Below are 144,179 nucleotides of genomic sequence, written 5' to 3'. Positions count from 1 at the left end.
CCGAGGTTTTCCTAGTTTTTTGAAAAACACATTTTTTCACAAACTCAACGATAATACAAAATTTAAAGCGATTTGCTTGTTCGAGTGGAGTGAACACGTTTGAACAGAAATTGAAATGTTTGATTATACTCATCATTTCATTCACTCAAAGTATTACGAAAAACACTATTTTTTGGACCCCTTTGTGTGTAACTCAAAATTCAAAGCGATGACATATAGTTTGCTCGACATGAAATTGATTGTGAAAGTCAAGTGAACATGTTTGAGTAAAAAATGAATTTCCGATAAGACTCAAAATTTATTTTACCCAGAAAACCACAAAAAAACGTATTCCCTGAGCTTTTTTGTCTGTAAATCAAAATTGAAGGCTATGAATTTATTTGCAGAGATAAAGTGAATATTGTACAGTCGAAAAATATTGTTTGACTTTACTCAAAATGTTATTCACCTAAATAACAACATAAACAAAATATTTCCGTAGTATGTTCGTCTGTAAACAGGGTTGGGAAAAAATCTGAAACTCACTCTACAGTAGCCAAACAAAGCCAATCACAGTCAGCGAAGCCAGTGAAACTCACGTCCATCGCTGCTGTAGGCAAATGCCTTGAAAATTGCAAAACACCCGTTGCTAAGGGCAACCCGAAATTACTGTAGAAAAATGTTCTATTTCCCGCGGGAAATGCCATTTAGAGCCTTCAATGACACTCATGATTTAGAAAATTCGTGCACCCAACAGAGGCTACTTGATGAGATTCACGTTTTTGAACTACTGTACTGGGAGAGCCACGTGATTTTCGCGAAAAGTCAAGCCTACTACTATTACCATTCCCAGCACTGTCTGTAAATAAGAACTCAAGGCTATGACATGTAGTTCCTTCTGCATAAATTTTCTTGTAAGAGTCAAGCAGAAATTGAAATTTTCGATAACACTCAAAATTTATTTTACCTAAAATATTACGAAAAACTCTATTTTCTGGACCCGTTTACCTGTAACTCAAAATTCAATGCGTCAACATATAGTTTTTTCGACATGAAATTTAATGTTGAAGTCAAGTGAACATGTTTGAGTGAAAAATGAATTTCCGATACCATTAAAAATATATTTTACCCAGAAAACCAGACAGAACTTTTTTGTATGTAAATCAAAATTGAAGGCTATGGTATGTAGTTTTTTCTAATTGAATTTACTTGGAGAGGTCAAGTGAATATTGTAAAGTAGAAAAATATTTTTTTTGACTACACTCATAATTGTTATTACCTAAAAACAACATTAACAACTTATTTCCCGAGTTTGTTCGTGTATAAATGAAAACTCAAGGCTTTTCGGATATTTATTTTTCTACTCAAAAATTTTCACTTAACTTAAACGATTTACAATCGCAACATAAATTTAGAGGAATTAGCTTCCAGGAATTAGCATTCATCATTCGATATGATATCAGGAAGACAAATCATGGTTCTTTGCGCTTTGCTTCAAGTCATTCGTAACCCTAAAATAAACACGACAAGTCGGTGTTGTGGTAAAGTGCGTGGCTCTCAATCAGAAGTTTCTTGGTTCCAACCTCGCACTGGCAAAAATTGTTTTTTTTTTTATCGGGTTGACTATGGGTTTTATGGATTGAGCTATGATAAGATTATGATCTGGATATGGATGCGCGAGCCATGATCGTGGAACAGGGTTTCCAGTTGGGATTCTAGTGTGAATCCTGGGTTTCCAGTGTGGATTCCGATATTTCAGTTCGGATTTGGGGATTCCAGTTTAAATACTGGGATTCCAGTGCTGATTCTGGGATTCCAGTATCGATCTTTTGATTCCATTGTGGATCATGGGCATCTAGTAGTATGGAGTCTGAGATTTTAATGTGGATGCTGGGAATCCAGGGCGGATCCTAGGATTGCAATGTGGAGCCTGGTGTTTCAGTGTGGATTTTAGGCCTTCGCTATGGATCCTAGAATTCTAGATGGACTGTGTTACTTCATTGTGGATCTTAGGCTTCTAATATAGATTTTGGAATTCCAGTGTGGTTCGTTGTATTTGAGAATCCTAGACTTTCAGTGGCAACACTGTGGCAATCATGTGAAAGTTATGTCGAAATACTGTGCAAATGTTATGAGAGATATGTGGCAAACAATTAGAACTCATTGAATGATCTTGGGAATTACTTCGGGAAGCACGTATGAATCATGTGATAATTCTCTGTAAATATCGTGCGAAACCCTTAGAAGTTTAATGAAAATGTATGAAAATACTGCAGGAATTATGACAATCCTATAGGAATTCCATGTGGTTTCTATGAGCATTAGCCTAGGACACTGTTATATGGAAAATTTAGATTCTCGCTCCAGTCCACTTTTTGAATTATATTTAGGTCCCATAACAACTGTGCAAAATTTAAGCTCGATCGGAGAAACTATATTTTAGCGCCAGCCGTTCAAAGTTTGTATGGAATTTACTATGGGAAAACTTACTTTTGCAAATAAAAATCGACAGAGGTCACCCATTGTCCTCTATAAAAATTCTGAACACAGAGCTCGATACCTATCGATGAAGAATATTGCCCGATATATCGATTTTACGAATATTGCCGAAGACCGCAAAGCTATCCGAAGCTTTGAAAAAAGTTATTAAGTAAAGACTTTTCGGAAATATTGGCCATGTTATTATTGTTACCGTAAAACGGGGTAACTTTGATAGCTTTTTGGAAGAAAACTTGAATATTTATGCATGCTGTTTCAAAGAATCATAATTTATATTTTTAAAACAAGTACTGGCATCCTAGCTATCGATTGCAGTTGATAGATTGCCAAAAGATTTATTCTGAATGGATACATAAATTTTCACATAATCGAAAGTCGGTTTTCTGTTTTGGGGTAACTTTGATAATAGAGTATGAATCGAACAAAATTGAATGAATTACGAACATTTGTAGGGCATTGCATAATCCTAGGCGTTTAACATTATATGGAAATTTCTGACTTAGATTACAAAAATGGTCCCAGTTTGTGAAAATGCTTTTCGCTAAGAGATTTGAGACCGTATTCAAGTTCTATGATAACTAGGCTGTCAAAGATAAGTGGCCAACTATTCAAAACTACATCAAATAGTGACCGCAGAACAGATTGTTTGTAAGCGTTTCGAAAATGCTAAAATTGTGTCAATTTTTAAAATCCGTATAAAAAGCTTCAAATGTTCTCGATTCAAATGAAAATAGCTCTTACATGAAGTGTCATACTAATATTCTTCAGTTTTGCATTCGTTTTGCTTAACCGATTAACAGAAATAATGATATTTCGTTTAGTATGTGGTGGGTTACGCACTATCAAAGTTACCCGCATTATCAAAGATACCCCGTTTTACGGTATTCCTTTACGTGTTAATCAACGTCGCCTTGCCAATAGGTTTTCATTGAATAACTTTTTTCACAAGTGTCGGATTGTTTCGCGGTATTTGGCAACATTCTTCATCATAAAAATACCTATCGAGGTCTGAGTTCAGAATTTTTATAGAGGACAATGGGCGACCTCTGGCGATTTTTCTTTGCAAAAGTAAGTTTTCCCATAGTAAATCCCATACAAACTTTGAACGGCTGGCGCTAAAATATAGTTTCTCCGATCGAGCTGAAATTTTACACAGTTGTTATGGGACCTAAATGCAATCCAAAAAGTGGACTGGAGCGAGAATCTAAATTTTGTCCCACACATTGAGCATCCTCAGGAAATTCCAATTGTGGGAATTTTGTGGGAATCATTTGGAAACCCTCAGTGATATTTTTACAGCAAAATATTACACCGAAATTTTTTCAGTTTTCAGCTAATAGCTGTACACATAAAAAAAGGCTGAGAAAGTTTGGTCCCAGAAGACGTAACGCAAGAAAGAAGACAATGATTCTAACGCTGTGTGATAACGAAGATGCAATAGATGCTGAAAAGTTCAAATACCTTCTCGAATAATTGGCATAAGTATGAACGTTACGCACATCGTTCTTCAGAAGCAGAGTACTAAACATGTGTAGAAACCGTAAGTATCATCAGTGAAAAATATTTTACATTTATGATTGTCTTGTTGTTCACTTCATGTTTAAGTTATTTGAACCTACTAACTAAGCATTGCCAACCAACGCAATATTCATACAGTCAACTCTCCATAGTTCGTTATTGGAGGGACCATCGACTTAGGCAGGTATCGTCAACACAAAACCAGTGCAAAAGCGAGCCAAGGAACCATCGAGGTAGCCATGAAAAGCAATTTTTACTGTGGTTCTCTAACTCGATATCGAGATACGGAATATCGAGTAAGTGAGAGTTGACTGTACTTAAAACAGCTATTATTAGCTTAATGATTTTGTTCCATCCGTTCTCTCCGTATCTTTTGTCCATCCATGCAAGATTTCAATGACAATCGTTTTGGCAGCCATCAAGAGATCAATATCCCCATAATTGAAGCTTGTTATCGCTCTACACTCCACTCCTTTCCAACCCTACTGAAGACGTATGTATACCTCGAAATCAATCAACCCTCTCAAGGAAGAAAATTCCGAGATATTGTTTTTAACACTAGAATTCCTGTTTGAGTCATTAACCGCGAAATCCACTATTTAAACGCTCATTCCCTTCCGTAAGTTCCAAACTCGATGAGATGAATTTTTGATTTGTTTTGTACGTGACTAAACGGCTGCCTGCCCACACGGATTACGGAGGAGCTATTACGGGCTTTTACAGCTGCTCTGCCGTCACCCCGGCGACCCAACCCCCGGGGTTTTAGGTCGGATGAGCAGACAGAGGCATAAAACAATGAACGCACCCGACTGGCTTATGCTTATTAACTTAGGTATGCGCGGAATACCTTCCGAAAACCCCTGTGTGTCTGCCCGGGAATTAAGAAATCCTTATTACTCGTTACGCTGTTGCAGTTGGTGTTGGGTTGGCATTGACCCTATGGACTGTGTTGGCAATGTTTTCCACATCATTCGGAGACCTTCCATACTATGCTGCTGACAGCTCGAACAGAAGTAAATTTGAACGTTTCAAAGTGTTGGTTTTTGTCTTTCTCTGTCACTTAATGCATATAGTTTAAAAATTCAGTTTCATAGAAGTTCTATGCATATTAAACCCATTACTGCAAAATAGACGTAACACACAAATTATGCGAATAGGTAATCAATTTGATGTTAAATTTAAATATTTAAATGCTGATGAACCGCAAAATAAACCGGTAAAATCCAATCTCCAAATCATCGCAACAATGAATAACCTGTTAAGTACTCTCTTGAATGAAGTTACCGTAATCCGGGGTAACATTGATCAGCGGGGTAAAATTGATCGGAATGACCCTCTTCGTAAAAAGCTCGAATCAACATTTGTTCATGAAATATTTTCAATGCATGAATGGCGATTCTCTTTCTTCTAATCATGAGCTAATAAACAATAAGGTTTTTGCGAAAATAAAGTTGTGTTCATGCGTAAATTTTTCAACTTTTGTAAACAATGATTTTCATGATTATGGATGACACCATAAAAGAATCATGTCTCACATGAGTTCTGTAAACGATATGAGCAAGAGAAATGCGAATGTTACTAAAAATGACATCGCCGAAAACGACTCCGTTGTCAAAATTTTCATAAATATGTTCAATAAAACATAATTCACAAATTATTATAAAGCGTGAAGAATTTCCTTAGGAAATTGCATACATTTAGGCGTATTCCACAATTCAAGGTGTTTTTAATTTTAAAATAACTCAAAAAGTAAATGACTTGTAAGAGTTTGACCTTCATATTCGGCTTCAGGGACCATGATTTTAGTAAGTAATGATATTTTCAATATTACCGAACGATGTTTTCATGGTGTGATCAATGTTACCCCATATCAGCTAAATCAAAAACTCACTTAAAACATTTTTTTAAACATGCTTTAAACTTTCAGAAAACAAAATACAGTACATAAACACGAACCATGGGTGGCAGTACTTGTTTTAAAAATATAAAATTTGCAACACATGCATTTTCAAATCAAATGTTTAATAAATATTCAAAAAAATGATCAATGTTACCCCGGATTACGGTACACAAAAAGGGGCTCTTCTGGACCAACGCACCATGTGTGTTTATTCTCACAAATCCTGAAAATCGATTTTGTGCTGATTTTTGTCTAATTTTTCAAACTTCATGACGCACAGGGTTGCATAGAAATACGGAGCTTCTTTAAGTGTCAAATATTTTGCAAAATAGAAGAAGGAATCATCCCAGGAGCAGTGTTTTTAGCATGTGTTCAAATTGCATACCTGATGTGATGGTCCAGCAGCAAATCGTACTCAATTTTGTGTAACTTCGTTTAAGGGTGTATCTTCATACCATTGCCCATTGCTCGATGACGTCATCAGAAAATCGCTCTCTTTCTCTCCTCCGGGAAATCAGGAAATAACGGTGCCAGTACCTGTCAAACTTGACAGGTAATAGCACCATTTTTTTCAAGTTTTGTTGAAGAGCGATAGAGAGAGAATTTCGCCGTGAAATGCCTAATACGACAGGTCTTTAGGTGACACACAGTGATTATTCCAGAACAGGTTCAGAGTCCAATGTGGCAATAGTCCTTGAGGAAATCGAACAAATCTTCTACGCTTCTACTTAATTTTTAAATCAATTTGTTCTAAAAATGTAGTTCTATATAAGCTTCTCTTTGTAGTTCTCACGACAGTTTTCTCAGAATCTGTTACAAATTATCAGCTTAAAGCTATAAAGGATTTTATTTTTAGTATTAGTTCAGTAATAAATTCATGGGTTTACCTACAACTCGGTCTCCGTACTAAATTTTAATCCATCTACAACACAAATTCAAATTTTATTCCTTAGCCTGTAAGTAGCTTGTAAGTTTTAATTTTGTCTGTGTTTTAATGTAATTTTAAGTATAAATAATATTTCACCTTTTGTAGGATAATTTTAGTAATTCAATAACTTTATCAATAATTCGAGTCTATTCACTATCGCTGTTTACTATTGTTTTTGCTCGTTACCGTTTCTGACCATTCGTAGTTGTCAGATGAGCGGAATAGAACAGGTAGTTGCTCACTGTTGCTCATCACAGAGGTGCTCGGTACGAGGGGCTGTTGCGGCGAACAGAGACATTTCGTCTGTAATTCATCACAGATAATGCAATATTTCTTCCAAGATCGTCTGGAATTCAGTAAGTCCACTAAGAATTTTTCCAGGAGCCTATCAAACATCTTTCCAAAACATCAAAACCCATGTATGTTTATATATGTGAACAGCTTACACTCAGAAATCAAAATTTTCGCAGAGTTGCTAAAGTTTATGCATTAATGATTATTTTCTATCTGCCTCTCTTTCATTCTGCTGTAAATTTTTAACTAACTGTCATTTCGACCTAGTTAAAGCTTAGCGATGCTTCAACCCAGGCGAATACAGGGTACCCCCGTTGGTTTGACCACATTTAATCTGAACAATTTGTAATTTGTACCCCGCTAATTTGCACATCGCTCCGATTAAAAATGATTCAAACGTCATTTAGCTCATGGAACGGATTTAAGTGGAATGGAATGCTGTGGAACGGAACGCAGAATCAAAATAAAACAGTATAAAAGACCAGATACACGTTTCTAGGGTGACTAGATGTTCAAATTAAAAATTGTAAAACTAATGGGGCAGCTCCTCTCCGGAATCTATGAGACCCCCTTCTACACTGCCTCAGGGTCGGCATATGCGCGTGATAATCCGCGACCAAAAAACATTTGAATACCGATTTAGCGACACTTAAACCCACTTTATTCAATTTCTTGCACACAGGTACCTTTATTTCCTCCCACTTCCTTACAGCCAATCTCCTACCTTCCACTTCCTCTTCTTCTCTTCTTCTGATGGCGAGACCCCTTCTTCGTTCCGCTATCACACCTTGCTTCGTCACCGCCGGTCCTCTCCTCGGTTGGACTGCGACCGCGACTCCTCTCCGTGCTTCCTTCCTACAGTCTTCACCTTCCTAGACCTTGGCTTGCCGATGCTGCGTCGCTGTTGGCAAAATGGCATTTCCAGATGTGGCCTCAAGCACAAGGCACGCGTTTGCAGTCTCGAGGGTAGCGAAGAGTACTGCAGCGTATTTCGAGGCGGTAGGACCACTCAAGATCTTCGAGTCTACAACGCGCACTCCAAGGCCCACGCTCTACGCCAAGACAACGGCCAAGGTCATTCCAAGGGCGGCACTAAATGTAACACCAAGGGTAAAAACAAGGCTCCCGCGGGTATTTGGAGGACAAATGTGGGGGGGTGTTTTAATTATGGGGACGATTGGGGCTCTTGTCGAGGGTCTGTTACCTGGATGCATCCAATAATCCACACTATCCACTATCTTCTACTCTTTGCACAATTTCACCCTTTACAAATTTCCTTAATTTCCGACGGACGTCTATCTCGCTTAAATATTGCCTTGATAATGATCCAGAGCAATGGTGGATATCCTTTTCAGAGCCCTCGACCTAGAGTTTCCCGCAGTTTCCTAAATTCGCCCCATCATGGCTCCTTATACACCACCCCCAATGGCCGCCCATTCTGCTCGTCCAGCGATGCCTGGTGATGAGTAGCGGAACTTGTTTTGATGTGGCTGCATGCTTTGGGATAGTACACAAATTATGTCACGCTAAATTTCAACTTTTTCGACCCCCTCCTCCCCCTTTGTCACACTTTTTGTATGAGTCCTCCGATAATTTTGTAAGGCTTGTCACGCATGGCTTAATCCCCTCCCCCCCTTGGAGCATGACGTAATTTGTGCATGATCCCTTTCCAGTGGGTGATGGGGGGTGATGCTTACAAATAATCAAACGCCTTCTTGGTTTTTTAAAACATAACAATACACGAATCACACTAAATCGCGAAAAACTCAAAAACCTCGGACAGACAGACACACCACTGGTTACAAAATGAACCCCAATGGTTTGCATGAGATACCGTTCAAATTAATGGGGGTGTACGGTAGACAAAAAAGATTAAATTTTCCTGCAGAATGAAAGAGAGGCCAAATTTTCCTCAGATTTCACAAGAGGTTTTCCTGGTGTTGCAATCCAGGGTCAAATTGATTACTGGGACGAATTTCATCAGTTTGGAACCAACTTGTCCATTAAAAAAATGAAAATGCTCAATAATGGTGAATATTTTGTTAGAAGTGTTGACATTCGTTGCTTTTTGCACTGAAAATGCCATTTCGTATTTATAACCTTATGTTTTGTGAAAATACACATTTCGCAGTTTGTAGATTATCACTATCGATTGTTTTTTGTGTTCGTCTTCCACTAACGAATACGGGTAAAAATTATTTAGTTTATCGAAACTGATCGTTTGCTCAGCGAAATCATTCGTTGTTTGCTGCAACAAAATAGTTTCATATCTCATATGTATCGCACAAAATCTTGTAATGTATGCCAATCTATCGAATCTGTTGTAATATGCACAAACGCATTTCATTGAATTTTACACAAATGCTTCAATAATTCGTGATATCTTTACGAAGGACTCATATCCAGCTTTTTACGAGCGCTAAAGGCAGTCACAATCAGGCTTGCTTTCAGGGGATCAAACGGTGTGACGTTTGGCTTGAGTCAGTTCAATAGGCCTTTTCACAAGAAGTTTCAAATCAGCTAATATTGAAGCGCTCTGACAGTTTTCCTATGGAATTGACAGTCCCGTGTTTGCACTGGTCCTCCACCGATGTAAACAATTGCTTAGACGGACCTGTCACATGAAAAGGCCTATATAAAACCACCCAAGCTAAACGTCAAATCAACTAATCCCTATCAGAAAGCGAACCTGTTTGAGGCAGTCATTAGAGCTCGTGAAAAGCTGGATATTATGTTCCAACGTTCGTTCTCAATAGAAATAAACAATTTTCTATTACAGAATGCTTGGAAAAATATAACAACTGTTTTTAAGTTGGAAATTAAATTTTATTACGAAGTAACATACATGCTATGAAACTGTTTCGTTGCAGAGTACGAATTATATTTTCAGTGTACATTTTTCAAATCCCAAAGGGGGACACAGTTCTGAAAAGGTTATCCCAATTTTGTATCACTGAATTTAAAATTTCTGAAGTAATCTGGATCAAAAATTCTTGTGTAATTCTTGAATTTACTACTAGATGAATTCCTAGATGGATTAAGGAAATTATTCATGAAATTTCATAGGATGCTTATTTTAAAAAAAAATCCCTAGCTTAAAAAATAAAAAAAAAAATAATTGACAAATATCCTGTGGAATTCATAGAAGAGTCTTAGGTTGAAATCCTACAAAACAACTAGAAGTAAAGATCAGTAGATTTTTAAATATTCCTGGAGAAAATAATTGAGAAATTTTATACCTAATTCTCTTGAAATATCTTTGGAGCAATAAATGATGGAATTTGAATCTGACATGCGGAATACTCTTGCGGAATCCCGCAATTTTTTCACAAATCGAGTTGTATCTAGTACACGACGGCCAAGTAACCGAGAAGCTTTATAATGAATACACTATTTCTGCTTTACATTGCACTATAAAATTTTGAGTAAGGGTAATATTATCCCATAGAGTTTAATAAAGTACAAATAAAGTTTAAAAAAAAGTCCCACTATAGTTGTTTTAGTTCAATACATACTGGTATGACAACTGCCATCGCTAATGCAATATAAAAGCACCAGCTTTAATAAATGTGCTTACGTGCTTTAAAATGTGCTCACTTAACCAAAACAAAATATTGTGCATTTCTTTCACCACTAGACTATCGCAGAAGTTTTTACAAGTGCGGGAATGCTAATAAAAATGCGCGATTACATCAAATCGAGTCGGTGTCATCAGCGGGGTTATTCCTCGCAGTCCAAAGAATAAGTGCTCTGAAGACACCAACATGATTTGATGCAATCCCAAACTTTTATGCGCATTTTTGCACTTGTGAAGCCGCACTAGTGAGTAGAAATAGACAATAAACAAAAAATACTATTACTGCCGTTATTCGATCTACAAGTATTTATTTCAGTAAGGTTTGGACCGGGAGTCAAACTTAGGTTGCTGCAGTGATGCTGATCGATGTAGGGCTGCTGGAATCTGATGTTCTAAACGCACTATTTAAGTTATGGTCTTCAAACAAGAATAGTGATAATTGTTATCGAAACATTCTGAGAAAAAATAGAGAAAATAGAATGTTCAAATGTTTTTAAATTATAGGCCCATTATTCTTCCTAAGTTCTAGATGTAGGCCTCCGTTTAAGTCTGTTACGATCTGCTATGCTTTGGTACCAAATCGCCAAACTATTTTGCATTCCCTTCCACCCTACAAATCTTTTCTGTAAGCAGGGGTCAATTAATTTTCAGATTAGTTTAACATAGGCTTCAAGTTCGTTTGTTGTTGTAGAAATAATGTAAAATGTCTTGTTAGTATGAAAAGCTTCAGCGTTGTTTTTTGAACAATATCATAATTTCAAAATTTTTCCCTCAATAGGGTCCCAATTTTAGTGCCAAACGCTTATGTTAAGGCCAAAAACACTTGTTTACTCAATTTTCAATGTTTTTCGTTTGTTTAAGTTTAAAAAATATTTTTTTTTATAATTTTGAACACCCATTGCACAGTGGACTTTTCTGCAAAATAATGTCTTTAAATTCAATATCTCTGGATGCCGCTGGAATAAAATCGATCTTTTTACCGCAAAAGAATGATTTTTTCATGGACTAAACGATAGTGAGGTGAGTGTTCACTGCACGTTATTTTTTCGTACGGTTTTGACCAATTAAAGGTCATTTTACCCTATTTTCATTGGAAATGATACTTTTATAATTAAATATCTCTGGATTCCGCTGGAATAAAATCGCTCTTTTTACCGCAAAAGAAAGATTTTTTCATGGGCGACACGATAGTAAGGTAAGTGTTCACTGCACGTTATTTTTTTGTACGGTTTTGACCTATTAAAGGTCATTTTACCCTATTTTCAATGGAAGTGATACATTTATAATCCAATATCTCTGAATTCTGCGGGAATAAAATCGATCTTTTTACCGCAAAAGAAAGATTTTTTCATGAGCTAAACGATAGTGAGGTGAGTGTTCACTGCACGTTATTTTTTCGTACGGTTTTGACCAATTAAAGGTACTTTTACCCTATTTTCAATAGAAATGAAATATTCATAATTCAATATCTCTGGATTCCGCTGGAACAAAATCGATCTTTTTACCGAGAAAGAAAGATTTTTTCATGGGCTAAACGATAGTGAGGAGAGTGTTCACTGCACGTTATTTTTTTCGTACGGTTTTGACCTATCAAATGTCATTTTACTCTATTTTCAATGGAAATGATATATTCATAATTCAATATCTCTGGATTCCGCTGGAATAAAATCGATCTTTTTACCGCAAAAGTAATATTTTTTCATGGGCGAAACAATAGTGAGGTGAGAATTTACTACACGTTATTTTTTCGTATGGTTTTGACCTATTAAAGGTACTTTTACCCTATTTTCAATAGAAATGAAATATTCATAATTTAATATCTCTGGATTCCGCTGGAATAAAATCGATCTTTTTACCGCAAAAGAATGATTTTATCATGGGCGACACGATAGTGTGGTGGGAATTCACTGCACGTTATTTTTTAGTACGGTTTTTACCTATAAAAGGTCATTTTACCCTATTTTCAATGGAAGTGATACTTTTATAATTCAATATCTCTGGATTCCGCTGGAATAAAATCGATCTTTTTACCGCAAAAGAAAGATTTTTTCATGGGCTAAACGATAGTGAGGTGAGTGTTCACTGTACGTTATTTTTTCGTACGGTTTTCACCTATTAAAGGGTTTTTCACCCTATTTTCAATGGAAATGATATATTCATAATTCAATATCTCTGGATTCCGCTGGAATAAAATCAATCTTTTTACCGCAAAAGAATGATTTTTTCATGGACGAAACGATAGTGAGGTGAGAATTCACTGCACGTTATTTTGACGTTAACTACGTCTTACGGCAATATACTGGGTGTCAATTGAAAATCTAAAATTTTGCGACCGTCACGAAATTTTGAAAGATTTTGAACGCTAATAACTCAGTCATTTATCTATAGATTTTAAAAATTTTCCCACCAATCGGTCGGAAATGTATACAGCAATTTTCTCGAATGGAGAAAACTATTGAATATCAACAATAAACTATTGAAAATTTGGAAAATGTCGACCCCTTTCTTACGCAACCAATCACGTGCAAGCAGTTTTCCACGCTTCTTTTGCGTTCCGCTTCGCACTATAAAAGCAGACCGATTCCTGCTTCTTCGCTCATTCTTCTTTTTGCCGTCAGACTGTGAACATGGTCAGCGAGCAAGTCTCGAGTGCCTTTCGCATTCTCAGCTCAGTTTTCAATGGAACGCGAATGGAACAACAACACGCCGCCACGACTGAAGCCGCTTGTTGAAGCGCACATCGTCATCGCCACCGCAAAGCTCATCGGGCGAGGAGGATTTTTACCAGTGCGCCGTCAAAATGTGTCAGTGTTACGCAAATTCAACATTTCAATCGGCCCTTTCCAGAGCCAACAAATGTGTTTTAAAGAGTTGATTTGTAATATTCCCTAATTTGTTCGAGATGGCTGTAGAAAATCGACCAAAGCCGCTTGTTGAAGCGCATATCGTCATCAGCACCGAAAATCTCACCGAGCGAGGAGGATTGCAACCATTGCGCCGTCAAAGTGTGTCCGTGTTACGCAAATTCAACAATTCAATCGGCACTTTTCAGAGCCAACAAATGTGTTTAAAGAGTTGATTGTGTAATATTCTTTAATTTGTTCGAGATGGCTGAAGAAAATCGACCAAAGCCGCCAAAATGTGTCCGTGTTACGCAAATTCAACAATTCAATCGGCCCTTTCCGGAGCCCCCACACACAATTAAAGAGTTAATTGTGTAATATTCCCTAATGTGTTTACCACATGCTTGCTATAATTTCTTAATTCATCTCATAGCAGCATACAATAATTGATTTATTATGAATAATTTACAATACGGCAATTTGAGGATGTTTCCGAAGACGCTGCTGCAGTGCCGTCGGGATGCAATAACAGCATAATGCTAATCTCGTAATTCCCTTACCCAGACATCAGTTTCATATAGCCTATTTCCCAGATAAGAAAACGAAGAATTTGAAAGGAGGAGCATCACCTGCTATTCTAAGGGTATAAAGCATCCCTTCTTCGTTGAATTCGGTTTCATTCTGTTTTCGCTTTCGAGCTGGTAAGAGCTCCTGCAAACCTGCTCAGCTCCTCGCTACCAGAGGCAAGCTGTGTGTACGAGATGGCTGAAGAAAATCGACCAAAGCCGCTTGTTGAAGCGCACATCGCCATCCGCACCGCAAATCTCATCGGGCGAGGAGGATTGCTACCAGTGCGCCGTCATAGTGTGTCCGTGTTACGCAAATTCAACAATTCAATCGGCCCTTTTCAGAGCCAACAAATGTGTTTTAAAGAGTTATTTGTGTAATATTCCCTAATGTGTTTACCACATACTTGCTATAATTTCTTAATTCATCTCATAGCAGCATACAATAATTGATTTATTACGAATAATTGACAATACGGCAATTTGAGGATGTTTCCGAGGACGCTGTTGCTGTGCCGTTGGGATGCAATATATTTTCTATTGTTAAAGAATGATTCAAATATTACGTAACGCAAAATTTGCCAGCTTTGGTTCCCCTTCTTTCCCCACGTAATGAAAGTTTTTAAATTTTGACGTTAACTACGTCTTACGGCAATATACTGGGTGTCTATTGAAAATCTATAATGTTGCGACCGTTACGATATTTAGTTTGAACTAAAGGAAGGCTGCAACTATGACAATCGACTTAAATTCAAATGCAGAAAATCACTTGGCGTAGTTAACGTCATGCGGTCGTGTCTTGTACACAACCCCCACTGATTTTTTCTTACGGTTTTGACCTATTAAAGGTACTTTTACCCTATTTTCAATAGAAATGAAATATTCATAATTCAATATCTCTGGATTCCGTGGGAATAAAATCGATCTTTTTACCGAAAAAGAAAGATTTTCTCATGGGCGACACGATAGTGTGGTGGGAATTCACTGCACGTTATTTTTTCGTACGGTTTTTACCTATTAAAGGTCATTTTACCCTATTTTCAATGGAAATGATATATTCATAATTCAATATCTCTGGATTCCGCTGGAATAAAATCGATTTTTTTACCGCAAAAGAAGGACTTTTTCATGGGCTAAACTGTAGTGAGTTAAGTGTTCAATTGGCAAAAATCACGTTCCCCACCTTCTCGCCTCAATATTGTTTTGCTATTGAGAATGTCTTTCTTTTGAGGCAAAAATATCGGTTCTATCTCTGCAAAATTCAGAGATATTGATTAAGAAGCATATAATTTCTAACAAAAACAGTAGTATGACAATCGGTCGGAAAAACTCATGAATAAAACTCGTTTGCCGTGAATACTCATCCCACCAGCCATTTAAATATGAAATAATCTTTCTTCAGAGGCGAACAGATCGTTTCTATCTCCGCAGAGTCTATAGATATACATTTATAAACATCTAATTCGCATAAAAATAAAGTAAAATGACTTTGAATAGGTCAAAACCGTACGAAAAAACAACGTGCAGTGAACACTTACCTCACTACAGTTTAGCTTATGAAAAAGTCCTTCTATTGCGGTAAAAAGATCGATTTTATTCCAGCGGAATCCAGAGATATTGAATTATGAATATTTAATTTCCATTGAAAATAGGGTAAAACGACCTTTCATAGGTCAAAATCGTAAGAAAAAATAACGTGCAGTGAATTATCTATTAGTCGATAGATTTCCAAAAGATTTATTATGAATGGATATATAATTTTTCATATAATCGAAAGTTGGTTTTATTTTGGGGTAACTTTGATAATGGAGTATGAATCGAACAAAATTGAATGAATAACGAACATTTGTAGGGCATTAAATACCTCTAGGCGTTTAACGTTATATGGAAATTTCTGACTTAGATTACAAAAATGATCCAAGTTTGTGAAAATGCTATTTGCTAAGAGATTTGAGACCGTATTCAAGTTCTATGATAACTAGGCTGTCAAAGATAAGTGGCCAACTATTCAAAACTACATCAAATAGTGATCGTAGAACAGATTGTTTGTAGGCGTTTCAAAAATGCTAAAATTGTGTCAATTTTTAATATTCGTATAAAAAACCTCAAATGCACTTGATTCCAATGAAAATAGCTTTGACATGAAGTGTCATACTAATACTCTTTACTTTTGCGTTTGTTTTGCTTAACTGATTAACCGAAACTTCGTTATTTCGTTTAATGTGTTGTGGGTCTCGCACTATCAAAGTTACCCGCATTATCAAAGTTACCCCGTTTTACGGTATTTCATTTCCATTGAAAATAAGGTAAAATGACCTTTAATAGGTCAAAACCATAAGAAAAAACAACGTGCAGTAAATTCTCACCACACTATCGTTTAGTCCATGAAAAAATCTTTCTTTTGCGGTAAAAAGATCGATTTTATTCCAGCGGAATCCAGAGATATTGAATTATGAATATTTCGTTTCCATTGAAAATAGGGTAAAATGACCTGTGATTAGTCAAAACCGTAAGAAAAAATAACGAACAGTGAATTCTCACCTCACTATCGTTTCGCCCATGAAAAAATATTTCTTTTGCGGTAAAAAGATCGATTTTATTCCAGCGGAATCCAGAGATATTGAATTATGAATATTTCATTTCCATTGAAAATGGGGTAAAATGACTTTAATAAGTCAAAACCATAAGAAAAAATAACGTGCAGTAAATTCTCACCACACTATCGTTTCGTCCATGAAAAAATCTTTCTTTTGCGGTAAAAAGATTGATTTTATTCCAGCGGAATCCAGAGATATTGAATCATGAATATTTCATTTCCATTGAAAATAGGGTAAAATGACCTTTGATAAGTCAAAACCGTACGAAGAAATAACGAACAGTGAATTCTCACCTCATTATCGTTTTGCCTATGAAAATATCTTTCTTTTGCGGTAAAAAGATCGATTTTATTCCAGCGGAATCCAGAGATATTGAATTATGAATATTTCATTTCCATTGAAAATAGGGTAAAATGACGTTTAATAGGTCAAAACCGTAAGAAAAAATAACGTGCAGTAAATTCTCACCACACTATTGTTTCGCCCATGAAAAAATCATTCTTTTGCGGTAAAAAGATCGATTTTATTCCAGCGGCATCCAGAGATATTGAATTATGAATGTATCATTTCCATTGAAAATAGGGTAAAATGACCTTTAATAGGCCAAAACCGTACGAAAAAATTACGTGCAGTGAATTCTCACGTCATGATCGTTTAGCCCATGAAAAAATCTTTCTTTTGCGGTAAAAAGATCGATTTTATTCCAGCGGCATCCAGAGATATTGAATTTCAAGACATTTTTTTGCAGAAAAATCCACTGTGCATTGGCTTAAACTCAAATTTTGGGTGTATTTTATTTTCCGTGTCTCTTGCGAAATGTCAGATAGGAACAACCCCAGTGTTAAAGCTGAAACCCCTTTGGCGTTTTTGTCGACTAAGCGAATTTCAAATATGATCATAAGTGTCAAGGTTCATTTATGGTCTCAATTTTTAAATTAAAGTTCAAATATGATATAGCCGTTATTCGAGCGGGAATAATTGCTAAAGTAGTTTTAGTAACATGCTCTTTCATGTTATTAAATAAAAGCAAGATTTCAGTGCGCATCGTACCTTCGTGCTGTGCGTACACGAATTCTCTCTGCTCTTGGAAGTTTTCTTAAAAACTACCTAAAGCAATAAAACAGTACTTTTCAGTGCTAAAATTAAAAACGATACTTTTCAGTGCTACCAAAACAGTACTTTTCAGTACTATTTTTTCTACTATTGATCCCTTTACGATCCTTGTTTGGACCCGTGCCTTCGATTTTTCGTTGGACCCGTTGGCGAAAGCTAGCGGTGGTAATCCTTCTTGGACACCGTCTTGGGAAAAAACCTTTCGAAGGTCACGTCTTCTTTCGTTTATTAATTAAACATGGTATCAACAACAAACAAAAGGAAGGGTGAATCTCTGAATTCACTACTTCCTTCCAAAAAAGTGGGTTTTAAAACTGTCACTACACGTGGCAAGAATGGAAGAAAGGACGCTTCCCCGGAATGCGAACTTTCTTCCAAGGGTGAAATGAATAATTGTATCGAAATGAGCAATCAGTTCGATGCTCTAGACAAATTTTCCGAACACCAAATCGAAGCAGCCTCTAGCCCAGGCTCTTTGATTCAAGTGAGGAAGCAAAGAGTGCCGCCTATCGTGGTCAGTTGTTCCGAATTTGGGGGATTTAGGCAGGAGATCTTGAACTCCATTAGGGGAATCAAGGTTTCCTTCCAAATCGCAAAGAAAGGAGACTGTCGCGTTTTGCCGGAAACTCTTAAAGATCGTGAGCTTCTTCTCAAACATCTTGAAGAGAAGAAGCACAAATTTTTTACTTATGACGACAAAACTGAACGTTTGTTCAAAGTTGTCTTGAAAGGTCTCTCAAGTGACTATAAATCACCTGAAGAGATCAAAAATGGAATTAATGATTTACTTGGATTTTCCCCAGTCCAAGTAATCATTATGAAAAAGAGAACCCAATCTGGCATTGTTCGGAAAGGGCTTTCTCAAGAATTTTATTTAGTTCACTTTAACAAAAAAGAACTAAATAATATTAAAGCTTTAGAAAAAGCAAAACTTTTGTTTGATGTCCGTGTGACATGGGAACATTTCCAGAAACCTGGAGGAAATTACCAGAACCCCACTCAGTGCCGTCGGTGCCAAAAGTGGGGTCATGGTACAAAAAATTGTCGCATGGATGCTAAATGCATGATTTGCGGAGGTTCTTCTCACGCCAAAGACGTCTGTCCAGTGAAGGAAGATACCACCAAATTCATATGTTGTAATTGCGGGGCTAACCATAAGTCCAATTTTTGGAATTGTCCTTCACGCAAAAAGGTCATTGAGGCTCGTGCCAGGCAGATGAAAGATAATATCCGTTACGATAACGGTCGTTTCCGGAATTTGCCTGGTAGAGTATCGAACAATGCTAATTTTTCAGTTAACGATCGCTTGATCATGAATCATACCCATCAGGAAGATCATAATCATGCTCATTCACAAACTAATTTTAATCCGTCGGGTAGCCGTTCGAATCTTTCTATTTCGAATGTATCTACCCACGGTAAATCCTTTGCCGATATCGTAGCAGGAAATTCGAACTCCTCCCCTGTTCGATCCATGGGTACCCATTCTACTTGTTTCAAATCAAATGGAAAAAACCCTACCGCCACAGGTAACTCCGCTTCTTCGTCTACCGGAAATTCCAATGGGAAATCACATGACATGTCTGCCTCTGATTTTAATTTTCTAACTGAACAATTGAATCTAATGATTGATGCAATGTTCAAAGCCACCACTATGACTGAAGCAGTCCAAGTAGGTGTAAAATTTACAAATCAAATTGTTATTGGATTACGTTTTTCTAATGGATCCAAATAATAATTTAAATATTTTAAATTGGAATGCTCGTTCTCTGAATGGTAAAGAGGACGAGCTGTTTAATTTTCTTACGGTTAATAACGTGCATATAGCAGTTATTACCGAAACGTATTTAAAACCTGGATCTAAACTCAAAAGAGATCCTAACTTTTTTGTTTATCGTAATGATCGACTTGATGGGGCATGTGGGGGAGTTGCAATCATCATTCATAGGCGTATAAAACATCAACTGTTTTCATCATTTGAAACTAAAGTTTTTGAAACTTTAGGTGTTTCTGTTGAAACACAGTTTGGTAAATATACTTTCATAGCTGCCTATTTGCCTTTTCAATGCTCTGGGCAGCAAGTCAATTTACTCCAAACTGACTTGCGTAAATTGACTCGCAATAAGTCAAAATTTTTTGTCATTGGTGACTTTAATGCCAAACATCGGTCATGGAATAATTCTCAAAGTAATTCCAACGGCAGAATTTTATTTGATGAGTGCTCTTCAGGATATTTCTCAATTCAATACCCTGATAGCCCCACATGTTTTTCCTCTTCTAGAAATCGATCTACGATTGATTTGGTCTTAACCGACTCTAGTCATCTTTGTAGCCAACTGATCACTCATGCTGATTTTGATTCTGATCATGTCCCTGTTACATTTCAAATATCCCAAGAAGCGATTCTCAATCCTATCAGCTCCACTTTCAATTATTTACGAGCCGACTGGAATATATATAAAACGTATGTTGACTCCAATCTTGATGTTAACATTTCTTTAGAAACTAAACTTGATATTGACAATGCTCTTGAAACTTTAACAAATTCCATTGTTGAAGCCCGGAGCATTGCAATTCCAAAATGTGAAGTAAAATTTGAATCCGTGATTATAGACGATGATCTTAAACTCTTGATCCGTCTTAAAAACGTGAGGAGAAGGCAATTTCAACGCACTCGCGATCCTGCTATGAAAATTATATGGCAGGGCTTGCAGAAAGAAATCAAGAAACGTTTTGCTCAATTAAGAAACAAAAATTTTGAAAATAAAATTTCTCAATTGGACCCTGGCTCTAAGCCCTTTTGGAAATTATCGAAAATCTTGAAAAAACCTCAGAAGCCAATACCGGCATTGAAAGAGGAAAACAAATTTTTACTAACTAATTGCGAAAAAGCTCAAAAACTTGCTATGCAGTTTGAAAGTGCGCACAATTTTAATTTAGGACTTACTAGTCCAATTGAAAATGAAGTTACTCAGGAATTCGAAAATATTCTCAATCAAGAGAACGTTTTCGAAAATGCCTGGGAGACTGATTTGGAAGAAGTGAGAACTATTATTAAAAAAATCAAAAACATGAAAGCTCCTGGCGATGATGGAATTTTCTACATCCTCATCAAGAAACTTCCAGAAAGTAGCTTATCATTTCTAGTTGATATATTTAACAAATGTTTTCAATTAGCATATTTTCCTGACAAATGGAAAAATGCTAAGGTTGTTCCAATTTTAAAACCAGACAAAAATCCTGCAGAAGCTTCTAGCTATCGTCCAATCAGTTTGCTTTCCTCCATCAGTAAACTTTTTGAAAAGGTTATTTTGAACAGAATGATGGCCCACATCAACGAAAATTCAATTTTTGCCAATGAACAGTTCGGATTCCGCCATGGACATTCGACCACTCATCAACTTTTACGTGTAACAAATTTGATCCGTTCCAACAAATCTGAAGGCTATTCTACTGGTCTTGCTCTTCTAGACATAGAAAAAGCATTCGACAGTGTTTGGCATGAAGGTTTGATTGTAAAATTAAAAAAACTTTAATTTTCCAACATACATTGTTAGAATAATTCAAAGTTATCTGTCAAATCGTACACTTCAGGTTAATTATCAGAACTCCAGATCTGAAAGACTTCCTGTAAGAGCTGGTGTTCCTCAAGGCAGCATTTTGGGACCAATATTATACAATATTTTCACATCTGACTTACCTGAGCTACCTCAGGGATGTCAGAAATCTTTGTTTGCGGATGACACAGGCCTCTCCGCCAAAGGACGAAGCCTGCGTGTCATCTGTAGTCGATTGCAAAAAAGTTTGGATATTTTTTCTTCATACTTGCAAAAATGGAAGATTTCTCCTAATGCTTCAACTAATAATATTCCCACATAAACCAAAAGCTCTTTATTTGAAACCTTCAAGTAGACATGTTGTCACGATGAGAGGGGTTCCAATAAATTGGTCAGATGAAGTTAAGTATCTAGGGCTCATGCTAGATAAGAATTTAACTTTCAAAAATCACATTGAGGGTATTCAAGCCAAATGTAATAAATATGTAAAATGTCTCTATCCCCTTATTAATAGAAAATCAAAACTTTGTCTTAAGAACAAGCTGTTGATATTCAAACAAATTTTCAGGCCAGCCATGTTGTATGCTGTACCAATATGGACTAGCTGTTGTAATACCAGGAAGAAAGCTCTGCAGAGAATTCAAAATAAAATTTTGAAAATGATTCTGAGGCTTCCTCCCTGGTATAGTACCAATGAGTTACATAGAATATCCAATGTTGAAACATTGGAACAAATGTCAAATACAATCATTAATAATTTCAGGCAAAAATCGTTACAATCTTCTATTGCCACGATTAATGCGTTATATGTTTAGGTAAAGTTAGGTTAAGTATATTAAAAACTTTTTTTTTCTCTTATAAGCAGGTGAAATCAACTCACCTGTAAAAAAACTGAACTGCTACGGCAAATGAAATGTAATATGTTGTTAACAAAATGTTAATTAAATCTTAAATTTGTTTTACCAAATTAGGATGATAGTGTTGTCAAACAACACAGAACACCTAGATATAAGACATGAATGTAATGTTTGGAATAATACTAATAAAAAAAAAAAAAAAAAAAAAAAAAAAAAAAAAAAAAAAAAAAAAAAAAAAAAGAGCAAGATTTCATTAAATATTTTAGGACCCTATTTTCTTTTTTTTTTGCCAAATTTTAGAAATATTTCAAGGAATTGCTAGAGGAATACCAAATATTCCTTTAAAAAAAATCCGAATAAACACACCGGAAGGTGTGCTTCAAGAATTAAAAGAAATAAAATTGAAAAAAAAATGTTTCTTGGATTATACATCATTACATATACATACTGGAACGATTTACTTTCGACCACGCCTCTCATTGACTTTTAGCAAGTATTGCACGTAATGCTATTTTTCGGTTCATAATAGGCCTTTTCCTCCGTCGATGCCCATCGGAAATTCCTTCCCATCCAAATCTCCCTCGACAGTGCGCAGAAAAGTCAAGAAGATGTGCATTTGCCCCTCTCGGTTCAATCCCCAGGTGCTGTGCACTGTCCGCCACCTTCGCATTTCGCGATAAATTATGCTTGGATGAACAACAACGTGCCAAATATTAAGTCATTTAACCCAAATATTCAAACGACCTCAAGACCAAGTGGTGCTACCGAATTCACTGCCAAGCCAACGCACGGTGACTAAAGTTAAGGTTCGGGGGAAGCATGAAATAGCTCGTGATTGGGAGGAGCTCGCAAATGTGATGATCAGCTTTAATTGGCGTCATCAATCATCACTTGGCATGGCTCCTCGCTATTGGTACCTAGGAGAACATGGCTCAATACGATGGGGTAAAATGGCATTGTATCATTCCTCAAATAATTCAATTTGTATTCTTTGACAGACGATGTTAACATATGTTTATTCAAGAGTTGCCACTACAAGCCTTGGGGATATACTCATAGTTTTTCCTTAAACTTCCCGGTGGTGGCTAGCAAATATTGTATAGTTTCTGTTAACTATTAGAGGGGTCTTAACATGTGAATTTTATTTAAAAAACAAAACTACACAAACCAACACTGTTCCTTCATAAGGGCTTAACGATCAACGCTCCGTCATCGTCATCATCGAAACTTGAAAAGCAGTTTTTCTGTTGAAAACTAAAAATTATTCTATGAAAATGTGTTCACTGTGTTTCGGTTGGAGAATAGAATACAGTGAATACATTTTCCTCTATATTTTCTTGATTTTGAACGAAAAAACTGCTTTTGAAAATTCCGAAATCGATGACGGATCCTGCCCCCTTAACTCACATGATCGGTTTCTCTTCATCGATCCTCTCTTTTGCTAATAACTTGGCCAAATTAAAGAAATTTGCATAAAGCGAAAGTGAATCAGTTTACTACAATAATGCAAAAAGAGCAACGATGAAAAGAAAACGATCAAACGATAGCATTTTGGCCCATTTTACCCTACCTACCCTATTCCAATCCAACATAAAGTGGCAGGGTGTCGTGTTTTGAGCGCGTGGATGCTTCTCGATGAGAACGTTGACTGACATGCGCTCTACTAGCGCGTTTGACCGGCAATTTTGAGGTTCCTTTCTCGAGTATCTGGCCATTCAAGTCACTTGGACGCATTTTCGGCTGTCGGCATGATTCGATATACTGTCATCATCGGTGTAGGTCTGCTTACGTCTGCCAAACTGGTACTTGAATGGGTGTATTGCATTTGATTGAGACATCAAGAAATGAATAGATAGATAACTAGGTGTAGCGTAATAAAACCAACCATTGCATTGGTCTATGCAAAATAGTGTGCTATTGGGACATCTGCTGCATTTCTCAAAGAGTTCAATGAACGCTTATTCGGGATCTACCGCAAGGTTGAAATGCGTAGGTGGCGCTCTTCTAGTACGGTAATTAGTGCATCCCAATCAGACAGGGATAGAGCTCGCTTATTAGCTTAGTGTTCTTATGAGAACGTCCATCGTTATTAACTGAGAGCTTTCTTTGCCAAAGTTGCCATTTTTGCATTCGTATATCGTGTGGCAGGCACGATGATACTCTATGCCCAGGCATTTCAAGGATACACCATACCATGCATTAACCGGTTACACTTTGATAGTGCGTTACCTACCACATAGGGAGCCGGATCCTATTCTTGGCACTTTTGATTCACTTCGGCAGTGGGGTTTTTTGAAAGCTACTGAGCTCATAGTTGGCCACAATATGCGTCGTATTGAAGTGCTTCTTATTGCAAAGTTTCAGACGATTCGGCCGAGAAAAAAAACCCATGCCAAAGTGAATCATAGAAGTGCCCAAGTGACTCTGCACCCTACTAAACGAAATATCATAATTTCTGTTAATCGGTTAAGCAAAACGAAGGCAAAACTAAAGAATATTAGTATGACACGTATTGTAAGAGCTGTTTCATTTGAATCGAAAACTTTTGGGGCTTTATATACGAATACAGGTATGTTCCGTTTTTATCAACACGATCGGCGATTTTCAGTTGACAAAAACGGAACCGTGACAAAAACGGAATAATTTTCTTAGACAAAACATTTTACAAACTTGAAATGAAAATAGCAGTTTTGTCAGGATAATACACATTTTCATCATATAAATGCACAGTATTGATTTTTAGGAGCTGTGAAGAGCATTCAGATTGTTCATTCTTATAAGTTCGAAATGAAAATTGATTGCAGACTCTTATCAATCAATATGATTTTGTAATAAATCATTAATAGTTTTAATTTTCTTAGATAGAATTTCAATACATTTAATATAGAATATTAAAACGATAATCACATAAATGTCCTTCGCATCACAAGGAATGCCATGTAAAAATAGCTACGTGGAAGTGGGGCAAGCTGATCAGTGATTTTTTTTCTATAAAGAAAGATTAAACAAGAAACTACTTCTGTTTCTACAGTTCATCCACATCCTTCTGCTTCTTCTTTATGGCATTACATCCCAACTGAGAAAGAGAATTTTTCTCAACTTAGTGTTCTTAAAAAAACACTTCCGCAATTATCAACTGAGAGCTTTTTTGCCAAGGTACATTTTTTGCATTTTTGGTCACATCCGATTGATGATTAAATGTGGAGTTGTGTTGCGAATGTTTTGCAAAATGAAATGAACACTTACGGTTTCCTGTGCTTTGAATTGCCAAATTTAACAGTAAAATGATTGTGGTGATCTTTCTTTTAAAGTTATTACTACCAACTTTGACAAGGATGCACCAATCGCCAATCTAAAATAGCACCACCATTGTCTTTTAGCATTAAGGCCCAAACGCAATGATAGCGGCACAGCAACGGAAAGCGGTATGGCTGTTGGTATAAGACTTAATTAACCTTTTAATCTCCATGTGGGGAAGTGGTTCATATCTGCTCAAAGATCAAGATTCCAGCAAATTTGGGATGGCTACAAAATCTTCTATAGATTGCTTAGTTTTGCTGAACCTCTTTCCCTACCTATTGGCCCAGGATCTAATCAATTGCTGTTTGCTATAATTTGTGCAATGCTATTGAATTTGAGAGATAGAAGTTAATGTCAGAAATATGACAAGGTCGACAGTCTTATCAAGAATAAAATAAACTCGATCATGTCTCTTGTCGTTGCTCAAACATTCTTAAGTTCATTCCCAAGTGCATCCCTTATCAAAAATAACTGAACATATATTGGATCGTCTATTAATCATGTAAGTGGTTATGGGGGGGTAGGCTGGGGGATTTGAGATATCTTAAGTGCCATACAAATTATTTTTTTATTTTCATACAAAAAATCATACCATAGGGGGAGGGGCGTATATATGTTCATCAAATTTACATAGAAAATTCTTTTATGCCATATTATATAAGAAAAAGGAGAGGTTTCTGCAACTCTCTTAAGTACGTTTTCAACTAATCACAAATTCCAGTTGTTGCTAGGACGTGGCTAGAACAACTCTCGATTGTTGAAGGATGGGCCAATCTTGTCCAACAGACCATGCTAAGTTTGAAAAGTCCAATTAAATAATTGCATAAGAAGTAGTCAAACCATATTGAATTATACATGACTTGACATCTACCATTTATCGTAGATGCTCAATATTAACAAAATGTCGAAAATTCAATTCTGTGGCTATTAAAAAGCATTTCAATTGATCCAAAATATGTATTTAGTTTATATTCGAAACATTTTGAAAATTAAAAAAAAAAAACAATTTTTGTGTGTTGATAAAAACGGAATAATTTGTTGACGAAATCGGAACGTGACAAAATCGGAGCGTGACAAAATCGGAACGTGATAAAAACGGAACATACCTGTATTAAAAATTGATACGATTTTAGCATTTTCGAAACGCTTACCAACAATCTATTCTACGGCCACTATTTGATGTAGTTTTGAATATTTGGTCACTTATCTTTGACAGCCTAGTTATCATAGAACTTGAATATGGTCTCAAATCTCTTAGCGAAAAGCATTTTTACAAACTGGGACCATTTTTGTAATCCAAGTCAGAAATTCCCATATAACGTTAAACGCCTAGAGGTATGCAAAGCCCTATAAATGTTACGGAATTCATTCAATTTTCTTCGATTTATACTCCGTTATCAAAGTTACCCCAAAACAGAAAACCGACTTTCGATTATATGAAAAATTATATATCCATTCAAAATAAATCTTTGGCAATCTATCAACTGCAATTGACAGCTAGGATGCCAGTACTTGTTTTAAAAATATAATCTATAATTCTTTGAAACAGCATGCATAAATATTCAAGTTTTCTTCGAAAAATCTATCAAAGTTCAAATCAAACTATAAACTAAGCCATGAGCGCGAAAACTACAAATTTTTAAGCATTACTATTTAAGTAAAAACCGGAATTAGTACTATACCATTTAATTCCACTAAAGTTTGAATCCTTTGGCAGATACGCGTATTTCGACCTCAACTGTAAGGCCGTCTTCAGTGTTGTGTACTAGACTCGACTTTTTACTATTTAGGTTTAAATTTAAAATTGTTAGTTTTTTATTTCACCAAATTAAATGTAATTTTACACGAAAGCGTTTCAAAATCGATTCATATGTATTTGTATGAGATATAAACTGTTTTATCATCGTAGATTGTTTTAACATAAGTTTCGTAGTTTGCATGAAAAATTAGCAATCGATTTTAAATAACAGATGATATTTTGAAAACAAGCGGTCATTATTTGAACTTAGAATAAATAGGGTCCTCAATCCCTGTCCCAACTTCAGTACCAAGCGCTAAGTTTAGGCCAGAAACACATGTTTACTCATTATATATATATATATATATTATATATATATATATATATATATATATATATATATATATATTGTTGGTTTAAGCCAACAAAAAGTTTTCATTTTTTAAAGATTTTGGTTTAAACTCTTGGGTGTATTTTGTTTTCTGTGTCGTTTCCGAAATATCAGATTGGGATAACCTCAGTGTTATATATAAGGCATATATCAGGTGATGTCCAAAAGGCGGCATCCACAAATTACGTAACCCTATAGGGGGAGTGGGGGTGTAGGCTCCAACGTTACGGCTGATACAAAAAATTGAAATTTTTCATACAAAAAGCGTTACGGAGAGGGGTGAGGGGTTCAAAAATTTCCAATTTTAGCGTTACGTAATAAATGCCAAATAGATTATGGATTTTATTCAGTTGAAATGATTTGACTATCTGATGAAACACACTGGAATGTAGCATGCATGCATACTTGTAGGCGTATTTCGTGAATCGCGTAATATTTGCTTGCATTAAATGAAATTATCGAGTATTACTAATATACACATCCACCCGCATACTCCCAAGCCACAACTAAACCAGAGTCTATGAATGGAGAGTTGCGCGAAGAGTGAAACCAAATCTACCTATCGAACTGTCAAACCGCAACTCTCCATTCATAGACTCTGAACTAAACCATAGTCAGAATGGTTTATGGTTCACTCTAAATACAAATGGTGCATTCGACCATAAGCCAACTAATAATGGGTAATGTTTCGACTGTTATGGGTAATGTTTTTCAAGATCCAACCATATGAACAACGGGTCGTTAAGAATGTTTACCGTCCAAAACACAATATTTCTCATACATATTTTGAATATAACAAAAGAAATATATCCAGTATGGTTGTTGAAAATCACACAATCGGAAAGTAGAAACTATAACTATATAATCAGTATAATTCTACAATAACAAGAAACAGCGTTGTTGATATGGTACAAATACATTTGGTTTTTCTTGTTATATTTCAAGCGTGTGCTAGAATAAGGGCGTAAGTCCCATGATCGATTTCTCTTCATCGATCATCTCTTCTGTGAATAAAGATGACAAGATGAGGGTTTGTAAGCTTTTTTCACTCCAGTACGCTAGGCAGCGATGCAATCTTGCGTCCTGCGATAAAAAAATTCTGACAAACTTGCATCTTACCGTCTTTATTTACAGAACAGAGTATCGATGAAGAAAAATCGATCATGCGACTTAAGCCCTTATTCTAGCACACGCTTGATTTGAGAAAATAAAAACGCAATGAATGTCTTAACATAAAATATTTATTTAAAAAATTTACCAGGGATGCCAAACTTGTGCTGAAACATATCCGTTTTATAATTCTTGAGGTCTTTTCTGGGATCGCATCGGTGGATGAAATATTCACTATCGAATCTGCTTCCGATACTGCTTCGGATTGTATCTAACGTAATCAGGCATTGCAGAGTTCGCTCTCATTTGAGTATGAAGCACGATCAAAGCAAGCAAAGAAAAACATCCCATCTGTTGCGGTCCACGGTCGTCAATGTATCGCAAGTTGTAACAAGTCTGATAAATGGAAGCAGCGAACAAGAGCCCCAAAGAGAGAGAGAGCGATGATAAAATCCATGTTTCTCGCTTGTTTAGCGTTGAAGGTAGGTGTTTTGCTTTACTGGCACGATAAACAATAGACCATTTCCGTGAAAAATATTATTTGCTCATAAGCTTTCTATTAATTTATTGAACAAACTTTCCCAAGGAAGCCATATGTTTTGAAGCCTCTAACTATTGAAAAACAATGAAAAACTGGCGGCACAGTATCTCTGTTGCTCTTTCATCATGGTCAACAAACTATCCTGCTCTTTGACGTTCCTCGCCGGAATTGTTTGCATTTTTTATACGGAGTTGACATTCACTGCAGGTTATGTCGTGCAACATCTATCTCCTCCTATTATGCCACTTCCACGGTGGCTGGAATCCCCACATCCATCTCGGAAACCATCTTGGTGGTGCTGGCCGTCGGAATTCCTATATGAACAGGTTGTTCAACGGAGCCATACATTTCATTGCGGCATACATATTTAACCGTTTTTGTTTATATCGGCTTTCCAAAACATTTGCCATCCTTCTTCTTTCTGGCGTTACGTCCCAACTGGGACATAACCTGCTTCTCAGATTAGTGCTCTTATGGACACTTCCACAGTTATTAAATGAGAGCTTTCTTTGCCGATTGACTATTTTTGCATGTGTATATCGTGTGGCAGGTACGAAGATACTTGTATGCCCTGGGAATCGAGAAAATTTCCTTTACGAAAAGATCCTCGACCAGTGGGATTCGAACCCACAACCCTCAGCATGGTCATGCTGAATAGCTGCGCGTTTACCGCTACGGCTATCTGGGCCCCTCCTAAATTGTACTAAATAATTTTATAATGGAAGAGAACCATCACGACGAAATTCTTGACGACCGATATCCTTCATTTTCTTCGCATGAAGCTGCGTTGGTTTTTCGGTATAAGAACGGTTCTCAAGAAGGGTTATGCTCTCCTGGTTTGTGGCCAGTGAAAAAATGGCGACAAAAAATCGCTTCGTGTCAGTACATCGTTTTTTAAGCTGTTCCCGTTTCGAGGTTGCTTGCAAGAGCTCCTCAATTGGCATATGATTTTATTCGGATTCATCCTGGATATCGATTACCGATTAATAACAACACCATGATACCGCACAGTAAATTTATTTTACTTTTGTCACCGATATTTTCCACTGGTCACAAAACCGTGGATTGGGCAGGATCCTTCCCAAGGAACAATTGGTAGCTTTTAAGATACTTACGTGTTTAATACAAGCTGCATAGCAGCAACCATTGCTGAAGAAATTTTTAGTTGAATCAATAATTGAATAAAATTAGTTTCCGCTTATAAAAAAGCTGTTATTCCACTTGAAGTTTGTGTTTTGAATAAGAGCTGAATAAACCTCCGAAAATGCAAATATAGTAGCTTTTGTTCTACAACACTTAAGAAGTTTAACAATTGACTGATTAAAAGCTTCTATAGGTTGTAGCCATCATTTTAGTAGAATATTGAACAGTTGATTAACAACAAATCGTACAAAAGTTTCAGTGTCTAATACAGTCGACTCTCCACATCTCGATGTTCTACATCTCGATATCTCTCCCTATGTCGATGATTTTTTCGGTCCCTTCACTCTGCATACATTTTCACTCTCCATATCTCGATATCCTCCTTATCTCGATATCTCCATATCTCGATGTGATTTTCGTTCCCAATTTTCTCTCCGTATGTCGATATGCCCTTTATCAAATGTTACTAGACTAGATTTTAGAGATTCAAAACAATTTGCGAAGACGAAATGACATCTGTTTGTTTTTGATTTTCCTGGCAACGGGGTGATTTTCAATCTAGTATTCGTTAAAAATTTGTTCTATGTCTCGATCTCTCCCTATCTCGATGGTCCCTTCGATATCGAGATGTGGAGAGGCGACTGTAGTCAATATGTTGACCAGCATGATTAGTAAAACTTAGAAACATTGCGAATAACAGTACCGTAAAACGGGGTAACTTTGATAGCTTTTTGGAAGAAAACTTGAATATTTATGCATGCTGTTTCAAAGAATCATAATTTATATTTTTAAAACAAGTACTGGCATCCTAGCTATCGATTGCAGTTGATAGATTGCCAAAAGATTTATTCTGAATGGATACATAAATTTTCACATAATCGAAAGTCGGTTTTCTGTTTTGGGGTAACTTTGATAATAGAGTATGAATCGAACAAAATTGAATGAATTACGAACATTTGTAGGGCATTGCATAATCCTAGGCGTTTAACATTATATGGAAATTTCTGACTTAGATTACAAAAATGGTCCCAGTTTGTGAAAATGCTTTTCGCTAAGAGATTTGAGACCGTATTCAAGTTCTATGATAACTAGGCTGTCAAAGATAAGTGGCCAACTATTCAAAACTACATCAAATAGTGACCGCAGAACAGATTGTTTGTAAGCGTTTCGAAAATGCTAAAATTGTGTCAATTTTTAAAATCCGTATAAAAAGCTTCAAATGTTCTCGATTCAAATGAAAATAGCTCTTACATGAAGTGTCATACTAATATTCTTCAGTTTTGCATTCGTTTTGCTTAACCGATTAACAGAAATAATGATATTTCGTTTAGTATGTGGTGGGTTACGCACTATCAAAGTTACCCGCATTATCAAAGATACCCCGTTTTACGGTATATGAGTATGATTTTATTCAAGCAAAACATATTATGTCTTTTTTAATGTTACAGTCGACTCTCCACATCTCGATATCTCTCCTTATGTCGATGATTTTCTCGGTACCTTCATTCTGCATATAAATTTTCTCTCCATATCTCGATATTCTCCTTATCTCGATATCTCCATATCTCGATGTGGTTCCGTTGATTTTTCGCTCCTGATTTTCTCTCCGTATGTCGATAAGCACTTTATCAAAGGATACTAGACCAGATTTTCGTGATTAAAAACATCGAGGAGCATGAAATGACGTGTGCTTGTTTATCATTATTCCTTTTTTCCTAACAACGGTTCGGTTTTCAATCTAGTATTCATTCAAAATACGTTCTATGTCTCGATCTCTCCTTATCTCGATGGTCCCTTCGATATCGAGATGTGGAGAGGCGACTGTATTTTCAAATGTTTCAAATGTTTTTCAAATCAAATCTAAGACATGTAGGCGACTATGGATCAACGAGGGTAAAGTTCGAATCACATTGGATTTAAAATATCATAATTTAAATTTTCCACATGTAATGATCATCATCTGCGACGTTATATATCGGAAATAGTTACTAATCATAACATTTTTAATGATAATCGAAGTATAAATAATAATTTAACAATAGTTACATGAAAGTGGTTACCCAACTAACAGTCCAGTGTCACAAATAAACATACATAGTTAATTATTGTTGAATAATGGTGACAGCTGGAAAAATGCCCTACAAAGAGCTGCGAAGATGGTATTCAGATATATGGAGTCAATGTTCAACATGTTTCATTGGAATGAATAATAGTAGTATCAACACTTATTAAACTTCTCCAAAGAATCTCTGCCGACTTGTCAAGATTGTTTTACTAATGAGTTGAACAAGTCATTTTTCCTTCTATTAAAGAGCCAATATTCCACCAAACAAATATAATTGTGTTAACAGATGTACAGGAGACGAACTAACGTTTTGGTTGCTTCGTACTTCAGCTGTTTCCATGCTTAACATGAACATGATTAAAAGCTGAATAGGTATTTTATAAAATCCTTATGCAACATAGATATATCATCCGAGCAGTTAATCCAAAGAAGGCCAAAATAACGATTAATAAACGCATTGTTCAGCAACAAATAAGCCTTACAAAAGAGGTCACACCATAGCCAAATTTTCGAAAAGTAAACAAAATATCTAAAAATTGCGTCGTATTCCTAATGTATTACAATGTTCAACTTACTATTATTATTATTATTATTTATCTTTATTTGAGTGGCTTTTCGCCTTTGGCGAATTCCTCACTTACTTACTAATATATAAAAACATATTGGATACAATAATAATGTATGCTTTCTCAATATAATTATTCAATTATGTTTATAAAATATTTTGAATCAGTCTTCTGACATAGGATTATTTTGAAAAACAAAAAGAGCACATTGAACATAAAACTGATTGAAATATATTTTATATTTGTATAATGTTTAATAGATGGAAAAAGTACGACAAATAATTAAAATATTAACCTAGTAGAAATATTAAACTTTTAATAAATAAGTTTTAGTATAGTTAGATGAACAATTCAATTCAAGTTTTAACAAGTTAAAACTTATTATGAAATTCAATTAATCAATTCAGACTGTTTTTACTTTGTGAATAAACTTTATTTTTGACCAGCATTGACATAAATTTTCTCACTGTGCGCTATTAATAACCGACTGAGTTCAGCTCTCATCAGTACTGAACAGCAGCAGAAGTAATGCGCTTATTCAGTTGTTGATCAGCATAGCACTTGTTGATTAGTTATTGTTGAATAGATGCTCAAGCATGATCAATAATCAGCTACACGAGGTTTATATTGGGCACTGGAAGGCTGATATATTAATTCAAGGATGGCGCAGATGGCAAGGTATACCGCTGACGATGGGAAGGTTTCGAGTTTGAATCCAGTATTCAGGTAATTATTGAAAGTGGTTATTAATCCATGGTAAATTTTGTGGCAGTTGAATAAAAGCTGAGATGAATTCTTATGAAACGATTTTTAAGTTGTAAAGTAAAGTCAATATACAGTGACACGCTTTATAACTTCTCCAAATTTGTGTGAACATGGCCTGAACAAAGGCTTCACTTGGAAATATTTAAAATGTTGTTAAACATGATGCTGATTTAACTGCAACAATGTAAGTTGTTAAACTAGCGTTGTTAACTCATCAATCCTTATTAATCTAAGTAAAACCTGAATAAACATCATTACAATATATGATTACAGTCACTAAATGATAAGAAGCTTAAGGTGAAACAGTTTGGAATCTGTAGGTATCGGGTGTAGATTATTATGTTATTATGCGACTGAATGAAATGATTAGTACGAATGAATTAACGAGATTTAGGTGTATGAAATTAGAATAATTATTCATATTTAACAATAATAAAATTTGATGAGACAAACTTTAATGATTCATTTTGAATAAGCGTGTTGAATAGGAGAATATAAACAAACCATGCGAAAGCGCAGTACCTGCGGAGTCTCTAAAGTTTTGGAAAAAAGGAAACAAAAGAGAACGAGACTAAAAGCTTGCTCGAGTGGAAGAAAAAGCTTGTACGATGTGAAAAGTGGAAGGGGTGTTGAAGAAGAGAAAAGGATCAGTTTGGAGACTAATGTGATTGAGACCAGTTCGGTGCGCTTTTGGTTTTGGTTTGAGTGAGTGATTATTTGGAGATTCCGTGAAGTTCCGTGAAGGCTAGGCGGAAGTGTAAAATGGACAAATCCTACAATGGCGCAGTCGGTAATTAAAATGGACAAATGGTACATAAAATGGACAAATCCTACAATGGCATGGTCGGGGATACCAAAAACGCTCCCATTCGGAAGTAAGTACTGATATTTTGTTAAGACTCGGCCACGATATAAGAAAAAAAACCATTAGAAAATATCAATGGAAACAAAATGGCGATTTTTTTAGGTGACCAACAGAGCTCAATATGGAGGACTAATTTAGTGTTGGATTGCAAGCAAAACTGAACTAGAAATAATCATGCAATGGGAAGCTTGCATATATTTTTAACAACCAGGTGCAGATAATGCAGATCGACTATTAGCATTTTTAATAGGTGAATATTTGAAGGCTATTTGATATTGTCTTCAAAATGGCGTCCATAACATATTTTTCCTACGTGAGGGGATATGTGCTGGAGATGTAATGACAAAATTGACGACAATTCAACTAAAATGTCTACGAGTACAGTTTTTAATCCAACTTATTGATAATTTAACTCGTATCCTTGGTTTAAGGCACAATGGTCGGGCTCCATATGAAAAACTGGTCAAAACTACTAAAATGAATTTGAAAGTTTCAGTTTTTATTTGTTTTTAACATTATAAATTATATTCTTATGATCCTCTATAGAAATCATACTAAAATTTAAATTTCGTCGTTGAATTGGCTAAAAAATAAATAAAAGATGTGACATTGAAATAAATTGAAATTTTAAGATATTAGGATTAAAATAATTTCCTAATGCTATGCACCAGCACCAGGAGAAATCCAATCCTTGATCGGATTGGTGCGTTCCGTAGTGGACGTTCGACCCGGTTGGGTCTAGGAGAAATCCAATCCTCGATCGGATTGGTGCGTTCCGTAGTGGACGTTCGACCCGGTTGGGTCTAGGAGAAATCCAATCCTTGATCGGATTGGTGCGTTCCGTAGTGGACGTTCGACCCGGTTGGGTCTAGGAGAAATCCAATCCTTGATCGGATTGGTGCGTTCCGTAGTGGACGTTCGACCCGGTTGGGTCTAGGAGAAATCCAATCCTCGATCGGATTGGTGCGTTCCGTAGTGGACGTTCGACCCGGTTGGGTCTAGGAGAAATCCAATCCTTGATCGGATTGGTGCGTTCCGTAGTGAACGTTCGACCCGGTTGGGTCTAGGAGAAATCCAATCCTTGATCGGATTGGTGCGTTCCGTAGTGGACGTTCGACCCGGTTGGGTCTAGAAGAAATCCAATCCTTGATCGAATTGGTGCGTTCCGTAGTGGACGTTCGACCCGGTTGGGTCTAGGAGAAATCCAATCCTCGATCGGATTGGTGCGTTCCGTAGTGAACGTTCGACCCGGTTGGGTCTAGGAGAAATCCAATCCTTGATCGGATTGGTGCGTTCCGTAGTGGACGTTCGACCCGGTTGGGTCTAGAAGAAATCCAATCCTTGATCGGATTGGTACGTTCCGTAGTGGACGTTCGACCCGGTTGGGTCTAGGAGAAATCCAATCCTCGATCGGATTGGTGCGTTCCGTAGTGGAAGTTCGACACGATTGACTTCAAGAGAAATCCCGATTTTGTTTAAAGGAAATTAGAGCCTAAAAAAAAAACGTATAAGACATTGTTACATAAGACTAGAAATGATTCAATGCAATAGTAAAATAAGTCTTAACTTTCTCAATTTGACAGAAAAACGACCAGAGCCTCGACCAAGGATGCAGCGGAGTTGGCAAAAGAACTTGAGCAAGAAAAGAAGCTTAACAGTACTTTGCGATCCAAATTAAGAAAAGCCCAATCTGTCAACAAAAACTTGGAGCATTCTTTTTCAGAGGGCAGTTTTGTTCGATTGCATTCAACCATGCATGACGACAATATACCCAATGACCAAAATTCCGTCCTAATGACATCGATGAGTAACCTGTCATTCGCATCTCTCCAAGTTCCACAATGTAAGCCGTCTAACGAGGACGAAGACATCGATCGCAAAGAGTACGAGCAATGGAAAGATCTGTTGGAGGCTTCTATGCAGCTAGCAGGCGTGTCAGATGAATATACGAAGATGAACATATTCAAAATCAAGGCTGGAGCAAAGCTGTTGGACGTCCTCGAAGGAACGGTGTCAAGTATTGATTCACCAAATGAAAGGACTGCTCCATATTCAAACGCAATACATCGACTTGGCACGTTTTTTGGTTCTCGAGATTATTTGTTCATGCAACGACAAAAGCTACGATCACTAGGACAACGAGTGGGAGAAATGGACTCTAAATATGTTAAACGAGTAATTGCTGTGGCAAAACTATGCGATTTTGATAATGCTATTTTGGTGGAGCAAGTAGCAGACGCAGTTCAAGCACATGCTACAAATCGTCGAGTTCGTGAGATTGCTAGGAAAATTCTGCGCAAAGGAGGGCAGCTCGCTGAACTACTGGATAAAGTTCGTGCATTGGAGATGGATCAGAAGAATGAAGAAATGTATGCGAAGAATCATCCAGTTCCACACCAGGTGGCAGCAGTCGTTGCAAGTACAGAAAGGAAGGAAAGATTTGAAAATCGGTCTGGAGATCGGATGTACCGAAACAACGAACGACAAGGTGTAGTTGGTAGCTGGAGAGGCAACAGAGGCAGAGGATTTGCCCGTCGAGAGTATGTCAGAAGCGCTACTTCTCAGGAAGCTAGATGCTGGAGATGCTTGAGCAGTGTACACAGCGCTACGGAATGTTGGACCATCAACCAAACCTGTCATAATTGCCAACGAAAGGGACACGTTGCACGAGCTTGCCGTCGTATGGTATCAGCAAATCCCATGAAGCGGCGCATGAGCATCGATCACAAGGACGTAGGGTCATCGAAAAAGCTAGCTATCGTTAAACGTGACGAGAAGGAAGCAGTTGATGATGTTGGCGTAAGTCCACAATCTTCTGCATAGCTCATTGTGTGGATGATTTTTCGTTTAATTATCCAATTATTTTCGTAAATGACTGTTGAATTCACTTTGATTTGTTTTTTTTAATACTGAAATGATTCCTATATTTCAAAAGACATGTTTTGATTACTTCTATTCGTGTTTAACTAAATTCAAATAAAAAAAAAACACATGAATTCATTTAAATGTATGATATAGATATGATTATTACAAATCACAATTCTATAAATTCCAGGCCACATACAACCAGTACAAAATCAAAAAACCGCGAAATAATGAACACGACTATTTCTCGAATGAGGGTGCGACGTCGATCGAATACTCATATGATAAAGACAAAGGCGTAGTTGAAAAAGGAACTGCGTATATGGTTAGTTTCAAAATCACATGCTGTAATTGCGCTTTAAAAAAAAAACTATATTTTCTATTTACCACGCATATTTTAGGAGACGACTGAATGTATATCAAGCGTGAGTGAGTCAGAGAATTTGAATAGAAATGGCGAAGTCGTGGGCAAAGTTGCAGGGACTCCAATCACATTCCTAATTGATTCAGGCGCAGATGTTAACACGATTGGCAGCGATACATTCGAAACATTAATGCGAGAATCATATGGTGAACTACTGTGCATAAAATATGGTACAGATAAGCCACTTAAAGCATACGCATCTTCAGGTAAGATTGATGTAGTCGCTACATTCGTGGCAGAACTGACAATATCCCAAGATCGACCCAGCTACATGGAAAAGTTTTATGTGATCAACAAAGCACGTGCGCTATTAGGCAGGGATACTGCAATTAGATACAGTGTACTGCAATTAGGTCTGCGTGTTCCGATCCAAACAGGACAGGGAAACTTTCCAGGAGAGATTAGTTCACTAAACGTATTCGAAAAGTTTCCAAAATTTAATGTCCCACCTGTCATCCTCAGATACGATGACACTATGCCGCCGTCGAGGAAGATTTTTACAAATATCCCTCCGGCCTTTAGAGCTGAGACAGAACGGCGCATTGACGAACTACTAAATTCAGGAATAATTGAACGCGTTACGGACTTAATGGATAAATCATATTGCTCATCCCTTTTGGTGGTGCCTAAGGGCAAAAATGATATTCGACTAGTGGTTGATCTCAGGGGGCCTAATCAGGCAATTATTAGAACACCGTTCAAGATGCCCACATTAGAATCCATTCTCTCCGATTTACCTGGTTGTAAATGGTTTTCGACGATAGACTTGAAGAGTGCCTTTTTCCATGTCGTTTTGGACGAAACTTCGCGCCACCTAACAAATTTCTTCGCGGGAAACGCAATGTACAGATTCCAAAGACTCCCATTTGGTTTGACAAACGCCCCAGACATATTTCAGGAGATTATGCAGACCATCGTTCTAGCAGGGTGCAAAGGAGTTCGAAACTATCTTGATGATATTCTTGTGTCCGGCAAGACAAAAGAAGAACATGACGAAAACCTAGACGAAGTGCTGCGAAGGCTCCGTGAGCATAACGTCTGCATAAACGACGAAAAATGTGTCTTTGGACAGCAGTCAGTGAAATTCATTGGATTCAAATTGGGTCATGATGGAGTTAGAGTGGAAGACGAGAAATTGAAGGCCATTCGAACTTTTCGCAGACCGGAAACACAGAATGAAATAAAAAGTTTCTTGGGTTTAATGAACTTTACTGAACGCTTCATACCTAATAGAGCTGACAAGACCATGAAGCTAAGAGAATTAGCTAAAGCGCAACATTTTTACTGGGGTCAAGAAGAGGAGGCAGAATTCTTGTACCTGAAAGAGGAAGCGCTGAAAACAATAGCGAAACTTGGATATTTTAGTGCTAATGATGATACGGAACTGTACGTGGATGCTTCTCCATTTGGATTAGGCGCAGTTCTTGCACAATACAACAAGGATGGTATTCCCAGAGTGATCGCTTGTGCGTCCAAGGCACTGACAGCATCAGAAATGCGATATCCTCAAACACAAAGAGAAGCCCTTGCGATGGTGTGGGGAATAGAACGATTCACGTTTTATCTGATGGGAAAAAGCTTTGTGGTACGTACCGATTCCGAAGCCAACGAGTTTATTTTTGGCAAAGGATATAAATCGAGCAAACGAGCTGTATCGCGAGCAGAATCGTGGGCTTTACGTCTACAAGCTTATGATTTCAAGGTTAAACGAATACCCGGACCTTTGAATGTAGCGGACGCCCTTTCACGACTCATATCGAAGGCGCAAATAGATGAGCCCTTCGAAGAAGATGATGACAAAAATCTGCTATATTCTTTGGAAGTCGGCACAATGAATATAACATGGCATGACATTGAGCTGGAATCCGAGAACGATGAAACCTTGGTTGCAGTACGTCATGCGATGAAGTCTGGCACTTGGCCAAGACATCTGGTGAGTTACGAGGCACAGCTGAAAGATCTACGAGTTTTGGACCCAATGCTTTTCAAAGAGGATAAGGTCGTTCTTCCTTTGAGTCTTCATGAAAAGGCCATCCAAGAGGTACACAAGGGACATATAGGATGCCCTGCTATGAAGAGGATTTTAAGAGAATACTTTTGGTGGCCAGGGATGAGTGGTGACGTCGAGAAGTTCGTGAGAGATTGCAACACATGCGTGGTGATTTCCAAAAGAAATCCACCAATCCCACTCTCCAGCCGTCAACTACCAGAAGGACCGTGGGAGATACTGCAGGTTGATTTTCTGATGGTTAGCGGTTGCGGATTTGGAGAGTTTATGGTATTGGTTGATACATACTCGAGATACCTAACGGTTGTTGAAATGAGGTCTACGGATGCGAGGAGTACCAATGAAGCGCTTCAAAAGGTTTTTCTCACGTGGGGTCTACCGCTTGTCATCCAAAGTGACAATGGACCACCATTCCAGAGTAATGAATTTGTTCAATTCTGGGAAAGAAAAGGCGTAAAGGTAATTTACAGTTGTAGTATATATATATGGGGAACATATATGCATATGTATAATTTAACTCTCGTTATTATTAGGTGAGAAAGTCCATCCCCCTGTCTCCACAGACAAACGGTGCTGTAGAGCGCCAAAATCAAGGGGTCATCAAGGCATTGTCAGCAGCCAAAGTCGAAGGTAAAAACTGGCGTGACGCACTTCAGGAATACGTACATGTGCATAACACGCTTAAGCCGCACGCTAGACTCGGTATCACTCCATTCGAGTTACTAGTAGGATGGCGGCACAGAGGTACATTTCCTGCACTCTGGGATCCTGCATCAGAAAATACCGTCGATCGAGACAATGTACGAGACATGGATGCAATGACAAAACTACAAAGCAAAAAGTATGCTGACAGTCGTAGAGGTGCAAAATACTCAAATATATCTGCTGGCGACATCGTATTGATGGCAATGCAAAAGAAAGGAAAAACAGATCCACAATTTTCCGATGAAAGATTCACCGTTCTATCACGAGATGGGGCTAAGGTAGTGGTTAGGAGCGATCGCGGAGTTCAATACACGCGTAGCGTCAATGACCTTAAGCCTGCTCCAATGCTCAGTGGTAACATCGGGGAACAGGAACATACTGCAGAAGGCCACTCAGTAATCGCTGCAGACCGTCCAGACGATGCAACGGATGTTGTCAAGAAAACAGCAGCACGGCCAGCTCGAAACGTGCGTAAGCCCGAAAGATTTAACGATATGTGTCTCTACTATATTTTTCAGTAAAACAGTAAGTAAATAACATTTCCGCGTAGGTCATGATAAATGAATAGCGGATTATTTCATTTTTCTAATACATTTTTTAAACCGTAAGTTTAAGAAAACAAGAGTAATAAATATGAAAGAAAACATGTCAGTCCACATAGTTTGATATAAACCATTCGACCTTTTTATAGAATATATTGAAATAGAAATTATTAGAGATGTGATTGAAAGTCACTTCGAAAAAAAATAACATAGAAAATGGTGTTCATAAAAAAAAACTGTTAACCTAAGATAGGAGAAGAATCTAGTATTAAAATAAGAAATTCAGCAGTCAGCATTTCGGCGAATTTTTTGTTGGTGATATTTCATTACTCTTATGAACTTCGGTTCATACTTACTACCAAGGCTGGTTCATTACACTGTGTCCAGCTGAACCCGCCTTGCTTACTGCAACCCTAAAATCTCCTCGACGTCCCATGGATGGCAGCACAACTGGATCCCAACCGCCCACGCATAACGAAGCCTGATTGGTTGCGGGAGACTGGTTGTTTTATGCGGATGATTATTTGCACGGATCTTAAATTGTCCTCTGGGTTTCGTCTTTCTGGTAGTTACGGAGTCTACTAGCTCTCGGTTGACTTTATTCTCCGCGGATTTTCGGAGATAACTTGGTTTTCCTTCTTTTATACCGGTATACCGCTTGAAAATGATGAAAACTGTATCACGATGATCCCGACACGTAGAAAAAATCAATCCAAAATCCTACTACGCATGCTATAATACTCCAAAATCCTACTATAATATGCATAATACGGGTGAGATATGTCAAATGAAAGGCCTTTTTTGATAATGGGTGGTGGGCGGCGGCGGCGAGCAATAAGCGCCGCCGAATACTTAAGGTCACACATGTCAGAATCCAAACATGGCCTCTGCAGAAATACTGAACGTATGAACACAGATATTATCTGCGGTATGAACGAAGTTGATATTTTTATTTTTAGTTCTAGCGCACAAAGCTAAAATAGGAATTAATTTAAATATCGTTTAATTATTTTGTCTTTGGTTCAATCTGTCATGTGTTTTCAACGTTTTGGTATACATCATTGAATTTGGATTTCAAGCTGTTTTATGGATTTCCATAGCTGTTAAATTGGGCATTTTTCTGCTATAATGGCTTATATGATTATGTCAGAATTAATAATGAATGAGCCCTACATGAAACTTCTTGTGTAATGAAATAGATATCAAAAAATATCAACAAATCAATTATTGTTCATTTTATCCCACCTAAACACCACTCTATGGGCTGATTATTATCATATTGTGCTATCAGCATGCTGAATACGTTTATCAAATACATAAGATGTAACACAACCAATTAAAAATAACTTGTCTGTTTGCTACACTGTTATGATGAAGTATTACACATTTAAAGAGTAGAAAAGGAGGTGGATGTAGGTATCGGGTGTAGATTATTATGTTATTATGCGACTGAATGAAATGATTAGTACGAATGAATTAACGAGATTTAGGTGTATGAAATTAGAATAATTATTCATATTTAACAATAATAAAATTTGATGAGACAAACTTTAATGATTCATTTTGAATAAGCGTGTTGAATAGGAGAATATAAACAAACCATGCGAAAGCGCAGTACCTGCGGAGTCTCTAAAGTTTTGGAAAAAAGGAAACAAAAGAGAACGAGACTAAAAGCTTGCTCGAGTGGAAGAAAAAGCTTGTACGATGTGAAAAGTGGAAGGGGTGTTGAAGAAGAGAAAAGGATCAGTTTTGAGACTAATGTGATTGAGACCAGTTCGGTGCGCTTTTGGTTTTGGTTTGAGTGAGTGATTATTTGGAGATTCCGTGAAGTTCCGTGAAGGCTAGGCGGAAGTGTAAAATGGACAAATCCTACAGAATCAACTTCTAAGATTGCACTAAAACTTCAAAGGCACAAATCTCGCGAAGAAAGCATTCCACAACAGTGTACTTTTTATTTTGGCTTTGTGCACTAGCAGAAAGCTTAAAATAAGAAGATCAGGATCGTTTGCCAACTATTTCTCCAGTTTTGTGCCTTTGAAAACGTGAATAGGGGGAGAAGTCGGTCATTGTGCCGGCCATCTTTGAGTTCCGAGATGTTTCACCTTAATAATTTCGCAAGATTTGCTTGAACAATGTGTGCGTAGCAGCTGCAAAGTAATATAATAAAGCAACTATTCAGTATGTAGTTGTGAAAAATTGCTTAATAAATGATTATAAAATAGGTAAATGTTTCTTGGGTTCAACACTTCTCGGAATCCATTTCGAGGACTATTGCGGAGCACAACAGCAGCTTCCGGCAACGAGATGAAGGCGATGTTTATTGTAGGATTTCGTACTGGAATTCAGGTCATGATGGTCATTTTTCGGGTAGTCCTTAGTCCTTGTCATTACGGTGACGGTTTGAAGCAATAAATAGCAATTTCATCAACAATAAACGAAAATAAGTGCTACTCATTGTTCAAATGGCCGAGCGAATCGTGGGTTTTGACATTTCATCATATCTACAATCATTCAATGCAGGAGTGTTATTCAACGTTGTGGAAAAATCTCCACTATGTATGCTCAAAGGGTTGAAACAGCTGTGCCGCACGACGATTTTTATCTAAAAATGTGGTGAATATCCATGTTTTCAAAAATTTATAAGAAAATCAGGAGTGTATGTAAACAAATTTTGAAAGTGTTAATATTCATTGAAAATGATTGTCTTTCGAAGAAAAATCCAAAAACTGGGGATTAGATCTAACGGAAATGGTCTATCCACGAACTTCCAATAGCAATAGCACTATAGTGTCCCCCAGGATTGGAGCATGTTTAGAGGGGTTTTATCGTGCACTACTATCCCCCTAATCTTATCAAAGTTGTAGCAGTATACGATAAACAGTCTCTCAAAATGTGCAGCATATTATGATAGTTACAGAGAGCGATACGTGAGAGATTCTCTTAATTTTCTCAGGATTCAATCCCTGAACGTAATATTAGCATCCCCCGTACAATCACTCTCCGCTCCTGTTCCTGCGGCCGGTACTGGTGGTCATTACTAGCAACGCTAAAAAAAACATTTTTTACTGAAAAAGCGGCCGGGTGTTGGTATTTGTTCTGGCTGTGAAACAAATTGTGAGGGAAGAAAATTAATTTATGTTTGTAAGCACTTTTACATTGATCTTACCAACATATGCGATTTCAAAGCCTGTTGAGTGAACGGCCTGTTGATTATAATTTTGGAACGTTAAATTGATGAAAAATACTTTTTTGTGGAGTAGATTGATAAATTCAATAAGTGGGTGAAAATTATTGCGACAATGCAATAGCTGCTCAGCTGTAAACCTCGGATAATGTAATTTGAAAATGGTGTTATATGGTGGCTACATTTCAACCTGTTCAGATACCCTACCAGATTATTTATAAACAGTAACCGATAATGTTACAGTGGTACTTGAAGTCTGAGTGTGGTTTTACCGTAATCGTAACCATAATTAAAATAGGTAACCATTTACAATACCTTCATGAAAAAGTTTGTCTAGTTTAGATAATGGTATTTTTCTATGCGGGCAATAAGGGCCCATTCACAAATTTCATAACGCTAAAGGAAGTGGGTGGGTGTCCTCGTGGTGTTACGGCTCATACAAAATTTGTAAAATATTCATACAAAAAGCGTTACGAGGGGTTGGGTAGGTGTCGAAAATGGTCATTTTTGGCGTTATGAAATTTGTGAATGAACCCTAAGCGGGAAAATGCATAAGTCACATGTAAACTCTTAAAATTCAATGATGTGATAGTCTTTTTAGGAAACCAATGTATGGATATTGAGAAAATGCCCCTGTCCAAATTATTTTCACATTAGGGTGTCCTAAATGTATATTTGGTGTCCGAAATGTATAACAGACAGACCGCCAAAAACGTTATTTCGGAAGCTAATGCTACAGTTCGTAAGCCAGAAACTCAATGCACAATATAAGTAACATTACGTAACAAAATATTAGTATCTAAGGGTTTGTTCACAAATTTCATAACGCTGAAAATTGCTATTTTTGATACCCACCCACACTCTCGTAACACTTTTTGTATTAATATTTTACGAATTTTGTATGAGTTGTAACATTTTGAGGACACTCACCCACCCCCTTTAGCGTTATGAAATTTGTGAACAAGCCCTAATGCAATTAATCGATCGCCGTTATCAGACATCTCCTTAGCCTGTCCAAAATACATAATTTACCCTTCTTTCTGACAACGAAGGGTTTATTCACAAATTTCATAGCGCCAAAATTGACCATTTTCAAAGCCCACCCACTCCCTCATAACGCATTTTGTAAGAATATTTTCCAAATTTTGTATGAACTGTAACATCTTGAAGACACCCACCCCAGCGTTATGAAATATGTGAATGGTCCCAAAGACGTCTCTTTGAAATTTGGCAGCGAATTGGCGACGTTTAATTCCAGGCTATCGACATGGATGGAGACACCATCTTCTATGGTGATAGAGAGCTCGATTGGCTGGTCAGATGAATCGGGCCCGGAACAGCCTGTCTACTGCAAATCGCTGCAGTTGATATAGGTCATGTCCACAGGCTGTTTAATAGACCATTTCCGTGAAAAAATATTATTGGCTCATAAGCTTTCTATTAATTTACTGGACAAACTTTCCCAAGGAATCCATATGTTTTGAAGCCTCTAACTATTGAAAAACAATGAAAAACTGGCGGCACAGTAGTTCACTCCACGGTCCCCTACAATTTATATCTCTACGAAGTTTTTGGGAACCCCTATTTTCCTTATGAATTTATCTCCACGTGGTGGTGAATTTCGATCAGCTGTTCCTCCGCGGTCTCCACTTTGTTGCTCTTTGGATTCGGATGTCTTTATTGTGTTTTGGCATGGTGCATGATGACAAAACATTGGCTATCTCTGTTGCTCTCTCATCATGGCCAATTGACTGTCCTGCTCTTTGACATTTCCTGCAAGAATTGTTTCCATTTTTATATGGAGTTGACATTCACTGCAGGAATCGTTGACTTTGTTTTTATTCGAAATTTCGAGGTTATGTCAAGCGTGAAACGATCTATCTCCTCCTTTGATGCCACTTCTAAACGGTGGCAGGAATTCTCACATCCATCCCAGGAAACCACCTTGGTACTGGTCAAATTAATATCTATATTTACCGGCGAATACATATTTCCCCCCAACTAATTTGAAGGGGGAAGAGAACCATCCCCAACCACCATAAAAATCCTTCATATCCTTCGCATGAAGCTATGGTTGAATAGTTTTCAAAAAGGCTCCTGCTCTCCTGGTTTTGTAATCAGAGGAAAACTGACGACAAAAATTCCACTGCTTGGGGGCAAATCGTTTGCTGCTCTCTACTGGAAAACCGGAAGAGTTCCTGTGCCAAGGTTGCAGGAGCTCCTCGATTGCCATATCATAGGATCCGAATTAGGTCCAGCTTCCATGGGTACCGATTACCGAGGATTACCTACAATATGCTGCAGCGCAGTAAAATTTTCGTGGCTAGTTTCCGCCGGTCGCAAAAGCAAAGGAAAACAGGACCCTTGTCGAGGATTTTCGCGGAGCACCACAGCAGCTTCAGCAAAGGAGATGAAGGCCATGTGTAGGATTCCGTACTGGGATGTTCTGATTCCGTCTGGTCCGTATTCCGTTTTGGGATGTTCTTATGATTCCGGTAATGGTTTGAGGTTATAAAACAAAAATTGTTGCTCATAATTTTTTTAGATGTCGAGAGACACTTTTGTTGTGTGCTGGAATTTGACATTTCAGTATGTCTACAAACATTTTATGCAGGGGTGTCATAGAACATTGTTGAAAAATCTACACTCAGTATGCCCATAGGGTTGAACAAACTGTGCCGCACGACGATTTTATGCTCAAAATGTGGTGAATTTTTAAGTTTTGAAAAAATTGTAAGAAAATCAGGACTGCATATAAATAAAATCTAAAAGCGTCAATAATCATTAAAAACAATCGTCTTTGGAAGAAAAATATAAAAACTGGGGGTAAGGTTTGACGGAAATGGTCTATTTAGACACCCCTAAGCCCACCCCAACACCGACTCACCAAAGTCGACAAACAAACGACGGAGCCGACAAACCCGGCCCGACACCGCTCGCATTCCTCTTTCCCGCAGGGGCGTTCGTTCAACGTGTCAAATTTTTCTCGATGTGTTCGTTTTGCTTTCCTTTCGCCGTCAGTCCGTCATCATCTATCCATCCCGTAATTCGTGGTATCTTTCTCCGGAATCGTTTGTGTCGCGCAAAAAAGGAGGAACACCAGCTGCTTGGAGAAATTTCACCTGGTGCCGTAGAAGAATTCCGTGATTTTGTGCTCCCGGTGGTGCGACAATCCGTGCGGTAAATTGTCCCGTGCTTGAGGACCGCACCAATGCGGAGGGAAAGTGCCGTTTTTATGCAGAGTGAACCGTCGAAGGAAATCGTGTCATAAATCTAGCCGGATTCCCAGGGCTGCAAAACCACACATCGCTCTCGATAATAGGGTGGAAAGATGGGTGGCCAAAAGTTCCAGTACGATGAAAGCGGAGGGACTTTCTTTTACTTTATTCTGTCGTTTCTGGCGCTGATTCTGATACCGGCCACTTTCTACTTTTGGCCTCGCAAGAAAAAGGAAGGTGAGTGTGAATATTGTTGGGAGGTGCGATTCCCGGGGGTTTTGTCACATGCAGGATCTAATCTGTTGATTGTGGAGATGATTTGCTCCATTCCTTGTCCACCTTGTCGTGGCTGTGTGTGACCGATAAGCTGACGAAGAACGTTGACCAGAAGCTGTAGGACAGGGGTTTTCAAACTTTTCGAGTCACGGCGCGCTTTTCAAAAAAAAAATAAATTGATTCGTGGAGTACGCGTTTTCAGTGGCGTAACCAGAAGATGTATCAACTTTTTAATGAAGCAATTTTCTAATAAAACTATGGTATATAATTTTGACGATTAATTATTCAATTTAAAAATAAGTCGATTCGTATGTAGGCAGAACATATTTAACAGGACAGTACCAGTAGATGAAAAACCAAATTTAGTACTATACCATCAAATTCCACTAAAGTGTTTATCCTTTGATAGATACGCGTATTTCGACCTCAACTGTACGGCCGTCTTCAGTGTCGTGTTGTACTAGACTCAAATACTTTTGTACTATCTTAAAATGACAAGGATAGCCGATATGTCATAAAAAAAAACATGAACACTAATGCTCACATGGAAATGAAGCGAAAGACATGTTTTGAGTAAATTGTTCAAACTTAAAAAAGAAAGACCAGGATGAAGAACCCGAGGTGTAATAGTGTACTTTTATGCAAAAAGTTGATTATTTTTTAGATATTTCGTAGAGCATGTTCCAAGAATTCGTGGAGCATCAAGTGCTGCGAGGATTAGGATATGAGAATCTCTGCTTGTAGGGAAAGCATAGTTGGGGAAAAAATGTCCCAATTGTAATATTTTTTATTTCGTCGTGTATTGAATTTGAAAAAAATTGCAGTGCACGATGTGATTTATTTGTCCATTATACATAATCATCAATGTCTAGAATCGCAGCACGCATTTCACTTATACTGCCTTCTATCCTCCTTTCGTGAAGCAAACGAATGCAAACGGAAAGGAAGGTGAGAAATCTTTACAGTTAGGTACCTTACCTTTTCACTTTTCATTCATGCTCTCTTCGCTTCGTCGCTACTGCGTCTAACGCAGAGAATTTTGTGTTCGGGCCAGGTGTCTGTCAGCAGATGCCTAAATCGTGCTTGCGAAATAAGCATATGAAAGCACGATGATGAATGCAATTCCCTCGCATTATTTTTGTTTCACTTGAAGGCGCTCGGAAATTGTGTGCATCCCATAAATCGTCTTCTTGAATTCTTCCAGAGTGGGTGGTTTCTACCTGCGAGGTAATAGTAAATGTTCCTACAGTGGTTGGTTTCCCACATTAGTGGGTTTAGGCTGAACAAATCCGAACGATAAAAGCCTTGTGCTTCTGTGCCGTGACGTGTGACTTCACCATGTGCGACAAAGTAATTTGTTTGAATTAAGTTAAATGTAAACAGGCCTTCCTTAAGGAAGCCGAGTGGTTATAGTGCAGCGGCTACAAAGCAATGCCATGCTGAAGTTGTCTAGGTTCGATTCCCGAACGGTCCAGGATTTCTTCGTAATGGAAATTTACTTGACTTCACTGGGCACAGAGTATCTTACTTGCCACACAATATACGAATGTGAAAATGGCAACGTTGGTAAAGAAAACTCTCAGTTAATACCTGTGGAAGTATCCATTGAGAGCTGGATGCTTGCCTGTTGATTCATTCCTAGCCAAATATTGTTTTATTCAAATTCGACAAAGCGTTTACTGGTACAATTTATCCAGGATGCACGACGTTAGGCATAAGTACGATAGGCATAAATACGATAGGCATAAATACGATAGGCATAAATACGATAGGCATAATAGACGTTTGGCATAATGGACGATAGGTATAATTTCCAAAATGAAAATTGAAATTGTTTGTGTTAAAAGTTAGCTGAATTTTTTTGGTAATTGTGGAGAGCTTCAAAGATCAAAAGTGTGTCATAATCAGTGATGGGAAATGTACTGTCGCAAACATTTACCACCTCGACATTCACATTTTTCTACACGACCATCAAAATCCAAAGCAAGCCATGACCGTTCAAAACAAAAAAATGTCACGGCTCTTCAAAACTGTAATCTTCTTCTTCCTAACGTTTTTTCCAACCCGAATGCGAAATGACTCGAGCACAGTGGTAACACGATTTTTCCGATTTTCGGGGTTTTGCATTTTTGCTCGATAAAGGCAGCATGAAATTGAACTTGTTTATATGTATCGCAACGGAATGATTGTGTTCTTGCTGTTAGCGCTAAAAGATTTCAATTAATTGAGAACATACGCAAAATATTAGCGATTGAATTATTCAACATTTTTTTCAATCATTCATCTCGAGATGGCTGCCCGAAAACGGTCATAGTGGAGAGACAAAAACAGTCAAGCAGTGTGTGAACCGTTGGCAGCGCAACACTTGATGGTATTGATGCTGCTGCTGCATTGTGTTTTGGTTGACTGGCAGAATCGATGAACTGTGGCAAATTGTGATCACAGTTCCCGAGCCTGGTCATAATAAATCTTCGTGTGTCCTTGAAATGCGATTACCTTCACATTTAAAACATTTTACCGTAATTCGTGAATTTCACCGTAATCTTCTTCTTCTTCTTTCTGACGTTACGTCCCAACTGGGACAAAGCCTGCTTCTCAGATTAGTGTTCTAATGAGCACTTCTACAGTTATTAACTGAGAGTTTTCTTTGCCAAATTTGCCATTTTCGCATGCGTATATCGTGTGGCAGGTACGATAATACTCTATGCCCTGGGAATCGAGAAAATGTCCTTTACGAAAAGTCCCTCGACCAGCGGGATTCGAACCCACGACCCTCAGCATGGTCATGCTGAATAGCTGCGCTACGGCTATCTGGGCCCCCAAAAATTTCACCGTATTGAATCCTTTGAGGTCAATTTCCGGGACAAAACTTGATTGAATGATTAGCATGAAAATGCTGTGAATTGCCTTTATTAGCTTTGTGGTAACTTCTGTGACCATAGATTAAAGCCATGCTGAAGGTTCGGTTCAAAGTTGATCCAGGATCCCTGGCCATGAAGTATAATCTTTGGCAAAGCAAACTTTTGGTTAATAACTGTGGAAGTGCTCCTAGGACACTAAGCTAAGAACTTGTGTTGGGGCGTAATGCCAAGAATAAGAACAACGCTGTCACTGCTATTCATCTTTTGAGTTTGGTTGTACATAATTATTGGCAAATTGTTCATCAGAGATTATCCCTTCTTTGAATTGAAGGCTGTTCTTCATTGTTATACTGACGACAAAATTATTGGAGTTTTTGCTTCTAATGATGCTAATGATCAGCATATTATTCTTCTTTTATAATTAAACTGTTCTTTCGAGACATACTTATTCAGTAATTAATGTCATTATTGCTCTTAATACTTCCATCATACATTTTCCCTTCTTTGAATCATAGGCCGTTATTTATACTTATGCGGTCAATTTAATGACTGGAAGAAAGGGAACTTCTTTCAACAATATACTGTTTTGTGGATTCTTGCTGTTCTAATAGTTATTGGAATTGTAGATGTAAATATTTCCATCAAAAAACGCACGCCATGCTGTATGCTGAATACTGTGCTATGTTTAATTTGAGTTTGACTGTTAAATTGACTTTGAAATCAAATTTTACTTTTCAAACTCGACGAATTTCAAATATTTTCAAGGTTTTTACACTTTGCAAGAAGGACTAAGTAGAACAATTTCGCAATTATTTTAAGTTAAAAACATAAGAATTTCAATCTTACTGCATTTTTTGAACATTGCTATGTATCAACATTTTTGCAACAGTTTTTGTTTGTGAAAACAAGAATAGCTTCTGTTCAGAACATTCTGAAACTTATGGTTAAGCCTGCGAAGTTTCAGTCACAGATTAAAACCTGAATACGTTATCTATTAGCTACAGCACATGCTGAAACTACAGTATGGCCCATAAAAAAATGCGAAAATTTTTTGAACGTGAATATAGCATACACAGGCGTTATTTTGATTGTTTTTGACAGGAAATGTAATTTCTGATTATTGTAGTATATTCTGACACAACTTCGCTATCTAGGACAATTTTTGTAATATTTTCCTTACTGCCCTAATTAATGCAATAAAGCAAATAAGTTCAAAGGTTTTGTCCACCCAAAGCTAAAAACAGCGTCTGATTGTCGTATACTATGGTGAAAAACTTTACACCTTCAAAAATAAAACATTATTGTTGAAAATTTTAGTTTGTTTGGTATCAGAGGATGGAGGAGTTCTTAGAGAGCGTGTTTTTCATGATCACAATAAAATATTTTGCCAGGGTCATAGTTATAGGACATTTGCGTCTTATGCAATATGATATGATATGATAAATGATATTGCTTCATTTTTTTGTTAAAGTGGAATAAAAAATAAATACGGAGGCCAATAACAGTTTTTTGAGGATGAAATTTGTTCCTTCGGTCAGAGACAACTTATATCAATACTAGCTCATAGGTTTTGAGCAAAACGGAGCCGCTTATCACACTTATATGAAGGTTCAATCAAAGCTCTCCAAAATGGTTTGATATTGCTTCATTTTTTTGTTAAAGTGGAATAAAAAATAAATACCAAGGCCAATAACAGTTTTTTGAGGATGAAATTTGTTCCTTCGGTCAGAGACAACTTATATCAATACTAGCTCATAGGTTTTGAGCAAAACGGAGCCGCTTATCACACTTATATGAAGGTTCAATCAAAGCTCTCCAAAATGAGCCGTTTTTTCAAAAATATGTTTAAGTCTCTTTAATGAATGTTCGAATCCTCTGAGCAGAATCTCAAATAGAGAAACTTTAAAGTAGATGGAGTACCATGTACCTTTTAATTCCGCTCCTGAATGCTTATCTTTGACAGATACGCGTATTTCGACTACCACTTGCAGTCTTCTTCAGTGTCAGTTACTCGTATCCACTGAAGAAATCGTCGCATCTCTCTACCTTAAATACTAACACCAGATAAGTACCTACACAATCAAACTACCTAGGAAAAGATTTTTCGACAGGAGTATACCTGTCATGTCTTGGTCAAAATTAGAAAAGGGGGATAATAATAATTATACAAATCCCTAACTATCTACCTATGTATTCAAGCTCGTTTATATTTCTTAGGTACAAACTTAAACAGCCTTGATTGTCCGTTTCCTTGATCCCTATTAAGAAGTAGTGAAGGCTTTTGTTTGTAAATTTCTAAACTTTCAGCGACGTCTAGTTTCCAAGATGAAGATACGCTTCGTACGATGTCTATGTTATCGCTTGTCATTTGATGTCCGTCCTGGAAGTAGATAGATTTGGTTTTCAGCAGTAGGAGTAGTCAGCTTAAATCTAGATTAGGATCAACAAAGGATAAAATTAATAAACTGAATAGAGCAGGAGTATATAAAATTTCATGCCCCCATTGTAATAAAATCTATATAGGACAAACAAAACGAACTCTAGAAATAAGATTCAAAGAACATATTGCTGAGGTAAAAAAAGCGGACAAGGAATTAGAAAAGGGATTAGCGTATGATTTTAAATCAAAAGTGACTGAACATGTTTTCCAGGACGGACATCAAATGACAAGCGATAACATAGACATCGTACGAAGCGTATCTTCATCTTGGAAACTAGACGTCGCTGAAAGTTTAGAAATTTACAAACAAAAGCCTTCACTACTTCTTAATAGGGATCAAGGAAACGGACAATCAAGGCTGTTTAAGTTTGTACCTAAGAAATATAAACGAGCTTGAATACATAGGTAGATAGTTAGGGATTTGTATAATTATTATTATCCCCCTTTTCTAATTTTGACCAAGACATGACAGGTATACTCCTGTCGAAAAATCTTTTCCTAGGTAGTTTGATTGTGTAGGTACTTATCTGGTGTTAGTATTTAAGGTAGAGAGATGCGACGATTTCTTCAGTGGATACGAGTAACTGACACTGAAGAAGACTGCAAGTGGTAGTCGAAATACGCGTATCTGTCAAAGATAAGCATTCAGGAGCAGAATTAAAAGGTACACGGTACTCCATCTACTTTAAAGTTTCTCTATGTTTAAGTCTCCAATTACCCAGGTATGAACCAATTCTATCATTTGATATGGGCGTATGCTGGAGACAAGGCCTGTGAAGAATCTCACACCATCGTTGATGTTTTAGAAGCTTTCATCACACAGATATTGAACTCGACGTCCGCATGATAAAATTTGAAGGTATGCTTCCAATTCCTCTATGGTAAGGTGAAAGTAACAGATAAAAATCATGTCCAAAGCAAAAAACTGAGTCTAAATAGATTAAACAATACAGTAAATGAACAATATTTATGTTTCATTCACATTTTCTATGTAAAAACTACCATAAAACATGATATGACGATTTTCGCATTTTTTATGGGCCATACTGTAATGTTTATGTAACCAGAACCCTTTGAATAATTTATTGAATGGCGTATATCACAGTTTTTACACATCACTTTGAAAAGTCAGGTTGTGCTAATTGTCAAAATAAACTGCAATGCTGTGTATGAGACACAACGCTACCATGGATCAAAATTCAAAACTGTAATGTTGCTTGAAGAACCTCAGTTCACATGAACAATTCATCACATAATTTCTTCCCCAGGAACGTTGATTCTTTGATTGTTTTCCCAGGAAATTTGCCAAAGCTTGCAACAGAAATTCTTTGAAGAAACCCCAAAAAAGGATATTCTACGATTTAAAAAAAATAACTCAAGGATTTATTTCTTCAGTAAATCCTGCATATAATCTTTCGTAACTTTTCAATGGATTCATCCAGAGATTTCTCAAAGGAGTACAGTTTGATCCGTTGAATCTGTTGCATGCTCCTTTGTGGGCGAGCGACGGAATCCGGATCAAGAGTGTTGTGTTGTGCGGGTGTTATATCTTTATCGTTTACCCAGCCGGCGCCGTTATTGTTTGTTATAATAATGGGAGCAGCAGTACTTATATATTGAGGATGCTACTGATCCCGAGTAGCGTCCGTTGGTTCCCTGTGTAAGTACAGCTGTTCTTGCAATAACGGAGTGGCAACTGCGGGCTGTCAATCATGCTCATGCTCATATATTCTTCCAAAATTTTTCAATGGATTCACCAAGGGATTTCTCAAAGTTTTCCTAGATATTTCTTGGAGAGATTTTGCTGCATTTTATTCAGGGATCACTGTAGCAAACTTAGTGCAGTAAATTTTTCATGAACTCTTCAAGAATTTCGTCTAGGGTTTCCGCAAAGAGGTGGTTTCGATTATTAGTGATTGTTCCTATACAAATTTCCCGATATTCTGTCCAAGATTTTTTTTTGCAAGGTTTTGTTTTGCTTTTTTTCAATCTTTATTCCATTTCTGGAGGATCTTCCCAGACTTCATTAGAACCCAGAAGTTTATTTACAGATATTTGCTTGAGTTCTCCCCCTACCGGAGTTCATCAAGTATTTTTCAAAGAGGTTCATTAGAGATGACTTGATGATATCTTTTTGAAATAGGTACCTCTTAAATTTCGCAAATCTCTTAGAGAAACTCCTGAAAAAAATTCTGAATTTATTCGTGGAAAATCCCTAATAAATTTCTGGAAAAATCAATGAATTAAATACATTAATCAATGTCTGAAAGAAGGTCTGGAGTAATTCCTGGATGTATTTAATATTATATACGAAGTCATGCTGGCATACCCAGGTAACCATCAAGCACTGTTATAAGTGGTATATGGGCCATTTAACGGCTTTTCAGTGCCTACTAGCATCATAAAATATTTTCGAATGTTAATAGGCACTGTGATCCTCATGCACTGACATTGGCCTTATATGGGTATATAACTCTTTTTTCATTTGACATCTCTTGTTTCAGTCACTCGGTACGAATAGGCTGTTTATCAGCCGAATAATTCACCAAAAGAGGCTTTTTAACAGCCCTTACTTATGATATAGTTCCTGTTGGCCTTGTTGGCTATGAGCCTATGCATGCTATAAAACGTTTGACTTTTACTGTGCGCCCTGTTTTCAAGTTGCCCGTGAGAGAGAGCGAGACAGCACCAACACACGGCGCATAGTAAAAGTCAAAAGAACAAAAGAATTTATGGCACGTACAGAGGCTCATGCCTTTTATTCGACTATAGAACCGAGTTAGTGCCAAATTTCACGGCTTAGTGGTTACTTGGGTATTTATCACAAAATTGTGTCCCAAAAACTGAGATATGTAATGACATCTAAAAACAATGTGGTTTTATGAGCAATCTCATGGTCCCAGACTTTACTGTGCCACTGCAGTAGCTTTTGTTTTCAACGACCATTACGCCAAATGACTATTATGCCAAACAACTGTTAAGCCAAATGGCGTTATGCCAAACGGGGTAGACCCGATAAAACCCTTCCCGCCCACGACTTCTTTCACAGTTTTCGATAAGAAAAAATGCTCCAAAGAAAATTGCTTCAACAAAAGCTATTGAAAATTGTCTAAATTTATCAAAATCGTAAAAAAAAAGTTGAGCTTGACAATCAAATAGTTATTGGTTTGTTTATCAATAATTACACTATTGGATCAATAAGTAGCATGTATGAATATTTTAATGAACTTATGATCTTAACACTTCAGTCGTCGCGCTGCTGTATTTTGTACAACAGTGTTGGAAAACCCTCGCCTATTGTACACAGCATCAGCGTGATGGTTCTGACGGGAACAAACCGCGCGACGACTGAAAGGTTAATACCCAACTGAATTTATTTATGCTGGATTCGTAAAAGGGATGGTGAACCACGAAAACCATAGGCGTTAATTTAAAGATGTCTTCGAATAGACTTCTAGGGCTTACTAGCTTACTTCTTATGAGCTTAATTTATATATGTATTCCTGGGGATTCCAACATCATTCTCCAGAAATGCTGCGTCAAGACTCTCAGATTGTTTTCATGATTCCTCAAAAATTCGCCTACAAGATCCACTAAGAATTCCTACATAAATTTCAACAGAGATTTCTTTAGAAAATACTCCAGGCGCTCCTCTAGAAAAAATATTTTTCTACGAACTACTAAAAAGATTTTTTTTATGGATTACTCTTTATCCACGAATTGTTCCTTCAGGAAATCTATCAGGGATTCCGCGAAAGAAGCATCCGGAAATTGTTCTAAGATTTACTCAAAATAACAATTCTCCACAGATTTTCCAGAAAATCAAGTAAAGATTTCTTTCAATGATTTGGTGATAATATCATGCAAAATTTCACTAGGAGTTTTGTTGGGTATTCTTCCGGTGATATCTCCAAAAACTCTTGAGGGATTTTTCCAGTAATTGCTTCTGGAATCCCTCCAACAAATCTTTCAGTATTTTCTTGAATTCCACTTCTAAGTATGAAGAGATTCCTCAAAAAAATCCGTTAACGCACATGGTGTCTGTAGAGCACCTTCACTTTTTGACGAATCCAACATAAACTAATACAGTTCTATTTTGTAGCGTAGGTATTGGAATTGAGATTTTAAGTTTAAAAGAACAGTCATATATCCAGCTTGTTAATACAATAGCGTAATTATTGATAAATAATCAAATAAACTATTGATTAACAACCAACACTTTTTTACCATTTCTAAAAGTTTTGTGAAAGTCAATTAAGTTTAGAGCAGCGGTTTTCACGTCGTCTTCCCCGAAGGACTTGGTGGTCCGCGAAGCCTTGGCAGGTGCACCGTGACAGCACATAAAATTTCTCTTAGGACCGATTTCTTCACCATGGCTTAAGCCGTAAACTACGCTGACCCATATAGTAAAACTACACGGAGAAATATTTTTACCTAATTTTTGAGTTTACTTTACCCAAAATTAAGTATATCGATTATAGTTTCAACCCAAAATCTCTCGGTTTTCTCTTTCTCCCACACGAATGTTGTCAAAAATAGACAGAGCTGCATCTACCCAATGGGGGTACTTTGGCCCAATAAGGCAAATTTGGGTAAATGCAACTTTTTTATGTTTGGGTCGAAAGAACTCAATTTTGCGTTAAATCAACCCAAAATTGAGTATATTTTTATAATGGAATTAAAGCAAAACTACCTAGTGGGGACCTTGGAAATTTAGCCAAAATTGAGTTATTGGGCTCAACTACGGAATTGCGTTGAAACAACCCAAAATTGAGTTGATTCCGTCTCCGTGTAGGTTTAAGGCCTAAGCGGTGATGAAGAAATCGACCCTTGAATATCCTAAATTAGAACTTTTTATTCGAAAACAAACTTTAAACTTTGTCGGATGTGCGCACCAAAAATAATTAAACATAACTAAACCGAGTGATTTAAAAAAAAACATCCTTGTTCAAAATGTTAACGCGCAATTTTACAGGTGTTGAACAACATTTTTACGAGAATTTTCAGGATAATTAGAAATAATTCACTTACACGTACAATTTTCCGAAATATTTTTTAAACTCAAGATAATTTTAAACGACAACAATTCTGCCGTTTCTACAGCATTCTTTTCGTTTCCAAAACATTGAAGTAAGTGGTGGATAGGAAGGAGTCAATGATTCTGCCAAAAAATCTTTCACAAACTGTAGCAGAAATTCTTCTCGATATTTCTTGAGAAGTTCCTACAGAAATGGCATGAGTTTTTTTTTTTCTTTAGGTTTCCTCCGGAAACATGGTTATATTCATAGATGCGCCAAGGAATCATTTCAAGAATTCCTCAACTTATTCGTGTATTTATTTTAACAAAAATGTTTACAAAAATTCTTAAGAGATTTTCCCAGTACTTTCTTCAATAATTATTCCATGGATTCCTACAGATATAGCTTCAGTTATTACTTCAACCTTTCCACTTTGATTTCATCCATGCCTTTATCTAGAAAATATCTCAGGATATAACTATAACCTTGGTTTGTTCATAGAAATTAGACCTTCTTTTAGAAATTCCTCCTGGGTGTCTTCTAGGAATAACGACAGGTATTCATCAAACTTCCAGACTTTTAAGTATCTCTTACGGTCGGTAAGACCGTATTAATTGAACGTAAGCCGAAAAATTGAAAAGTGAAAGAAGTTGAAATTAAAATTCAAAAACAAATAACGTGCTATTCCATACATGTAAAAGGATCTAAGCCTTTCCCAAGTAACAGCATAGTCAGCTGAAATGAGCATGTTTTAGCTGAAAAAACTCTTATCCATTTGAAAATGTTACTTGGGTTTATTCATTAAAACATAATATTTCGATGGAGTATACAACTAATAATAATAAATCGAGAGTTTTCGAATATTTTTGTATAATTACTGAAAACTTCTATTTTACGCTTTTCTCGCAATATTTCGATTTCGAACATCTGTTCCATACGAATTTTGAGTAAAACGTGAACCAAATTTGAGGGAATAAGATAAAAATCAATAATAGGTATAGTTTAAAAATCCAATCCATCCTTTATTTTTCAGACCCAGAGCGCTTCAAAGCAGAATGTCAGTGCGAACCGTGCAACAAGAAACGCATTCTGATATCACATTCCGACCCGTACAAAGGCGTGAAGGCGTTCTTCGTCAAGGTGCTCATCATCGGTGGATGGTTGCTGCTTGCATTTTTGACCTACAAGGTGTCCCAATTCGACTACGAGATGTCCAACTTTGATCCCTACGAGATTCTTGGTGTACCGCTGGGATCGTCCCAGAAGGACATCAAGAAGGCGTACCGTACCCTATCGGTTATCCTGCATCCGGATAAGGAAACTGGTGACGAGAAGGCTTTCATGAAGCTCACCAAGGCTTACCAAGCGCTGACTGATGACGAAGCGCGGAAGAATTGGGAAAAGTACGGCAATCCGGATGGCCCCGGAGCGACATCGTTCGGCATTGCTCTGCCTTCGTGGATCGTCGAGAAGGAAAACTCCGTCTGGGTGCTGGGATTGTACGCGTTGGTCTTCATGGTGGCGCTTCCTACCGTGGTGGGCACCTGGTGGTATCGGTCGATTCGCTACAGTGGCGACAAGGTCCTGCTCGATACGACCCAGATGTATTTCTACTTTTTCCACAAAACGCCCCACATGGCCCTAAAGCGCGTGGTTATGATCTTGGCGGCCAGTTTGGAGTTCGACAAGCGTCACAACACCCAAGTGGTGGAACGCCAGTCAGATAACGAAGAGGTGCCGATGGTAAGTGATTCTTTTAAATGTCAATTCCAGGATTAAAAATCTAAAAGGTAAATTATTGTTCCAGCTCATCAAACAACTACCGAATCTGAACGAGAAGATTAAGGAACTGCCCTTGTGTCGGATGTATTCGATCAAGGCGCGCGCTATTCTACATGCCCATCTCAGCCGGATGGCACTGAATCCGGAAACGCTGGACAAGGACCGCCAGTTTATCGTTAAGAAGTGTCCCTACCTCATCCAGGAGATGGTCAGCTGCGTCAACCAGCTGATCATGTTGGCCTATGCCAGACGGAGTAGGTTTCAATCAGTTACAAAAATAGCGTTAATGATTAATCATAAAATTAATCATAAATAATGGTTATGATTTATCAAAAATCCCAGTCAAAATTAAGAGTTAAACGTTAATTACTAATCATAATCATTGTAATAATCATTAATCATAATCATAAAGATCGCTAATATTATTCAGTAATCATAATCTTAATCACAAGTCAAACATCTAACTATAAATATTTCAAAAAAAAAAATAGCAACATTTCCTATTTATGCACAAGTAAATCTTACATAACTTATTATATCGCCCTAAAAACCATTAGTAACTTTTATAAGATACAGAATACCACTTGAGACAGGTAGACATAACATCATCAATCATTACAATATTCATTATTATTTATCTTCAGCGGCTCTTTGCGCTTGGCACGCTTGGCAAGTTCGTCAATTAATTATAATCATTATTAATGGTAAAATTGAATTTAATCAATAATCACTCAAACAAACATTGATACCCGTTCATCTTTAACGTTTTGTATTGAATTTTCAAACGTTCCACTAACTTCTCTTTTGCCTTAGTCGCCAAACTCCCAACCATCGAAACGATTGAAAACTGTATGAAACTGTCGCCAATGATCATCCAGGGGCTGTGGGAGTTCAAGAACCCTCTGCTCCAGCTGCCACATGTCAGCGAAGAGCACTTGCGGTATTTCATCTCCAAGAAACCCCCAATCCGCAATCTGCAGCAGTTCGCCCAGTTGCCGGCCGAGGAAAGCCGCCTGGTCCTGCGCAGTTTGAGCGACTTTGAATACGAGAACGTGATGAAGGTGCTGGGCAGGATGCCGTTGATCGACTTTGCCGTCAAGTGCGAAGTGGTGGACGACGAGAACTCGAACGTGGTCACGGCTGGAGCCATTGTGACCGTGACGGTCGAATTGGTCCGAAGGAGCATGAGTGAGCTGTTCGGGGACACCACCGCCAAGGAGAAGCAGAGCATTACGTAAGTTTGGGGAATCTACTTGGATGCGCAAAATGGTCTGTAATTTGAAACGCAAATCTTTTCAGAGAAAGCAATGACGATGGAGCTGAAGGCGACGACAATGGAGGAGACGCAACGGTGGCATCAAAGGATGAAAAGGAAGATGCCAAGGCGGCGAAGAAGCCCGTTTGGCAACCGAAGGCAGGCGGCAAGGGTCACAAGGGCAAGAGCAAAGGTGCGGCCAATAAAAATAGGCACCGACAGGCAGCGGCCGCTGCCGCTGCGCTCGCTCAAACCCAGGCCACAAAGGTCGAGAAGGTAAGATACTTGGTTTGAAATTGATCAGCGGTTCAATTATATAACTTATTGTGTTTGAGAGCAGTGTACATACAGTGCACTCTTGTGCCGTGCGTGTTTTAATAGGTACTGTCTGAAACAATACTTGCCACGAACAAATCGGGGTGAATCTCTGAATTCGAAAAATCCTTCCATAAAATATGGTTTTAAAACTGTCGCTAAATGTGGCAAATTCGGAAGAACGGCGGTTTTTCAATTGATTCAATTGAGAAAGCAAAAGGTGCTGCAAAGCGTGGTCAGTATTTTCGAATTTGGTGTATTTAAGCTGAAGATCTTGCACTCAAATTGGAGAATTAAAATTGCTAAGAACCTTGCGATTGGCAAGCGCAAACGTTTACCGCACATAAAAAGCGTCAATAATTAGACAATCATAATGGGGAACATAAATCATAAATTTAAAAACATGATCGTTGTTTTTATTACTTCAATGTTTCTTTCAGTGTAGAATCTGTAAACCATCAAGAATTCACACCTCCAGGTCTAAAAGCAAGTCTGCTTTCAGAGACTTAGTCACTATTTTGAAGCAAGTATCTTAAAACTCTCGATTAAAAAAAAGTCTCTTTTTTCCTATTCTCCTTGCAGTAAATCCTGGTGTAAAACTCTAAGAGCTTCAGAGAAACCATCAGAGACTCGTGCAATCATTCTACAGATTTTTCAGGAAATTCTTCTCTAATTCCCGAGCAAAAGCTTCAGGAATTCATCTAGTGATTTCTACAGAGATTTCTTCTGAAACACTTTCAAGGACTCCTTCAGATATTCATCCAGAAATTCGTTTAGAGATTCACTTTAATTATCCCAGGAAATCGTTCGGAAATTCCTCCGAAGATCATTCGAGAGATGATCAGAGGAATTTCTCTAGATTTCACTCCAGTAAATCCTCAACTAGAACGTAACTCAATTACCTCCAGAAATTTCTGCCACGATTATTTTGAAAATGTTCCCAGAAGCTATTCCATGATTTACTCAACAGATTTTTCCATTACTTGTTCTAACGATTTCTTCAGTAGTTACTCTGGCAGATAATCCTACAATTCTTCCTCATAGGTTTATTCCACAGTTTTCTCCCAGGAATAGCTACAAAAAAATCTCCAAGGGTAATCCAAGGAAACCTATTAGGAACTCTTCCAAAAATTACTCAACCAGAGATTTCTCATTAAATTACTCTAGAATTTTTTCTAGGAATTTCTACAGCATTGCATCCAGAGATACTCCTGCATTTCTTCCAAACATTTCTCGAGTAGTTTCTCTCCTTGGATTCTATAAAATTAAATTTGTTGTTTCACACCAAACAATACTACAGAATAATAGTAATTTCTTCGATCACACATTTCTCCAGAAATGGATGCCGTCTGATGTTTTCAACAAATACCTTTGAAAAATCCGGCAGGATCTAAGGCAGCGGTTTTAAGATCGTGCTTGGTGCTCCGCAAAGCATTTTCATATACTCCGCGACACTTAAAAAAATCATCCATCAAAATTCATCTTCGATTCAAATTTTAAAAATCCTCGTGAAATTCACAGCATCACAGATAGCAAATGCATTGCTATGATAGATTCTCCTGAACATTGTTTCGGTTTTGAGCAAAAAACTGACTTTGAAAACTTGTAAAACGATGATCGTATTTTTCCACTTAAGATGTTATCAAGGTTGATGATAAAACACTCTTTCTCGTTAAGGGGACACCGGAGACCGTGTTATTTTTCCTATCTTTTGTCTCACTCTAACAATTATCATCAAAACTTTGCGGAAGCAAATCTCGAGTTTTAGTGAACTGATGAAGCTGAAAATGTATTAGGTTGTGCACTACATACAGTGACTCAACCTCATTTTCGTACGGGGCACTGTTTCCATATCAAGTAGGTTTAAAACTAATAAATGATTTACGGACTTCGATATACTTTATCAATTACGAAGGTCGTAGGTGTCATCTATTACTCGGCAATCATAATCATATTTATTCGCTCAAATATTTAGAATAATGGAAAAGTATTGAATTTGTGTCTAAAATTGAGCCAATCCCATATTCGTACACCTTACAAAAATCAAACATACAACATCCAAAACTAATTTTTTATGTGCTAGATGATTGCTCAATATCTTCATTACGTTGTTCAGATGTATTAGAGTACATTTGGAAAAAATATAAGCGGAAAAATAACGTAATTTTTCCAGGTTCACATCATTAACAATTATTACTACGAATACTGAACGAGTTTCAAAAAATTATAATCAGTTTTAGAGTACTTACGAGTGGTTATCGGTATCTCATACTTCACAATCTTGGTTAATATAACATTTAGAAAAAATCTAACACCAAAAATTTTAGTCAATTACTTACAGTTTGGCTCTTAAATAGATGTACATAATCCATTGTTAATGTTCCTATCTAAAAATTGCGCAATTATTATAAAAATAATTCATATTTTACTACCAAACATTATCATAGAGATTGATAGAATAAATATTATTGCCGTAACCGCAACACATGCGTTATTTGAAATGATGAAAACAACACGTTATATTCTAGTAAAAAGTATATCAATGCTCTCCGCCCACTTGGAATATTTTGTATTTTTTTATAAAATAAATGAACCGCAGAATAGGGTCATATTTTGAGTATAATCAGAATAAGAATTAAAAAATAATTGAATATTGGGATAACATCAATCATGTGAAGGTATGTACAGCATAGTGTAGGGTACTTTGTTGTGAAACGAAGTTCTTAGTTAAAATTCTTTCTGCAGACAAGTTTGAAACTAACCTTTCACTGTTGTTTAGAACAAAAATTCGGTTTACATTGTTTGAAAATAACATTTCAGAAGAGTTTTGAAATTATGACATAATCATTTTCTATACTCAAGGAGGATAATTTTTTTTATGAATTCTGTAAACTTAATATCTTCTTCTTCTTTCTGGCGTTACGTCCCCACTAGGACAAAGCCTACTTCTCAGCTTAGTGTTCTTATGAGCACTTCCACAGTTATTAACTGAGAGCTTATGCCCTGGGAAGTCGAGAAAATTTCCAACCCGAAAAGATCCTCTACCGGTGGGATTCGAACCCACGACCCTCAGCTTGGTCTTGCTGAATAGCTGCGCGTTTACCGCTACGGCTATCTGGGCCCCAAACTTAAATTAAAAATTAAAAATTAAACTTAATATATTTTAACCAAAACTCTTTTAGTGCTCATGAATATATTTTTTAGATTGATTTCTACAACAAAAATTAATGCTATTGTTAGAATTATTGAATTTTATAGCAAAAACCAATGAAAAATTGTATTTCTAAAAATTTTACCTAAGTTTCATATATATCCGCTTATAAATTGTCCAAATGTACTCTACTACGTCCAAACAACGTAATATAGTACTTGAACAATCAAATAGAGCATTAAAATTCAGTTTGAAATGTTGTATGTTTAAATTTTGATAGGTGTACGAATCATAATCATATCATAATCCTAAAAAATCACACTAAGTACAATTTCGTAGCAAAATTACCCATCGTCGGGTTATTTGTCAATATTTATCTTAGCAATTTATCTAGAAAATGCACCAAGACTTACTCAAGTGCCCAGGAGTCCTTACAGAGAGTCTTGCAGAAGCTCAAGGAAATTCCACAAAAGCTTCTACAGAGATTACTTTAGGGATTCTTTTAGACATATCTCCCGAATTTTGTGTAAATTTCTCAAAAATATTCTTCACACACTTACTCTAGCAGATCTTTGTACAGGAGAACTTCCAAGAAAATCACTATAGATTTATTCCAGAGTTTTTGAAGAAATTCCTCCAGGAGTGTTCATGGATATTTATTTAAATTATACTTCTATCTATTTTTAAGAGGATCCCTTCAAGAAGTCATCCACGGTTTTTCTCTGAAATTGCTACAAAAATCATCCATGGGGTTGTTCTCGAAACTAGAGTTTTCATTCCCGGGATTTCCCGGGATTCCCGTTCCCCGGGAAATGATTTTCTGTTTCCTGGGATTCCCGTATTTCCCGGGATTTTCTTATTTTCCGGGTAGCTTTATAAAAAAAGGAATTACTATCTATTTTCAAACAAAAACCATCATATAATTCTAACTCACTACATCACTAGTTATCTTTCGATGCTGATTTTTTTGTTTATTGTAATGAAAAAGTTGTTCGTTTTTGATGAATTTTGCTGTATAAAATAAAGGAATTTTCAAGGGATGTTTTCTATGAATTCAGTAGGCTTATAAAGTTTTCATGGATGTAACAGTCACAATTTTCAATATAAAGACCCTAGTTGGATCAAGAATAAACTCCACGAGGACTTTAGCTTAATGCTATAAACTTTGTTATTCTGAAGCCTAGCGTTTGAAATGAAGCTACCCCTGAAAAAAAAATAGCTGGTCAAATTTCTGGAGGATCTTTTTTCACTAAATAAAGCATAGTGGATCTTTATAGTTTTGCGTCTTATATAAAAATTTGATATACTCAGGTAATAGAAGATGTCGGAATTGTCGTTCGTGAAATCATTTCTGAGGTAGTACAGTATGTAACATTCAACTGAGTATAATTGACTCTGGACGTTCTGAACATCTACTCAGGTTTTACTATTTTATTCATACGAATTTTAAAGTTCCAAAATTAAATTCTCCAACATGAATAAATGCTCTTGACAACACAGGTTTACTTGAGTAGAGGAAAACCTTTGCTTAGTTTATTCATAGGACCTACAACATAAAATGTTCATCATGCAAAAATAGTGTTTTACAAATCGTACTGATTACGGTTCAAATTAACCAAAGGTCTGGGCTTTTTTTTTTCTGAAAACGACTGGAAGGTCAAGGTAAGTCAGGGGATTTTCATTTTTAAAATTGAGTCTACAGGCATGAGCTCTCTTAAGTTCCTATTTTTAAGACACTCAGCCGTTACCATTCCTGCACCAGAATCCAGATGCAAGAAAAAAAACAGACTTGAGAGAACTTCCAGAGACGGTCTAGAAACATGCATTACAAAAGTGATCAAGTCTCTAATTACCAGTCTTGCAACACAGAACACAAAGATATAAGAAATGAATGTAATTTTTGTAATAAAGAAAAATCTTGCTTTTCAGAATAAAATCAACGAAAAAGTTCGCAAGGAGGAATCGGATGCTGACAGTGGTGCCGAAAGTGACAACGACTTCAGCTCCGACGAGGGAAAGAAGTCCTCTGTGGAAGATGACGATGTTGAGTGGGAAAAGTATGCTTGATTATTGAACAATGAATCGATTGGAAATACTCACGAAAAACTCCTTTCAGGTTCCAACAGAAGATCAACAAGCGTGAGAAGTTGGAAGGCAAATCCAAGGTATCCCACCCGGTGCACTGCCCCTTGTTCCCAGAGGTATTTTATTCGAATCACACAAGTCATGCGATTAATAAACTAACGACCGAACTTCCCCTCAGGAAAAATACGAATACTGGTGGACGTACATCTGCGACCGAAAGTCGCGCACTCTTCTCACGGCACCGTACCACGTCACCAACCTGGTGCACCGCGAGGAGGTGGCCCTCACATTCACCGCGCCCAAGTGGCCCGGCGTGTACGTGTTCACCGTCTGCCTCCGGTCGGATTCCTACTTCGGAATGGACCAGCAGGTCGACCTGAAGCTGGACGTCAAGGAGGCGGCCGCTATCCCGACCGAACATCCGCAGTGGGACATCAGCGATTCGGAATCGGAAACGAACGAACAGCAGGCCAACGAGAGCGAATTCACTACGGATTCGTCCGATGCGGAAAATGACGACAATTAGGCTTGACTGGAGAGGGAGAGAGAGAGTGGGAGATGAGGTAAAATGTGTGCGTGAGGAGGAGTGCATGCACGTTGCAATGAGAGTGATTATTATAAACTTTCCCCCAAATCGAATTCATTTTCTTGTTTGAACAGCTACAGTTGAAATGGGCCACTGATTACATACAGTGATGGGCAAAACTCTAGGACCACATCACTAGAAAGAATTTTATTTGCTGAATTTCTATATTGTGATTTTGCTTCTATAATATAATTTTACCATTCAATTTTAAGAATTATGCATTTGCAGAAAATAACACAGGGTGCCCATCTGGGAAACCCGGGAAAAAAGTCGGGCATTCCAAATGACCCGGAAAAATACAGGAAATTGTAGAACATACCGGGAAAATATGCTACAAAACTGTGCTAGGAGCCGCAAGACTTTCCCACTTGCACTTAGTAACACGACTAGCTGATCAAAAGTTGCTGAAGATATATTTACGGCATGTTTCAAATTGTTCGAAAAGAAAATCAAGATCAATCGTGTCCGGTATAAGTGTTCAGTCGAGAATGCAAAAAGGTGAGCTCGTTGATGCCTATGATAACACATTTTTATCGTAGCAACGTTACGTTTATGTAATTTTCAAACAAACTAAGAATCACCCCTTCACTACAATTATTATTCGTAAAATTCAATAAATAAATTAAATTTTGCCGCAAAATCACAATGGCATTATACCTAAAATAAAACAAATTAGCGATAATAAAAAAAAAATAAAAAAATGGTCTTAAAGTTTTATCCGTCACTGCATTTCAAAACTCAGAAAGACTTTTATAACTCCGTTTCAATATTCAAAGGTATCAACTAGTTCTAAGCAATCCCGTGGCGGTGTAAAAAGTGACCCAATTCGCGAGCATATTTGCACAACTGTTCATTGTTATCAATTTCCATTGACCCTGAAACTTTCCCCACATCCTTATTTGCTAAAAAAAACTGTTGCGAGACAGACAGAGTAGAGCTAAGACGGAATTCAATCCCACTGATGGTATCGAACGTGAACGAGATGAGTGACAGCTAATGAAAAAAAACGGGCACGGGGAAAGAATGCACTTTTTTATATTAAACAAAAATCACTACAACACGCTCGGTTCGAAGCGAAAGACTACAATATTTCTAGAGCAAATTTTGGGTAAAAGTAAGTTAGATTAAAAAAACGCAGAAATAAAAGCATAGTTATGTAGTGTTAAAAAAACTGAAAGGCTCTGCAACAAGCATTACATACAATCACAATTATAGAGAACATTAAAAGTCTGTGAAACTAACATAAAAACAGTGATTTTGTCCGAACTCTCCTTCATACAATAAACCAGAAAGGTTACATATTTGTATTATAGCAAAAGGTGTTGGGGGAGAAACTTCTTGTAATAAGAAGCAATCCGCTTTGTTCCCATATGGTCTTCTTAGTGGCTAGGACAATATTTTACCGGTCGGACTTAAAATTCGACCAAAAACCCCCAAGTGATCGCCCAGTAGGTGGAATCGAACCACTTCGACGCTAATCGACTACAGGTTTGAAGCCTGCACCCCGGACCACCAAGGCTCGACTGGGCAAAGGAATGAGGTGGTAGCACTCATATATATACTACCGTATGCAACAAACTGGTTCTAGCGATGGATGGCTCATGGCACAATCGACAAACACGTTGACAGCAACTGGCGGTTGCTTATTAGATTAGCACAATGAATTTTGTGTGCCAGTGCGTCCTATCTAATATTAAATTCTATTGATTTTTTATTACCTTTAAAAAACTGATCGGACAATAGTTAGGCGGCACGCTTTTTACAGCATTTTATTCCGTGCCATTTGCGTGGTGTTTCGTTTCGAGCATCCACAGAAAGGTTCAAGCGTGTGTTAATTGCATACCCAAAGGCGATTAAGGATTATCGCGACGACATTTTCTTCGATCAGTGTTCATACTTTGAAAAGTACATTGATCGGAACATATCGATTATCAGATTATAGTTATTTGTTACTATTATTTTGTTAATAAGAACAATTTAACAAAATTATAAATTTAGATGCATTAGAATCATACAAACCACCAAAGATAATTTATTACAAAAATTCTTTTCAAAAATCATATGGAGGTTCCGTTACCCAACATTGATCAGATTCTTGGATGTTTTACAAATATTTTATCTGAGAATGCAAATGTTTTCAATTTTGTTTATTTTCTAACCAAGTAGGGGGAGATCCCCCAGTACCGGACAAAGTCGAAACATTGAGAAATCATGGTCCAATCAAGATGGTGTATTAGTAGTAAAGGAAGCTATTCTGGAGACTAATGTTTGCGTAGAATAACACATCCCTGAAATATGCATGTCTTTTTAAAAAAGTACAAAAGATTGAAAATTTCAAAAAATTTGATGTATTGCCTTAATTTTAAGCCTATTTAGTAATTATTTTGAATATGAAAAAATACTTTGGATCACGCAAGCATATTCGAACATAATCCTAATTTGATAGTATGAATGTATTTTGTACCATAATTGGACTAAATATAGACAAATTACAATTTTGTTTAAGCACCTCATGTCCCCCAGTTTCGGACAGCCTGATTTGTTATATGATATCTTTGTAATTATTGCACGAGTGTCTCAAAATACATTCATTTTTCATGGATTCCGTCGATCATGGTATCAAACATGCAATAAAATTAAGAAAAATGAACATTCAGTACAACATCGTAAAATGTGCTATTTTTCATCATATAAGAAAGAGGTTTTTGATGGACATCTTGCAAACTATTATATACTTAAATTTTACTTGTAAATGTTGCAAATGCATTGAATTGGCAATTATATACTATTCCTAAAGTAAACACATTCAATGATGTTCAAATTTACAGAATTCGAGGCATTTCCAGATTGTGTCCGGTATTGGGTGCCACCTTTCAAGATCGATAAATTTGGTACTAGAATACATCATCAAAATGCAATGTCAAAATTCATACTTATATTTTCAAAGTTATTTTTGTACACTATAAAAATGATAATATTTATCATAAATGGGTAACACGAGCACATAAAATCAATATTTTTCGAATTATGAATTTAGTGGCTTAAGTGTCCGGTACTGGGGGATCTCCCCCTACTGGCACCCATTTCTCGTGACTATTCACTGTTATTTGTTTTATAAAAGTTTTAAGCATGTTGGAAAAAATGTTTTAGATGAATTTTTAATTTTTTAAGCACAACTCCACAGCCTTTTGGAATTTTATTCGAAATCACAAACACTCAACTTGATTTCCTGCTGAAATGACTTACAAAAAAAAACTATCGCTAGCTGCCCTGAAGATGTTGCTAATATGTTTCCCGACTGCTTTAAGAACGTGTACAGTTCGAATCCACCAATGTTTTCATCGGACAACCTCAGAAATTGCCCAACTTACGATCTGAATCTCGCGCCTTTCGATATTTCGCGGCAAGATGTAAATTCAGCTTTGAAAAATCTGGACGTAACCAAAGGGGCTGGTACTGACAATTAGCCGTCGTTAGTCTTCAAAGAATGTGCAGAATCGCTGCAAATGCCGCTGAAGATTATCTATGATAAGTCGCTTCATAATAGCACTTTTCCGTCGATATGGAAGAAAGCCTCAATCACTCCTATCTTCAAAGCTGGTTCTTCTCATGCTGTCGAAAACTACCGTGGCGTTTCAATTTTATGCTCCGTAGCTGAAGTTTTTGAAGGATTAGTTCACAATGTTCTCTACGCTGCATCTATCCCAATAATTTCGGAACTCCAGCACGGTTCGTCAAAAAGCGATCAACGAAAACTAACCTTATGATATTCACTAACTTCCTATCGACAGAAATCGAAAAAAAGGAGCCAAGTAGATGCCATATACCGTAAAACGGGGTAACTTTGATAGTTTTTTCGAAGAAAACTTGAATATTTTTGCATGCTGTTTCAAAGATTTACAATTTATATTTTTAAAACAAGTACTGGCATCCTAGCTATCGATTACAGTCGATAAATTGGCAAAAGATTCATTTTGAATGGATATATAATTTTTCATATAATCGAAAGTTGGTTTTTTGTTTTGGGGTAACTTTGATAATGGAGTATGATTCGAACAAAATTGAATGAACAACGAACATTTGTAGGGCATTGCATACCTCTAGGCGTTTAACGTTATATGGAAATTTCTGACTTAGATTACAAAAATGGTCCCAGTTTGTGAATATGCTTTTCGCTAAGAGATTTGAGACCGTATTCAAGTTCTATGATAACTAGGCTATCAAAGATAAGTGGCCAACTATTCAAAACTACATCAAATAGTGATCGTAGAACAGATTGTTTGTAAGCGTTTTGAAAATGCTAAAATTGTGTAATTTTTTTAAATTCGTATAAAAAGCCTAAAATGTTCTTGATTTAAATGAAACCCGTTCTTACATGTAGTGTCATACTAATAGTCTTTACTTTTGCATTCGTTTTGCTTAACAGATTAACAGAAATTATGATAATTCATTTAGTATGCGGTGGGTTACGCACTATCAAAGTTACCCGCATTATCAAAGTTACTCCGTTTTACGGTACTTCGATTTCTCCAAAGCGTTCGACAAAGTGCCACACGAACTAGCAATACTCCACTGCAATCTGACGTCACGCATCAATTTTGACAGGTACTGGTCCTGTTGTTTACAGTTTGGACTTAATACGTTTTTCGAATCATTCTTAATTTCGTGAAAGTTTGCTGCGAGGAGAGGTCAAATCCACTGCAGATACCTACGGATCGTATTATTCTATCATCCTACCGTGGAAAATCGTCACCATCAGCATGCTGGTGATAGAAATGCGAAGATGAAAAAATGATGGAAAAACGACCAAGTCCGAAACGTAAACAACAGGACCAGCAGCTGTCAAATAAGTGAGGTTAGGCTCGTCATATGCAGCGCTCTATAGCGAAGCTAAGACACTTGGGCTTTCCGGATTGGATAACGGAGTGGTTGCGATCGTATCTGACGCAACGCGTACACTGAGGCAAAAAAACTTAATAATTTCTTAAGGAATAATTATGATTTGGCGCCACAACGATTATTGTTGAAATTTTTAAGTTTTACTTATGATTTTGGTGAAGAATTTCAGTATTAAATTTCATAAGTCAATCAATGAAATTCGGTAATAAACGCGATGATAATAACTTAATTCGAATTATAAATCGACAGTATTGTTCGCCTTTATTTCAGGCGTGCTCAAAAATTGACATGTTTTGATAACATGTGATCTGTTTTCGATTAACATGTAGCCAACATCGAAAGCGAAGTAGTTCTTCTAGCGATTGCTATGATAATTATTTCAAGTAATTGATGTTAAAGAATTCAAAGCTCTCACTTATGAAACTTATGATCCCATTTTTGAAATGTGTAAGCGTGAAATGGAACCATAATTTGGCTGGTTCATAAGTCTTGATTTATGGAAAACCTAAGTATTTTTGCCTCAGTGTAGCATTCGTCAACATCAATGGTACACACATTAGCGTTTTCTCTATGGCTTCTGGTGTTCCTCAGGGAAGCGTTCTGGGGCCACTTATTTTCATATATAAACGACCTGTGCTTCCGACTGAAATCGGAAAAGTTGTTCTACGCTGACGATTCAAAAATATACAGAACTATAGCATCTCATCTGGACTGCTGTGCGCTACAAGCAGATATAAAGGAACTCGAGCTGTGGTGCGTGGAAAACGGCATAGAGTTGAACATCAAAAAGCGTAAGTCCGTTGTATTTGCCCGTCGACAATCGTGCATCGAATTTGGATATTCGATTGGATCGAACCATTGGAACGCGTTGAGTCAATTCGAGACTTAGGCGTTATTCCGGTTTAATGAACACGTCAATGCTACAACTGCGTTTTCTGTGTCTTTTGTGCTTATTCTGCGCGGCGCATGAGGTGAGACGAGTCGAATGAGGTGACAATTGTCGACTCGATCCCATTTGATTAACATTAGTCGTCTCACGTCATTCGCGGTGAGAGCGAGTCGTCTCGAGTCACACGCCGCGCAGAATAAGCAAATTTGTGTGCTTTAGTAACTTCTGCTACGTGTTCTTTAAAAAGTGTATTAAGAGTGCGTTTCGTTTGTCCTATGTAAGTTTTGTTACAGTGGTCGCATGTAATTTGGTAAACGCCTAATTTATATAAACTGTGAATTGGGTCTTTTGTTGAACCTAGGAGAGTTTGAAGTTGATTGTTTCTACTGGTGAAAACTAGCTCTAAACCAAACCTTCGTAGGATATCTCGTTATCCGAGTATTTCTCTCGCAAAATGCAAACACAGTCGACTCTCTATAACTCGACATTCAAGGGACCATCGAGTTACAGAATTATCGATTTATAGACATTATTACTTCTGTAAAAAGCAATATTATTTTGTTGATAATATTTAACAAACTATTATTTGATTTTTTTTTTTTGAAATGCTCGAAAAATCACGTTATTTTTACTAACATTTTTTTATTATGATGTTTTTCAACTTTCATTACAACTTGCAAGTGTTTATTCCCCTCCAAACATGAATTAGTCCAAGTTTCCCCTTATAAGAAGGATTTCAAAATTGATATCGAGTTATGGAGAGAAATTTACCTCTCACGTGACATCGACTACTGGAGATATCGAGTTATAGAAATATCGACTTATGGAGAGCACGATGTATGAAAATTTGAAGGGACCGAAAAATCCATCGAGTTATAGAATATCGAGTTGTGGAGCGCGTGATCGGGTGGTGGCCGATCAATGAGAGAAAGTGCAAGTAGGCCGGTTCTGCAACTTCAGCATAATAAACGTACACAGCCCTCACTCCGGAAGCACTGATGATGACGCTTTTTACGCGCAGCTAGAACGAGAGTAGACAGCTTCCTAAGCCTCAGGTTGGCCAGGAGGAGGAGTTCGGATCGACTATTGGAAAGTTCAGCGCCCACCGGCTGACGAACGAAAACGACTTACGACTAACTGATTTCGCTGCCTCCAAGAATATAGCCATTCGTAGCACCTACTTTCAGCACAGCCTTCCATACCGATACACCTGGAGATCACCACAGCAGACAGGATCACAAATCGACCACGTTCTGATTGATGGACGGCACTTCTTCGACGTTATCGACGTCAGGACCTATCGTGGCGCTAACATCGACTCTGATCACTATCTGGTGATGGTTAAACTGCGCCCAAAACTCCGAGAGCAACGTCGGGTACGTGGGACAGAGTCGATGGAACGATTGGTTCGACGAGGAATGTAGGCAGATTCTGGAGGAGAATAATGCAGCGCGGGCGGTCATGCTGCAGCAAGGGACCCGACAGAACGTGGAACGTTATAGATGGAAGCGGCAACAGCAGACCCACCTCTTTCGGGAGAAAAATTAACGCCGCATGGAAGAGACGGAGTGCGAGGAGATGGAACAGCTGTGCCGGTCTCAAGAAACACGTAAGTTCTATCAGAAGCTCAGCGCATCCCGCAACGGCTTCGTGCCGCGAGCCGAGATGTGCAGGGACAAGGATGGGAGCATCTTGACGGACGAGCGCGAGGTGATCGAAAGGTGGAAGCAGCACTTCAACAAACACCTGAATGGAGCTGAGAGCACAGACAACGGAGGATATGCATTCGTCAGTACTGCGGGCGAAGGAAACCAATCAGCCTTCACTTTGAGGGAGGTTAAGGATGCCATTCGCCAGCTCAAGAACAATAAAGTGGCTGGTAATGATGGTGTCTGCACCGGCTGATAGTCATAATCTGGATAACAGAACAGCTACCGGTGGAGTGGAATGAAGGGGTAATATGTCCCATATGGGCGACAAGTTAGATTGTGAGAACTTTCGAGCGATCACCATTCTAAATGCGGTCTACAAAGTATTATCCCAGATCATCTTCCGTCGTCTGACACCTATAGTAAACGAGTTCGTGGGAAGTTATAAAGCCGGCTTCGTTGGCGGCCAATCGACTACGGACCAGATGATTACTGTACGGCAAATCATTCAAAAATGTCGTTAAGGCCGCACGGGACGTCATCATAATCAGTGTTGATAGACTCACACTCAAAATCTCAATCAATACGCTCTCCCGTGAGAGCAAACTCATTAGAGATCTGGTTCGCAAATCTCACGCTTGAGATTTTGATGCAAAATCAACTCAATCAACTCAAACCGTAAAAAATGATTCAGTCGCAAAACCCGGCAAAAACTCGTGAAACCCAAATGTTGTTGTTTGCGTTAGAAAGGATTGAGATGATTTTACCAGACTAACAAGAAATTATTGCCGTGTGCGAGTAAACTATGGAAATACGAGACAATGAGTTAAAAAGGTGAGCCAACTCATCCATGATTTTTTGACTGCTGAGTTGCATGATTGACAACTCACGCATGAAAAATCTCAAGCGTGAGTTGTGAGAAATTGAATTTTCACAACACTGATCATAATCACCCTATCCATTTTAAGAAGCAAATCCCAAGAACCACTCCATATATCGATGCGAAAATGTATCACTATGATTCTATATATGTAGTGCACAACCCGATAAATTTTCAGCTTCATCGGTTTCCTAAAACTCGAGATTTGCTTCCACAAAGTTTCGATGATTATTGTTAAAGTGAGACGAAAGATAGGGAAAATAACACGGTCTCCCGTGTTCCCTTCATACCAGGTCCCAACGCATTACCTTTTCAACGATTTCAAGGCGGCATACGATAGTATCGACCGCGTAGAGCTATTGAAAATCATGGACGAGAACAGCTTTCCCGGGAAGCTCACGAGGCTGATATGAAGTGGGAAGGTTTCAGGCGAACATTCCAGTTCGTTTGGTTCCAGCCGGGGACTACAATAAGGTGATGGACTTTCGTGCCTGTTGTTCAATATTGCGCTAGAAGGTGTTATGCGGAGAGCAGGGCTTAACAGCCGGGATACGATTTTTACGAGATCCAGTCAATTTGTTTGCTTCGCGGGTGATATGGACATTGTTGGCCGAACATTTGAAAAGGTGGCACACCTGTACACCCGCCTGAAACGCGAGGCAGCAAAAGTTGGACTGGCGGTGAATGTGGTCAAGACTGGAGAGCGTGGGTCGCACTAGATGATGGATCGGACCATGAACCGAGTGAAATGACGTAATATTGTTGGCTAGGCTTTATCAAATTAATTTATTTAGAATTAAATAAATAATAATGAAGTTGCTAGTGCAAATTCAAAATCACAACAAAGCGTCAAACCTTTAAAGAATCTTTGGATTTATCTACATAATCTACAGTTTATAATTGAAGTGTGCAAGTTTACTGTATCTACAGTGATACCTCCATGAGTCGATGTTCCATGACTCGATATCGACTCATGGAACCATACTAAAAACAGAATTTCAGGGTTACTATGATGGTCCCTAGAAGCCACTTTCCAAAGGATTGCTGTTCCATGACTCGATATTTCCATGAGTCGATGGTCCCTTCAATATCGACTCATGGAGGTTTCACTGTATTACCATTTAGGCGTAGATTCAACGCAGCAAATTTTGACCTATTAGATATCAAGTAGGAGCATCCAAAGATGCGTTCAGAATGTCAAAACATATTTAAAAAAATCGGTTAAAGGGAGACTTGTCATCACCAACCAATGTAGAAAGCCAGACACTGCACTTAAGTCTTGTAACGATGTTTTTTTATTGCTCAAAATAGATGTTGCGTGTGGGCTTAGCAAAAATCCTCGCATTGTAGACCACTGAGAATACATTGTCGTTTCTACGTTCGCGTTCTTTAGAATCAATAGGATTTGATATCACGTTTCATCATCTCTACAACACCACACACACCTGTTTCAAAGATATCGTTTTGCGGCGGCCTGCCCCAGTCTTGGACGACATTTTATCTGTTTATGTTGGTCGCACGTTTCGGATTTTTCCGTGCGAGGGAGAAGATTAATCTCGATGATTATTCTTTGGTTTGGGCAGTTCTATTTGTTAGAGATGAATTTAAAGATTTACGAAAACTAACAACCCTCGTTGGAAGCCTATGGTCCCTATTTTTTAAGTAGATAACTAGTACTAAGCAATAGTGTGAGTCAGCCGCATCGTTTGTTGGTCGGGTTTTCGCTAGGAGTATGGTTCGGTTGCGTCTTAAGCCAGCCAGAGAGAGTTTGACGAAACTTATCCTAAAACTCTTCTCTTAGAGTTACATCAGTTTATGTTGTGTGTAATTTACAGATAAAACTGGTCTTATCAATGCTTTATGTTTACTTACATTAGTACTTACAAAATACAGAATTAATCGTATGAAAAGGGGTCTAAACTCGAAATTAGTAATATTGCTATACTAGTTTCAGTTGCAAATTTAAAACGTCGTCGGAGAGAACAAACTAAACTCGTGGGATTTCTTGAACAGCTACACAGTTGTTTTTTTTTTCCTAGGGGTTGATTGTTGATGGTTGGGTGGGATATTATTCTTCCTGTTCCTGCTCGGCCAACATAGGATCGTCGGTGTCCACTAGTTTGCCGGATACGTCATCCTAAAAGTAGATACCGAACAGATCGATTAGTGTGCCATTCAGTTTCCAATATGGCGGCTCACGCATTCAAAATCAACATGGCGGCATCTAAAACCAGTGGGTTTATCTGAAGAGTATGGTGTTTGAAAATTGTGTGCATCAATGTGTTAAAAACTTATTTTTTTAATTCTATCTATCGTCAAGAAGCATCTGTCTTCGTAGGTTAATGGCAGGCAGTGGCTACTGAATATTATTCGTTTGACATTTTATCCACACCTCTTCGGCAATCTCCACGTCCTCCTCGGCTTGGTGATCAACTTCCTCTTCTTCGGCGTCCTCTCGTTCTCCCATGGCAGCGGCAGCCTCTAGAAGTGCCCTCTGTTCCGCCAAATCGTCGTCTTCGCCGTGAACGTCGCTGGAATTTGTCTTTGAAATGGTTCAAACATTACGTAATTACGACCATACTGACTTCAGTGAGAATAACACAAACATTCCGTGTGTCTTTTTACAACCAAAGAGCACCTCAAAAACACATCGCAGCGAAATATCACACAGCAGCGTCAGAAATTGTATGACAACTCTTAAGGTAGATAGACATATCCAATTTGACTAATAAAGCCAATATAGGGCATGTCAGTTGTAGAATAGCACTATATTAGCACGCAAGACGAATTAAAGTGCTTTTTGGTAACTGAGGTTTGCAGCAGCGACTGGTAGACGGCAAGTTCTGCATAGTGTTCTTGTTTTTTAAGAGAAGCGTTCGCAGAAATCAACCATAAGCGTTATTAGAGCGTTCAAGCGATAAATTGGAAAATGTAAAGTGAAGGTTGGCAGTTCCTATTCCAAGCTGAAGACTTTTGCGATTCTTACGTGAAGCCTTAATATGTAGAACAAGGAAACTAAAAAACTATGGTATTAAAAATGTGTATATAGGTAGTCCTGCAGGTGTTGAATTCAGTGTACTAACTTCGTTCCTAGTAGAACGTGAAGATTACCTAACGATACTTTAACATTCATATCTAGGAAAAATAGAGATTATGATAGTCGTTGAATACCCAGCAAATACCTCGACCTTCTTTCCGATTTTGGAAAACAACCATGCTAGACAATAGTTCGTGCAGTACAGAGAAGAAACGACAGAAGAGAGAGCGGCGCGTACAACATCGACCACATCATAAATAGCCAAACCTTCGAATCAACCGTATCCTGACCCGTCGTTTCCTCTTCCACTGGTCTATCGAGGTGCGTTTCTTCGACTTCACTATCCTCTACCGCTTTTGCCACCTCCATCACCGATACAGGTTCATCACTGTCACTTTCGTCATCATCGTCATCTCCAGCTTCGATCACCGTTGATTCTGGATCGATTTCATCGTTTTCTGGTGGCGGGTCTTTGGCCGTTTCCACCCGAGGCTGTAGATCTGTAGCTCCGTCAACGTGCTCATGTTCGTCGATGGGTGACGCGAGTTCTTCGTTCTCTACTGGCGATTGCTGTTCGGTTTCATCGTTTCTCTCTGTTGGCTTTTCTGCTGACTCTTCTTCAATGTTCTGATTTGCTTCATCTCCTACCGGGAGTGCGCTTTTACTGTCTTCGTCAAGGATCATAGGTTCTTCATTGTCCTCTTTTTCCAAATTGGGAATATAGTTTTCTGATTTTTGATCCTTGCTATTGACTTCCTCAGCTTCAACACTATCGTTGACTTCTTCCGTTTCCTCCGAATTCTTCACTGAAATCTGATCAGCAGCTTCTAGTTCTGATGTTTCTTTTGAAGAAAGCTTGGTGTCTTCCTCTGTCACTTCTTGATTTTCGTCAGCTTCAAGCAACGGCGCGGTTTCTTTAATCGCCGTTTCCGATGAATCCTCAACCGATACTTTGTCTTCTTCGTCAACACTCATGGGTTCTTCGATCTTTTCATCGGAGTTTGCTTCGTCATAATTTTCAGTAGTTTTCTCTTCTACAATTTCGTCGTCACTCTGTTCTTCACCTTCCGAAAGTTTCTTTTGTTTATGGTGCGAAGTATCCTCCACATCCATAGCTGCTGCTTCGACATGTTCTAACTTCGGTTTCTCTTCATCAGTTGCGCCACCTATTTGTCGCGCAGCATCCTTATCTCCATCTTCTTTCGTGTCGGATTTGTCTTTCGTGGTCTGCTCGTTAATCGTGATGTCGTTGTGCTTAAGTGTTGGTGTGGTATTGTGTGCGATCAACATGTTGTGGGATGAATACAATAATTTTGTTTCGTGAGTGTTCGGTGTACAGTTGCCAATATGTACAAATCAATTCGTTGCCGATTCGAAAATGAAATGAGAATCAAAAGAAAATTAGTCAAATCTATTCTAAAGGAACACAGCAAAACACAATTTACGACATCCACTCAGCGAGTTATCGTGATGTTAGGCGAAGAATTCGAATAACAGGGCGATTTGTCAGGTTAATAAACACTCAAAGGCAAACGCAGTTCAATTGCAAAAGCTAAGAATTACGGTTTCGATAGCGAACGTACGCTATCGCACTTTATTTACGACCTTTATCCAGCAAAGAAGTTGCTACTTTTTTTTTAAATGTAAATACGTCTTAAACACTAAGCAACTACCACGATTTTCAATTTACGTGAAAGATTCTGGTTGTTGATTTGAAATGCACATGTTTTTGAAGATTTTGTTCATTATGTTTAAGCATGCTAATTGTGTATTTGATTTGTTGTTTCATTTGTTTTCAATGTGTTTGAAATGTTTCTCTTTCTTCGTTTTGTTGATGTTTTCTTGAACAATCTATCATTAGTTTGGTTGGTTAGTAAATATCTGATGCATGCTACTTATAACTTTGTTTTATTTATAAGTAAGGTTCTTGAAAATATTAGAATCTGATGTTACTTATTAGCTATGGATATTGGATAGTGGAAGCAGATGAACAATAACTGATAACTAAGTTTATTATATCTCGAAATACAAGACTCTTCTTACTCATTCGTTGAAAGCAAGTATTCTTCAGTATATTTCAATGAACGAATGGAAATGGTTGTGATGAATATTCAGCTTATTTGTTCTCAATCACTTAATATGTGTCCCACTTCAGCGGTATGGGCTTAGTACCTTTCTGTTGGGCCAAACAAAAGGCTGAAACCAACAAGGCTGATACTAAAAACAGTTGAAACAGGTTGAAACTATAGTTCGATCATTCAGGGCTGGAAGCGACTGAGCGTCTGAGGAACTTAATAGACTTTATGCCTTAAAAATACAATAAAGAACCAAACATACTTCAAAGAGCAACCAGGAAATAAGAGTTATCATAAAGATTTTTATCGAATCCGGCCATACATTTCTGTAATGGTATTTCGAAGGTTTTTTTTTAATTACGACAAATCTCGCGTATCAATTTAAAAGGGCCAATCCTCATATCGTTGGTTTTGAGAAAATTCGATGTTAATATTGTCGTTTTATATATTAAGGGTATTCACTTAACAGCGCAAACCACTGCGTAAGTCATGCTAAATTGGTTATCCGAAATGTTTCATGAAATTGCGTACATAATCAATGAAACCTTTCAGTATGTTGAAAACCAATCGTAGAATGCTTTGGTGAAGTCTGTATGTCACTATGGGGATTTCAAACAAATAACAATACCATGTTCCGAAAACTGTTATGGAAAAGGCTTTTATCCTAAAGACTGCAGGAAATTGTAAAAAACAGGTTTGAATACAAGATGCTGAGCAAATTGAAGTGTACACTTGCATATAAAAAATCGCATGTAGGCCATTCCTAGTCTACGTGGTTTCCGCTTACGTTGGTCTCGAGTCCAGTCAACGTTGTTGAACCGGGCATATTGATCTTTGTAGCATGTGAGATAGGAAATGCAGCTATTTAGTTTTGTTATGTATCTCCTAATAGTGATCCCCATTAAATATATCAACGAAATCGCAACCATTAATCTCCCAAGTTATGCACATATGAATATCATGGACATCTCCTGAGGAATATCCTGAGTGACAATAAACAGTGCACTGTCTGTCATTTACTGCTGTTTCATAGGTCTGATTGTTATTTGAACAAATAATGAATGCATAAAGGTAAATTGAATAAAATTTAATCACGATAAACATTAGTTTTCAAGAGTTATCCTCCTTTGGTGGACAGCAATTTTGAATTGGAACAACAAATGTTTGAGGATGGTTTGACGTTTTCAGTGGATAACTAGATTATATTTCTTCGATTTGACATTGAAGAGAAGCAGAAAAGGAATATTTCATTTGAAATGTTTCAGTGCTAAAGTTACGCAGGATTTTATTTTACGCAGGTTTTAGTGAATACCCCTATTGTAAATATTGTTCATCAAATTTAAAATTCCGATTTCTTAGAATTCAAATCAATCAATGTGATTTCTTGCTCATTGAGTGATGATTTATTATAACTACTCGTTAATAATTGATTTTATTTTGAAAACTGCCAAATATGTGGGAACAAATATAGATGGAAGCCTGACCTTTTTATAGGCCAACTTAAATATTGTTTGCGTGCATTTGCCCAAGGCTAGACCCTTTCTATTTAGGGATGGTACCCAAATCAAGTCACGCTAAATTTCAACTTTTTTGACCCCCTCCCCCCTTTGTCACGTTTTTTGTATGAGCCCTCCGATTTTTTTGTAAGACTTGTCACGCTTGGCTTGAACCCTCCCCCCTGAGAGCGTGACTTAATTTGTGCAAGACACCTTACTTCGAATGAAAACAGAGAGTCATTTTCCTTTCACCACTAAGGCCAATGAGTATGCAAAATTTTTCGTTTGTAGGCTCTCTTGATGCAAAGACATTCGCTCATTGGGCGTTTTGAGCAGGGGACCTATGAATGATTAGAAAAAAGCGGTTTTTGGCTGAGTATTTTTTTTTTCCAGGAATTACTTCAGAAACTGTTTCAGATAGCATTTGCCCAAATATTCTTTTAGGCATTACTACGAAGATTTCTTCAGGGGTTTCTTTTAATGATTCCTCTACAACCTAAAGGAATTCCTTCAAGGATTGTTCAACATACCTTCAATAAAATAACCCCACAAGTATTATTAAGATTCTTCAAACGTTTGTTTGAGAAAATTCCAAGTCCTTCAGTCGATTATTTAGATTCTTCAGTCGAACTCGCTATTAATTCGTTCTATATTTTAGGTTACAACATCTTTATGAATTCAAGCAGTAATTGCACTCCAGAGATTCATTCACTGATTCCCTTGAAAAATGTCGTAATGATATTTCTTTAAGATTATACCTACAGGAATTACTCCAAAGATTATAACTAATTTTTCTTAAATAAAAGTCCTCCAAAAATTTTTTGAGAATTTTGTAAAGAAAGTTCTCAAAAAAATTATCCAAGAAATTTATAATTATATTTCTAAATATTATTGGAAGAATGATTTAAAAAATACAGTAGTTATTTCAAAAAGAAATCCTAACATTATCTCTTATCTCTTATCTTTATTGAATTTTATGAAATATCCCTGATCGATTTTTTAGGAATTCCTGAAATAGTTCTGGAGTTTTTCTGGAGTCGTCTCTGGTAAGAATTCGGTGTAATTTCAGGGAGGGTAGCTGCACAAATCGGTGTATTTACTCCATAAGGAATTCTTGTAGGGTTACTGGAAAATCCCTAGGTGATTTTTTTCAAACTTTTGAAATAAACCTATGAGTGTAGGGGGAGATCCCCCAGTACCGGACACTTAAGCCACTAAATTCATAATTCGAAAAATATTGATTTTATTGGCTCGTGTTACCCATTTATGATAAATATTATCATTTTTATAGTGTACAAAAATAATTTCGAAAATATATATATGAATTTTGACATTGCATTTTGATGATGTATTTTAGTACCAAATTGGCCGATCTTGAAAGGTGGCACCCAATACCGGACACCATCTGGAATTGCCTTGAATTCTGTAAATTTGAACATCATTGAATGTGTACACTATAGGAATAGTTTATAATTATCAATTAAATGCATTTGCAACATTTACAAGAATAATTTGAGCTTTTCTTAGTTTGCAAGATGCCTATCAAAAACCTCTTTCATATATGATGAAAAATAGCACATTTTACGATGTTGTTCTGAATGTTCATTCTTCTTAATTTTATTGCATGTTTGATACCATGATCGACGAAACCCATGAAAAATGAAAGTATTTTGAGACACTGATGCAATAATTACAAAGATATCATATAACAAATCAAGCTGTCCGAAACTGAGGGACAGGAGGTGCTTAACCAAAATTGTAATTTGGCCCTATTTAGTTCAATTATGGTATAAAATACATTCATACTATCAAATTAGGATTATGTTCGATCATGCTTGCGGGATCCAAAGTATTTTTTTCATAATCAAAATAATTACTGAATAGGCTCAAAATTAAGGGGATACGTCATTTTTTTAAAGATTTTCAAACTTTTCTACTTTTTTAAAAAAGCATGCATATTTCAAGGATGTGTTATTCTACGCAAACATTAGTCTATATAATAGCTTTATTTCCTACTAATACACCATCTTAATTGGACCATGATTTCTCAATGTTTCGACTTTGTCCGGTATTGGGTGCTGTCCGACACTGGGGGATCTCCCCCTATTCTTTTTCTGTAGAAACTCCTGTAGGAATCTATGAAGAAATCGGTGGTAAAATGTAGGAAACCCCGGAACACGGTTTGGGAAAATTTCTAGAATATTCCTTGCGGAAATCACTGAATGCACTGGCGTTGAATTTCTCTGAGCAAATTCTAAAGAATTTATGGAGAGAATTTTCTGGAGCAACTTAATAAACAATCGCTGGTTAAATTCATAAAGGAGTTCTTGGAAAAGTTCCTAATAGATTACTTGGAAATAATATCTGGAGATTTGTTGCAACAATTTTGGAAGGTATAACAGCAAAAAATGACACAGGAACTCCAGGAGGGATTCTAGTAGGGTTTCTTGGAAAAAAAAATCCTAAATGAGTTTCCTTAAAATTTAAGTAAAAAATTTATTTAGATTTTTTTACCAACTCGTGTGGGAATCTAGAGAAATCGGTAGAAATATCTCTAGAGGAAATACTAGAAAAGTTTCTTGGAAATTTTTCAGGGCAGTTCCTGTGGCAATTATTGAAGGTAGTGACGTAGGATGTCTTAAAGCAATATCTTAAGAAATCCCTTCTAAGCATGTCCTAAAAAACACTGGGCAAATTCCTGGGAGAATAGTCTGAGAATCTTTAATGAAATTTGTGGAGGGATGCACGGAGGAATCCCTGGAAGTAGTTCAGAATAAATTATTCAATAAATTCCATGTATGTCGTGTGTCAGGTACGAGTATCCTTCATGCCAAGGAAAGTCAAGGAGATTTCCTTTACAGGAAGACCCTGAACCGACTGTAAATCAAATCCAACAACAATATTCAACCTGACTTTGCTTTGTAGCCACGAACGTTACCTTTAGGACAAGAAAGGTCGTAAGGTACCGCGGGGCAAGTGGGTAAATGGGGTAAGTGAAAACAATTGATATATTTTACTGAATATGTGAATTAACGTTTTAATCTCATGCGTAAATCTTTGAGGCCATTGAGAACATTACGATAGGTAAGAGATTTCTGAGATTTTTCAGCCATTATTGCATAATAGAGCGAAAAATTGTTAACCTGTCAACTGTTACTCCGTAACAAGTTGGCGGCGTACAATCTTATTTTAATATTTTCAGTGGAAAAAAGTCGCGGAAAATAATTTCCTGTACCACTTCTTAGTTGTCCTCTGTGACAGTTTCAAACTGCAATAAAAAAAGTTTTAGAATTAATTCGACGTAGACCTAAAAATAACTAAATTTAAACACCGTCAATTTTCTCATCAGGTGGGGCAAGTGAAAAGTTTATCATTAGAGATTGAATTTGTGTTTTCTTTTTAAGTAGCCATAAGTAAACATGGTTTGCAATTATCATAGAAAAACATAACGTGCTGATAATTCAAGAAACACTATACTCAAGCGTTAAAAGCTATTAGAAATCATGGAACTTCTCTAAAAGATGTTGCCAAACATTATAATATTAATATGTCTACTTCGGGCAGCCAATTAAAAGGAAGACGTTGACTGAAAAGTTGCAATATTAGAGAACACACGGAAATCTCGTGGAATGTCTATGTAAAGCTAGTTCAAAACATAAAAATGGGGTATAGGTCTATCCACATAAAAAAGATTCTAAATACGTTATTGAAGGATTCCGTTTGATTTCTCCCGAAGAGTTATCCGACGTCATATCCGACTTTCTCAAAAACAAATAACGAGCGGTGGAAATTCTACAGAGCAGAGATGCAATTGCTGTCCCATGATTTAAGAACTAACATTGGAAATGTTGTCGAATCATTTCAACTAACATAACTGAACAGAAGAAATTTCAATTGAAAAGAATAACATTTTCTTTGTTTACATGTTACTTATGTTATTGTTCATTGGGAAGCCTTAACAAATGTTAAAGCTAATAGAATTCGTGAATATAACTGTTTGTTTTTGAATTTATCGTTCAAAACGGTAAACTTTTCACTTGCCCCACTTTTGGGGCTATTTAAGTAGATATAGTTTCCCATCTTTTAATATTGCTTGATCGAGATTAAAACCTGCCATATGATTCCATTTGCCTTGTAAATTTAAATCAACCTTAAAAGTTTCAGCCTCATACAAGAATCTCATTGTGTATGACGTTGAAAAATCTGTCAGAGGTTATCCATAAATCACGTTACGTACAATTTGACCATTTCAACCCCTTCACCCTCTGTCCAGCTTTCAGATCCAAAACACTCTAAATAACACTCGTGTTGCTAATAAAACTGACCATACCGCTGAAGTACCCATCTGTTGGTGTTGATGATGATTACACAAGTTATCGGACATGTACTTTTCGCACGACGTGACATATTCTGTATCGCACTGCTGCAAAGAGTGTCGATAAACGAACCGGAATCACTCTGCAAACGGATGCAACCTGTTCAAATGTTTATCTTATCGCTTCGTTTTTTGGCGAAACACGACCATTTTTTTGCGAAATGTACATTGCATCATCGAAGGCGGTTCGAAATGCGTTAGTAAGTGTGCGAAGATATTTTAGCGTAAATTAGTCATATATTGAACATAGTACATAATTCTGATTAGTGATTGGCTCTATTGATCGGGGATTAGCATTAACAACAGAAAACACATGCTTCTATCAATGCTTCGTTTGTATCTCAAATGAAAACAATCCTGAACAATATGCATAGAACATCAACTTAGCAAAATGCAACTCTTTCAATATAATAATTATTAATAACATGTCTTTTGCGACGGCGGTGCGCAAGCGGTTTCTCCTCATATATCATTTTCCCCCTAAATCCAAAGGAGAGCAATCTTAAGCCACGAGCGCGAGTGAGAGAGAGATAGAGGACCATTAATCGTTGCGGTTAATAATTGTAACGAGCAAAATAAATTCCCATATATTTTTTGCGCCAAACTTTTCAAACTCAAAAGAAACAACTGAAACGGCACACAAGGCGTTTTTGTGTGAGTACTGCTGGGGCTGGCTGATTGAGTGCGAGCGTGCATCAGCAAACAACTCAAACCTCGTTCGCTCCCTCTTCAGTCTTATTTTCTTTGTCCTCGTCGTCGTTTTCCGCCGACGCCACCGCCGTCGCCGTCACCTGGCTCTGCTGGTCCTGGTCGGCGTCGCCGGTGCCATTTTTCTGCTGGCCTTCTTCGCTCACCTCGCTGGTGCTTTCGGTGGCCGGTTTCGGGGCTTCCATCTTTAGGAACACTTCCAGGTTGTCCACCTCGTTTGCCAGGTCGAAGTCGTCGTAATCTCCGCAGTACTCGGCATCGTTGAACATCTGCGGGGGGAGGGGATGGCGCGGGTTCTGATCGCTGATCGTCGCCCCGTTGTGTTCCGCGTTCTTCTGCATAAAGTCCTTCTCCGCTTCCTGGCCGGGCTCTGTGATGTCGATGATCGTGTAAGGGATGTGTTTGCTGTCGAGGATCATCGTCACTCGCTGCTGGCGCTTTTTCACCTGTTTGCAAAAGGAAAGGAAGAGAAACGACATCGTCAATCATTTTGCTACGAGGCAGATTTTATGGGAATAATAAAAAATTATGGCCCCCTCCCACTACTGGGTTGTCAACGGAAATCCCAAGCAAGGCTTTCAGCGCACAGGAAATTTCATCTCATAAAATAAGATTTATCAAGGTCACACACGAACAACGAATACGATGTACAAAGCCAATAACAGCAAAATTAATCTACTATGGCAACAATTGTAATATCATACGCTACTACTGTACATTTTGTATCATCCTCCCGTAATCAACACGTGGCCTTCGCCTTGTATCACCACCCACCCAAAACACATCCCATTGCTGCTTTATTCTCTCCTCCACCCATTCTAAGTCTCTCAATTCCCAAAGAAAACTAACCGGTGGGCGTTGTACATATACGAAGGGGGTAGCTATCCGTTAAATACATTGTGAATTATTTTTCGCAGTCAGTAAAACTGTCGCTTTGTCGTGCTCGTCCTCATCGGTGGTCGTTCCACTTCCACTCATTCTTTCGAATGCCGTCGCAAAACCCAAGATCTTTGCCAAGGCCATCATTAGATCCGTCATTCATCAGAACGTGCCATATGGTTGATGGTGATGGTCTTTATAGTGGTTTGTTTGCTTTGATGAGAGGAGAGAGTGGAAGTAAGCTAAGATGCGAACAGTGATCACCTGATCGTACATGAGATGATCTTATTTACCTTACCACCTGTAGAGCAACCGGAATGCTGATGTTTTTGGCACACGTTTCATTCGGACATGGATACCTAGTAGTTGCCCGCTCGCAACGGACTTGCTATTAAATTCCCACGACTTGTTTTATGCGCGATTTGAACAAATAATTTCACGCGCTTGTCGCGTCGTCGTTGTGATAAACTTTTTGATTAGTCGGCAGTGTTTTGGTATCGAGGATCGCTGATCCTGAGAGATTCATTGTACCTAGATCTGAGCAGTTCGCGCTTGAGTTATGAGCTTTAGGTGTCGGCCAGAGTGGACGCGTCATGCGAAGCGACGCGAAAATCCTTTGGAATTTGACATTTCATTATTAATAATTGTTATTCCTTCCCGTGCAATTTTCGCTTCGCTTCGCAATTCGCGTCTACCCTGGCCGCGCCGTGTCTCAAGGATCTAATTATGTCTCTAGTGGATTTTGGGTTGCTGAATCTGATGCTGTTTTCCGAATTGTTTCAGCACGTCACAATTTTGAGCTACAGGTAGCCAACCTTCTATAAAACTTTGATTTCATTGTTGTTTACGTGAAATTTAAAGCATGATTTATCAAAATTTTTAGTGGTCTAATCCACCAAGCATGCAAAATAGGACTTCAACTTTCATTTAAAATGTAATTTGGTTCCAAATAATTGCAGTCACCATACAAAGTTCTTCGTTTCTCTTATATGGCAAAGTACAATACTTTTCTAAACCATCAAAAAATAACTTTTGCGAATCGACTTTGTTGATAAGTATTGTTTAACACATGAAGTTTGAATTCTGTGGCAAATAAAGGCAATAAATTACCATACAAGCTGATAACTTGCATGCAAGTCGGCTACAATAGTCAGCCAATATCTCAAAAACTAGACGTGGTATGATATTTTCGAAAACGGAAATTGATTCAGCAACTCTCAATTGTGGAAATAACGATATTTTGGTGCTTGAGAGTGTGAAAAACGTGTTCCGCAGTTTATTTCAAAGCTCAGAGATTTCTTTTCAGGAAGATTGCTGTTTATCAGTACTGACGAATTCCTTCAAATCGGTCAGTCACAAAACTCGACCATCTTCGATTTGCACATGTTTTTGGTATGGTACAATAGGTGTTTTCCATATAAAAAACGATCGACGACTCGAGTATAACTTTAGAATAAATGTGTGCATGCAATCTATAATTCTAACACGGAAACTGTTGATTTCAGAGATAAATGTTCTACGAAGAAGTTGTAGTGAACCGTTTGAGCTACAAGAAAAAATTATACACTGAAAAAATATTTTATGTTTTTTGTGAAAAATTCAATAATAAAACTTAAATTTTAAATTAAGAGTCTTGATAGCAAAAAGATGTTTTGGACAAAGTTTCATGATGGAGAAATCTTCAAAAAAAAAGTTTTTGTAAGAACAATTTTTCATCGATCGAGAATTGCGAATAACTAATGAAAATGGCCTATTTTATTATTTAATTTATCATTCCAAATAGATAATTATCGGACACCGAGAAACAAGATGATCGCAGTTAAGCAATCTTTTAAAATTACTACAGAGAACCACCAGAAACTTCTTAAGAATTCCTCAAAGATTTAAACAGAAATTTCTCAAGGAAATCCCTATTCTTAAGGCTCAAGTAAAAATGGTGCAAAAGTCGAAATTGAAAAGCAGTTTTCTCATTTCAAAGAGACAAATCAAAGAAAATAAAAACACACAGCTCTTTTTTTGCAAAATAAATAAGGAGAAAACTGCTTTTTCAATTTTGACTTTTGAACCATTTTTACTTGTGCCTTAAAGGAATTCATCCAGATGATCCTTCCATAGATTTCCCAAGAACTTTCGCCAAGATTACCACTTAGGACTTCTTTTAAAATTTAACTGATATTTTATGTAAGGATACTTCCAGAGATGCCTGCAGGAGTTTTTTTAGGGTTTTCTCAAAAAAAAAAATAGCTCCAGGAATCCCTTCAGATACAGTATTGGACAAAACATTTGCAACTTTTTCGATTTTCCATACAAAATGGGCAAGTTTGGAGGCTTGGATCTCAGTTATTTATGGACCGATATAAACGTAATTTTCACAGTACGTCAGACATAACTGGAATTCAAAATATATTTCTGAAAGATTCTTCCAATCACGAGTTCAAAAGTAATAACGGTTTGACTAAAGTGAAATTTTTGGCGAAAAAATACAAACGATTTATCTGGAAATAAGAAAGCCCTACACATAAATTGTCTTCAGCAAACTTGTTTATATTGTCTAAATCTACAACTTTGCTGACGACATCATAATGATATTCCTTCAACTTTTTAAATTACGTAAATTAGAAAAAATAGCCAAAAAAATCACTTTGGTCGTACTGTTATTGCTGTTGAACTCGTGATTATAAAAATCTCTAAAAAATATATGTTAAAATTCAAGTTATGTCTGACGTACTGTGGAAATTTCATTCAAATCGGTCTACAAATAATCGAGATCTGAGCCTCCGAAATTAACCATTTTGTATGGAAAATCGAAAAAGTTGCAAATGTTTTGTCCAATACTGTATGAGCTAGGATGCAGGATGCGCCATCTTTAATTCTGGTATTTTTTTAACATTGAATAGCTTTGGCACTTATCAACCGATTGATTTGATTAGATATGTTTTGGGAACGTCAATTCACTACAATTTTAATTATGAATAACTTTACACCGAAACAACGCGCCAAAATAGTGACGCTTCAACTGGAAAATAATCTTACATTCTTGCTTAATAATGCCAAGTAATGCCACATTTGAGGAACAGAAAATCTATTCGAAATCTATGAAACGCCATTCTATGATAAGAAAGTGACCGTTTAGGCCGGTGTTCGTGCCAAAGCATTCATTGAACCATAATATTCGAAGAGTATGAAACAGTCGATGGAAATCGATATCTTCTAGCTGATTATATCTGCCCGCAAATTCATGAGAAAGGTCTTAACGGCTACTGGTTTTAATGCAACGGCACTCAATGTCCCATTGAAAATCGAACTTTTTAGTTTATGCAACGAAGGTTCGATGTCATTTTTTTTTTTGTTTTTTTTTACCGATACAGATCAATTTACAACTTATCTATATTTACATCTTATTTTCACTCTCTCCTACTCTTTTACTCTCACACCGAGCAGGTAGGAGAGAGCTCTGTTGTTAGTGAGGCTAGCTGCCTGCGAAGAGGGTCAGTTTGTCTCAGTCACCATCTGATACTGACGGAGGATGGATGTGCTCCCCAAAGAACGGTCCTCCGTGAAGCGTCTTCTGGTGGCTGGACGGGTTTTTTTTTTGTGGAGGGGCTGGGAATCGAACCCATGACATTCCGCTTATGAAGCGAAAGCGTAACCTCAAGGCTACAGACCCCCCTATGTCAAAAAATAGACATCTAATTTGAATTTGGGGATGCTGATTTGACTCCCCTGGACTTCTTTTAATAGAGTTATTTGAAACGCAAAGTCTATGCTAACAAACGGACCGTTGCCGAGCTCCAGGCAAACACCAGTGCCGAAATCATTACAAAAACTCAAGAAAAGCTTAGAAAAGTAATGAAAAAATCAGCAAAAAGAACTTATTATGCTGTGGTCAACAAAGGCAACCACTTGATTAATGTTGTTCATATGAAAAAGTCCAAATAAATTGCAAAGGATCAGATTAAATAAAAATACCACAATATAGAAATTGATTGATTTAAAAAATGGCGCACTTAGTATATTTAGCAATTATCTCAGATAATTCTCCACAAATCTTTTGAAAAATTTCATAAGGAGATTCTACAAAATTATTTTGAAGAATTCTTCCTAGGAATTGGCACGGTCTTTCACAAACGAAGATTTTCGAAGAATTATGGGAGGTACTTCTAAAGAAGATACTGTAATAATCACTTATAAACTTCGAAAAAACTCCTAGACTCTTGAGGCAGTGTTGGAGGATTCTCTAGATAAATTTCTCATTGGAAAGAACGAATCCCTGGAAAATATCCTGCAGAATTTTCTGAAGGAATCCCTAAATAAGCATTGGCCAAATTGCTTGAGAAATCTTTGTAGGATTGATCGGAATGAGGAATTACTGGACTGCTGTAGTTTTGGTGTAGCTGGTGTGAAACCTTAAATGAATCATGGAGAATTTACTTGAAAAAAATCTCGAGAAATGTTTGGATGTACTGCAGGAATAATCCGTCTACAGAAAGTTAATGAAATTTCTAAAGGAACCTCATGAGGTTCTAAAGTAACCATAAGTACTAATAATAAGCACTAACTCAGCATCATAAATGCATACAGGCATTATAATAGCACTATAAATGCTAACAAGCCTAATTACAGCACATCCACCGCATAGGAACCCTACTACTGCACTTTGTGATAATTTTACTATATTCAATGCAAATAATCATGTTGCTGCCTCAATTATATATTATAATCTCAATAACACTAATTTTGATGAAATAATTTTCCATTCATTACCATACATTAGTATGTGTCAGATTTTCCTTACCTCATTCATATTCTCCGGTATACGAAAAATGTTAGGTGGTCATAGCAGTAGCAGTATAGTTACTTTGAAATCCTGGAAGAGTTCTGAGCGCAAATTTCTCTAATAATCTCTGTAAAAACGCCTGGAACTGGAAGAATAACTGTAAAATCGCCCTAGGAACTTCTAGAGGATTCCTCGTACGATTTACTGGAAAAAATCCCTAAAAGATTTGCTTTGAAAAACACTAAAAAAACAATGTAGTTTTTCTCTGGAAGAAATTCTTTAGTCTTTGGATAATTTCATAGAATGATAATTAAAGAAATTGATAGAAGAGTTACTGGAAAAAAATGCTAGAGAATCAGTGGTGGAATATCTAGATGAATAGAAGGGATCCCTCAAGGAGCCTTCGAAAGCATTTCAGAAGATTTCACTAGAAGACTTCCCGAAAACTTTTATAAATCTGAGGAAACCGAAAAAAAATCAAAGAAAACCTATGGAAATTTGCGTAGCAATCGCTAACAGTAGCTGGTAGAAGGTGCATTCAGTCTAAGAATTGTTGGAAGTCATGCAAAAATCTGAAGATTCCACTATATTTCTATCACTTCTATCAACCCAGGTGCCAAACGGCCCCACTTTCCTCTTTTCTTTCATACTCTTTTATTGTTTGATGAATATATGTACTATTTCGCTACATTGGCGCGTGTTTTCAGTCTTGCAGCTTTCGGTGTATAATAAACGGATGAGGGTTGAACCATTCGGAACGTATAGTTTGGCTTTTGCAATATTATTGTTCAATATAAAAATAAGGCCGATAGAAATTTTCACTTTCACTCGACGCTCGCAACGAGACAAAGCATCGTCGTGGTCAACCCGTACCGTATTACGAAATACACATTGTAAATTACGTTAAATTGCTGTACTGTTTATAAATAAATCTCGCGGAAGACACATCTACGGGATTTTGCGGCAACTGTGCGTCAAACAATTATCATTCAGCACATTAGCACTTGTCGCTTTTCGAGCGATGCCTGATCGCAGCAATTGTGCGGGATTTGACCCGACGGACACTGGTAGGGTTGGACGAATTTCGCGATGACATATTGGTAATTCTGCGGTAATTAATGCTAATTCTGGTGGACGTCGGTATGGGCATGAACGAGGAAGTCATCTCTATCTAAGGTTTCCTATGTCTTAGGGGCGGCGCCTGAGAGATTTAGCTTTCAGTTAGCATGTCTTTCAAGTGCGTGCAAGCTTTTTACCATTGAAAGATGATCTTAGCTAACTGTCAATTATCGACTGTTTAGAAACAAATTGATCATCAAATTCGATAAAAAGTACCAGAATATTCTACTAACTCGGTTTCGCTTTACGCGTCTCGCACAGTGTATTCTGTGCTTTTTCGACTTTGGCGGCTCTCAATATATACCAATTCGTAGTTTTCACTGTTGTTCTTTTTAGTGCGCATCATACGCTCGTGCTGCGAGTACACGAATTCTTTCGACTCTCAGAAGTTTGATCGCTTTAAGATCCTTGTTTGGACCCGTGCCTTCGATTTTTCGTTTGATCCGTTAGCGAAAGCTGGCGGTGGTAATCCTTCTTGGACAAGGTCTTGGTAAAAAAAACCTCTTTCGTTTATTCACTGAATATGATTGCAACTACGAACAAAGGATGAATCTGTGAATTCACAACTTTCTTCCAAAAAAAAGTGAGATTTAAAAATGGAGGAAAGAATATTTCTCTGGAATGCACGCTTTTTTCCAAGGGTAAAATGGCTAATGTTGATAATTGAATTGAAATGAGCATTCAGTTCGATACGTTGGACACATTTTTCGAACATCAAATCGAAGCAGCTTCTAATCCAGGCTCTTTGATTCAAGTGAGGAATCAAATAGCGCCGCCAATCGTGATCAGTTGTTTAGAATTTGGAGAATTTAGGCAGGAGCTTGGGTTCCTTCCAAATCGCAAAGAAAGGAAACTGTCGCATTTAACCGAAAATTGTTGAAGATCGCGAGTTTATTTCCTAACATTTTGTTGACAAGAGGCACATTTTTTTTACTTATGACGACAAAACTGAACGTTTGTTCAAAGTCGTCTTGAAAGGTCTCTCAAACAAAGTCGGAAAATGTCAAAAAATAATATAGATTTTCATTTTTTCTATTTGAGTTTTAAATTTGGAAGGCATTGTAATCAAACATCAGAATGATAAAGTCAGAATCACCAATTATATTTTGTCAGTAGGCGGATCCGCAGTGAATTGAAATTCACTGACATTAGAAGGCCCTGCTCTCAAGTAACTATAAGTCACCTGAAGAGATCAAAAATTGAATAAATGATTTACTTGGATTATCCCCAAGCCAAGTTATTATGAAAAAGAGAACTCAATCTGACATTCGTCTAATTTTTGGGATTGTCCTTATCGCAAACGAATCGTTGAGGGTCGTACTAGGCAGATGAACCGGAATTCCCCAGACAGAATCTCCAACGATTCTCATTTTTTCAGATCGCTTGCTTAATAATCACACCCACTAAGTGAATTATGAACATGCTCATTCACAAGCTAATTTTCTTCCGTCGGATAACCTTCGAATCTCGAGATAATTCGTATGCCAATTTTGTAGAAAAAAGTTTCAGTTTCTTTTCTTTCCTTTCTACGAGTAACCGTTGAAATTGTTTCAAATCAAATGAAAATACCACTTCTTGTGCCGCCGTAAGTAACTTTTATTCCATCTCTTCATCAACGGAAAATCCCAACGGAAAATCATTAGAAAACGTACCTACTTGTAATAACATGTCTCCATCTGATTTTGATTTTCTAACTGAACAATTGAATCAAATGATTGATGTTAAATACCACCACTATGGCTAAAGCAGTTCAAGATAGTGTAATATTTACCAATAAAATTGTATTGGATAACGTTACTGCTATGAATACAAATAATGTGTTGAATATTTTGAATTGGAATGCTCGTTTCTAACAGCTAATATCATACATATAGCAGTTATCACTGAAACTTATTAGAAACTAGGATCCAAACTCAAAAGAGATCTAAACTTTCTTGTTTATTATATTGATCGACTCGATTTAGCTTTGCGGGTTATATTGAACTCACTGTAACCGATCGCAGAGCATTGAAAGAGAACTTCGTGCTTTGGTTAAGAGAGACTGCAGAATATAATTAACTAAAGAAAGCGGCTGTCAAAACAAAGTAATGGTTGCAGGTAGAGATAGAGGTAAGCTTAGCGATGCTCTTATATTTATCGATTGAAGGAATCTGAAGTCGGTAATAAATCAAAGCGAACAATCCAAGAACCTCATAAATAATTCTACTTTGTAATTGAAACTGACGTTTTTCACCACACTTTTATTCAACTTTATGGTTATTTGCACATCTCCAGTGGAGCAAATGAGTTGAAGTTTTCAGGGTCCCCAAACTGTCATGTAAAGGTTCAAGGTTTGGAATCAGATTTTCCATATAAGGCTAAATAATTACACTGTGCGCAAAATCAGCTGCTCTTGATATTCATGAAAATGGTTAAAGAAAATAATAGAGATTGAAGTTTGAAGTTTAATGAACTCTAACGTGCTACAGTGGAGGAGAATTCTACGGGATTAAATATTAATATTGTTTTCATGGAATGGGAAATTATAGAGGCGATCGATCTTATTCGACATGGTAGATGGGTTCAGATCCTTTTGGTACGAGAAGACTATAACGCGTTCACATTAGTATAGAATGTTGTTCAACGTGGTGATGACTTCAAATTCATGAAAAGAAAATGTACAAGCCATCAAACTCGATACTAAGCGGAAAAGCTCCGCGTAAACTCAATAATATTAGTTAAACCCCTGCATTAAAATCGGAGAACGATGATAAGCCAGCGCCCATAAACCGATCGGAACCGGTTGCGGTGGAATGAAAGTCTAAATTTATATCTATGGGTGATGTGCTGCGATGTGACAACAAACGGATTGGATGCTCGACGCCAGAGAACCACAGAGATTATTTGGCTTTCCGTTCTACGACTACGTACACAGAGCAGACAGCGCAAGCGTATTGAAAATTGTTGTAAAAAGAGCGGAAAACATGCTTCCTCCCCACTACTGTAATACCACGATAAATTCGCAATATTTTTGTTTTTCGCTTCGTTCGAAACAGATTCGTATTTACATTGGTATGCTATGTAAATACATACTTGGATTAGAACGATTGGCTTGATGTATGATACAACATCTCATTATATTATATTTCCTCTGGTAATGCTCGAAATTGGCTCAACGAGTAAATATTAGAAGTTTTGTCATGGAATTATATGCTTGGACAATGTTTCTAAAGCCAGCATCTATCTCAGTCCCAAATGGGCTAGGTCTGCATATGTATCTACATGCAACCATTTGCTTTGTTTTGGTAGTTGAAAACTCAAACTATAAACCAAAAACTGCTGAAGTGCTCATAAGAACACCAAATTGAGAAGTCGGATTTGTCCCAGTAGCTGTAGGGATATCTTCATTCTATTTATCTTTTTTGACGTGACGTCTTAACTGGGACAAAGCCTGTTTCTCAAATTAGTGTTCCTATGAGAACTTCCACAGTTATCAGGTAAGTAAGATCATTCTCTGACAAAATTACATTTTAACTTCTTCAGATCGTGTGTCGAGCACGATGATACTTTATACCCAAGAAAAAAATTTGATCGAAATAATTCCTAACCCCAAAAAAAATCTTCGACCTGCGTTATTCTAGTCTAAAATAACATGACTGTTACCAGAATTACTTCAGTAACTGTATAAAAAGTCACTGTAGTCCATGCATAACAAATAAGAATTCTTTTGTAAAACTTGTTCAACAATTTCAAAGAAAGCCTTCGGACAATGAACAGTTTAATTGCATTCTAATTGTCTGCAACAAGTTCATAAAATCTCGCACACAACAAACGAATTCATCTAGGGTGCCGGTACCAATGGTTGTAATGTACCAGTAGATTGGACTATGGAATAAAACGAACATTTTTCGATAAAAACGTCATGTGCTATTTTTGGTGGATAGATAGTCTCTAGTTTAGTCGATTTGCCAAATTTCAGCTTTTTATTTTATCAAGAAGTCATATAAATAATAAAGTTTATGCAAAAAAATTGCTCCCTTGCACCAATAGTGGCCGTCGTGTTCCAATAGTGGATCAACGGATGGAAGCAGTTTTTAAAATGGATGTATATAAATGAAGAAAAGCCCTAGAGATGATCTTTATGCGTCATTCGAAAGATATTAATTGCTGTTCCGAGGGAAAAATGTTAAACCTATGTAAAAATTTACCATTTTGTTTAAAATTCCTTTTATCATTCCCGAACGTCTACTACTGGAGCACTAGCGCAACTACTGGTACACGTGTACCAATAGTGGCTCAAGCGATTTTATGTTAAACAAATAGTTTTATCACTATTTTTATATTTTTCCCATATAGTAGAGGATGAATTCTTTCTGTTGACGCCAAAAGATCTTGGTTAAGGCTTTTCGTTATTTTGTTATGATTTTTTATAGCTTAGGTAGTCCATTAATGGCACCGTCACCCTATTAAATCAACGCCACTCCCTAGCCAGTGAGAGAACATGTGCGTGTTTCCAATCGCTAATTGTGGTGGCGACTTTTCGGCTATTTGCGTACACGAAAAAAAAAAGTACTCACAACACAGTAGGTAGTTGACAAGAGTAAAAGCAGTATCGCTATTGCAATGCATAGAGTAAAGCGGGGGGCTACAGAGCATAGCCATGTTGAAGGTGTCTGGGTTCGACTCCCGGTCGGTCCAGGGTCTTTTCGTAATAGAAATTACTTTGACTTCTTTGGACATAGAGTATCATCGTACCTGCCACACGATATAAAAATGCAAAAATGGCAAATTTGGCGAAGAAAGCTTTCAGGTTATAATTGGCTCGAATGCTATTTAAATAAGCGACTTAGTTTTCTGTGCCGGTGTGTCCTTTAACTCGATAATTCTATGAGTCGATGGTCCCTTGAATAAGGAGTTAGGGAGAGTCGACTGTATTTCGTGTTCTACTCAGCGGACTTTTGCCCACATAAGTTTAGAACTTTTGCCTTGCTGATCGAGTGAAACTTCGTTTTACACAATCAATGTTCAAACTTTTTTACATATAGCTTTTTCAGCAAAATTGTAGCCAATGCATTCAGGATCCACGGATCCACTGTGTAATATTTGTTTCTTTTCAACCAATCAATATTTTCCTCGAAAATGTCGATTATTCCACTAGGGTCAAACTTTTGCCCCACCTTACTCTACAATGCAAATACAAAACAAGCTGCTAGTAAGGGTGGTGACCCATCGGTGAGAGAGCGACACTGGGACTGCAGTGGGATTAGACGGATCGGATGTGATCAAGACTTGGTGGTGGCTTGGCGTGAAAGAGATCATTTTCAAGGACTTTAAAAAAATAAACATAGGCAACGCGACTTTAGTTATAAACCGCTTTGGCACTAATTTGCGAAAAACGAGAAAAAAAAAAAACAGCGTAAAGCAGAATTACACATGTACATGGTATAGTTTGGGAAAGTGCAAATGTGTTGCTAATCTTTCGCTTCTACTGTGGGGGGTTGGAATGCAAGCCAGTGCAACATAGTTATAGTTAAATAAAGAAAACATTAAAACAAAAGTTGCTTCGACAAAGTTGTCAGGCGTATTCAGTGTATTATGTGTAACAGGTTTAGATAAACTTAATGCTAAAAAACAAAGCCCAAGTTTTTCCACAACTTTCAGAACGAAAAACTGATTTGGTATTAGACCTGTGAAGTTGGATTGAAAAGCGCTAGTTCATAAATATATGTCTTCCTCTGGAAACTCCAGCTTCCTAACAGAGGGCCATATATGAACAACACAATCGAAAGTTTTTCAACTTCTATTCATTTCTCTCGTTGCTATGCCACCGATCGATAGAACTGTAACATCCGCCGAACAATATAGTTAACAGGTTAACAGGTAATTTTTGCCGGTCTAGTGTTAGTAGTGACCAACGCTACATCTAGCCGTACAAAACCAGGACGTTAGGCAACAATTTGTCGTTTCGATTGTGTTGTTCATAAATGGTCCTCTGTTAGTTTTTCAACTTCTATCCATTTCAAGACCAACAATTCAAAAGGCCTCAAGCCCAAAATGTAAACAAATCAGGTTTTTGCTGATTTTAGTGTATAAGAGCCTATTCTTACTGAAACATACAATAGCCATACAAAAATATGCATGCAAGTTGATAAAACTACATTTTTCTAAAAGGCCCCATCTCATTTTCCGCTACTCAGGTTATTTATCGCAAATGCGGCCTTTTCCTAAAAAGGCCTCATTTCTATATTCGACTGAAACCGAGTTGAGGCCTATTAAAAAAAAACATCAAAATTGCAATTTAGAGAACGAAAAACGGTTCAATTTACTATGTAGAAGTGAGATATGCTACGGAGCGATTACGCTTTGTATAATTTTACACAGCGCTTGTCGCAATGGTGAACATGATCAAATTTTCCGTCGGGTTCCTGTGGACTGATGTATTTTGTATCACACTACCTTATAATACCTGCGTCAGCCTGTCTGTACTTCACTAATTATCGACAAAACACGATTTGATTACAATTGCATGAAAAATAACGTTCAATTGCAATATTGAACCAATATTTTCTTGACGACAAACTCGCGTAGCACACCCTATGTTCATGAATGACGAGGGAGTTAATAAATCACATATTTAATCGACCGCCCGAATCTTTTTCCTGCTGTAGAGATTTCCTTGTACCTTACTTCAACACTTAACACTCTTCTACACTTCAATTTTCTTGTTTCATCATCAATTTTGGATGATTTTCAAAAGGCCACATCACAAGAAAAAAGAAGCCACAACTAGAAGGCCTCAACACATGTTAGAGTAAACAAAGGCGTCAACTCACTGGCCTCATCAGCGTCGGCCGGCGTCTATGGGCACAAATCAAAAGGGCTTAATACCTTTTGGTGAAATAAAAGCCTCATTTCCTTTGACTCGTTTTTTTAGTAGGATTTTTTGCTAAAATGATAGTAATTAATATTCATTGCTATAAATCAGTTTGTTCAGCGACTTTCTGGATGATAAAATCACATACAATACATAAATTCAAAATATAATTTTGATTTTTTGTTTGACAAAACAAGATTGCGTTTTTCTCATTGTTTACTTTTTGGAGATGGGGACTTTTGAATTGTTAGTCTTGATTTCTCTCGTCGCTCGCTTGCGATTCTATCCATCATATTCTTCCATTACTTTCCTTGCTCCCTTCCACTTTGAGTAGTATCGCAGAAAAGCCATTAAATGCTAATAATAATGATAAAGTCATAGTGCGCATCGTACCTTCGTGCTGTGCGTACACGAATTCTCTCTGCTCTTGGAAGTTTTCTTAAAAACTACCTAAAGCAATAAAACAGTACTTTTCAGTGCTACAAAAACAGTACTTTTCAGTGCTAAAATTAAAAACGGTACTTTTCAGTGCTACTAAAACAGTACTTTTCAGTACTATTTTTTCTACTATTGATCCCTTTACGATCCTTGTTTGGACCCGTGCCTTCGATTTTTCGTTGGACCCGTTGGCGAAAGCTAGCGGTGGTAATCCTTCTTGGACACCGTCTTGGGAAAAAACCTTTCGAAGGTCACGTCTTCTTTCGTTTATTAATTAAACATGGTATCAACAACAAACAAAAGGAAGGGTGAATCTCTGAATTCACTACTTCCTTCCAAAAAAGTGGGTTTTAAAACTGTCACTACACGTGGCAAGAATGGAAGAAAGGACGCTTCCCCGGAATGCGAAGTTTCTTCCAAGGGTGAAATGAATAATTGTATCGAAATGAGCAATCAGTTCGATGCTCTAGACAAATTTTCCGAACACCAAATCGAAGCAGCCTCTAGCCCAGGCTCTTTGATTCAAGTGAGGAAGCAAAGAGTGCCGCCTATCGTGGTCAGTTGTTCCGAATTTGGGGGATTTAGGCAGGAGATCTTGAACTCCATTAGGGGAATCAAGGTTTCCTTCCAAATCGCAAAGAAAGGAGATTGTCGCGTTTTGCCGGAAACTCTTAAAGATCGTGAGCTTCTTCTCAAACATCTTGAAGAGAAGAAGCACAAGTTTTTTACTTATGACGACAAAACTGAACGTTTGTTCAAAGTTGTCTTGAAAGGTCTCTCAAGTGACTATAAATCACCTGAAGAGATCAAAAATGGAATAAATGATTTACTTGGATTTTCCCCAGTCCAAGTAATCATTATGAAAAAGAGAACCCAATCTGGCATTGTTCGGAAAGGGCTTTCTCAAGAATTTTATTTAGTTCACTTTAACAAAAAAGAACTAAATAATATTAAAGCTTTAGAAAAAGCAAAACTTTTGTTTGATGTCCGTGTGACATGGGAACATTTCCAGAAACCTGGAGGAAATTACCAGAACCCCACTCAGTGCCGTCAGTGCCAAAAGTGGGGTCATGGTACAAAAAATTGTCGCATGGATGCTAAATGCATGATTTGCGGAGGTTCTTCTCACGCCAAAGACGTCTGTCCAGTGAAGGAAGATACCACCAAATTCATATGTTGTAATTGTGGGGCTAACCATAAGTCCAATTTTTGGAATTGTCCTTCACGCAAAAAGGTCATTGAGGCTCGTGCCAGGCAGATGAAAGATAATATCCGTTACGATAACGGTCGTTTCCGGAATTTGCCTGGTAGAGTATCGAACAATGCTCATTTTTCAGTTAACGATCGCTTGATCATGAATCATACCCATCAGGAAGATCATAATCATGCTCATTCACAAACTAATTTTAATCCGTCGGGTAACCGTTCGAATCTTTCTATTTCGAATGTATCTACCCACGGTAAATCCTTTGCCGATATCGTAGCAGGAAATTCGAACTCCTCCCCTGTTCGATCCATGGGTACCCATTCTACTTGTTTCAAATCAAATGGAAAAAACCCTACCGCCACAGGTAACTCCGCTTCTTCGTCTACCGGAAATTCCAATGGGAAATCACATGACATGTCTGCCTCTGATTTTAATTTTCTAACTGAACAATTGAATCTAATGATTGATGCAATGTTCAAAGCCACCACTATGACTGAAGCAGTCCAAGTAGGTGTAAAATTTACAAATCAAATTGTTATTGGATTACGTTTTTCTAATGGATCCAAATAATAATTTAAATATTTTAAATTGGAATGCTCGTTCTCTGAATGGTAAAGAGGACGAGCTGTTTAATTTTCTTACGGTTAATAACGTGCATATAGCAGTTATTACCGAAACGTATTTAAAACCTGGATCTAAACTCAAAAGAGATCCTAACTTTTTTGTTTATCGTAATGATCGACTTGATGGGGCATGTGGGGGAGTTGCAATCATCATTCATAGGCGTATAAAACATCAACTGTTTTCATCATTTGAAACTAAAGTTTTTGAAACTTTAGGTGTTTCTGTTGAAACACAGTTTGGTACATATACTTTCATAGCTGCCTATTTGCCTTTTCAATGCTCTGGGCAGCAAGTTAATTTGCTCCAAACTGACTTGCGTAAATTGACTCGCAATAAGTCAAAATTTTTTGTCATTGGTGACTTTAATGCCAAACATCGGTCATGGAATAATTCTCAAAGTAATTCCAACGGCAGAATTTTATTTGATGAGTGCTCTTCAGGATATTTCTCAATTCAATACCCTGATAGCCCCACATGTTTTTCCTCTTCTAGAAATCCATCTACGATTGATTTGGTCTTAACCGACTCTAGTCATCTTTGTAGCCAACTGATTGCTCATGCTGATTTTGATTCTGATCATGTCCCTGTTACATTTCAAATATCCCAAGAAGCGATTCTCAATCCTATCAGCTCCACTTTCAATTATTTACGAGCCGACTGGAATATATATAAAACGTATGTTGACTCCAATCTTGATGTTAACATTTCTTTAGAAAATAAACTTGATATTGACAATGCTCTTGAAACTTTAACAAATTCCATTGTTGAAGCCCGGAGCATTTCAATTTCAAAATGTGAAGTAAAATTTGAATCCGTGATTATAGACGATGATCTTAAACTCTTGATCCGTCTTAAAAACGTGAGGAGAAGGCAATTTCAACGCACTCGCGATCCTGCTATGAAAATTATATGGCAGGATTTGCAGAAAGAAATCAAGAAACGTTTTGCTCAATTAAGAAACAAAAATTTTGAAAATAAAATTTCTCAATTGGACCCTGGCTCTAAGCCCTTTTGGAAATTATCTAAAATCTTGAAAAAACCTCAGAAGCCAATACCGGCATTGAAAGAGGAAAACAAATTATTACTAACTAATTGCGAAAAAGCTCAAAAACTTGCTATGCAGTTTTAAAGCGCGCACAATTTTAATTTAGGACTTACTAGTCCAATTGAAAATGAAGTTACTCAGGAGTTCGAAAATATTCTCAATCAAGAGAACGTTTTCGAAAATGCCTGGGAGACTGATTTGGAAGAAGTGAGAACTATTATTAAAAAATTCAAAAACATGAAAGCTCCTGGCGATGATGGAATTTTCTACATCCTCATCAAGAAACTTCCAAAAAGTAGCTTATCATTTTTAGTTGATATATTTAACAAATGTTTTCAATTGGCATATTTTCCTGACAAATGGAAAAATGCTAAGGTTGTTCCAATTTTAAAACCAGACAAAAATCCTGCAGAAGCTTCTAGCTATCATCCAATCAGTTTGCTTTCCTCCATCAGTAAACTTTTTGAAAAGGTTATTTTGAACAGAATGATGGCCCACATCAACGAAAATTCAATTTTTGCCAATGAACAGTTCGGATTCCGCCATGGACATTCGACCACTCATCAACTTTTACGTGTAACAAATTTGATCCGTTCCAACAAATCTGAAGGCTATTCTACTGGTCTTGCTCTTCTAGACATAGAAAAAGCATTCGACAGTGTTTGGCATGAAGGTTTGATTGTAAAATTAAAAAACTTTAATTTTCCAACATACATTGTTAGAATAATTCAAAGTTATCTGTCAAATCGTACACTTCAGGTTAATTATCAGAACTCCAGATCTGAAAGACTTCCTGTAAGAGCTGGTGTTCCTCAAGGCAGCATTTTGGGACCAATATTATACAATATTTTCACATCTGACTTACCTGAGCTACCTCAGGGATGTAAAAAATCTTTGTTTGCGGATGACACAGGCCTCTCCGCCAAAGGACGAAGCCTGCGTGTCATCTGTAGTCGATTGCAAAAAAGTTTGGATATTTTTTCTTCATACTTGCAAAAATGGAAGATTTCTCCTAATGCTTCCAAAACTCAACTAATAATATTCCCACATAAACCAAAAGCTCTTTATTTGAAACCTTCAAGTAGACATGTTGTCACGATGAGAGGGGTTCCAATAAATTGGTCAGATGAAGTTAAGTATCTAGGGCTCATGCTAGATAGGAATTTAACTTTCAAAAATCACATTGAGGGCATTCAAGCCAAATGTAATAAATATGTAAAATGTCTCTATCCCCTTATTAATAGAAAATCAAAACTTTGTCTTAAGAACAAGCTGTTGATATTCAAACAAATTTTCAGGCCAGCCATGTTGTATGCTGTACCAATATGGACTAGCTGTTGTAATACCAGGAAGAAAGCTCTGCAGAGAATTCAAAATAAAATTTTGAAAATGATTCTGAGGCTTCCTCCCTGGTATAGTACCAATGAGTTACATAGAATATCCAATGTTGAAACATTGGAACAAATGTCAAATACAATAATTAATAATTTCAGGCAAAAATCGTTACAATCTTCTATTGCCACGATTAATGCGTTATATGTTTAGGTTAAGTTAGGTTAAGTATATTAAAAATGTTTTTTTTTTTCTCTTATAAGCAGGTGAAATCAACTCACCTGTAAAAAAACTGAACTGCTACGGCAAATGAAATGTAATATGTTGTTAACAAAATGTTAATTAAATCTTAAATTTGTTTTACCAAATTAGGATGATAGTGTTGTCAAATAACACAGAACACCTAGATATAAGAAATGAATGTAATGTTTGGAATAATACTAATAAAAAAAAAAAAAAAATGATAAAGTCATGCGGTGATTAAACTTTGGAACTTTCACTGAAAAAATGAAAGAAATCGTGTGTTTTGCAAAAGTTCGCTTCATAAGCGGAAGGTCATGGGTTCAATTCCCAGCCCCTCCACAAAAAAAAACCCGTCCAGCCACCAAAAGACGTCGCACGGAGGACGTGATTAGGGGAGCACATCCATCCTCCGTCAGTATCAGATGGTGACTGAGACAAACTGACCCACTTCGCAGACAGCAAGCCTCAAACGACTCAGGAACGCGGCAAAACGATCCACAGCAAGAGCAATGGACTATGGCTTATGGAAATCAATTGTACTAAGCAAAGCACTCTACTACCTGCTCGGTGTGAGAGCAAAAGAGTAGAAGAGAGTGAAGGTAGATGTAAATATAGATTAATTAAAAATAGATCTGTATCGGTAAAGCAGATACAGATGAACTGATTCCGGCACAGTAGTGGCCACAAGCACAGAGTGCCTTAAAAAAAGTGTTTAAAAAATAACATCGAGAGCGTGCACTACGAAATAACGGCGATGCATACCGGATTTGAGAGAATCATGTGAGATACATAACATCCACATAAGACTGCCACCACCACACTGTCAAGCTAGAGCAGAGAGACAGCTCTCTGCGCTCTTTTACGCTCACAGTCATCACACACGCCATCACGACGGGGAAGACGATTGAGAATTCGCAGCCAGCTCACTCAGTTCGTGTCAGCCCGCCGAAACGACAGCGCACGCAGATCGAAAGAGTCCGGTCTTCGTTGAAAGGAAAATCTTAGCCGTCCATCTTGTGAAGTTTTGTAGGATAACCGCGTATGTTTCTTCGAGTGAAATTAGTACCAGGCAGCAGGGCCATCGTTTAATCCCGGCCAAGGGAAATAGAGCGCTTGCACGGAGGGGCAACCAGACCGCCATTTTACATTTTGATTTGCAGAAACTACGTTGTTAGGGAGAAAAAGCAAATAACCAATACGATCAGCAATCGAAGTCGAGAAACAGCACGACGGTTAGAACCGGTGCATGGGAACCCAACCAGTCAGTGTATCGTTTCCACCACGCCGAAAAGCAAACAACCTGGAATTTTAGTTTGTTTTAAACAGTGCACGTTTTTTTATTTAAACCATAATTTTGTTTGTGCATATTTCAACTTATGAATTTGTTTGAAATTAACTCAAAATTGGTTGTTTTTACTAATCATTTTTCTACGTGATATGGACTGACTGTTGTAATACCAGGAAAAAAAAAACTCTTCGGAGGATTCAAAATAAAATTTTGGAAATGATTCTGAAGTAACAATAATGAGTTACATAGAGCATCCAATGTTGAAGCTTTGGAACAAATGTCGAATAAAATTACAGTGAACTCTCCTACTCATTTTTATAGTTAGCACTAACGTAAGAACTACACGATATTCACGAGACGCGACGGAGACAAGACATATCCGGGATGCATGCCTGCCAGTTGTATGGAAGCCCCAACTCCCCTCATCACAGTCGAGCCTCTCCTGCCAGCGACCCGCAGTCATCCCGGTTCTGTGTATGATGTAGGAGGAGGGGTCTTCCAAACCCCAAATGCAGGCAAGTATCCATACGTTTTGATCAATTCGCTGCCTGAGTTATCTGATCTTCACAGACATCATTTGAGAAATAGAGACAACGCTTCACATCAATCAGTGGAAAATTATCAATTACATTCAACTCAACCGGGATGCACGCCTGCCAGCCTTATGGAAGCCCCGAATCCCCTCCCCACAGTCGAGCCTCTCCTGCCAGCGACCCACAGTCATCCCGGTCCTGTGTGTGAGGTTGGAGGAGGGGTCTTCCAAACACCGAATGCAGGCGAGTATTCATCTGACATAAGCAATTCGCTTCCTGAATTTTTCAACATTCGTAGTTTTTCATCGTGTGCCGATAGTAACTCTATACATCAGTCAGCAATGAACAGACAACTCAGTCAAAACCGAACCCTGCATTTCCCCGACGACGTGATGATATATTACCAAAATGTTCGAGGGCTGAGAACAAAACTGGATGACTTCTACACCGCCGTGAACAGCTCTTCGTACGATGTCCTTGTACTCACTGAAACGTGGCTAGACGATGTTATCGAATCTCGGATGCTATTCGACGAAAGGTATGCGACGTATCGTTGCGACCGAAATTCATTAACGAGTAACAAAAAACGATCTGGTGGAGTGCTAATTGCTGTGCTCAACAAATTCCCTTCGTCAGTAATCCCAGTGTCAGACCTGTCTACAGAGCATGTTTGGATCTCCGTTAAGCTCAGTCGATATACTCTAATTATCGGCGGGATCTATCTACCACCGGATGTGTCAAATGATCATTTGGTGATTCGCCGTCATGTTGCCTGTGTAGAGGAGATTTCGATGTCGATGAAAGACGGTGACAACATCGTTATCTTTGGAGACTACAACTTACCTGGTTTACGGTGGACACGGTCGAATAGGCTTTATTGTACTGTTGACATACCCAACTCGACACTTTCACGATCATGCACGATTTTTTTGGACGGAATGTATTCCAACGGTATTGAGCAAATTAACGATATGAAAAATCATGCAGGTAATACGCTCGATCTCGTTCTTCTAAAGGATTTAATCGATGGAAAGTTTGATCTGGAGGAAGCTGTCGATCCTATTGTTCCGGTTGACCCGGCTCATCCACCTCTTGTTCTCACCATTCACGGCGCAACCGGGGCTCTTATTAGTACAGCGGATGAATGTGACCTCTACGCGTTTGATTTTAAAAGAGCCGACTTTGAGACATTGACACATCGGCTGATAGGAATCGATTGGTCCACTGTATACCGTTGTCCTGACATCGATGGTTGTGTTGACAAATTCGCGCATATTCTTCATAACACTTTTACGGAGTGTGTGCCTTTGCTACGCCCCCCTTCGAAGCCACCATGGTCTTGTCGTGAACTTCGGATACGTAAAAAGGAACGGAATGCTGCTCATCGAAAATACCGCACTGATCGATCATCGTTAAATAAGGCCACTTTTAAAGCTTGCAGCCAGAGATACAAGGTTCTGAACAACCGTCTTTATCGACGTTATGCTAAAAAAGTCGAACGCAACATGAAACGTAACCCTAAGCAGTTTTGGAACTTTGTGAATTCCAAACGGAAGGATAATGGTTTGCCCTCAGTTATGCATATGGATGACCACATGGCTAACACTTCTGACGAAAAATGCTTCTTGTTTGCTGAGTTCTTCGAATCAGTTTTTGAAAACTCGGACACTAATGTGAGTAATGAACGTGCCCTAACGCACGTACCGAGAGATGCCATAGATGCACACACTTTCCACATTACTGCGGAGGATCTCACCAAAGCGTTATGCAAGCTCAAGCTTTCCTATCAGCCTGGTCCTGATGGAGTTCCTGCCTGCATCCTGAAGAAATGTTTCACGGGACTAATTGTACCTCTTCTGCACATCTACAACATGTCAATGCAGCAATGTCGTTTTCCAACACTGTGGAAGTCATCGTTCATGTTTCCGGTGCACAAAAAGAATGACAAAAATAATGTCCGAAACTACCGAGGAATCACTTCTTTATGTGCTTGCTCAAAACTGTTGGAAATAGTAGTGTCCAGCTACATGTTTTCTCGTGTAAAGCAGTACATCAGTGGGAAACAGCATGGCTTTTTCCCGGGACGAAGTGTTACTACTAACTTAGTGGAATTTTCGTCACTTTGTGTGAAAAATATTGGACGTGGCAAACAGATAGACACTGTTTACACTGATTTGAAAGCAGCTTTCGATCGTGTTAGCCATTCGATTTTACTGGCAAAGCTAGAGAAGCTTGGTGTTTCTGCTCAGCTCGTAGCTTGGTTCAAATCATACCTGTGTGACAGGAAACTCGCGGTCAAAATTGGCTCATCTGTCTCCAGCTGGTTCTCGAACGGTTCAGGTGTACCTCAAGGGAGTAACCTTGGTCCATTATTGTTTTCCCTTTTCATCAATGATGTCGTCTTAGTTCTCGGTGAAGACTTCTGCATACTTTACGCCGATGATATGAAGATTTACAAGATTATTGAGCACATTTCTGACTGTTACGAGTTACAATCGCTTCTTGACCGGCTTATTGAGTGGTGTGGGGCAAACAAAATGACACTCAGTGTTCCTAAATGCTCTATCATTAGTTTCCATCGTAAGAAACAACCGATCATGTTCAGGTATGCGTTCGGTGAAGAATTTCTTTCACGAGTTGATTTTATACGTGACCTGGGCGTTATTCTTGACACCGAATTCACCTTTAAGTATCATTACGAGGAAATCGTGAAAAAAGCTCGTCGTCAACTAGGATTTATGTCCAAAATAACGAAGGAATTTCGCGACCCATACACTCTCAAATCATTGTATGTAGGTCTGGTCCGTCCTATACTGGAATCATCCTCTATTGTTTGGGATCCCTATCATGCAACAATGATTGACCGAATTGAAGCTGTGCAGCGCAAATTCTTAAGATTTGCTTTACGGTTGCTCCCTTGGAATGATGCTGTGAACCTGCCTCCGTACGAAGCTAGATGCCAGCTTCTGCAAATCGAACCATTACAACTACGCAGAGAAAATGCCAAGGCTGTGTTCATCTCGAAGGTCCTGACTGGGGAACTTGATGCTCCTAACTTACTGGGATCGTTAGATATAAACGTGCCAGCATATACGCTCCGCTCCAATGATTTCTTTCGCTTACCACGACGACTCCACGCCTACGATTCGAACGAGCCAATTCGATCAATGATGAACATTTTCAATCAAATGTATCATAACATAGATTTTATTTAATAATGACGTTTATACTCTAACTATAGATTCATTAAGACACACAATATTGTCAGATGAATACACCACCAAATAAATAAATAAATAAATAAATAAATAAATAAATATCACTTATCGTTCTTACAAATCATCGAAAAGTTTTAAAAATTACCTTTTCGTCGACCGGTTTCGGGCGCGATATAGCCCATCTTCGGGACAATGTCCGACTGTCGGACATTGTCCCGAAGATGGGCTATATCGCGCCCGAAACCGGTCGACGAAACAATAATATTTTAAACTTTTTGACGATTTATAAGAACGATAAGTGTTATGTCTTGTCTCCGTCGTGTCTCGTGAAGTGAACTCTCCCTTACTCGAAACTCCGTATCTCGATATCGAGTAAGAGTAAGAGTAACCTTAGTAAAAGTTGTTTTTCATGGTCAACTCGATGGTCCCTTGGATCGCAGTTGAACTGGTTTTGTGTTCTGTAACTCGATACCTCCCTAACTCGATGGTCCCTTCAATATCGAGTTAGGGAGAATTGACTGTATTAATAATTTCAGACAAAAATCGTTGCAATCTTCTATTGCCACGATAAATGCGTTTTATTTTTGAGTTGAGTAAGGTTAAGTTAGTTGATAGCATTTTTTTTTTCTTTTCATAAGTAATGTAACTCACCCGTAATGATTTTGCGCTTTATTTCACGACGTTGCATTTCGCTTTACATACTTTGTTCCACGTTTTGGAATGGCGTCTGAACCATTTTTTATTTGAACGATGCGATAATTAGTGTCCAGATTTAATATGGTCATACCAACGGGGGTACCCGGTACTCTGGTCGGCCATCGAAAACCGTATTTAATTGGTGCAAGCATAGAAGATAAATATTGCAAACTTTACCACCATCAGGATTCGACGTAGCACTGAGCTGGTATTATTAAAAGACTTTTGTAACAATCTTAGTAGTGTAATCAGCAATAAAATTTTGCTTTAGCCATGGTTCTTGTTTCTGAGGGATTAACATCTCTTATTATTCGTCGAAAAAGATTACACAACTGAAAATGGAGGACTATATGAGTTGATAGTTGTGATTATGTAGACTATGTCAATTGTAGATTACTGACGTTCAGTTATCCATGAGGATCCAGTCAGGATTAAGTATGGATGCACACATCTAAAAGGAGTTCTTTTGAATATTTTCGAAAAGGGTTTCGAAATAATTTATCATTATATCAGAGACTCCGAAATTGTCCCAGGAAACAATTGAAAACATCCTAAAAGAAACATCGAGCGAATCAGATAAAATCCAAAAGTGTTAGAAGGTGTACGGATTTTGGAAGATTCAAGTTTTGATTTAAACTCTGCCACTATTGAAAAAACACTTCTAGAAGCAATATTCATGATTTCTTTAATGCCTTTCAAATAATTGAAAACTAAGTTGAAACACAAAGTAGTGCTAAACGAAGCTAATAACACAGACAAACAGACGTAACACTCTCATAATTGTCCATCGACCACCTTTTTAACGGCCGATTCATAAATATGGTAGATAGCCAATCCGCCACCCACAGCGCTCGCATCGTTTTTGTTCGTGTTTGACGTTTATACACTACCGCCATCTGTTGGCCCGTCGGCCAAACACATCGATTTTAGCATTGGGCGTACATGTCCTTGTAACTATGATTTTTATCGAGATTTGTTCTAAGTGTTACGTCTGTTTGTCTGTGCTAATAAATAGGCTTAGAGAGTTATCTCTTCTATCTACCAAATTCCACAGGTAAAAGTCAATTATCACTAGTTTCTTTACTCATCAAAAATAAATCAATTACAGTGATGATTCACTGGTAGCAAATATACTAGTTCAAGAGAATGTGTAGATGAATCATAAGAATAATCAAAAGGCAACACGACGATGATAATGACTCCCACCCAGCCTTACAGAAAGCAATCGTCACGTCAGCTCTTGTGGTTCAGGTCCATATCTCCTGTAGTGGAACTTATTGCCGCACATGAAGTCAGACAGCCGTGTCCACATTCAGTGCATCGAAATGAATATTGAATAAAATTGTTTCAGCACACGGCCGGATGGGCCGGACAGCACCATAAAACTCATCAATATCAAGGTACAGTATAGGTATAACGAACAACAAATTTTGGGTCAAGGTTTCTTCTTCCTTTATTGGATTGCTCGAGTCAAGAAATCTCTACTCTATCGTCGTGTGATGCTTATCGAAAAGCCAAATGAAGACGAGGAGTGCTCAAACAAGTTGCCCTATTTGGAGTGTTGGAGTCGTACGTAGTCAAGTTTGATTGATGGCACCCGGGTTTGCTTGTCGACTGGCTGCTGCAGCAGCGGAACTTGAAAATTCGACGAAAGCACAACCTGAGATAACGGTTTGTTTGCTTGAGGCTAAGTCAAGTCAATGCTTAGGAACCGTCAATGCTTAGGAACCGTGTGAATTTCAACTAGGAATTCCTTAGCAAGCCTCCTGGTATTCTTCAGCAGTACCTGCAAGAACTCTTCGATATAACCTTATAGGAATCAATCAACTCTCTAAATCTAGAGATCCCTACACGGATATACTCGTAAAGAAATAATCAAACAAAGTCGTTGGAAAGTCAGAGTTAAGGAAATCGATCGCTGTAATGAATCAATGTAAATGGAAAATCCTTCTATTTGAAATCTCAGACCTCCGAGGATCCGAGTGATTCGCACAGCTGTTTGTTTCTTCCCCATTTCACGATGACAAAGGAAACGCTACTCGAAACGCTTTCTCGTACGCGCTTTTCCGCAATTAGAACTCATGCTTATCATTAGGCAAGCGAGCCATGCGATCCGCGACGGCAACTTACATTTATTTTGTGTGTGTCTTTCTCATCGTTTTTGCCCACTCTCTGTTTTCTTCGCTCTTCTTTTGCTGACTTTGATTGCAAAGTGTCTCAAAAATAGAACCTATTTTCCTCCCTCAAACGTCTGTCCCACTGTGCAGCGCATACTCGCACATATATCCGCTGGCGGGCGGCATTTCACTCCTTATCGCATAGTGGTTCCATTTGTTATACAAAGCGGTCATAAATCATCGTATACCTGACCTTACATCTGATTGAAAACTAAATGAATAAAAATAGTGCACAACACCTGAGACGAGAATCCAGTTCATTTGATATCTCTTCAAAAAATCTGATTTTTAATAGGTGTAACCACATGACCACTTGACAAAATTCTGATAGGATTCTGATGAGAATCTGAAAATAATTCTGATGAGATACTTGAAAGGACTCTAATGAGTATTCTGATGAGAATCCTAAGAGGATTGAAATGAGAAACCTGAGAGGATTCTAATAATTATCCTGGGAGGATTCTGATGAGGATCTTTAAGATTCAGAAGAAAAACATGAGAGACTTCTGATGAAAACTCTGAGAGGATCCTGCACGCTCAGAATCAGTTACAAAGTGCATGTGTAAGTTTTATGCAGTTCTCGAAAATTCTTTTGTTTTTTTACACAATACTGCGTATACTGTGATCTGTACATTGAGCATATGCTCACTACTCACATTAATACTAGCACTACCCTAGCTAGTATTGATGTGAGTAGGGCTAGGCCTCTGGCTCTGCAGTTCAAGTTGACAAACAAGACAACATACTTTTCAATTGTTTAGCCTATACGCGCTACCACTGTGCACCGGAGCGAAATGCGGATGAGTGGTGTCGGATTTTTTGATACACAATACATAATATCACATCATCCCGCCTGGAAAGGTCACTCTCCGAGAGACAAATTGATTTCATTCATTCGGTTTCATCCCAACGCGTATCTTCCAGTCAGTGGCTCGAAGGTCGCCAAATCACACATATATCTCCTAGTTTCTACATTCATGGCTATAGTGGCCTCACCCCGGAGGTTTATTTGCTCACAACACCAACGCTTCAACAATAATAATATGGGAACGTTAGTATAGATATTTCGGTGTAGGTACAGTGACTCAAAGTCGTATGCGTACAGGGAATTGTTTTCATATCAAGTTGGTAAAAAAATGTCATATCGTATGTCGAATTCAAAATACTGCTTTGGTATAATGAAAACATATTCGTACACCTAAAATTAAAAACATGCAACTCCTAAAACAAATATTTAATATAACGTTGTTCAGATTTGTTAGAGTACATTTCTCACATAACTTATGATCTCGCCCTGAAAGCCATTGGTAACCGAGCGTGAAGCTCGTCGTTTTGAAGCGTATGAATAGACCACGATAAAAACTATTTCCACTGGGAGAACGAGAAAGATCTTCTCATCATCGTAGTATTGTTAAGGCCGCACGGGACGCCATTCTAATCACCCTGTCCATTTCAAGAAGCAAATCTCAAGTACCACTCCATATATCGTTGTGAAAAATGTAGCACTATAATACTATATATGTAGTATACAACCCATAAAATTTTCGGCTTAATCGCTTCGCTAAAACTCGATATTTGCAGGGTGTCTACTACCTGGAAAAACCTGGAAAACCTGGAATACTCAGGGAATTTTATTCAACCTGGAAAAAACCTGGAATTCTCAGGGAATTTTGGCCAAATTCAGGGAAATAATTTTGAAACAGTAATTCATGGTTATTATTATTATTATTATCTTTATTAACGAGATTTGCAGCCCGAGGCTGGCTCATCTCGGAATGCAATTCATGGTTGAATATGTTCACGATTAACTATTTCGAAACTATTTTTGAACATAAACAACAAAATACTTGAACGATTCAGTTCATTAACATACTTGAACGTTTTTCGCGAAATGCTTTCAAATAGTTCACCATATATTTATCATAAAGTACTAAAATCATCGATTATTCGTAGTTCCGCAAAAAATGTCTTGCTGGTTATGAATCTGCATGATTAAAATATTCAAAGGTAGCAGTAATATTACACAGCTGGACAAAGATAACATTTTTGCGTTTCCAAAGATCAAATCATGTGCCTAGTAAATTTGCGGTTAGTGAATTTGAAGCTGATTTTGAAAATGTTCCAGCACATTACAATTTGAGCTACGTTCTTTAAAGTTGTATAAAATACTATTTTTTAATGCTGAAAGTTAAACAACAAATAACTTTGTTGAAAAGTATTCTCTAACACATTAACTTTGAACTCTGCTGTAAACTAAACAAATAAATCTTCATATAAGCTGGTTCTTGGATGTAAGTTGACTGTAGTCATTAAATAATGCATTTCAACACCCAATACCTCAAAAACTAGAAAATATGTTTGAAAAATGCCAAGGTTTCAGTAACTCTAATTTTAATAAATAGCAGTATTTAGATGCTTGAAACAAAGAAAATGACCCGCAGTGTAATTGATTAATGTAAAAGATTGACGCATACATTAGTAAAATGAATACTTTTTAATAGAATTTCTGAATAGTCCTTTTTCTTCAGACCAGACTAGCTGTTAGAGCCTGCTCTCATAATATTTTTCAAACATTCCTGTTTTTCGTAGAAATTCTAATGAAATACAAAAAAAAAAACATTTTATGTCCTTTGCAGAGTTGGTAGCAGGTCTTTTTTAAGATACTTGGTGTCTATTTCAATGCAAGTCTCGAAAAAGTTTCTATTTTTGAAGGAAGATCTTTAAAGTCTCTGTTTTGAACAAAATGGTCTCTTAAGTCACTGCAGTTAATCCTGATGCAAAACTATACAGAGTAACATTCAGAGACTATAATGCGACTATTCAACAGGCTCATCTAGATTTTTTCTCAGATATCTCGAGGAAAAGCTTCAAGAAATATCCCAGTAACTTCAAGAGATTTGATCTGGAATACTTTCAAAGATGTTTTCTAAAATTTTAGAGTTCTCTCTACCAATTATCCCAGGAATTCATCCAGCGACTTTTCAAAGGATGCTTAGAGGAATTTCTCCAAATTGTGCTCCCGTAATTTCTTCATATATTTCTTTGATTTTTTTTTTTTCAAAAACTGTCCCAAACTATGCACTAATTCTTCAATCAATTCCTCCAGTTGTTACTCTAAAGAATTCCCCGAAGATTCATATAAGGTACACCGGCGCAAGCTGAAACGGCTGGGGTAAGATGAAATGACGTGGTATCAAAGTGAAATTTAATAAATTCAATTGCAGAAATACTGAGTTAACAGTTGAAACAAACTTTAAGGGAAGACAATTTTGCAAATATTTATCGGCATCATATTGAAAACTTAGCGTTTCATCTTGCCCCATCCGTTTCAACTTGCCCCGGTGTACCTTACAGAAATTTATTCAAGAAAACCCACACAAATGTATTCCATAGTTTTGACGAAATTCGCTTAGAAATTTTACTAAGAAACCCCACAAGAATCCCTAAACTTTTTCTTTGAATTCCATTAGAGTTCATCCATGGTTACTTCCAGGAATTGCTCCAACAGTTTCTCTAGAGGTTATTCGAGGAAATCTATTCGATTGATTTTTGTTTTCAATATCTTAACAATTGATCTAGGAAATCTTCTAAAACTTCCAGGAGTTCTTTCAGAGATCCTTGTTCATCAAGAGTTATGAACTTTAAACCTCACACAAGCTTCATCAGAGTTTGCTTTATAGGAAGCCACGAAGATAATTCCAACTCCAGGATAGCTTATTCTAAGCACAAAGAAAACAAGCTAGTCCATTCCTGCAGACAGCTACTGACTGATAACTCAACTAGCAACTGCTGTTCCTTTAATTCAATCCAGGTATCTACAATTCATACATTTCAATTAAGCATAGTATACCTCTGAAAACTACCACCGACGATTCCCGTATATTCTACATACGGGTGCGACACTACAATCTCAACACTCCTCCTTAGTGTCGTCATCCGGATTGCTCCTCCTATCGCCAAACTCCTCGTCCAGGTCCACAAAGCTCTTCCAGGTTCTACCTTCTCGTCCACCACAAAGGTCGTCCGGGTTCTACCTTCCGAAGATCACGAAGCTCCTTCTACTTATCCAGTACGAAGTTCAGGTTCTACCTCCTAGCGGATCACGAAGCTCGTCGAGGTTCTACCTTTCGAGGATCACGAAGCTCCTCCTCAACTCGAGCCCTGTACAAGTGGTCCGACTCTAATGCTTGTACATGCTCTGACCAGCCAGCAGCTCCACCTACGGATCCCGTGCGGCGATACACGGCTTATGCGGCCGATCCTCCTGTAAGGTATACTCGCAGATAAATCGTTCCTGGGCCCATAACCTATTGGAAAGCACGAAGACAATTCCAATACAGGATAGCTTGTTCTAAGCACAAAGAAAACAAGCTATTCCATTCTGAGCAGAAAGCTACTAACTGATAACTCAACTATCAACTGCTGTTCCTTTTATTCAATCCAGATATCTACAATTCATACATTTCTACTAAGCATAGTATACCTCTGAAAACTACCACCGACGATTCCCGTATATTATACATACGGGTGCGACCATGGTGCGACACTACAATCTCAACATGCTTTAGGTTTTAGCGTTAGCGTTAGCGTAGTTACGGTATACTTCGTAGATTGGATACTAGCAACATTCATGTTTTTTTATTTTGATAAATCTCAACATGCTTTAGGTTTTCTTCTAAAACATTACTCTTCCAGATTTTTATCAAAGATTTACTTGGGAAATACCTTAAAGAATTACTGGAGTAATTCCTTAAGAAATCTTAGAAGGAATCTCTAGGGTACATCCAGAAAGTATCCATAGAGAAATTTCAAGTTGAAACGTTGAAGATATCCTCAAAAACAATGTTGTAGGGAATTCTAAGAAAGACCCAGAAGTGCTTTATGGAGAAGATACTGTTCTTTTAGATGTTCTAAACGGGTATTTTTGAAAGTGCCCTAAAGGAAGCGTTGGAAGAATCTGTAGGATACCTGAACCGTTCGATAGCTGGGGCTGGTAAAGCTGGTAATGATTGGACGCTCAGTAGGCTGGGTGGTTTGGTCGTCCGATATTTAGGCTCCAAATTGTGAGGGACCTGCCTAATCCTTGGTCAAGACTCTTCCGATTCACACAGCACAAAACACAAATTTACGAAAACACAGCTCTTTAATTAAACGCAAATCTAACACAACACATTTATTCAAACTAACACTAACAAATTGATCAGTTTCAAACCGTGGTCGCGCAGGACCGTCTTCGACCGTGTTCTACCTTCTACTGCTAGATCACTCCCAATTCTGCTCTAAATATTCCCGATTTTCTCCCAAATATTCTGTGGTGAATTTGACCGCTACCTACGATTCACATGGGCTATTTTCTCCCGCTCAGATCTGCCTTCTCATAGTGCATCGGTGACGTCACGGCCTCTCGATAGAAAGCGAAAGTGATGTCTGTGGATCAACGTAGCCGGTAGCCGAGCGATTGGCAGAACAAAAGCCATATGAACTACGTCTGCCGTCTGCCGTCTGGTCAGCTCGTATGAGGTGTTAGGGTGGTCCTCACAGACATTCTCACCCACCCAGAAATCTTGATTTCTGCATCTGAAAATAGATAAAATCCTCTTCGGTAGGGATGGGACGGGGTGGGTTACTCGACCAAACTTTCATTGGCAGGAACTGGTAGCACGCAAACATTTTCGACTGCTCGTTTTAATTCCCCAGAAGTTGTTTTCAGAGTTACAACTCTAATGATTCCATCAGTGCCGGGGTGTACATCAATAATACGGCCCATACGCCAACGCATCGGTGGTTGGTTTTTGTCCTGAATAACAACCAGTTTTCCAATTTCAAACTTAACCGGTGGACTCCAACGCTTAGATCTACCTTGAAGCTGGCAGATATATTCTCGCTTCCATCTATCCCAGAAATGCTGAAGCCTTTGCTGAACCACCTGATATTGCTTCAAGCGGTTTGTAGGCACTAAGCGCCAATCGGGTTCAGGGACCGATTGAAGGGAACTTCCAACTAAAAAATGTGCTGGAGTAAGAGGCTCTAGATCATCTGGATCCTCAGACATTGGAGTCAATGGCCTTGAATTCAAGCAGCCCTCTACTTGAGCAAACAGCGTAAACATATCTTCATGCGAAACAGAATTTTTTTTTTTTTTTTTTGTCGGTAGCGATAGGGGTAGTACTGGCACTCTTAATCTGCCCTAAGCTCCTTCCCAGCATTTGCTTTTATAAGCCTCTATTGCGTTCATCACACAGACGTTCCTAAGCAATGTTGCTCAAATGGTCACTGTGTACCCTAGCAGCAATCAGCCCTTACCGTAGTTTTGCAGTCTAGTACTTTAGACTACTATCAAACTATGATAAGGCCTGAAATGCTACTAGAGTGGTTAAAGTGAAGAACGAAATAGTTTTATTAAAAGGTCCTCATTCCCCATTTCATTTCATCACTCACTATCGTCACTTTTATTTTCGACACTATCACGTATTTCACCGATTATCACTCATCAACTTTCGTAATACACTTCAGATATACTTTCCATTATATCACTTTTCACATCACACCATTTTCATATAAATTCATTGTTATTAGCATTTACCATCTGTTAGCATTACTAAGTAATTAAAAGATATTCAATTTAAATGTTTCATCATTTTTGTTGCTGTAGAGTCATTACTATTCAAACTACAATTTAGCACTATCAACAAAGTTACAGTAAAACAAAATCACTTCGATCCATTTTTCTGCACTCGCTGTCATTATTAACACTTTTATCATGCATTTTTGAAGAACTAGGCAATAATGTTTATATTCAGAGAAATGATTGCAAAATGTATTATGGCCTTTATTGAATTAGTGGAGTTCACATCATTATACATCATCATTATTATATTTCTAACAAAACTATCAGAATCACTTCCAATTTCATTTTCAAATTTTCATCACCATAGATTTTATTATAAACACACCATTAGCACCAACACAATCACTAAATTTAATAACAACAAGTGTTACGCGCAGTTCCACCAAACACCCATTCTTATGTTGCATTATAAAACGATTGATCACACGTTAGCTTCGAAACTTAACAACCATTACTGATTAGTACAAAGGATGCTACAGCTCGTGGTAAACGACCTGAACCATCAACAACCAGCACTGGTTTATAAGTAACTAATGAGCCCTGGCGGTCCCTCCGTTCGAAGAGGACCTGATAATATGCCGAAACATATTAACAGATCCTCCACCTGAATGCAGCCGTTTCATTATAAATCATGAACCGTTAGAGGTGTGCCAAAGTATTGGGAAGGTGATATGTTTCACAGACGGGTATTATTATGGTGCACCTTCTACTTTGGCACCGTCAAACCCTGTGATCGTGGCCAGGGCTCTTCATGCGAAACAGAATTTGTACCGATAACTCGAAGAATGTGGTGTTTTGCCGATCGAACCGCAGCTTCCCACAATCCTCCAAAATGTGGGGAACCTGGAGGGTTAAAGTGCCAATTAATCCCTTCATTGGTACAGAATCTAGCTAGATCCTGTTGGTGATCGGCGTCCTTCCATCGACGAAATAATTCTTGTAGCTGGTTTCGGGCTCCAACGAAATTTGTACCGTTGTCCGAGTACAAATCGGTACACCTTCCTCTACGTGCGATAAAACGTCGGAGTGCTTGAAGGAACCTCTCTGTAGACAAGTCAGACACCAGTTCCAGATGCACCGCCTTTGTACACATGCACACGAAAATGGCTCCGTACGCCTTAACTGTAGTTTTACGCGGTGCTGGACGAATGTAGACTGGGCCAAAGTAGTCCACTCCAGTTTTGGAAAAGGGACGAGATACTGTAACCCTTGATGACGGTAACTCACCCATGAATTGTCGTACTTGTCTTGGTTTCGACCTGAAACACATAACGCATTGTTGAACGACCTGTCGAGCAACGTTCCTTCCTCCTAGAGGCCAATAGCGCTGCCGGACTGTTGCAAGCAGAAGTTGTGGACCAGCGTGTAGCAATTTGAGATGGTAATACTCGAAAATCATTTTTGTTAAGCGGTGTCGTGCCGGAAGAATCATGGGATGTTTAGTCTCGTATGTCTCCAACGAATGTTCCAATCGACCGCCGACTCGTAAAACTCCATTCTCGCAAATATATGGAGAGTACCAACGCAGTGGCGATTTGCTACTGACTGATTCCTTCTTTCGAAGAGCTCGAAGTTCCTCGGGGAATACTTCTTCCTACACTTTTCGTATCAAGGTAAATTCTGCTATCTGTAACTCTTCTGCTCTTAGAAATTCTGTTATAGGTTCCTCCGGTATCCGAAGCAATCGTATTAATCGCTGCCAAATGGCAGCACGACGGACCAATGTTGTGTAGGAATTAGTTGTGGAGATAAAGCTATCAATGAAATCTGCAACTGCCGATGCTGTTCCGACAACTGCAGTTCGCCTTCTTTCTTCCTCGCCTTCCATAATTGTGTTTAAATCTGAAGTTGGCCAATTACTTCGATCTGCTGTTAACCAGCTGGGACCGTGCCACCAGAAGCTATTGTTGACAATCTCCTTCGGTCCAACTCCTCTAGATATAAGATCGGCTGGATTTTCAGATCCTGCAACGTGTCTCCATTCGCAACCTTCCGTGATCGCTTGGATTTTAGCCACCCTGTTTGCGACGAATATCGACCACGTCGACGGAGTAGCTTCGATCCATCGCAGAGCACACGTAGAATCCACCCAGAAAATAGTGCGAACTTGAAGATGTGTAGCCTGACGAACCTTATCGAAAAGTTGAGCGGCAAGCAATGCCCCGCAAAGCTCCAACCTCGGTATAGACTGGGACTTGATGGGAGCGACCTTGGATTTTGAAGACAGCAGTTGTACCTTTACATTTCCAGCTTGGCCTTGACTACGAATGTAGAGGCATGCACCATATGCCTTCTTTGACGCATCCGAAAAACAATGGATCTCTATTGACACCGCATTAGGAACGATTACACATCGATCTATGCGTATTTCGTTAAGAATGGGTAGCTGGATATACAGTTTTCTCCAGGACTCACCCACCGTCAAAGGCAGCGCTTGATCCCAATCCAATTTTTTGCCGTTTTCATCTTCCAAAGTCCACAAAAGCTGCATAAACACCTTTGCAGCTGTTGTTGTAGCGCCAATGAAACCCAGCGGATCAAACAGAGTAGCGATAATCGACAGGACCTTTCGTTTGGTAAGAACTTCGTCGGAATCTACAGGGGGAACATCGAATTGGAAGCGGAAGGTGTCACTCCCTGGCAACCAGGTTAATCCTAAAGCCTTCACTGCCGAATCGGGATCGAGATTGATACCATCAACTGGACGAATCGCTAAATTATCCTCGGAAATACCTTGCAGGACCTCTGCACAATTGGATGCCCATTTCCTGAGCCGAAAACCGCCACCCTTTGTCATTCCATCCAGTTGATTCTGCAAATTCTTGGCTTCCTCCAAGTTATCGCAGCCAGTTATGACATCATCCATGTAGGTGTCTTCTGTAATTGCCTTCACTGCTAGCGGATATCGATCTCCTTCATCCAAGGCCAGCTGATTCAATGTACGAGTCGCCAAGAACGGAGCCGGTTTCGTTCCATATGTAACCGTGTTCAACTCGTACACACAAACCTCTTCCAATGGTGTCGGACGCCACAGGATCGATTGATATGGTCTATCTTCGTGATGCACCAAAATCTGCCGAAACATTTTCTCCACATCGGCTACCAGAAGAATCTGCTTTGTACAGCAGCGCAGGATGATCGAACGGAGATCCTGTTGAATTACAGGTCCCACCAGCAACGCATCGTTCAACGACAATCCCGCAGCCGTTTTGCAGGATGCGTCAAACACTACGCGGACCTTGGTAGTGGTGCTGGCCTCCTTGACCACTGGATGATGGGGAAGAAAGCATCGTTTTGTTGGTTCTGGATCATTTTCGATTTTCCGCATATGGCCCAGTTTCAGGTATTCGTCCATGAAGGCGACGTATTGCTCACGGAGGTTAGCGTCCCTTGTTAGCCTCCGCTCGGTGCCAAGAAAACGTCTAAATGCGATCTCCTTAGATTCGCCCAAACGTGAAATGACGTTTTCATCCTTAGGAAGTGCTACGGAATAGCGACCGTCCGCCGTTCGCTGTACGGTACTCGAAAAAATAGTCTCACAGCGAGTTTCCTCGGGAGAATAGTTGTTTGTGGAATCCACCTCCTCCATGGACCAGAACCGAGCTAGTAAATCCTCCAAACGATCAGTAGTTGAGATGTTGCAGTTGATATGCAAGCCTTGATGTTCTTCGTTGAATCCTCCACTAATAATCCAACCGAAAACTGAGTCGTGTAGAGATGGAAGACGTTCTCCCAGTGAAATCTTCCTGCTAGACTCGAAAAAGTCGAAAAACGCCTCTATCCCCAGGACGAGGTCAACGTCAGATGACACGCAGAACGATGGATCAGCAAGTTCGACTCCCTTTGGAATCGTCCAGCCAGCAATGTTGATGTTAGCGGTAGGGAGATTGGCTGTTACCTTCGGAAGTACCAGAAAACCCATCTGGCGTGAGAACTCCGACAGCCGGGAACGGATCGTGACCACGATCCTTTGTTTGACCTTGGTTACTGCCTGACCAATGCCAAGAACCGAAATATCTACCTTACTCCGAGAAACCTTCAAACGTTGGCTGAGACGTTCGGTAATGAAATTGCTCTCCGATCCTGAATCGAGAAGAGCGCGAGCTGGAATGCGGTTACCGTCATTATCCTCAACCACGATAACTGCTGTTGCCAATAAAACCTTCGACGAGCATTGGTGCACTGAGCCTGCCACCAAGCTGTCGGTAGTTGCCATGTTAGCTACTTGTGGAGGATTCGAATTCGATTCAGTGGAAGTACTCGTGGATTGCTGAGCTTCCTTGGCTACGTTGCTGTTTTTGGTTGCTGCCCTTACACCGGAGTCCCTTTCCGGTTTAAAACAAACTAACGTGTGATGGCGACCTTTGCAATTCCTACAGGAATACTTAGATTGACAATCCTTGGCTTGGTGTCCTGGTCTGAAGCAGTTCCTGCACAACGAATTCGACCGTAGCAACGAATCCCTATCCGTCACTGACATTCGTTGAAAAGTGCCGCACTGGAAAAGTAGGTGATTTCCGGTACATGCAAAGCAGCGCCCCCCGGACGCTTGAACCGTGTTGAAGCTATTCTTCACTGCAGAGTTCCGTTGCCTGGATGGAGGTTGGTTGGACGGCTTGTTGACCTCTGAAGTCTTGTTTGGTAGGGATTCCAGAATGCGTACTCGACGTTGGAGAAATTCCGTGAGTTCCTTCAGCGTGTCCTGTTCCTTAGTAGAAGTGAACTCTTCCCAGCTGCGACGAGTGGATGGATCCAATCGAGTCGTCAACAAATTCACCAGTAAAAGGTCCTTATAGTCACCCGGTTGTATACTCTGATCCAAAGTTTGCACGATCCTTTCGAAATTTTCAACTAAGCTATGCAGTTCAGAGGCAGACTCTTTGGCGATAACGGGTAACGTGAGAAGAGATTGAATTTGCCGTTTCTTCAATAACTTACTATTGTTGTAACGCTTGGTCAACATACCCCATGCGACCTGATAATTAGCAGCTGTGATTTGGAGGGAGTCTATCAGAGTTTTTGGTTCTCCTTGTAGACATCCCTTCAAGTAATGAAGTTTTTCTACATCGGGTAGATCTGCCTTCCAATGAATCAAGGAAGAGAACAGATCCCTAAAACTCAACCATTCATCTATCTCCCCATTAAAGGTTTGCAGCTTAATCTGCGGAAGACGCACGTGATCAAATGTGGCTGACGTTTGAGGATCACCGCGGATAGATTGGTTCAAACTAGCTGGTTCTTGCCTTTCCCTAAACTGATCTGTCAAGACCGACTTAACTTCATAGTAACTATCACTAAACTCTTGCCTCTGCTTATCTAGTGGGTCACCGTCCTCTTCAATATCGTCGAAGTCCTCGTGAGACTCAATATCCACGAGAGTTGCGCCATATTTTTCCCAAAGCTCGTCAATTTTCTCCAACCGAAGGAGGATTTGGGTGGTGGAAGTACATTCCTGAATCCTTTCAGAAAATCGACGAATATCGTGGAAAGCTGCTTCAATCTGCTTCAGTTTGGTCATCAGCTGCTTCAGATTTGGTGTCTTCTTGGCAGGCGACTTCTTGGTTGGAGCCATCGTTCCTCAACTCGACAATAGTTGCACGGTAGAGAAAGAGAGATGATGTAGTATTCTGCAGAGTCCTTTGCTACGGCGGACACACACTATTCTAAATTAACTGACCTTCACAACGAAACCTTCGCCAAATCTAGTTGAAATACACAGCGATTCCAGTCAGTCAGCATCAGAGGAGTAAACAATCTCGATTACAGTTGGAAGGAACGAAGAGGAGAGGAAACCAGCATGTAGTAATCATAAATGGTCCAGCTTCGACTGGACATATACTGTGGCGCTCACCTGGAGGAAACAGTAGCTTCACTATTGTCCAATCGATAGTGAATCAAAATTAATTGATTAGCAGTCGAATTTCAACTGCAACGTCACCAGTCGTCGTAGCTCAAAGTGATATCCAGGGATTGGTTGGGGAAAAAAGGAAAATCCAAATGTAGCATCAAAAGTATTCGGCTTCGGCCGGGCATATACTGCGGTCAACTCACCCGGAGAAACCAGCAGCGGCTCAAAACCCGGCAATAAATCCAGCAGTCCAAAATTTTCAAAAGGCATGAAACACCGAAATACTCGGTATTCAAATTAGGAATTCGTCCACAGCAACCGAAGAGGATATATATTCAATTAAAATGTGTAACTCTGTTGCCCAAGCTTCGGCAGACATATATCTAGCTCTAGTTCACTAACCTGGGCAATATACGATGGCGCCTCCTCTTCCTGTGGGTTCCCTTAGTCGGGCGTGTTGGGTTGGATGCTTCAAAGGCCACAATCGGTGCTAGTTTGATTCGATGATCTTTTGCAGCAATGGTTCTCGCAGTGATGGGGTTGGCGATGAATACTCGCAACAAACCAACGACAGCACATTGCTGCTAACCCGGTTAGTCAATTGAAGGGCGATGGCAGCCCTTGGTGGTACCGATGATGGAGGCAGTCAAACCGTTGATAAGGTGGTGTGGAAATGGGAACTGGAGTGGCACATAAATGCAATGCATTCGATCCTCACTCACAGCCAGAGATACCGATGGCCGGTTCCAAGTAGTGCAGTATTACGCAAACCTCCGATTGGGATTGGCTTCCCCAGAAGCGGTTGGTCATCAATGGTCCAAATTCCGTGCTCGAAGAGCGTTAAGTCCAAGTAGAGGTTGAAAAGTGGTGTTAGAATCACGATTGTATAGGCTTCGGTAGGACATACACTAAATATATAATTACCTGGAGAAACAGGAATCCAATCCGAATTTAGTGTCCAGTCCAAACCAAAAGCTGTTCCGGGAAGTGTCCAACAATGTCCAGAAGTCCGAAAGCAGTTTCTGGAATCCAAATGGCGCTAACCCAAGCGACGCGGTAAGTCCTTGACAAAGGATCCCTTTGGGCTTTGTCACCAGCAGCTATGGCGATTCTCCGCTAATTATTCCGCGGAATGATGGCGACACTCCTTTATTCCGTGGGTCACAATGGAACAATTGTTGGATGATGTAAGGCTATTTCCAAACCCTTTTGGCGCAAATTCCTGGTTTTGGCGCGTTGATTCCTGGCCAGGTACGGTCCTCAGGTATCCGGCTCGAAGGACCAATTTTGTAGGATACCTGAACCGTTCGATAGCTGGGGCTGGTAAAGCTGGTAATGATTGGACGCTCAGTAGGCTGGGTGGTTTGGTCGTCCGATATTTAGGCTCCAAATTGTGAGGGACCTGCCTAATCCTTGGTCAAGACTCTTCCGATTCACACAGCACAAAATACAAATTTACGAAAACACAGCTCTTTAATTAAACGCAAATCTAACACAACACATTTATTCAAACTAACACTAACAAATTGATCAGTTTCAAACCGTGGTCGCGCAGGACCGTCTTCGACCGTGTTCTACCTTCTACTGCTAGATCACTCCCAATTCTGCTCTAAATATTCCCGATTTTCTCCCAAATATTCTGTGGTGAATTTGACCGCTACCTACGATTCACATGGGCTATTTTCTCCCGCTCAGATCTGCCTTCTCATAGTGCATCGGTGACGTCACGGCCTCTCGATAGAAAGCGAAAGTGATGTCTGTGGATCAACGTAGCCGGTAGCCGAGCGATTGGCAGAACAAAAGCCATATGAACTACGTCTGCCGTCTGCCGTCTGGTCAGCTCGTATGAGGTGTTAGGGTGGTCCTCACAGACAGAATCATTGTATAAAAGTCTGGAGGACTTAACGATCAACGCTCCGTCATCGTAATCATCGTCATCATCGAAACTTCAAAAGCAGTTTTTCTGTCCGATACTTAAAATTATTCGATGAAAATGTGTTCACTGTGATTCGGTTAGAGAACAGAATACAGTGAACACATTTTCCTGTAAATTTTCGTGATTTTTAAAGAAAAAACTGCTTTTGAAAATTCCAAAATCAATGACGGATCCTGCCCCCTTAAGGCCCAAGTAAAAATGGAGCAAATGTCAAAACTGAAAAAGCAGTTTTGTCCTTTTAAACCGACAAATTTTTAGAAAATAAAATCAGGTGTTTTATTTGTCAAATAAAAGAGCTGTGTGTTTTTATTTTCTTCGACTTGACGATTTTAGAAGAGAATACTGCTTTTTCAGTTTTGACATTTGCTAAATTTTTAATTGGGCCTTGAGACTTCATTGGAGAATCTTTGGAGGAATTCCTAATGAAATCTCTGAGGTGTTTTCTGTGGTTCTCCTTCGAAAAATCCATATTGTATTCTTGAGGCTTCCTTAATGAAATTGTAGGGGTAATTACTTGTGAAATAATAAATCTTTTTTTTTTTTTTTTTTTGAGTGTTTTGAAGCCATTTAAGACCTACTGTTAGAAATGAATTCAAATTCATTCAAAATTAATAATTCGATAATCATTAGTATTTAGGAGTTTTTTTTGTTGAGCCTGGAAGAAATTAAGACCTGGAAAAAGCCTGGAAATATCAAGGAATTTCATTTCATTAATCGAGTAGACACTCTGATTTGCTTCTGCGAAGTTTTGATGATTAATGTCGAAGTGAGACAAAAGATAGGGAAATAACACGATCTCTCGTGTTATTCTAAATTGGTTACCAATGGCTTTTACGGCGAGATCATAAATTAAGCGAGATTTGCACAATTTATAAGCAAACGTATTTGAGACTTAAAAATATTTATGAGAAATATCACTTTAAGTGAAACATCATAAAATCGAATAAGTCTATCAGTACATTTTGGTTGTTCTTGTCATCTTAAAGTTCATAAAATTGTTTTGTTATAATTTCCGAAGAGTTTGAATGTAAACGTAATTTTCAATCAATCAAGGCTGGTAGCAACTGAGTGTCCTAAAAATACAAAATTCAGTAACATTATGCCTGAAAATAGAGACCAATATGACCAAACAGGAATCACATAGAGACCAAACAAAAATCAAAATGGATTCCTCAGAGACTAACCACAAATTTCCACTCCAATGAAATTTTATTTGTTTAGTTCGTGGCGACATTACAATAAGTATTGCTGCTGGTATGTATTTTTATGAATCAATTCAGGTATTTGCCCAAATATCTTATTTAGTAAATGCTTTGAAGACTTCCCATGGAAATCATCCAAAAATTATGTGCAAAAGGCTTTCTAAAACGCAACCTGAAAATTATCTAAGAACAATCCCAGAAATTGTTCCACCAAAAATTCCTCCCGTGCTCAAAGATTTCCTGGGATAAATGCTGGACAAATTCCTCTAACCATCCTTTGAAAAAATAGTTTGACCAACTTTTGGACGAATTCCTGAGAGAATTGGTGGTGGAATTTTTGTAGGAGTCCCAGAAAATATTCTTGAAAAAAAAACTCTAGGGAAATCATTAGAATAATTCTTGAAGTTTTCATTCGAGAAATCTGAGCAGTGATTCCTGAAAAAAAAATGTGAAATAATGTAAAAGTTTCTCACAGTTTTTTTCTGTAGCCTCTATAATTTTTCACCAGCATTCATAGCAAACAGAATTATGAGAATTGTTGTCTGGCTTAAAAAAGATACTTTAAAGACCGTTGGGGTCAAAACCTGCCAAAATTCGATTTGCCAATTCATTTTACTTTTTATCTTACGATATTCAATATTTTTGTACATAAAACACTATGGATGAATACACTCGTATATAATTAGGTATCTGTGACTTCTGTAGATAAGAAAACCTTTTTATTTGTGCCAGGTATGTTCCGACAGCTCCGAGGAATGTGGTCATTTGTCCAATGTTATCAAAAGGATTCGGGCGGCACCTCAATCTCCATGATTCGTCAAATAATAAGTGGAAATCGTCGTAACAAGATTCAACGAGCATCCAGGGTTGAGCTGGTCACACCGGACATGTTCCGCATATCCCGGTGGAAATGGACAATTCCACAGTGCTGAAGAAACCATCCATGCGCCATATCAAACTTCATGATTTGTTAAAACAATAATCCTGCAGTACAGTGACGATTTAGGACCAACCTAAGGTAAGGTCATGTACCAGATGCCTTCGGGGAAGTTACTATGTTCTTATTATTTCAAAACCATTCGTGCGACACCTTAATCTTCATGATTCGTCAAACAATGAGTGGTATTAGTATTTTAAAAGTTCAATAGCCATTTTGGATCGACCTGGTCACACCGGACATGCTTCGAATATCCCAGACAAGGTGATCATTTTCACAATGCTGCAGAAATCATTTATGTGATATATTAAACTTCATGATCTGTTATAACCAGTGCTGGGAATGGTAATAGTAGTAGGCTTGAATTTCGCGAAAATCACGTGGCTCTCTCACTACAGTAGTTTAAAATCGTGAATCTCATCAAGTAGCCTATATTGGGTATATGATTTTCTCTAAATCAATAGTGTCATTGAAGGCTCTAAATGCGGGAAATGCAGCGGGAAATAGAACATTTTTCTACAGTAATTTTGGGTTGCCCTTAGCAACGAGTGTTTTGCAATTTTCAAGGCTTTTTGCCTACAGCAGCGATGGGCGTGAGTTTCACTGGCTTCGCTGACTGTGATTGGCTTTGTTTGACTACTGTAGAGTGAATTTCAGATTTTTTCCCAACCCTGGTTATAACATTATTGAAAATAGATATCCTTTAGTTTAGTCTGGATGGTTCCGGGTCATTTGGCCGAATGCCGTTTGGCTAAAATTGAAAATAATATGAACTACAATTAGCATGAATTTTCAATGAATTTCAAAGCTGAATTTTAAAGTTGAACTTCCTAAATGTAAGCAATTCAGTACGCATCGTACCTTCGTGCTGTGCGTACACGAATTCTCTCTGCTCTTGGAAGTTTTCTTAAAAACTACCTAAAGCAATAAAACAGTACTTTTCAGTGCTACAAGAACAGTGCTTTTTAGTGCTCAGATTAAAAACGATTCTTTTCAGTGCCACTAAAACAGTGTTTTTCAGTACTATTTTTTTTACTATTGATCCCTTTACGATCCTTGTTTGGACCCGTGCCTTCGATTTTTCGTTGGACCCGTTGGTGAAAGGTAGCGGTGGTAATCTTTCTTGGACACCGTCTTGGGAAAAAAAAAACCTGTCGAAGGTCACGTCTTCTTTCGTTTATTCACTAAACATGGTATCAACAACAAACAAAAGGAAGGGTGAATCTCTGAATTCACAACTTCCTTCAAAAAAAATTAGATTTAAAACTGTCAATAAACGTGGCAAGAATGGAAGAAAGGACGTTTCCCCGGAATGCAAACTTTCTTCCAAAGGTGAAATGAATAATTGTATCGAAATAAGCAATCATTTCGATGTCCTAGACAAATTTCCCGAACACCAAATCGAAGCAGTCTCTAGCCCATGCTCTTTGATTCAAGTGAGGAAGTCGTCTTGAAAGGTCTCTTAAGTGACTATAAGTCATCTGAAGAGATCAAAAATGGAATAAATGATTTACTTGGATTTTCCCCACTCCAAGTAACCATTAGGAAAAAGAGAACCCAATCTGATGTTCGGAAAGGGCTTTCTCAAGAATATTATTTAGTTCACTTTAACAAAAAAGATTCTTCTTCTTTCTGGCGTTACGTCCCCACTGGGACAGAGCCTGCTTCCCTGCTTAGTGTTCTTATGAGCACTTCCACAATTATTAACTGAGACTATGCCAATGATCATTTTTGCATGTGTATATCGTGTGGCAGGTATGAAGATACTCTATGCCCGGGCAAGTCGAGAAAATTTCCAAACCTAAAAGATCCTCGACTGGTGGGATTCGAACCCACGACCCTCAGCTTGGTCTTGCTGAATAGCTGTGCCTTTACCGCTACGGCTATCTGGGCCACAACAAAAAAGATCTCAATAATATTAAAGCATTAGAACAAGCTAGACTTATGTTCGATGTCCGTGTGACATGGGAACATTTCCAGAACTCCACTCAGTGCCGTCGGTGCCATCATGGTGGGGTCATGGTCAATGCCGCATGTATGTTGAGATAAGCAACACATATTAGAGTTTAAAGGTATTTGCTCGCCTTACTAGTGAATTTAGTATTTTATTTTTTTGCAAAAAGTGAAGTGTTAAAGTTCAATTTGTAGTGTCAACTTGATGTAAAATCAGTACCCTGTACGAATAATAATTTGAGTCACTGTATATTATGTTTGTACCAAATCGACTCCGTAATCGTAAGGGGGAGGGATTGGAGAGCGAACGTTTCCATCGCCTTATTGGGTAAACGGGCCATCTAAAAGATAACTGTATAACCCACTGACTCGCACTGCATTCGTTCGTTTGGCCTATTCCCTTTCCCCCTATATCTTCCCATCTTCCCTCCCTCAAGACGTTCACTTACCTCCTTACTGCCGGACATTCCACTGATATACACTTTGATAACCATTTTGAAGAACTTCGCCTTTCGGTGCTCGGAATCGAACGAAACTGCTTCTGACTTTTCTTCTGCGCTTCTCACTTTACTGACCGCTCTTTACCCTTCCTAATATTCAGCTCAGCCGTGTCGTCGTAAGTCAAGCTCCTCCTCACTCGGATCAGCAATTTCGGCAGCAGACGAAAAATATTTTACTTTTCCTTCCACACCCCAAACCGTTGAAGATTTTTTTTTATTTTGGCTAAGCACAAATCACTGGCTTCTAGAGCTTCCTATTCCTGAACCGCATAAAAGCAAACGCTTCTCTTCTGATTAGGCCAACACACTGAATTTCCCCCGAGGGCGTTTCGATTCACGCAAATTCCGCACTGAACTGAGGATAAGAGATGAGACACACCCGCGACAAAACGAAACCGCTCTTCACGAGATCCGAAAATTCGTTTTGCGGTATTACGGAAAATTTTCCTCCTCCTTTTTGTTTCCAATAAAGGCAGTGCTTCCGGCTGCTTCTTCCGATGATGATGCACTAGACCTTTCCTCCACTAACTAAACTTCTCTGGCTTTGCTGGCTGACTGAACTAACCAAAACTTTGTGGAATCGGATTTTCCTCCTACTGTCTCGATTTGACGATCACTGATGATGGCGATGATGGCTGTTTTCTTTTTCCTGCATCGACATCGCGAACGTTTTTCATCGAACTGCACTGGTGTGTGCGTGTGTGGGTGACATTTAAAAGCGAATGGGATCTAAAGCCATAGGTATCGGAGCGAAGATAGCGAACTTGAACAAAAGATGATTAATGCAGGGTGGGTGTACGGCTGTCAACTACAAACAAAGCTCGCCTAACAATCATCTCTCACACGGGCCGACCCAAACAGCACAGGTCGAACGCGGGCCATGCCAGACAGCAAATGCTGATGCATTTCAACACTCAAACAGCGGGATGCCTAGCAGCGTTGTGAGCCAAACGAATACACCCACAAAACATGTACGGTAGTCGAACCTCGTCGCGTATACCCCCCTGGATTAATGTACAGACAAACAGACGTAACTCTGGCGAAATTTCAATTGGGAGTGGTTTGGTTATCACGATAAATGGTTTAAGTGCCCTGGTGTAGATGTATTTAGGAAGCACACAATTTACACTTTTTCTCGGAATAGTTATTTTGTAGACGGCCAAGAGCATTGAAAAACATGATAAACTTTTTTTCCTTCGAAAATGTACACTCAGGCAAATGGACTATCGAAATGCATAGGAACCACTTATGAAAATTCACCACAATAAGTCGGGTTGAAATTCATAGCTTTGCATTATGAAACCGAACTTTGAAAACAAAAAAATGTTTTCGCGGCAACCTGGAAACGAACCAAGGGCCTTGCGATCGTTGGGCCCGTGCGTACAACACGCGCCTATCGACGCGTTGATGTGAGATGATGCTAAAACGATACCGTACACCTCCGTTAATTTGAACAGTACCTCATTCAAACTAGTGATCCTATATAGAGAGATACGCGGAAGTAAAATGGAAATATTTGGCAACAGACCAGCAGTGCTGATTTTGCTCGGCGTCGAGAACAATATTGTAACACGGACATGACTTCCTCATCGCTAAAAATATTATTTTGTTTCGTTATTGATCTTTGAGCTACACATTCAAACTAATAAACAGCCCAAAAAATCAACAACTAAAAATCGCATTGAAAAAAAATAATAAAGAAAAATATTTCATTTATTTTGCTTCATACAAAATTACTTTTACCGAAATAATTTCAAGTGGATAACATTACTACTCAAGAAAAGTTCAAAACAAACATAACGCATGTTCGTTTGGCTCACACTTTGACAGCTCTCGCTGCTCGATTGGCTCACACTTTGACAGAAATGTCAGCTTCCGCGATTCTCTCCTATAAAGGATTTCTAATTCAAACCATCGGGGTTCATTTTTAATTTGAACATCCAGTCACCCTAGAAACGTGTTTCTGGTTACCTCTATCACTGTTTTGTTTTAATTCTGCGTTTCGTTCCACAGCGTTCCATTCCACTTTACTGTGTTCCATGAGCTAAATGACGTTTGAACCATTTTTAATCTCAACGATGTGCAAATTAGCGGGGTACAGATTAAAAAGTGTTCAGATTAAATGTGGTCAAACCAACGGGAATACCCGGTACATAAAGCGATCGTATTGCAATAACCGTTCCTCCTTTCATAAGGCAAAATGTATGCATTTCGATAGTCTAGTTCACAGCGTGTACGATAAGTGAGTTAAAATTTGAAAATTCTCGATTACTTTTTCAAATCGACGTAAGTAACTTCCATACGGTTTTGAGAAAATTGATTGAGAAGAACCACAACCTGTCTCCTAAAACTGTTTTAAAATTAATCACCCTTTAAACATTTTTTCGACGTGTACATTGCTTAAATTTGCTCGCGTTGCAACGCTGTGGAACGGAACGCAAAATCAAAATAAAACAGTGAAAAAGGTTACCAGAAACACGATTCCAGGGTGCCTAGATGTTCAAATTAAAAATGAACCCCGATGGTTTGCATGAGGTACCGTTCAAATTAGCTTACAAACTGTATTAGTTTCCAAAATAGCGACGGCCTCTCTGTTATACATTTCGGACACCAGATATACATTTTGGACACCCTCATGTGAATATAATGGACAGGGGCGTTATCTCAATATCCATACAATGATTTCTTAAAAAGACGATTGTTTCATAAAACTTTCAGAGTTTACTTGTGACTTATGCATTTTTTTCGCTTATTGGATGTGTATATTAGTGATAATCAATAATTTCATTTAATGCAAGCAAATATCATCAGATCCACGAGAAAAAGCCTGCAAGTATGCATGCATGCGACATTCCAGTGTATTTCATCAGATGGCCAAATTATATCAACAGAACAAAAACCATAATCTATTTTGGACAGAGGCGCGTCCACGTTCGAAACCATGGGTAGGACAAACATTGGCAAAGAAAAAAGTTAATTCTGGACTCGGAATTGAAAGTTACTATATTTGAGGGGATCAAACGCAAAGGAGTGTAAGTGACACTATTCTACTATTTCCAAGCATTCTAACAATATTTTCAGGCGAAGTTTTCGCTCAACAGAAAAAATAACATCATTCTTAGAATACCGGCTTGTATTTTGAATCCCACACAATTTGTAAAGAATGAAAAATTGCTGAAAAAACTTCAAAGTAGTAAAAAACCTAGTGTTTGTGCAACGCAACAATATGTGCACCAACCCTATTCTTTGTATCACACACCATTAAAGAGAAGCAAAATAAACGATCAGTACGTTCTATACCTCCGCCATGGCAGGACGGTCCAAAACAAGGTTGTTTTATTTTAACTAACGACAAAAAGAACACAACGTAGGATCTAAACCATTCCCGTGCGCGATCATAATTGGTGCCGTGACCAGGATTTCGGTCGAAGAACGTTCCAGAAAGCTCCTGCGCGTTCCGCCATTGCACTATCTGGAACAATCACCGCTGTGGTTGCGTCATTATAGTCGCCATCCCTGGGGCAGATTAGGAGTCGCTGTGCGAAGTTTCTGCTGATTGAATATAATTCAAGGCTCGATTTATCGGGCGCAAGGTAATTGCCTGTCCGATTTTCTTCGTGGGTTTCGCAGGTGCCCTTTAGATCGTTGTTTCTTTCATTGCATGCACTGTTCATCCTTCCTCGTTTTTCGGAGATATCGGCCTCTACGAGTGGACTACGCCGCCCGGACAAATTGCGCCATTGCTGCTGGTGATCCTGCGACACTTTTCGCCATCACAGTCCAGTTCTTCGGCGCCATATCTTCTGGAAAGTGACGCCAAGCCAGCCCATTGTGATACCTTCTGTATTGAGAAGCTTCTGGAACTGGTGATTGTTTCGTCACTGGCCATTGTGGCGACAATACGACTGCTTCTTTCGACGATTGTTCCTGCTGCTACGCCATCCTACTTGCACCTGCTCGTTCAGTGAGGCCTCTAAAGGCATTATTCTGGATTTTTTCTGGATATTTGCGACGCCGTGTCGAATTAAAGAGGAATTTGTGGATTTTTGCTGCACTTTGTCATCGCTCGTGCCGCTTTGGGAACGTTTTCGACACCGTAGACCAACGGTTACCCACCAACGGCATTTTCGTCGATTTTGAGTGTTTGCTGCTGAAATATCGACGTCCTACAATCTTTTCTGCGATTTGGATCACGAATTGCACGGACGGTGCTCGAATTTGGTCCAGCCTACGGTATTTTGAAGATTCAAGGCACGTTTTGCCTTGGAATAGGTGAGTACCTTTCCAAGTGGCTATATTTTCTATCGTCCGGTCTACCGTGGTTTCTTTTTTGGACAGTTTTCTGGAAGTTTCTGGATTCGACGACCACGTCCTGACCAACGAGTGCCAAATATGGCGGAACGAGAAGTGCTCATCGGCAGGAGAGATACGCTGCTTGCTGCTTTGGGTCGGGCAGAGGCATTCATCGAAAACTTCGACGCTGGAAGGGACCAAGGCCAGGTACCGCTAAGGTTGAGCCACGTGGACAACATCTGGGCCAACTTGGAAACGGTGCAGGGTCAGCTTGAGGATACTGAGAGGACGGTAGAAGGTAGGGCATTGCATGCTGATATCCGTGCTGGTTATGAGACCCAGCTTTTTTCAATAAAAGCAGACTTACTTTCTAAAATGCCTCCCACTTCAATTAACGCTCGCAATCCTTGTTCCGCTCAAGCTAACTCTGCTCTCTCTGGGATCAAACTTCCGACTATTTCACTTCCGGAATTTGATGGCGACTACCAGCATTGGCTCACCTTCCACGATACCTTTGTCGCGTTGATTCATTCAAACGCCGATCTTCCCGACATTCAAAAATTCCACTACTTGAGAGCAGCTGTCAAGGGGGAAGCTGCTCAATCCATTGAGTCGATTGCTATCAGTTCCGCTAACTATAGTTTGGCTTGGGATGCGCTCAAGAGTCGTTACTCCAATGAGTACCTTATGAAGAAACGCCATCTCCAGGCGCTCTTCGACGTTCAACGTATGAAAAAGGAGTCTGCTGCTACCCTTCACAGTTTGGTTGACGAGTTTGAACGACACGTAAAAATCCTCCGGCAACTGGGAGAACCTACCGATTCGTGGAGCAGCGTTCTCGAGCATCTTCTTTGTACGAGACTACATGATGACACGCTTAAGGCATGGGAGGACCATGCGTCGACGGTGAAGGATCCGAACTACACCTGCCTCATTGAGTTCCTTCAACGGAGAATTCGGGTTTTGGAGTCCATTTCAGTGAATCACCATATGCCATCGGGATCCACTCAGCCTACTGCGTCGTCGTCGAAGAAGCAACAGCCGATCATTCGTCTTTCGTCGTACTCGTCCACTGCTAGCACAGCGAAACGATGTCCTGCTTGCAATCAACCGCATCCGTTGGCCAGATGTTTCAAATTCCAACGTCTTCCGCTTTCTGAACGCCAACAGATTGTCAACGCGAAGCGTCTGTGCACTAATTGCTTGAAAGTCGATCATTCCAATCGCAACTGTCCATCGGAAATGAATTGTAGGCATTGTAATCGGCGTCATCATAGTCTTCTTCACTCCGCTGCCCCAGATGCCAGCCGCAGGTCCTCAAGCGATAGCGCAACGGTAAATTCTCCGACATCAGCGACGCCAGTAGTTCAAAGTTTTTCGCCAGTAGCTCAAAGGTCCGAACAGTCCTTGGTGACCGCTACAGATATCGTCCCAGCGGTTCAAACTAGAGTTCCTATTCACCATTCAAGGGATAATGTGTTTCTACTCACCGTCATTGTGAACATTGTCGATGCCTTTGGCCAGGAGCATCCAGCGCGAGCGCTTTTGGACAGCGCGTCTCAGCCGAACCTAATAACCGAGCGACTCGCTAGTGTTCTTCGTCTGAGGCGTAGTAACGTCAATATAACGGTCCAAGGAGCAGGTAAACTATCCAAACCAGTGCGGCAGTCGGTCTACACCGAGATTCGGTCCCTGAATCAGCAGTTTTCATGCGGCGTCAACTTTCTGGTGATGGACAAGGTTACAGCGGATTTACCGTCGCAACATATTTCTACGGCAGGGTGGAATATTCCGAAAGAGCTTGTTTTGGCCGATCCGTCGTTCAACAAATCGCAGCCAATTGACATGGTACTCGGAGCGAAGCATTTTTATTCTTTCTTCCCCAGTGCTGCTCGCTTGCAGTTGGCCGCCAATCTCCCAGTCCTCGTGGACAGTGTCTTCGGTTGGATAGTAGCTGGTTCTTCTACGCAAGCCCATCCAGATCCTACTTCGGACAAAGCCACGTCTAATTCTGTGACCATTTCGATGGTGTCCCTTGAAGAGAGCATCGAGCGTTTCTGGAAATCAGAAGAATTGATCCTCAACGATGGCTATTCGGTGGAAGAGCGGCACTGCGAAACAATATATCAGTCCACGGTCGAGCGCAATGAAGAAGGTCGCTATGTAGTTCGCATGCCTCGTCAACCTGATTTCGATCTCAAGCTTGGAGCATCGAAGTCGAACGCCCTTCGGCGTTTTGAGCTCTTGGAGAAGCGGCTCGATAGAAACTTGAAGCTCAAGGAAGATTACCACGCATTCATGCAGGAGTATTTGGACCTTGGTCACATGCGCCTCGTTGGAGCAGACGAAGCAGAGCCTCCTGTGGCTTACTACCTTCCACACCATCCTGTATTCAAGGATTCGAGTACGACCACCAAGGTTCGAGTCGTCTTTGATGCTTCAGCAAAAACTTCCACAGGCTACTCCCTGAACGAAGCACTTTCCGTGGGCCCGGTGGTTCAGAACGATCTATTAGACATCATGCTTCGTTTTCGAACCTTCAAGGTGGCCGTGGTTGGCGATATTGCCAAAATGTACAGGCAAGTTCTACTGCATCCCGACGACAGATCGCTGGTTCGCATATTCTTTCGTTTTTCTCAAAGCTCCCCTGTGCAAATTTACGAACTGCTCACTGTAACATATGGTTTGGCACCGTCATCTTATCTCGCAACACGTACCCTACAGCAGTTGGCAGATGATGAAGGCCACGCGTACCCTCTCGGTGGCCCAGCGTTGCGAAAGAGCTTTTACGTCGACGATTTTATCGGAGGAGCACAATCAGTTGAAGAGGCCATTCGTTTGCGAACGGAGATGAGTGAACTGCTGACCAAGGGTGGCTTCGAATTACGAAAATGGACTTCGAATGAGCTCGAAGTACTCAAGGGTTTGAAGGATGATCAAATCGGCACGCAGTCGTCATTAGAGTTCAGCCCCAATGAAATCGTGAAAGCTTTAGGGATATGCTGGGAACCTGAGAGCGACACTTTGCGTTTCGACTCCAGCATCAATTTGGACATTGAACCTCCCACAAAGCGTTTCATTCTTTCTGCTATTTCGCGACTATTTGACCCACTTGGCCTCATCGCACCGGTCGTCGTCAAATCCAAGATTTTGATGCAGGAACTCTGGCTATTATCTTGTGGATGGGACGATCCCGTTTCAGCACAAGTCCAGCAAAAGTGGGAGAATATTCAGCACGATCTTCCGAATATTTCATCGTACCGTGTCAACCGCTACGCTCTTTTACCAAATTCCGCTGTGCAATTGCACATATTCTCCGACGCCTCGGAGTCTGCGTACGGTGCATGCATTTACGCCCGCTGTGAGGACATGAAAGGACAAGTTCGGATTTGCCTGCTAGCATCTAAGTCCCGAGTAGCACCTCTCAAACGAGTGAGCCTTCCACGACTGGAACTCTGCGCCGCTGTACTAGGTGCTCATCTTTATGATCGGATCAAGAAAGCCATCAGCATCGAGGTTTTCGCCACGTTTTTCTGGACGGATTCAGCTATTACGTTGCAGTGGATTCGGTCACCTCCAAATACATGGAAGACCTACGTTGCAAATCGAGTTTCCGAAATTCAACACTTCACTCATGGCTGTGCTTGGAACCACGTCAGTGGCAGCGAAAACCCCGCGGACCTGGTGTCTCGCGGAATGACTGCATCGGACTTCATTGAAAGCAAACTTTGGAGTAGTGGACCCGATTGGTTAACACACCAGGAAAATGAATGGCCGACATCTTTACCTCCAAGTGCACCCGAAGCGGATCTCGAGGTTCGAACGATTTCTGCGGCAGTAATCGCAACATCATCAATCAATTCGTTGTTTCTCCGATGGTCCTCCTACACTCGCCTTCTTCACGTTGTCGCCTATTGCCAACGGTTCATCAGTAATTGTCGTGTCAAAGCTCGCACTCAATCAAACGAACTCCAAGCTAAAATCGTTAGTCTTCATCCTCGACAATTAGCGGAAGCAAAGGCGACCCTCACTCGCCTAGCGCAAATCGACTCTTTCCCCGCCGAGATCAAAGCCATACAAGAAGGCCAAGTAGTTGGAAAGCGTTCTCCCCTTCGAAGGTTGAGCCCCTTCATCGACACAGAGCGAGTAGTAAGAGTGGGAGGCCGTCTAAGTCTGTCTCAATTGCCCTACCAAACTAAACATCCTGCCCTTCTTCCCAAATCGCATCCTTTCACGCGCCTAGTAGCTGAGCATTATCACAAAAAGCTGCTCCACGGCGGCGGGCGCGCTTTACTAACAGCTATGCGTGAAGAATTTTGGCCAATAGATGGACGCAGATTGGTTCGAAGCGTTGTGCGTGCATGCTTCCGATGTTGTCGTCTTAACCCTGTGCCCGTTCAACAACAAATTGGTCAATTACCTGCGTCCCGAGTGACGCCCAGTCGTCCATTCAGTATAGAGGGAGTTGATTATGCCGGACCGTTTTACCTTAAGGCTATCCATAAGCGTGCTTCTCCCACCAAAGCGTATTTATGCCTCTTCGTATGTTTCGCTACGAAGGCGGTGCATTTAGAGCTCGTCAGTGAACTGTCCACATCCGCTTTCTTGGCTACGCTTCGCAGATTTATCTGCCGCCGTGGCCGCCCGTCGGACATTCATTCGGACAACGGCAAAAATTTCGAGGGGGCTAAAAATGACATCGCCGAATTGTTTGCCTTGCTTTCCAACAACCATGCCGAAATCGTGTCGTCCTGTGGCACTGAAGGTATAACATGGCACTTTACACCGCCAAAAGCCCCTCACTTCGGCGGATTATGGGAATCGGCCATCAAAGTAGCGAAGAAACATTTGTACCGGCAGATCGGCTCGTCGCGCCTTTCCTATGAGGATATGAGCACCGTCCTGGCACAAATCGAGGCCGTAATGAATTCTCGCCCACTGCTTCCATCGAGCGAGGATCCCAACGATTTGGCTGCCTTGACTCCAGGGCACTTCCTTATTGGTACATCGCTTCTCGCCCTGCCCGACCCCGACCTACGCAGCATTCCGACCAGCCAGTTAGACCACTACTGGAAGCTTCAAGCGCACATCGCGAGGTTTTGGCAGCATTGGCAAACGGAATACATCCAGGAACTCCAAAAGGATACCAGGAGTTACATGAGGAACGACAACTTTCTGCTGGGACAGCTCGTCATCGTCGTCGACGAGCAACAGCCAACAATCCGTTGGCCTTTGGCTCGTATCGTTGCAGTTCATCCTGGAGCTGACAATATCACTCGAGTTGTATCTCTGCGAACCTTCAAGGGAGTAATCAAACGACCAATTGCCAAAGTTTGCCTGCTTCCGTGTGCTTCATCGGTGCCTGTTGACGTCACTGCATCGAATGATGATCTCCAAGTTCCTGCTATAGCATAAGCGATGCAATGAAGATAACTATTTCTCTTACAATTAAGAAAAAGTTTGTCAGTAGTATAATTTGATGTCGATTAGTTTGCTTTTGTTTGTTTACATTTTGAATGTCATTCAAGGCGGCGGGTATGTTCGATCGTAGCAGTATTGCTTAGAATTACACCGCGGCTCCCGGTATAACCGGTGTATATTGCGCTACTTTTAGATTAAAATTTAGATTAACCGGCAGCACTGTACCCGAACACCGCCGATCTGACCGGCTCCATGTATATTATTCCCACTAGCCGACCACTGAGAGATCAGCTGTGTCGGTCCGTAGAAAGTGAAAGTTCAAGTTCGAGGTCAGAGTTGTTTTGACTAGCACGAAGAGCAGGTCTAGAAGATAGCATGTAGTGAATTGTGTCTCTAGAATAAATTGTGCTCTGTATCTGAAGAGTGTGCTATTATTAATAAACGGATGAGTGTTTTCTGCAAATTTGTAACTGCCAAAAGTACTTACCTGTGTCCCATCGCCGAAACCGATGCCATTCGAAGACCTGTGGAAGAGAGAAGAATACTTACCTGTGTGGTGCCATTCGATCGCCAGTCCTCGCCGCCCTGTGGGTGAAAAATAGAAATTCAACGAGAAAACACAACGTAGGGGATTTGTTCGCGGGCTTTTATGGTAAGAACGACCATAAAATTGGCGCCGTGACCATTAACGTGATATCTCGGGCAACATTTTTCATCGCTATTTGTGCCATGTAGCATCCCGGAGCAAGTGATGATAGTGCAGAAGCGGAGCGAAGACGCTGTCAACTACGATCAATCCTGTCGACTCCCAGCTACGGTGGTGTGGCCCATTAGGTAGCCATCTGGCAGAGCATGTACGTTCTTGGCTCATCCCGAACTACGGACAGTTCTAGCCAAGAAACATGTTCACATCAAACGGCGAGTACGATTACCGGATACTTGCGTAGGTACTCTATTTGCAACGCTACTATCACCATATTGCAAGGAGACAAAACATCAGTGAACAATAGCTCCATAGCAGCTAAAATCGCATTGTATTTTTTCACGACCACGTACATTCATTGATTTCAATTTAAGAGTGAAACGTTACCCTCGCCAATACACGATTTTTTTGTTGGAAAACCGTAGGTTTTGGGGGGCGGTATGTTTGTGCAACGCAACAATATGTGCACCAACCCTATTCTTTGTATCACACACCATTAAAGAGAAGCAAAATAAACGATCAGTACGTTCTATACCTCCGCCATGGCAGGACGGTCCAAAACAAGGTTGTTTTATTTTAACTAACGACAAAAAGAGCACAACGTAGGATCTAAACCATTCCCGTGCGCGATCACCTAGTACAACCTAAGTACAACCTAGGTTTTTGTCACTGACAGTTCTCTGCCTATTATTTTCTTTCATGCCAGTCGTAACCACAAGACTAGGAAAGCTTTATATCTTTACAGGCCTGGTAGCGATTGAGTGCCTTAAAAATAGCAAATTGCATTACGACAGGTATTACCGTATGTGTTTTTTTATGATTTTCTCTAGGCATTTCATCAGAAATTTATTCAGGTATTTGCCCAAATGTTCTGATATTACTCCGGATATTTCT

At 38.7% G+C, this 144,179-nt stretch overlaps 2 protein-coding genes across 5 annotated transcripts; one reads left to right on the top strand and one right to left on the bottom strand.

Annotated features, from left to right (window-relative positions):
- The first annotated feature begins 47,436 nt into the window (after positions 1-47,436).
- LOC5569901 (translocation protein SEC63 homolog) lies at positions 47,437-68,609 on the top strand. Its single transcript, XM_001658749.2, has 8 exons — positions 47,437-47,895; positions 59,287-59,996; positions 60,061-60,289; positions 60,849-61,269; positions 61,335-61,566; positions 66,686-66,813; positions 66,873-66,957; positions 67,020-68,609. Exons 1-8 carry the CDS (start codon positions 47,772-47,774, stop codon positions 67,365-67,367), a joined length of 2,277 nt encoding a protein of 758 aa, XP_001658799.2. The 5' UTR covers positions 47,437-47,771; the 3' UTR covers positions 67,368-68,609.
- An 8,407-nt stretch (positions 68,610-77,016) lies between these two features.
- LOC5569899 (protein starmaker) lies at positions 77,017-133,566 on the bottom strand. Of its 4 annotated transcripts, none has more exons than XM_021840558.1 (5): positions 132,818-133,565; positions 87,441-87,881; positions 79,049-80,035; positions 78,137-78,286; positions 77,017-77,881 (listed from the first exon to the last, which is right to left on the bottom strand). In XM_021840558.1, exons 1-5 carry the CDS (start codon positions 132,860-132,862, stop codon positions 77,813-77,815), a joined length of 1,692 nt encoding a protein of 563 aa, XP_021696250.1. In that variant the 5' UTR covers positions 132,863-133,565; the 3' UTR covers positions 77,017-77,812. The 4 variants fall into 4 exon arrangements, with proteins under 4 accessions (XP_021696250.1, XP_021696251.1, XP_021696252.1 ...); XM_021840559.1 differs by having other exon boundaries at positions 79,049-80,008; XM_021840560.1 differs by having other exon boundaries at positions 87,582-87,881.
- Positions 133,567-144,179: the final 10,613 nt, after the last annotated feature.

Source organism: Aedes aegypti, chromosome 2 (genome assembly GCF_002204515.2).
Source record: "Aedes aegypti strain LVP_AGWG chromosome 2, AaegL5.0 Primary Assembly, whole genome shotgun sequence".
NCBI classification, from domain to species: domain Eukaryota; kingdom Metazoa; phylum Arthropoda; class Insecta; order Diptera; family Culicidae; genus Aedes; species Aedes aegypti.
Note: the sequence above shows the minus strand (reverse complement) of the source record. Positions and strands in the feature narration are given on the sequence as shown.

What these genes read in the sequence shown, in the direction of transcription:
- LOC5569901 (XM_001658749.2), top strand. Translation starts at nt 47,772, where the DNA reads ATGGGTGGCCAAAAGTTCCAGTACGATGAAAGCGGAGGGACTTTCTTT. An exon ending in GCCTCGCAAGAAAAAGGAAG is followed by an intron (nt 47,896 to 59,286) that starts GTGAGTGTGAAT and finishes TTTATTTTTCAG; the next exon opens with ACCCAGAGCGCTTCAAAGCA. An exon ending in AGGCCACAAAGGTCGAGAAG is followed by an intron (nt 61,567 to 66,685) that starts GTAAGATACTTG and finishes CTTGCTTTTCAG; the next exon opens with AATAAAATCAACGAAAAAGT.
- LOC5569899 (XM_021840558.1), bottom strand. Translation starts at nt 132,862, where the DNA reads ATGGTTATCAAAGTGTATATCAGTGGAATGTCCGGCAGTAAGGAG. An exon ending in GAATGTCCGGCAGTAAGGAG is followed by an intron (nt 87,882 to 132,817) that starts GTAAGTGAACGT and finishes TTTTGCAAACAG; the next exon opens with GTGAAAAAGCGCCAGCAGCG. An exon ending in CTGAAGAGGGAGCGAACGAG is followed by an intron (nt 80,036 to 87,440) that starts GTTTGAGTTGTT and finishes CCAACACTTAAG; the next exon opens with CACAACGACATCACGATTAA.